The sequence below is a fragment of the Salvelinus alpinus genome, chromosome 3 (assembly GCF_045679555.1).
Source record: "Salvelinus alpinus chromosome 3, SLU_Salpinus.1, whole genome shotgun sequence".
Lineage (NCBI taxonomy): Eukaryota > Metazoa > Chordata > Actinopteri > Salmoniformes > Salmonidae > Salvelinus > Salvelinus alpinus.
Window position 1 is genome coordinate 79072492 of NC_092088.1, and position 123869 is coordinate 79196360.

The 123869-nt window shown below is 44.5% G+C and overlaps 2 protein-coding genes across 2 annotated transcripts; one reads left to right on the plus strand and one right to left on the minus strand.

Annotated features, from left to right (window-relative positions):
* Nucleotides 1-3409: 3409 nt before the first annotated feature.
* Nucleotides 3410-4955, plus strand: LOC139571407 (cytochrome c oxidase assembly factor 3 homolog, mitochondrial-like). Its single transcript, XM_071394250.1, has 2 exons — nucleotides 3410-3704; nucleotides 4244-4955. The coding sequence occupies exons 1-2, from the start codon at nucleotides 3506-3508 to the stop codon at nucleotides 4336-4338; spliced, it is 294 nt and encodes a 97-aa protein (XP_071250351.1). The 5' UTR covers nucleotides 3410-3505; the 3' UTR covers nucleotides 4339-4955.
* Nucleotides 4956-6721: 1766 nt separating this feature from the next.
* On the minus strand, nucleotides 6722-120802 carry LOC139571408 (serine/threonine-protein kinase WNK4-like). Its single transcript, XM_071394251.1, has 20 exons — nucleotides 120689-120802; nucleotides 119764-120440; nucleotides 72821-72993; nucleotides 72297-72517; nucleotides 71868-72025; nucleotides 56902-56990; nucleotides 55204-55423; nucleotides 47225-47639; nucleotides 46436-46617; nucleotides 46201-46280; nucleotides 42314-42449; nucleotides 38999-39115; nucleotides 35483-35656; nucleotides 24439-24493; nucleotides 24105-24248; nucleotides 21121-22073; nucleotides 20646-20742; nucleotides 10633-11287; nucleotides 10140-10446; nucleotides 6722-9537 (listed from the first exon to the last, which is right to left on the minus strand). The coding sequence occupies exons 2-20, from the start codon at nucleotides 120409-120411 to the stop codon at nucleotides 9535-9537; spliced, it is 4827 nt and encodes a 1608-aa protein (XP_071250352.1). The 5' UTR covers nucleotides 120412-120440; nucleotides 120689-120802; the 3' UTR covers nucleotides 6722-9534.
* Nucleotides 120803-123869: the final 3067 nt, after the last annotated feature.

The following is a 123869-nucleotide window of genomic DNA, read 5'->3' on the forward strand; positions in this document are numbered from 1 at the left end:
GACCTTCTTGATCCAAATCAATCAGGTTTCAAGACTAGTCATTCAACTGAGACTGCTCTTCTCTGTGTCACGGAGGCGCTCCGCACTGCTAAAGCTAACTCTCTCTCCTCTGCTCTCATCCTTCTAGACCTATCGGCTGCCTTTGATACTGTGAACCATCAGATCCTCCTCTCCACCCTCTCCGAGTTGGGCATCTCCGGCGCGGCCCACGCTTGGATTGCGTCCTACCTGACAGGTCGCTCCTACCAGGTGGCGTGGCGAGAATCTGTCTCCGCACCACGTGCTCTCACCACTGGTGTCCCCCAGGGCTCTGTTCTAGGCCCTCTCCTATTCTCGCTATACACCAAGTCACTTGGCTCTGTCATATCCTCACATGGTCTCTCCTATCATTGCTATGCAGACGACACACAATTAATCTTCTCCTTTCCCCCTTCTGATAACCAGGTGGCGAATCGCATCTCTGCATGTCTGGCAGACATATCAGTGTGGATGACGGATCACCACCTCAAGCTGAACCTCGGCAAGACGGAGCTGCTCTTCCTCCCGGGGAAGGACTGCCCGTTCCATGATCTCGCCATCACGGTTGACAACTCCATTGTGTCCTCCTCCCAGAGTGCTAAGAACCTTGGCGTGATCCTGGACAACACCCTGTCGTTCTCAACTAACATCAAGGCGGTGACCCGTTCCTGTAAGTTCATGCTCTACAACATTCGCAGAGTACGACCCTGCCTCACACAGGACGCGGCGCAGGTCCTAATCCAGGCACTTGTCATCTCCCGTCTGGATTACTGCAACTCGCTGTTGGCTGGGCTCCCTGCCTGTGCCATTAAACCCCTACAACTCATCCAGAACGCCGCAGCCCGTCTGGTGTTCAACCTTCCCAAGTTCTCTCACGTCACCCCGCTCCTCCGCTCTCTCCACTGGCTTCCAGTTGAAGCTCGCATCCGCTACAAGACCATGGTGCTTGCCTACGGAGCTGTGAGGGGAACGGCACCTCCGTACCTTCAGGCTCTGATCAGGCCCTACACCCAAACAAGGGCACTGCGTTCATCCACCTCTGGCCTGCTCGCCTCCCTACCTCTGAGGAAGTACAGCTCCCGCTCAGCCCAGTCAAAACTGTTCGCTGCTCTGGCACCCCAATGGTGGAACAAACTCCCCCACGACGCCAGGTCAGCGGAGTCAATCACCACCTTCCGGAAACACCTGAAACACCACCTCTTTAAGGAATACCTAGGATAGGATAAAGTAATCCTTCTAACCCCCCCCCTTAAAAGAGTTAGATGCACTATTGTAAAGTGGTTGTTCCACTGGATATCATAAGGTGAATGCACCAATTTGTAAGTCGCTCTGGATAAGAGCGTCTGCTAAATGACTTAAATGAACTGGCAACAGACAAACAGAAAACGCAGGTATAAATACACGGGATAATGAGAAAAACAGGAGATACCAGGTGGGGGGTGGTGACAAGACAGGTGAAACAGATCAGGGTGTGACACGTAGTCAACTTACACACACACTTATCCCCACCAGACATGCCACCCGGGGTCTTTTCACAGTCCCCAGGTCCAGAACAAATTCAAGGAAATGTACCTTATTATACAGAGCCATGACTGTATGGAACTCCCATCTTCTATACCCCAAGTGAACAGCAAACCTGGTTTCAAAAAACAAATAAAGCAACACCTCATGGCACAACGCCTCTCCTTACAAAAAATACTGCTGTCAGAGTGCAGTTTAACTGCAGTACAATGCTGTATAACAGCAGTATGCTGCAAATACTGCGTCCAAAATAAAACTGTTTTTTTTACTGCAGTAATTTTGCAGTGTAACCAGTGCTTAATTTGAGCCGGATCAGGCCAGAACAGGATCTGGCACCTCTCTGTTTAGGGCTGTTTTTTTCCAGAAGCTATTTGGACGGATTTGTTACCTTTGGTGACATGAAAAATTATTTTCACTTTTTTAAATGTCAAATGTTTTTACAGAAGCGATCAAAATTAATTTGAGTTGTCTCTTCATTAATTTTCACACAAAAAAACTGTGAAAAAATAGATTTTAATTCTTGGCCTAATATTCTAAGGCTTTATGTTTTGCACAACATTGTAACCTATGTTTGAGACCAATGCGTGGCCTTGGCTGTATGAGAAGCGCGCCAGTATCTCTCAAATAACTAGAATGAGATTCACTTTCTATGATCTCTCTCCCTCTGCTCTGATAGACAGAAAATAGAATACAGTTTTGAACGCACAGCAAATCTGACAGTGAAAAAACATCACGCAGACATAACAGGTCTTTCGAAATATTAAAAATACAAATCAAGGGAAACACAGGAAAGCAAATGGCTCCTGCTGAAAAGAGAAGACTCTGCTGTAGGATAAAATATTTGGTAAACTTCCAAGAGAGAGAGAGAGGCTTTTGGCAAGAGAGAATCAGCCATCACCAGCAAGTGAGCTGCGCATCATTGGGTGAGATTGTGAAACTGGAAAGCATTTTTAGGACTATATTTCCTACTCATATTGTAGCCTACAATATTGTATGTCTCCAAACACCTAGGTCTGGGCTATTGATGGATTCAAGACAAGGTCGTTTTATTGATCTCAGTTTGTCAGTGTCAAAGTAGCCTGCCATTCTGATCATCTGTGCTGTATTAAAAAATATTATCCCAAAGTCTCCAGTCATGTGAAATGACATAGAATGGTATGAAATACATTTATTTGAAAATAAAGGAGAGCCGCACACTCTAGGAGCGGAGATGCAAAAATGTAATATCCAACGTTTCGACAGCCAAGCTGTCTTCATCAGGGTATAATCACAAACACTACGGGATGACTCGTTTATATAGTGTCAAAAGACACACAGGTGTCTGTAATCATGGCCAAGAGTGGCCTAATATCATTGGTTAATTCTCAAATATTAAAATGGCATACAAAGAACAGCATACATGCCATTTTAATTACTGCGTCCAGAACTCCAGTTGACTGACTGCAGTTACTCAACTTTTACTGCTGTTTCAAAACGGCAATCTTTTTTTGTAAGGGCCCCATGTGACCTTTTGTGTGCATGTACTGTCATGTAACTGATACACACACACTACACGTTAATGTTTTTAAATGTATGTAAATTGTAAAGTATTTTGTCTGTAATGTATTTTTCGTTGTGTCGGTCCCCAGTAAGACTAGCTGTCGCCATCCATTAGCGTCAGCTAATGGGATCCTAACAAATCAAAGCCAAAGCTAACGTTAACATTTCTACATAGTTACTAGCCATACAGCTTGAACTTGTTTCTAACGTTACTTGTTCTCGATACACATAGGGAAAAAATAGATACTTTTTTAAATGACAAAATTCTAGAACCGTTTTCCATGAAAGGCAGTAGTTCATATTGCCATGAGATGCAACACACACATAGATATCGCATTCGAAACAGGAACTTTTTGCGTCGAACCCGGAAACGTCTGAGGGACCTATTATAGTGTTGCAAAAGCAGACCAGTCTGGTCGTCGGAAAAATGTCTGACCAGAAACCAACGGTGGATCCTGAAGTCCCCTTTGCCAAGAGAATAGATCCAAACAAGGAGGATCTTACCAGGGACGAGTTCTACTTTATCAGACAAGTGGAGCTCGCGCAATGGAAGAAGAAATCGCAGCAACTGAGGGGCCGTAATATTGCAACAGGACTTGGTATCGGAGCCATTGTAATGGGAATTTGTATCCTTGTCAAACAGTCACACAAGGTGAACTAGTTAGTTACGTAGGAGATAACTTGCACTATCCGGCATGATAGAACAAGCCATGGCAATGTTTTCCATAGTTTAGTCAACCGGACATTCATGTAGGACATTGAAGCTGCAAGTCATTGTAGAAATGTGATTGTAGAAATGACATGCACGTTGTAATGGTGAAGCGCAGCAATGTACTGTAGCAACCAGCGTTTGGGTGTACAGGAGACGTTGAATTATCCTTTAAAATCGAATCGCCATATTCAGCGTCTCCTGAATGCCCAGTTTCTGTTTCACTAATTGGCTAACTAGCTACCTAAATAGCTCTCTGTTTGTCAGTTTATTGTAGGCTGTTACAGTGAAAACTGGTGATGAGTGTAAAACATGTCTGCCATAAATGTATGTTGATGTTGAAAACATTCATCTTTTATGTGTATGTACAGTAACTAAGGTCGACTGTAGATCGCTTTTCAGCCAGCACATCCCTTGCCTTAATCTGCACATTTGCCTTGACTTTGCTTCTCCCAGATGCCTACACGTTTTACTCAGTGAAACAGGAGAAGATCATGGATGAGCTGGATGAGGAGGCTAAGATGAGAGGGGCAAAGACAGGTGCCAACTGACATGGCAATCAGAAAACTTAGCTCAGATGGACTGTGTGGTGTGCCACGTATCCTATCTACTGCACTGGAAGGGACTAATGTTGACGCTACACCTTATTCCACTGCTAGCCATTGTCAACTTTCAGAGGCAGCATTGGACCTTCTTTTGCCCAGGATCTGTAGGTTATGGAATTATGTTGCTGACTTAAGCGTTGTCATTGTGATTAACATGCTTGTCAATAGGAGAAAAGATCTACTGCTCCCGATTGCCCTACCAATTCAGGATACCTGGGTGGTGTTTACTAAATGGAAGAAAATTGACTACTTGTAGTTGTTGTAGACTTTTTTTTGTAAGAAACGGTCACTTTTCTGTAGTGTGCCCTACATGTACATGACCCAATTCTTCCTTTTCTCCCAATAAGTAGTCAGTCACTTGTATAGAATTATTGGTACTGCCCCATTCAGCGTCATATGTCTCCCAAAACTGTCTATAGAACTAATTCAACCTCCAATCAATAATGTCAATTCTACAGTGGCCTTGAAATGTGTGGGATTTGAATTGGAACTACTGAACTGAGACAAAGAAACACAATCAGATTTAAATATATTTATGATGATAAAGGACGGAGTTGTAAAAATGGTATTATGTAGTTTTTTTACAACACAAATTACATCTTCATGTAAGGTCAGTGCAATGTTTCCTAGGCTAAATGTCAGACATACAGTTGAAGTCAGAAGTTTACATGTACCTTAGCCAAATACATTTAAACTCAGTATTAAACAATTCCTGACATTTAATCCTAGTAAAAATGCCCTATCTTAGGTCAGTTAGGATCACCACTTTATTTTAAGAATGTGAAATGTCAGAATAATAGTAAAGATAATTATTTATATCAGCTTTTATTTCTTTCATCACATTCCCAGTGGGTCAGAAGTTTACATTTACTCAATTAGTATTTGGTAGCATTGCCTTTAAATTGTTTAACTTGGGTCAAACGTTTCGGGTAGTCTTCCACAAGTTTCCCAGAATAAGTTGGGTGAATTTTGGCCCATTCCTCCTGACAGAGCTGGTGTAACTGAGTCAGGTTTATAGGCCTCCTTGCTCGCGCACTTTCAGTTCTGCCCACAAATGTTCTATAGGCTTGAGGTCAGGGCTTTGTGATGGCCACTCCAATACCTTGACTTTGTTGTCCTTAAGCCATTTTGCCACAACTTTGGAAGTATGCTTGGGGTCATTGTCCATTTGGAAGACCCATTTGCGACCACGCTTTAACTTCCTGACTGACGTCTTGAGATGTTGCTTCAATATATCCACATAATGTTCCTCCCTCATGATGCCATCTATTTTGTGAAGTGCACCAGTCCCCCCTGCAGCAAAGCACCCCCACAACATGATGCTGCCACCCACGTGCTTCACGGTTGGGATGGTGTTCTTCGGCTTGCAAGCCTCCCCCTTTTTTCTCCAAACATAACGATGGTCATTATGGCCAAACAGTTCTATTTTTGTTTCATCAGACCAGAGGACATTTCTCCAAAAAGTACAATCTTTGTCCCCATGTGCAGTTGCAAACCGTAGTCTGGCTTTTTTATGGCAGTTTTGGAGCAGTGGCTTCTTTCTTGCTGAGCAGCCTTTCAGGTTATGTTGATATAGGACTTGTTTTACAGTGGATATAGATACTTTTGTACCTGTTTCCTCCAGCATCTTCACAAGGTCCTTTGCTGTTGTTCTGGGATTGATTTGCACTTTTTGCACCAAAGTACGTTCATCTCTAGGAGACAGAACGCGTCTCCTTCCTGAGCGGTATGACGGCTGCGTGGTCCCATGGTGTTTATACTTGCATACTATTGTTTGCACAGATGAACATGGTACCTTCAGGTGCTTGGAAATTGCTCCCAATGATGAACCAGACTTGTGGAGGGCTACAATTTTTTTTCTGGGGTCTTGGCTGATTTCTTTTGATTTTTTCATGATGTCAAGCAAAGATGCACTGAGTTTGAAGCTAGGCCTTGAAATACATCCACATGTACACCTCCAATTGACTCAAATTATGTCAATTAACCTATCAGAAGCTTCTAAAGCCATGACATAATTTTCTGGAATTTTCCAAGCTGTTTAAAGACACAGTCAACTTAGTTTATGTAAACTTCTGACCCACTGGATTTGTGATACAGTGAATTATAAGTGAAATAATCTGTTTGTAAACAATTGTTGGAAAAATTACTTGTGTTATGCACAAAGTAGATGTCCTAACCCACTTGCCAAAACTATAGTTTGTTAACAAAAAATATGTAGAGTGGTTGAAAAATTAGTTTTAATGACTCCAACCTAAGTGTATGTAAACTTCCGACTTCAACTGTACACTAATATTGCCACAATAGTACGGAAGCAGAGAGGAACGCTATCATAATTCCAACTATTTATTATGTCAAAATATGATTTACAGAGTATGCTGTAGCCACCAAACCTACAGAGTAAAAATATTAAACAAGACATTGCAAGGGGAAGGCACAGATTTGAGCATGGCAGGACAGCAGCGTTGCATATCAAAGCGATACAATCATACACATATATTAAAATATTAGCATTGTAATCACATTTTCTTTAAATATATACATTTGTGGACATCTTAGGTGAGTATTATCCTGAGTGGCGCAGCGGTCTAAGGCAGTGCATCTGGGCTAGAGGTGTCACTACAGACCCTGGTTCGATTCCAGACTGTATCACAACCGGCCGTGATTGGGAGTCCCATGGGGTGGCACACAATTGGCCCAGTGTCGTTAGGATTTGGCCGGGGTAGGTCGTCATTGTATATAAGAATTTGTTCTTAACTGACTTGCCTATTTAAATAAAATAAAAATAGAATTCAGTGTGCGTATTTAAGGCCATGGCTAAGGGCTTACAGTTCGATCCATTTGTTATGCAGTCATTCTCTCGCCTCCCTACCTGTGCATATAAATAAGCTACTTCATTTACCAAAAAGTGTGAAATTAGTGACTACTAAAGTAGAAGTTACTAAAGTGCAGAGGGTGCCTTGTTTATTACACATTGCAGAAATGTTTTATCATTGTTCAATGTTGTGTACAAAACATTAGGAACACCTTGAGGACTGAGCCCATAGTCTACTGGTTGATTGTTTGGTCCATAGGCTGTTGGTCGGCCAAGATAATTAAAAAAATGTCTGATTTGCACATGTCTCAGTGGACTAATTCACTGAGGAGGCCATGGTCAAAGGAGCGTGTGGCTAAGATGCAGAAGGCACATCTCTCATTGTTTCATAACTTCATTGTGTCAACTGTTTGCCCTTTGATTGTTAGTGTCTGTGATCAATTCCTTGTTACATACAATACCGGTAAAAAGTTTTAGAACACCTACTCATTCAAGGGTTATTCTTTTTACTATTTTCTACATTGTAGAATAATAGTGAAGACATCAAAACTATGAAATAACACATGGAATCATGTAGTAACCAACATTTTTTTAAACAAACCAAAATATATTTTATATTTGGGATTCTTCAAATAGCCACCCTTAGCCTTGATGACAACTTTGCACACTCTTAGTGTTCTCTCAACCAGCTTCATGAGGTAATCACCTGGGTAATCACCTAATCATCATGCGTTTAAATGAACAGGTGTGCCTTGTTAAAAGTTAATTTGTGGAATGTCTTTCCTTAATGCGTTTGAGCCAGTCAGTTGTGTTGTGACAAGGTAGGCGGGGTATACAGAAGATAGTCCTATTTGGTAAAATACCAATATTATGGCAAGAACAGCTCAAATAAGCAAAGAGAAATGACAGTCCATCATTACTTGAAGACATGAAGGTCAGTCAATACAGAACATTTCAAGAACTTTGAAAGTTTCCTCAAGTGCAATCGCAAAAAAACACCAAGCGCTATGATGAAAATGGCTCTCATGAGGACCGCCACAGAAAAGGAAGACCAAGAGTTACCTCTGCTGCAGAGGATAAGTTCATTAGAGTTACCAGCTTCAGAAATTGCAGCCCAAATAAATGCTTCAGAGTTCAAGTAACAGACACATCTTAACATCAACTGTTCAGAGGAGACTGTTTGAATCAGGCCTTCGTGGTCGTAACAATCATCAACCATAAGTAGTTTTTACTTTTTATCAACGTGGCTGATTTGGCAATACTTTCACTGGATTTGTTTTTTAAAAGGAGTAGCTGGTTAGTTTGTCTTGGATATTCCTCGTGTATAGAGCTGTATTGTGCCTAGCTTCCTGGAAAGACTGACACCGCAATGATCTCAGTGTTATAGTTCTACCACTAGGTTGTATTCAGCAATAGAAAACTACTGGTCTATAGTATTGTATTGATAAATGCTCACTATCATGTATATAAGATACTGCCTAACATTAGAAAACAATGTTCACATCCTTCTACATGTCGACAACAGTTGTCCTTCATAATGCTGTTGAATTAATCAGAAATATGGCTTCACTATTGCACATTGGATAACCAGCAAAGTACAACAACATATCTGGATTTCCATAGTCACTCTAGAGGGCAGTAGTGAGCTTACAATCAGCATCAACATCAACAGATTGCAAACAGACAGTCAAATGTGCAAATAAAAATGTGAATAATCTGAAACAGTCCCAATAAAAACTGTCTGCGACAGTCAGATAAGCAGTAAAATATTGATCAACTGCCCCGGACTTGATCCCAATATTGTCGAACAACCCTTACTGCTTTGTGGCTACAAGGCAGTATTATTAAAGCTGATCACTAAGGCTCTACTGTATGTACAACTATCACACATGTTCAACATAGCATAGTATGAGGAATGATGGTACACTTCCTGGGCTGGTACTGTTGTGAGCCTTTTACACTCATTTTATACTCACACTGTTCTGGTGGCATCCTACTGAACCATTGTACTGACAGGGCTTCTCTCTGGGGTGACTGACAGCAGATGACAGAGGTTCTGTTGTCCCTTCATAGCAGAGGGCTCAGTGACCTATGATGAACCCTGTGATCTCTGATGAACCTGTGACCTTTAATTAACCCTGTGACCATTAGCTCAGCAGAGGAGCTTCCTGGTTTCTGGGGGGCCTAGGTTACTCTCTCCTCCAGTGGGGGGCCAGATAAAGGGTTTAGACGTGATGTCACTTCCTTCCTCGAGCAAGATGGACATGATCACTGCACTCTTCAGATGAGGTAGTCCGGACTTATTCTACAGCAAGCATGGCTCAAGATTCTTACTGGTGAGAGAGGAGACAAGGAGATGATGATTAGATGTGTAGAGTATTCAGATATAGTGGAGAATCGTTCACCTCCTGTCTTCTAGATGAACTTAGATTTTGGACAGCAGGATGAATACAACACATACTCAATACAGTAGCCGTGTCTGAAATCTGGCTTGCCTACTACTTACTAAAACTGCATGTGTACTAATCACACACTATTTAGAATGTACTATTTAATAAAAACATATTCAGTAAGCAACAAATGTCAACATACTAGGCTCACCCATACCGAGAGTGTGTCAGCTAATGCGCAATTGCGTTGTTTCCCGCCATTTGTTCATTTTGGTACAGCTTGTCCCCTTATCTGATTATCAGCTGTTGTCAAACACACGTTGGTCTGAAAAGATGATTCTATTCCTCAGTAGCAGGCAGCGAATTTGTTGTAGATGAAATGAGCCGAAATGAGTATGACATGAGTATGACATCCTGGCATTTAAAGCATACAATTTTTTCCCCCACACACTATAAAACGTTGTATTTTCGCATTCCCAATCATTCTACTATTTAGAACGCAAGTAGAAGTATTCGGACCCTGTAAGGACAATGTGTAAACCCACCATTCTACTGACGTCAGATGCAAAAGTCACCCCTTTAGAGGGCTTCTCCAGAGAGCTGCTACTGCTGCTGCCACCCAGAGAGTTCCTCCTAATGATACCTTGGAGGGGGAGCATGTCCAGGCGCTGCAGACTGTTTCTGCGGGAGGAGGAGAGGTAACTCCTTTCCTTAGAGAGGCGGCGCTGGCGACTTGACAGCATGGCGGCAGGAGAGACAATCCCCGCAGGGGGAACCTTCCCCATCCTTTCATATAGCTCTTCAATCTCCCTCTTCTGGGTGGCCTGGAGACTCTGCACCTCTGCCAAGTGTCTGACAGGAGGGAGAGAGAGAGAATGAGAGAGAGCGGGATAAAGATAAACAGTTTAGGACTCTGAGGAGGATATGTTTAAGTGCTTTGGAATAGTTGAGAGTCAAGTTGAGTTCAAAGTAATCAAACTTCGATTAAAACCCAAAATGGGTGAATGACTGAGGAGATGCTGAAGGTGAAACACTCACTTCTCCCTCATCTCCTGCAGCTCCTCCCACATGTCCTCACTCTCTGAGTCGTCACTGCTCAGGTATGTGAAGTTACGGCTGTAGCTCAGCCACATGTGGTTTAGAGCGGAGTTGTAGGTGGGGCTCCCTGCCCCTCCCTCCCACAGGCCACGCCCCTCTGAGTCCACCGCTATAACGGACAGGCCGATGTCTGCAGACATACCCATCAGACTGAGACTGCACATTCTCTTCCTTCTCCTCCTCCTCACTGTCTGCTGCTCTTCCTTTTCCTCCTGCTCTTCCTCATCTTCTTCCTTCTCCTCCTCCTGCTCCTCATCTTCTTCCCCATCTTCTTCCTCCTCATCTTCTTCCCCCTGTTCTTCCTCCTCCTCTTCCTGCTGCTGCTCCTTGGTCCCGGCCCACTCTACCTGGACCTCCCGGGCCTCCCCCATAGTGAGGTGTCGGTGTGGGGGGGAGAGAGTGAGGGAGGTGTTCAGGCTGGTCTCTGACTCCCAATGCTCCTGCTCCTCTGTGCTGCTCTTGGAGGTGGTGGTGCTGCCCACTGACATGGGCCTGGCGGGGTTAGAGCCCTGTCCACCTGGTTCAGCAGTCACAGGGATCTCCATGCTAGGGGAGACCTGAAAACGGCCCACTGTGACAACAGCAGGTGGAGGATCTGTGGGGAGAAGGGGGTTTATGATCAATATCAATAGAGTGATAATAATTCATTTTCACAATCTTCTGTTTGTGTTTACATTCTGTTCCAGTAGTTGATATTATATTCCACTGATATTGACTCATGTACACTCAAATTGATTACAATGCTTTAGGCCGGGATTCAATCCGATTGCCCCTTTTCGGGTATGCACCGTTTAAAGGCAATGTTTCCGCATTCGTGGAGCATTCATGGTAAACGCTGCATATGTCAGCTCAATCTGAAATTTCCTTTAAATATCAAGCGTGCAGTTACAGTGGGGCAAAAAAGTATTTAGTCAGCCACCAATTGTGCAAGTTCTCCCACTTAAAAAGATGAGAGAGGCCTGTAATTTTCATCATAGGTACACTTCAACTATGACAGACAGAATTACAACAACAAAAAATCCAGAAAATCACATTGTAGGATTTTTAATGAATTTATTTGCAAATTATGGTGGAAAATAAGTATTTGGTCAATAACAAAAGTTTATCTCAATACTTTGTTATATACTCTTTGTTGGCAATGACAGAGGTCAAATGTTTTCTGTAAGTCTTCACAAGGTTTTCACACACTGTTGCTGGTATTTTGGCCCATTCCTCCATGCAGATCTCCTCTAGAGCAGTGATGTTTTGGGGCTGTTGCTGGGCAACACAGACTTTCAACTCCCTCCAAAGATTTTCTATGGGGTTGAGATCTGGAGACTGGCTAGGCCACTCCAGGACCTTGAAATGCTTCTTACGAAGCCACTCCTTCGTTGCCCGGGCGGTGTGTTTGGGATCATTGTCATGCTGAAAGACCCAGCCACGTTTCATCTTCAATGCCCTTGCTGATGGAAGGAGGTTTTCACTCATTCATTCTTTCCTTTACACGGATCAGTCGTCCTGGTCCCTTTGCAGAAAAACAGCCCCAAAGCATGATGTTTCCACCCCCATGCTTCACAGTAGGTATGGTGTTCTTTGGATGCAACTCAGCATTCTTTGTCCTCCAAACACGACGAGTTGTGTTTTTACCAAAAAGTTATATTTTGGTTTCATCTGACCATATGACATTCTCCCAATCTTCTTCTGGATCATCCAAATGCTCTCTAGCAAACTTCGTGTACTGACATGTACTGGCTTAAGCAGGGGGACACGTCTGGCACTGCAGGATTTGAGTCCCTGGCGGCGTAGTGTGTTACTGATGGTAGGCTTTGTTACTTTGGTCCCAGCTCTCTGCAGGTCATTCACTAGGTCCCCCCGTGTGGTTCTGGGATTTTTGCTCACCGTTCTTGTGATCATTTTGACCCCACGGGGTGAGATCTTGCGTGGAGCCCCAGATCGAGGGAGATTATCAGTGGTCTTGTACGTCTTCCATTTCCTAATAATTGCTCCCACAGTTGATTTCTTCAAACCAAGCTGCTTACCTATTGCAGATTCAGTCTTCCCAGCCTGGTGCAGGTCTACAATTTTGTTTCTGGTGTCCTTTGACAGCTCTTTGGTCTTGGCCATAGTGGAGTTTGGAGTGTGACTGTTTGAGGTTGTGGACAGGTGTCTTTTATACTGATCACAAGTTCAAACAGGTGCCATTAATAAAGGTAACGAGTGGAGGACAGAGGAGCCTCTTAAAGAAGAAGTTACAGGTCTGTGAGAGCCAGAAATCTTGCTTGTTTGTAGGTGACCAAATACTTATTTTCCACCATAATTTGCAAATAAATTCATAAAAAATCCTACAATCTGATTTTCTGGATTTTTTTCTTCTAATTTTGTCATAGTTGAAGTGTACCTATGATGAAAATTACAGGCCTCTCTCATCTTTTTAAGTGGGAGAACTTGCACAATTGGTGGCTGACTAAATACTTTTTTGCCCCACTGTACGTGGCTCTAGCGTTGATCAGATAGAACCCTGGCCTTAGTTTCATAACTTTCTGTCAGAAAACCAATCCAACTGCCATATCTACTGCCAACATCTGGCGATGGTGTAAGAAGTGGGAAGGAATCAGAGTTAGCTGAGGTGTGGTACTAGGTGGCACTCTACTGGCTTGGAAACAGCTTTTCTCTGCTGAATGTGGCCCTGGGACTTCTCGAACAGAGCCTATTCTGTCTGTCTGTTGAGCGGGGTGGGCCTTGTTGGGTTGGGTCGCTCGCGGACCAGAGCAGGGCGGAGGTGCGGTGTAAACACAGACAGGTGGGGAGGAAATGGGAGGAGAGGCCTGTAACGAGTCTGGAAGCCTTCTAATTGGTCAGTTCTGCAGGACAAATCTTCTAATAGGTCAATACTGGTAGGCAGGGCTATAATCACATCTACGTATTGGTCCCTTATTCAATGATCCCAAGGCACTGCTAGTGCTAATAGGTGATGTTGTCACCAAACACTGATGTGGACAGGATAAAACAGAACAGGAAACAATGGGAAGGGTAAATTGGCCCAAACACGCTTATTTTTAGATTGCAGGGCAATTCTGAGAATGATTTACTCTGGTTCCTTGAAAGTTTTCCTGGAGGTTTAATTAACGCTCTGAGAATGGAAAATATAGGTTATTTAGAGTATTTTGAAAAATAACTTCCTTCAAACTTTCACTGAATGTTTCAATAACACTTTTAATAACATTGCTAGCTTATTTTGGGTCAATGTTTTTGAACTCCAAGCACAGATAGAACACATGGAAATTCATTTCCTTAGGCATTAATCATGTGAACACATTTCTTTTTTATTGTGACACAGCATCAGTAGCTAGGTTTCCATCCAATTCGCAACAGATTTTCATGCGAATATTCTCAAATCTGCATAAATAAAATATGTGCATTTTCCCACCAGAGATGTTTTCCATCGAATTGACTGTGGATAAAAGTATGTGCATGATAATGTAGTCCACATAATACCTTTAAATTCCCATGTACCGAATAAAAATTCCAGTTAAATGGGATTCCATTGCATTTTCAACTCTACTGATTGTTTTGACACAAAAAAAATTTGCATTATATAATATTGTCACGTGCGCTCTATCCTACAGCTTGCAGATACAGTGCGGGTATAGCCTACATGAGATTATTATGGCCAAAAGAGCGATAATATTTTAATTTGTCAAACGGCAGCCAAGCATCGATCATCATGTAACCAGAATAAGACCCTGAATATTTATTGGAAAAAAGCATCAAGCTCCTCACCTTGCACTTTCACCACTTTGTGATGTCAATCACAATTTATTTCATCTGTAGCCTAATAAACATCATGGTTTTCCAAGTCCTTGTGGGAGGACCACACACACCATATCATCACGTAGTTTACTTCGATATGATGGTTAATATCTAAATATTTGCACATAAAGGCGTTTCCACAGTCAATTCGCTCATAATAGATTTTACCGACACCAAAAAATCCCACCATATAGAACAAACTAATGATCTGTCTGCATTTATAAATGGTATGACTTTACTCAAATAAAAATTGTGATGATTCAAACATATAATCTTCTGTCCTCTATCAACCAGGATTGAGCTAGCCATGCCATGTTTTTTTACGCAAACAAAGCTGTTGATTTTAGTCTATTCAAACCATTTCAAAGGAAACAAGCACTCATTAAGATCAGGTGTGGCCAATTAGTGGGCGCGGCCAAAATACCTGAACACACTTAACAAGATAGAGGATAGAGAAAGTTTTGTTGATGCTGAGAACAGAATGTATATGTTTTTAAATAACATTCTTAGAATGTTCTCTAAACCAAGGTTATTATAGTTTTGTGTTTTTATATTTGTTTTTATTTCTATTCGTTTTTCAATTTTTATTTGAAATGTAGTTTAGTTTCAGTTATTTTTCGTTTTTATTCCGTTTTAGTTTGATAGAAACATTTATATTTCATTTTTATGTTATTTAGTTTCAGTTTTAGTGTCAAGGACAAAGTAGCCTATGCCTGGGAGGCTAGCAGCCATGTATGTGCTATTTCTTCTGTTACCTAGTGACAGACTAGTGTTAGCTAGTGATAGGCTCGTGTTAGCTGGTGTTAGGCTAGCTAGTAGTCTCTGAAATCACAGACCTAAAGGATTCTCTTGGACATTTAGAAAGAAAACCTCCCTGGTCTTTGTGGTTGAAATTCACTGCTCGACTGAGGGACCTTACATATAATTGTATGTGTGGGGTAGAGATGAGGTAGTCATTCAAAAAACATGTTAAACACTATTATTGCACACAGAGTCCATGCAACTTATTATGTAACTTGCTAAGCACATTTTTACTCTTAAACTTATTTAGGCTTGCCATAACAAAGTGGTTGAATAATTATTGACTCAAGACATTTCAGTTTTCATATTTTATTAATCTGTAAAAAATTTGAAAAACATAATTCCACTTTGACATTATGGAGTATTGTGTGTAGGCCAGTGCCAAAAAAAATCTAAATTTAATCAATTTAAAATTATGACTGTAACACAATAAAATGTGGAAAAGTCTGAAGGCACTGTATGTCTGGCGGGGATGTTGACACTAGGGCAACAAACAGACAGGGCCGTGGTGTCACTGGATAAGGTAGCGACGTGCTTCCCTGTTTCCCGAAGAGATGAATAGAGATCATTAGAGATAATTTAAAATGGCTTCCACCATTTTAAAGTAGTCAACTGGGTGGGTATTCCGGAGTAATCAGCCAATGATCAGAGTATTGTCTTCTTCAAATTGGATTGCCTATAGTTAGTAAATGGCTTTGAGCTATATTACCGACATCTAGTGACCACACTAAATGAATGACACACACGATTTGGGTTAAGACTCCAGCACTGCAGGTGGCAGGTAAATCACCAATGTTAGCCTTACACTTTTTTCAAACATCAGACAGCCTCAATGGCACTGCCCATGCTGTCACAGACAAGGCACTTGTTCGGACGAGATGTGTATGCTGGAACGATAAGGAAGTTTGACTAAGTGCACTGGGCCGGGCTATGGATCGCAGTGCTAGAGGCGTCACTACAGACCCGGGTTCGATCCCGGGCTGTATCACAACCGGCTGTGATCGGGAGTCCAATAGGGGTGGCGCACAATTGGCCCAGCGTCATCCGGGTTAGGCCAGGGTAGGTCTTCATTGTAAATAAGAATTTGTTCTTAACGGACTTGTCAAGTTAAATAAAGGTTATTTAAAAAATTAAAAAAATTGTGCAGCATGATGCATCTTTTTTCCCAAAGTTTAGAAGAGAAACTAAAACTGAACATAATTTACCATGGGTTTTATTTTATTTTAGTTCGTTTTGGAGCTATTAACTAAAGTTAATAGTTTTAGTATAGTTTTAGTTTCTCAAATGTGTTTCTTAATTATTTTATTGCATTTTACTAAATAGTTTTTTTGATTAGTTATTGTTTTAGTTTCAGTTTTACTACAATAACCTCTGAACTTTACTGGAAAGTGTTTGAATGTTCTGAGAACATGCCTTTAAATAGAACCATGAGGAAGCGTTATGCTGAAGTACTGAAATTCCCACAAAAGAATGTTGTAGCCCTACATCCGGCGCCGACAGAGATGGCCGCCTCGCTTCGCGTTCCTAGGAAACTATGCAGTATTTTGTTTTTTTATGTGTTATTTCTTACATTGTTACCCCAGGAAATTTGAGGTTTTATTACATACAGTCGGGAGGAACTATTGGATATAAGAGCAACGTCAACTCACCAACATTACGACCAGGAATACGACTTTCCCGAAGCGGGTCCTCTGTTTGGCCCACCACCCAGGACAATGGATCGGATCCCGGCCGGCAACCCAAAACAACGGTGCCGCAGAAGGGGCAGACGGAGCGGTCTTCTGGTCAGGCTCCGTAGACGGGCACATCGCGCACCGCTCCCGAGCATACTACTCGCCAATGTCCAGTCTCTTGACAACAAGGTAGACGAAATCCGAGCAAGGGTTGCCTTCCAGAGAGACATCAGAGACTGTAACATTCTTTGTTTCACGGAAACATGGCTCACTCGAGACACGCTATCGGAGTCGGTACAGCCACCTGGTTTCTTCACGCATCGCGCCGACAGAAACAAGCATCTCTCTGGTAAGAAGAAGGGCGGGGGTGTATGCCTTATGATTACCGAGACGTGGTGTGATCATAGCAACATACAGGAACTCAAGTCCTTTTTTTCACCTGCCATCATCACAGTCGTGTATATTCCCCCCCAAGCAGACACATCGACGGCCCTGAACGAACTTCATTTGGCTCTATGTAAACTGGAAACCACATATCCTGAGGCTGCATTTATTGTAGCTGGAGATTTGAACAAAGCTAATCTGGAAACAAGGCTCCCTAAATTTTATCAGCATATCGATTACGCGACCCGGGCTGGAAAAACCCTGAATCATTGTTATTCTAACTTCCGCGACGCATATAAGGCCCTCCCCCGCCAAACTTTCAGAAAAGCTGACCACGACTCCATTTTGTTGCTCCCAGCCTATAGACAGAAACTAAAACAGGAAGCACCCATGCTCAGGTCTGTTCAACGCTGGTCTGACCAATCGGATTCCACACTTCAAGATTGCTTCGATCACGTGGACTGGGATATGTTCCGCATAGGCGTCGAACAACAACATTGATGAATACGCTGATTCGGTGAGCGAGTTAATTAGCAAGTGGATCGGTGATGTTGTACCCACAGCGTATATTAAAACATTCCCCAACCAGAAACCATGGATTGATTGGGAGCATTCGCGAAAAACTGAAAGTGCGAACCACTGCTTTTAATCAGGGCAAGGTGACCGGAATCATGACCGAATACAAACAGTGTAGCTATTCCCTCCGCAAGGCAATCAAACAAGCTAAGCGTCAGTATAGAGACAAAGTAGAGTCGCAATTCAACGGCTCAGACACGAGAGGTATGTGGCAGGGTCTACAGTCAATCACAGACTAAAAAAAAAAAACCAGCCCCATCACGGACCATGATGTCTTGCTCCCAGACAAACTAAACAACTTCTTTGCTCGCTTTGAGGACAATACAGTGTCACTGACATGGCCTGCTACCAAAACATGCGGGCTTTACCTTCACTGCAGCCAACGTGAGTAAAACATTTAAACGTGTTAACCCTGGCAAGGCTGCAGGCCCAGACGGCATCCCCAGCCGCGTCCTCAGAGCATGCGCAGACCAGCTGGCTGGTGTGTTTACGGACATATTCAATTAATCCTTATCCCAGTCTGCTGTTCCCACATGCTTCAAGAAGGCCACCATTGTTCCTGTTCCCAAGAAAGCTAAGGTAACTGAGCTAAATGACTACCGCCCCGTAGCACTCACTTCCGTCATCATGAAGTGCTTTGACAGACTAGTCAAGGACCATATCACAAACACCCTACCTGACACCCTAGACCCACTACAATTTGCTTACCGCCCCAATAGGTCCACAGACGACGCAATCACACTGCACACTGCCCTATCCCATCTGGACAAGAGGAATACCTATGTAAGAATGCTGTTCATCGACTACAGCTCAGCATTTAACACCATAGTACCCTTCATACCGTCATTAAGCTCGAGACCCTGGGTCTCCACCCCGCCCTGTGCAACTAGGTCCGGGACTTCCTGACGGGCCGCCCCCCAGGTGGTGAGGGTAGGTAACAACATCTCCACCCCGCTGATCCTCAACACTGGGGCCCCACAAGGGTGCGTTCTCAGCCCTCTCCTGTACTCCCTGTTCACCCATGACTGTGTGGCCATGCACGCCTCCAACTCAATCATCAAGTTTGCAGACGACACTACAGTGGTATGCTTGATTACCAACAACGACGAGACGGCCTACAGGGAGTAGGTGAGGGCACTCGGCGTGTGGTGTCAGGAAAATAACCTCACACTCAATGTCAACAAAACAAAGGAGATAATCGTGGACTTCAGGAAACAGCAGAGGGAGCACCCCCCATCCACATCAATGGGACAGTAGTGGAGAGGGTGGAAGGTTTTAAGTTCCTCGGCGTACACATCACGGAAAACTGAAATGGTCCACCCACACAGACAGCGTGGTGTAGAAGGCGCAGCAGCGCCTCTTCAACCTCAGGAGGCTGAAGAAATTCGGCTTGTCACCAAAAACACTCACAAACTTTTACAGATGCACAATCGAGAGCATCCTGTCGGGCTGTATCCCCGCCTGGTACGGCAACTGCTCCGCCCACAACCGTAAGGCTCTCCAGAGGGTAGTGAGGTCTGCACAACGCATCAACGGGGGCAAACTACCTGCCCTCCAGGACCTCTACACCACCCGATGTCACAGGAAGGCCAAAAAGATCATCAAGGACAACAACCACCCGAGCTACTGCCTGTTCACCCCGCAATCATCCAGAAGGCGAGGTCAGTACAGGTGCATCAAAGCTGGGACCGAGAGACTGAAAAACAGCTTCTATCTCAAGGCCATCAGACTGTTAAACAGCCATCACTGACTCAACTCTAGCCACTTTAATAATGGAAACATTTATGTAATAAATGTATCACTAGCCACTTTAAACAATGCCACTTTATATAATGTTAACCCTACATTACTCATCTCATATGTATATACTGTACTCTAAACCATCTACTGCATCTTGCCTATGCCGTTCGGCCATCACTCATTCATATATTTTTATGTACATATTTTTATTCATTCCTTTACACTTGTGTGTATAAGGTAGTTGTTGTGAAAATTGTTAGGTTAGATTACTTGTTAGATATTACTGCATGGTCGGAACTAGAAGCACAAGCATTTCGCTACACTCACATTAACATCTGCTAACCATGTGTATGTGACAAATAACATTTGATTTGAGTTGTTTCTTAATGTTTTCTGAACTATTTGAGAACATTCCTACATTACCAACATTTTTAATAAATGTAACCATGTTTGAACTTTTAGGAAATGTTCTGTTAAAGTAATGAAATACCAAGAAAATAATGTTTTTTTGTCAAGTTCCTTAAATGTGCTTAAAATGTTCCAAAGCCAAGCAACTATCCTGCACCATTCCCAGAAAGTTGTGGGAAGTGTGTATGCAAAATAACCATAGGACAACCATGCTCTCACCAAGCTCTAAGAAACATATGGTTCTCAGAACGTTATGTGCTAGCTGGGTAGGCCTTATTTAGACAGAATACAACATAAAACATAGAGAAACGGCCTTGTGTGTGTGTGGGTGTGGGTGTGGGTGTGTGTGTGTGTGTGTGTGTGTGTGTGTGTGTGTGTGTGTGTGTGTGTGTGTGTGTGTGTGTGTGTGTGTGTGTCTGGAATGTTTACTCTTCATTTGTTTAGTGTGCTAACAAGGTCTGCCAGCGTCCTCCCCGACCCGTCTCCTACCATCAACAGATCAACAGTAAGCTTAGGTAAGGGCCAGTACAGTACAATACAGCTAGAGTAGAGGTAGCGAGGGGAAGTCACTGTGAATTCTACCTGTGTAACTGGGAGATACTCTGGGCTTGGGAGCACTGGCATTCATCTCAGGCACCATTGGTCTGGACATCGGTGTGGTTGAGCTGAACGATGATAACTTGGGAAAAGAGGAAGGAAACATGTAATCAACATTATTAAGAAAATGATTAAGAGAAATAAACCTATCCCCCCATTACATTAGGTATTTCTCTTTATCATTTTCTTAATCAAATCAAATTTTATTTGTCACATGCGCCGAATACAACAGGTCAACCTTACAGTGAAATGCTTACTTACAAGCCCTTAACCAACAATGCAGTTTTAAGAAAAATACAAAAAATAAAATAAAAAAAGTAACAAATAACAATGTTGATTACTTTTTTCCAGTAGGCTTGCAAAATAATTTCAGCTATGTTTCAGTGACCAAAAATATTCAGCAAGAATGACATTACTTGTCACTGTCAGACAGTCATGTAAGGTGTAGTTGGTAACTTACTGTGCTCTCCGGGCTGTCTGGTGCCGAGGGGGACAGGTCAGACCCCGACGCAGAGCTGGACACATCAGACTGGTCCTGAGGAACCATGTAGGATCCCTGGGAACTATTCTGTAAATGGCTTAAGCTTTTGGAAGACACTGTTTGCAGTGACATCCCCTGTGGGTTCCTTGGAGGGGTGTTGTAGCCCATCATAGAGGGAGATATGTGGTTATGCTGCCAGCTGGGGTGTCTGTTTTGAGAGTACACAGACCCAGACCCATCCCTCTGCATCTGTGGTGGAGTGTCTGCGCCCTGGTAGACACTGTGCTGTTTTCCTTGACCAGGCATCCCACCCTGAGGGTAGGGGACCTCCACTGGAGCTGTCTGGTAGTGTGGGGAGTAGATGGATGGGTAGCCCGACTGGGGGTGGATAAGCTGGGGGTGGAAGCCTGCTATGGAGGGCATCCCTTGGTTGGCCAGGGTGTTGGCAGGGATGAAGGAGTGAGCCATGCTCATCGCCATGGAGATCACATTGGCCAGGGAGAAGAGGGGCTGTGTGTGGGAAGGCCACATGTCGGAGTGCTGGGGGTGGGCAGAGGGAGACAGAGGGTTCCCCTCCCCGCTGTACTCTGAGGGGCTCGGGGCATCAGAGTGGTGGCCCCCGGAGAAGGCTGGGGAGTAAACGGAGGGGAACATGGGGTTGCTGGCAACCCGTGTGAGGGGAGAATGGGCTGGTTTTGGGGAGCCGGGGTTCACTGGATAAGGGAAAGGGACGTGTGTGTGGCCCATGAAGGGGGGCATGTGGTAGTGCTGCTTGGGATGGGGGTGCTGCTGCTTGGGATGGGGATGGAGGTGCTCTGGGGAGAACATGGAGGCTGGGTGGTGCTGCTGGGGGTGGGGGTGCTGCTGCTGGGGCTGGGGGTGCTCTGGGGAGAACATGTAGGCTGGGTGGTGCTGCTGGCAGTGAAGAGAACCTGGAAGATAGAAACAAATCAGAACAATTTATGTTAGTTATTATCATATTCACGTAACTTTTATTTACTGAGAGGGAACTTCATGTGTGGTGACAGATTGGTAGACACAAAACAACATAACCTAACTCAGAAATACCACTTGTGTAAAAATAACGCCTTACAAAACCTCAATGTGTTCTTTACAGTGTCCTCATACAAACTCTTATGCCAACGTCTAGAGAACCCCTTAGGTTGTAAAAGAGTGGGAAACGGACTGAACGAACACAGAGACTAGTGAATTATATTATTCTTGCTCCATCTCACTCTCCTCAGATTTTGGATTGTTCCTTCTGCCCCACTGCCAAGTGACATCAGGCATTTAGAACATAAATCCCTCATGTGCGGTGCTTTCCATGGTGAATGGCAAGGTTTTGTCTTAACAAAATCACAGTTTAAGAGAGAGCTTTGATGAGATTGTCATTGCATAACAGGAGCTGATAGCCAGAGTGGTTGGGGCATGTGCAGTTATGTATGCATCCCAAATGGCACCCAAAAGTAGTGCCTTGGTCAAAAGTGGTGCATAATGTAGGGAATAGGATGCCATTTGGGACACAGTCAGGGATTTATTTTGGATTAGAAATTTAATGGAGCAAGGAAAGACTAGTTTTGACATTTTATGAAAGTCTGAAATTGAAAACATCACAGACGTCAATTCAATGTCTATTCCACACTCCTCAGGGATTAGTGCGGATGCCATTACACTACCCCATCCATTGATTTGAAATTGTATTCAGAAATGGCTCTACAGTTATGAACCAACAGGTCTCCTGTCACTGAGGTAAACCAGCCACTAACATATCAGTCACTGAGGTAAACCAGCCACTAACATGTCAGTCACTGAGGTAATCCAGCCATTAACACGCCAGTCATTTAGGTAATCCACCCACTAACACGCCAGTCACTGAGATAATCCACCCACTAACATGCCAGTCACTGAGGTAATCCACCCACTAACATGCCAGTCACTGAGGTAATCCAGCCACTAACACGCCAGTCACTGAGGTAATCCAGTCACTAACACGTCAGTCACTGAGGTAATCCAGCCACTAACACGCCAGTCACTGAGGTAATCCAGCCACCAACACGCCAGTCACTGAGGTAATCCAGTCACTAACACGCCAGTCACTGAGGTAATCCAGCCACTAACGTAAATTCAGATAGAAATATAGTTTGGGTAACACTCAGTTCCAGCAGGCATTGTGAAACCAGACTGTGCTGTGTCCAGCAGAGTACAGAGAGACAACAGGGGAAGGAGGAAGGGGGGATATACTTCAGATGGCCTCCAAGTCTTGTGGGGTGGAAGGGGACGTTGTGTGTTCTTTAATTGACTTTAAATGCTTCCATCTCCTCCAGTGGGGGGGGGGGGGGGCATTCTTGGAAAGAGGGGGAGTGGGATTGTTTGTGTGTGTGTGTTTGTATGTGTATGCGTTGTGTGTGTGTGTGTGTGTGTGTGTGTGTGTGTGTGTGTGTGTGTGTGTGTGTGTGTGTGTGTGTGTGTGTGTGTGTGTGTGTGTGTGTGTGTGTGTGTGTGTGCTAGAAAACAGAAAACAGGCTGGGAAAGCTTATGCTTCACAGTGACTGCATTCACCTCTCGAAAAGAGGCAACAAGCTTCCTTCAGATGAGGTAATTACCCAAGGCTGGCACGGCACCACTGAGGCACAAAACCAGAGCTTTGAGTTGCAGGGAAAATTAGTCGGGACCATTCAAATGTCCTGACAATACTAAGAACGGGGTCTGAGGAGGGAGGGGTTTTACGACGGTGTCGGACTCGGTTTGTGTTCCACTGCCAAGATGAGGATGCATCCCAAATGGCACGCTATTCCTTTAATAGTGCACTACTTTTGACCAGGCTTTGGTCGTGCCCTATAGGTCATAGGGTGTCATTTAGTTTGCAACAGTCCTCTCTCTGTGGTGAACAGTAAACAATGCTAAGTCTCTTCACATGGGCCTGTGGGGAGGAGGAGGAGAGGTAGGCTGTTACAGTACAGTACCTGGGGCATTGTGGAAAGACTGGGAGCGTAATAGAGGTCTCCATGCAGGTAATGTTACGTCTGCTGGGCTGAAGAAGTCTCCTCCATCAGCGGGACCCAAGGGAGAACCATGCACGCCTACACTGGGGTCAGAAATGCTGAAGTCTGGGAGAACAGACAGATACAGACATTCAGTCTCAGTCATTGAGATGGACATGCACAGTGGCAAGAAAATGCATGTCTATTTACCATACAAACCCTAGTGAACACACAGTAGGTGTAGGGAGGTTGAATATGAATAGAGACCAAGCAGCACAAGATGATACTGAGAAGAACTGAGGTTTTGTTTTCTTACCTGGTAGAGAGGAGGCAGTGTGTGTCCGCTCCACAATGTGACTGTGAAGATTAGGCTGGAAGAGAGGACACAGATATACACAGTGAGTTAGAGATTGTCTGGTAAATTTTTTTAGACTTTTTAGCCAGTAGTTCTGAAAGTAGCGCTCACATGCCAAAAGTGGTCGCTGAAAATTGCGTACTACATCACACATGAGCAGATATGTGCACCACATCATTTCTCTCTCACTCTGCTGTGTGTACATCTTGCTAGGTGTCAATCAAATAGCGAGGGGCTGAAGCTCATTGGCTAGAACTTACATTGCTAGGGGGCTGGCCCAAGTGGGGGAAAATGTAACGAAAATGGCGCAGCACAGCTTTCAAACTAATTGAGGTAAAAAAGTAATTCTGCTCATAGATTATGCATGTATGAACTACACATTGACACATCCAGCCCAAAGCGAAAGGATAAAAAAATATTTAGTAGTCGCCAAAGTTTCAGAACATTTCTTTAATAAACATAAACATAGGACATAAACCCAATGGGTTTGTTGTGAGAAGTCAGTTGCATAAAAAGCAGGGTTATTTTAAAGATGAGGCCCATTTGAATAACGACCCATTAAGACAATCATTAACAACTATGTGGTGTTCCCATTACTTCGCTTTGGTTTAAATCTTTTAACCACCATAATCTGAACTAATAACTAACTTTAAACCGTCCTAAACAGCAAACAAACTAACGGTTCCACTAAAGGTCCGTATGTAGCCAAACGTTGCTGCACTAATGGCGCAAAAGCCATGACAGGGAGACATAGTGGAGTGGTAATGCGCGTGCAAGCAGTTTCTCGCCATTTGGGTACACTGCAGCATCCACCAAGAGGCTCTTGCTGCCAAGGGAATGCCTGACAGCTTGAAAAACGTTTTGGACACAACAGTGAAAATGGTTAACTTTGTTAAAGCAAGGACCCTGAACTCTCGTGTATTTTCTGCACTATGCAATGATATGGGCAGCGACCATGTAACGCTTTTACAACATACAGAAGTGCGCTGGTTATCAAGGGGCAAAATATTGACACATTTTTTTAAATTGAGAGACGAGCTTAAAGCTTTCTTTAGTGACCATAATTTTACCTTGTCTGACCGCTTGCATGATGACGAGTTTCTCACACGACTGGCCTATCTGGGTGATGTTTTTTCTCGCCTGAATGATCTGAATCTAGTATTAAAGGGACTCTCCGCAACTATATTCAATGTGCGGGACAAAATTGAGGCTATGATTAAGAAGTTGGAGCTCTTCTCTGTCTGCATTAACAAGGACAACACACAGGTCTTTCCATCACTGTATGATTTTTTTGTGTGCAAATGAACTCAAGCTTACGTACAATGTCAAATGTGATATAGCGAAGCACCTGAGTGAGTTTGGTGCACAATTACGCAGATACTTTCCCGAAATTGATGACACAAACAACTGGACTTGTTATCCCTTTCATGCCCTGCCTCCAGTCCACTTACCAATATCTGAACAAGAGAGCCTCATCGGAATTGCAACAAGCGGTTCTGTGAAAATTTAATTTAATCAGAAGCCACTGCCAGAATTCTGTATTGGGCTGCGCTCAGAGTATCCTGTCTTGGCAAATCGCGCTGTGAAGACACTGATGCCCTTTGCAACCACATACCTACATATGTGAGAGTGGATTCTCGGCCCTCACTAGCATGAAAACTAAATACAGGCACAGACTGTGTGGAAAATTATTTAAGACAGACTCTCTCCAATACAATCCAACATTGCAGAGTTATGTGCATCCTTTCAAGCACACCCTTCTCATTAAAATAGCCTCCAACACTCTAATCAGCAAACTGGATGTAGTCTATCACAGTGCCATCTGTTTTGTCACCAAAGCCTCATATACTACCCACCACTGCGACCTGTATGCTCTCGTTGGCTGGCCCTCGCTACATAATCGGCGCCAAACCCACTGGCTCCAGGTCATCTATAAGTCTTTGCTAGGTAAAGCTCCGCCTTATCTCAGCTCACTGGTCACCATTGCAACACCCAATTGTAGCACGCGCTCGAGCAGGTATATCTCACTGGTCATCCCCAAAGCCAACACCTACTTTGGCCACCTTTCCTTCCAGTTCTCTGCTGCCAATGACTGGAACGAATTGCAAAAATCACTAAAGCTGGAGACTTATATCTCCCTCTCTAACTTTAAGCATCAGCTGTCAGAGCAGCTTACCGATCACTGTACCTGTACGCAGCCAATCTGTAAATAGCACACCTAACTACCTCATCCCCATATTGTTATTTATCTTCTTGCTCTTTTGCACCCTAGTATCTCTACTTGCACATCATCATCTGCACATCTATCACTCCAGTGTTAATGCTAAATTGTAATTATTTCGCCTCCATGGCCTATTTATTGCCTTACCTCCCTACTCTTCTACATTTGCACACACTGTACATAGATTTTTCTATTGTGTTATTGACTGTACGTTTGTTCATGTGTAACTCTGTGTTGCTGTTTTTGTCGCACTGCTTTGCTTTATCTTGGCCGGGTCGCAGTTGCAAATGAGAACTTGATCTCAACTGGCCTACCTGGTTAAACAAAGGTGAAATCATTTATTTTTATTTTTTATTAACCTGTGGTGAGTTATTCACAATTTTCGATGAACAAATAAGGTTTTATATGTAAGATGGTTAAATAAAGAATAAAATGATTGATTATTATTATATTATTATTTGTGCCCTGGTCCTATAAGAGCTATTTGTCACAGTTTTTTCAATATTTAGGACTAACTTATTCCTTGCCACCAATTCTGAAACTAACTGCAGCTCATTGTTAAGTGTTGCAGTCATTTCAGTCGCTATGGTAGCTGACGTGTATAGTGTTGAGTAATCCGTATACATAGACACACTGGCTTTACTCATAGCCAGTGGCATGTCATTAGTAAAAAATGATAGAAGTAAGGGGCCTAGAACAGTTGCCCTGGCGAATTCCTGATTCTACCTGGATTTTGTTGAAGAGGCTTCCGTTTAAGAACACCCTCTGTGTTCTGTTAGACAGGTAACTCATTATCCACAATATAGCAGGGGGTGTGAAGCCATAACACATACCTTTTTCCAGCAGCAGACTGATTGATAATGTCAAAAGCCACACTGAAGTCTAACAAAACAGCAGCCCCCACAATCTTTTTATCATCAATTTCTATCAGCCAATCATCAGTCATTTGTGTAAGTGCTGTGCTTCTTGAATGTCCTTCCCGATAAGCGTGCTGAAAGTCTGTTGTTCATTTGTTTACTGTAAAGCATTGTACATTTTTTTCAAAAAGTTTACTAAGGGTTAGTACTAGGCTGATTGGTCGGCTAGTTGAGCCAGTAAAGGGGGCTTTACTATTCTTAGGTAGCGGAATTACTTTTGCTTCCCTCCAGGCCTGAGGGCACACACTTTCTAGTGGGCTTAAATTGAAGATGTGACAATATCGTCTGCTATTATCCTCAGTAATTTTACATCCAAGTTGTCAGACCCCGGTGGCTTGTCATCGTTGGTAGACAACAATAATTTGTTCACCTCTTTCACACTCTACGGAATTCAAAATGAATGCTTGTCTTTCATAATTTGGTCAGATACACTTGAATGTGTAGTGTTAGTGGTTGTTGCTGGCATGTCATGCTAATCTTGCCAATTAAAAAAAGAATTCAAGTAGTTGGTAATATTAGTGGATTTTGTGATGAATGACCCATCTGATTCAATGAATGATGGAGCTGAGTTTGCCTTTTTGCCGAACATTTTATTTAAGGGGCTCCAAAGCTTTTTACTATCGTTCCTTATGTCCTTTATCTTTGTTTCATAGTGTAGTTTCTTCTTCTTTTTAATTCAGTTTAGGCATATGATTTCTCAAGTTGCAGTACGTTTGCCAATCGGTTGTGCAGCCAGACTTATATGCCATTCCTTTTGCCTCATCCCTCTCAAACATACATACTGTTTTTACAGTCGTTTTCTTAATGGGTGCCTGCTTATTATTAACTGGGACAAGCAATTTCATGAATGTGTCAAGTGCAGCGTCTGGTTGCTCCTCATTACACACCACGGACCATCAAATATGTTTTACATCAACAACATAGGAATCACTACAAAACGTGTATACAATATCAGGCCTAAAGCTTGGAACTTTGGTTTTCCTAGATATGGCTACTACATTGTGATCACTACATCCAATGGATTTGGATACTGCTTTAAAGCACATTTCTGCAGCATTAGTAAAGATGTGATCAATATATGTTGTTGATTTCATTCCTGTGCTGTTTGGAACTACCCGGCTGATAACCTGGACCAGGTTTGAAGATTTCTCTTGAGTGGGCAGCCTGATGAAAGCCAGTCAATAATTAAATCACCCAGAAAATATACCTCTGTTGATATCACATACATTATCAAGAATTTCACAGGTTATCCAGATACTGGCTGTTAGCACTTGGTCTATAGCTGCTTCCCACCATAATGGGCTTTAAGTGAAGCAGATGAATCTGTAGCCATATTACTTCAACAGTATTTAACATGAGATCCTCTCTAAGCTTTACAGGAATGTGGTTCTGAATATAAACGGCAACACCTCCACCGTTGGCATTTCTTTATTTTCTTTAGATGTTATAACCATGTATTGCTACCACTGTATCATGAAAGGTATTATCTAAATGAGTTTCAAAGATTGTCAGAATATGAATGCCATCTGTTACTAGCAAATTATTGATTTCATGAACCTTGTTTCTTAAGCTACATATGTTAACGTGGGCTATTTTAAAAACTTTTCTGGGATGCTTGATTGTTTTCATTGCTTTACTGGGAAGCTTAGCAGAGGTAGACATGCCATGTTATTTATGTTAGTGCAGGGTGAGCTGCACACAGTGGACTTCCTACTAGGGCACACTGACTCAGTGCTAACAGTACAACTCTGGTTCATAGGCACATGACAACTGCATAAAATAGCTGTGGGATCAGCAGAGGCATTCGGGGCAGTAAGAGGGACATAAATTAGGTTACTTACATTGTGTCTTCCAGCGCCCCTGAGATAATGTACATTTTCTGAAGCATATGACAACGCAGCAACACAATGGTAGGGATTAACACCCACAGAGTTGCAATAGTCTCGTAGCCAGTTATGGAGGGCTAAAAGTCTGCTGAACCATTCAACGCCACGATTTAGGGAGGGCAGGGGGACAGATATATTGTGGGGCATTTGTTAGGGGTCAAGTAGTGACACAAACAGTTCTTTAAAATCCATCTTCAGCTGTTCTGAGCTGCCCTTCATAATGTCATTGAATCCCACATGAACTATGATAGACTCAATTTTCTGATGCTGGTTTAAAGTGTTTGGGAGCAGCTTATTCATGTCCTGTACCCATGCTGAGACATTTCTCACCACTGAACTGCCCAATACAACAGTCGGAGAAGGGAATGGAGAAATCCACCCATTCTTACCCCTCACACAATTCGTTGAACCTTTCACCGGCCCATGAGATGCAGGATAGAGTACGCCCACTGCTCACATTGATAGGTCCAGACATCCCACTGCAAGCAGTGCCCCATCAGATCCATCGAGGGGAAAGGAGCCGAACTCGATGACGAAGCTGCTGCTGGAGTCAACATAATGGAGTCAGCACCACCGTCGCAGACACAGGCAATCCCAGTGATGAGGGCGCAGGTAAATCAGGCACCAATGCAGCGAAGCTATTCTATATGTCAATCTGCTACGAACCTCTCGCAGTTACTCCCATCCACTAAGCATTATGCCGCTGCCTTCGGTTTCCACCAATTGTGACATGGAACCAGCTCTTTTTGGAACATTCTTCTTGCTGTTCTCCGTCTACTTCACTACAGGATGGAGGAAGAGAAGCAGAAAGAGACGATTCCAGTTTGTGTTTTCCCTATAAGTTTGAGCAGAATTTATATTTGTTTGCTAAGCATAGCCAAGTCATTCCTGTAATTCTCCGCTAGCAAACAATTGCTGCATTGGAACTCCGGATTGTCAATATTGTCGTGGACAAGAGCGCAATAAACAGCTCTACAGAGCTGGAAACATTCATTAGCTACTTCAGGCGAAGCGGGTTCCGTTGCAGCCTAGCTAGCTAGCTGGCAAGTTGATTGCAGGTGTTGACATAGGTGTCTGAGTTTGTGAGCTGAGTCGGTGTCCCCCGACAGCAGCCTGCCTGTAGCTCCACCACGGTGTTAATAATTCCTCAATATGTAACGTTAGCCTTGATTTGTATCCGATTGAGCGTCCAGCTACGAATGTCATCTCTCGCCACAGACAGGTTCAGTAACACCACAGCAAAAGCAGACGGTGACGTCTGACGCCTCCCCGGGGGGACACAAATTGTCCAAATAGTCTAGAAACGTATAAGGCCATATGGGGTCTCAGTTAGATATGTGGTCGGGTCAGCAGCCTGTTTTCAATCAGGTCCTGGTCCGGAGCCAGGAAGGAGATATTTCCAGGACTGCCTGAGGTAATTATGTACCCAGGGGGTAGTATGTGTAGGAAACCGGTCCTCCCGACCCACATGAAACAACACATTGTTCTCCACTATGGACATCCTAGATCTGTTCACTGGAATGCACAGCACAGCAGACATGTTGTTCTCTGGAGATAACAACATGTCCTGGCATTACAGAGTATCCTCTCCTGGCTGCCCCTATCTACTTCTGAAATGGCTCCCTATTCCCTATATAGTGCACTACTTTAGACCAGAGCCATGAACCCAAAGGTAGTGCACTATAAAGGGAATAGGGTGTCATGTGGGATGGAGACCCGTTCTCAGTGAACCACTCTGAACCTAAATAATGGTCTAGTTATATTATTAGAGCTGGAATGTAATGTACACAGGACGGTGGAGAGGAAAGTGTCACGTTCTTGATAATGGACGGACCAAGGCGCAGCGTGTGTAGAGTTCCACATCTTTATTACGGTGAAACATCAAACAAAAACAATAAACCAACAACGAAAACATGACATCAGTGGTTCTACATGCACTCACTCAAACCAATATCCCACAAAGCAGGTGGGAGAAAGGGCTTCCTAAATATGATCCCCAATTAGAGGCAACGATTACCAGCTGCGTCTAATTGAGAACCATACAACCCAGCCACATAGAAAATCAATGACTAGAACATCCCCCTAGTCACGCTCTGACCTAAACACCATAGAGAACCGAGGGCTCTCTATGGTCAGGGCATGACAGAAAGAGGGAGGCCTGTTGGTGCTTCCACTAATGACATCATAGGATTTATATGAAGGTTCAAGAGCTTTTTAGTACCACCATGTCCTGATTACAGTGTTACTCATATTGCTTTCTCCATAACTCCTAAACCCAGGAATATTCTTAACTATTAACTAATGCGTTTGAGACAATCAGTTGTGTTGTGACAAGGTAGGGGGGTATACAGAAGATAAAAGACCAAGTCCATATTATGGCAAGAACAGCTCAAATAAGCAAAGAGAAACGACAGTCCATCATTACTTTAAGACATGAAGGTCAGCCAATCTGGAACATTTCAAGAACAATGAACGTTTCTTCAAGTGCAGTCGCAAAAAACACCAAGCGCTATGATGAAAATGGCTCTCATGAGGACCGCCACAAGAATGGAAGATCAAGAGTTACCTCGGCTGCAGAGGATAAGTTTATTCGAGTCAGCAGCCTCAGAAATTGCAGCCCAAAAAAATGCTTCACAGAGTTCAAGTAACAGACACATCTCAACATCAACTGTTCAGAGGAGACTGTTTGAATCAGGCCTTCGTGGTCGAATTGTTGCAAAGAAACCACTACTAAAGGACACCAATAATAAGAAGAGACTTGCTTGGGCCAAGAAACACGAGCAATGGACATTAGACCAGTGGAAATTTGTCCTTTGGTCTGAAGTCCAAATTGGAGATTTTTGGTTCCAACAGCTGTGACATTGTGAGATGTGGTGTGGGTGAAAGGATAATCTCCACATGTGTATTTCCCACCGTAAAGCATGGAGGAGGAGGAGGTGTTATGGTGTGGGGGTGCTTTGCTGGTGACACTGTCTGCGATTTATTTAGAATTCAAGGCACACTTAACCAGCATGGCTACCACAGCATTCTTCAGTGATACGCCATCCCATCTGGTTAATGCTTAGTGGGCTCAATTGTTTTTCAACAGGACATTGACCCAACACACCTCCAGGATGTGTAAAGGCTATTTTACCAAGAAGGAGAGTGATGGAGTGCTGCATCAGATGACCTGGCCTCCACAATCCCCCGACCTCAACCAAATTGAGATGGTTTGGGATGAGTCAGACCGCAGAGTGAAGGAAAAGCAGCCAACAAGTGCTCAGCATATGTGGGAACTCCTTCAAGACTGTTGGAAAAGCAGTCCAGGTCAAGCTGGTTGAGAGGATGCCAAGAGTGTGCAAAGATGTCATCAAGGCAAAGGGCTGCTATTTGAAGAATCTCAAATATAAAATATATTTTGATTTGTTTAACACATTGTTGTCTTTGGTTTAGGTGATTTTTGTATTTATTTAACCTTTATTTAACTAGGCAATTCAGTTAAGAACAAATTCTTATTTACAATGACGGCCTACCAAAAGGCAAAAGGTCTCATGCGGGGACAGGAGCGGGGAATATGAAATTAAAATTAAATTAAAATAAAAGGACAAAACACACACCGGCTCTGATAATCGTCGGATGTGGCGGGGCTTGAAAACTATTACAGACTACAAAGGGAAACCCAGATGCGAGCTGCCCAGTGTAACGAGCGTACCAGACAAGCTTTTATGCTCGCTTCGAGGCAAGCAACACTGAAGCATGCACGAGAGTACCAGCTGTTCTGGATGACTGTGTGATAACGCTCTCGGTAGCCGATGTGAACAAAACCTTTAAACAGGTCAACATTCACAAAGCCGCTGGGCCAGACGGACTACCAGGAGGCTGAAGAAATTCGGCTTGTCACCAAAAGCACTCACAAACTTCTACAGATGCACAATCGAGAGCATCCTGTCGGGCTGTATCACCGCCTGGTACGGCAACTGCTCCGCCCACAACCGTAAGGCTCTCCAGAGGGTAGTGAGGTCTGCAGAACGCATCACCGGGGGCAAACTACCTGCCCTCCAGGACACCTACACCACCCGATGTCACAGGAAGGCCATAAAGATCATCAAGGACAACAACCACCCAAGCCACTGCCTGTTCACCCCGCTATCATCCAGAAGGCGAGGTCAGTACAGGTGCATCAAAGCAGGGACCGAGAGACTGAAAAACAGCTTCTATCTCCAGGCCATCAGACTGTTAAACAGCCACCACTAACATTTAGCGGCCGCTGCCAACATACTGACTCAACTCCAGCCACTTTAATAATGGGAATTGATGGAAATTATGTAAAAACGTACCACTAGCCACTTTAAACAATGCCACTTAATATAATGTTTACATACCCTACATTACTCATCTCATATGTATATGTATATACTGTACTCTATATCATCTACTGCATCTTGCCATCTTTATGTAATACATGTATCACTAGCCACTTTAAACTATGCCACTTTATGTTTACATACCCTACAGTACTCATCTCATATGTATATACTGTACTCTATACCATCTACTGCATCTTGCCTATGCCGTTCTGTACCATCACTCATTCATATATCTTTATGTACATATTCTTTATCCCTTTACACTTGTGTGTATAAGGTAGTAGTTGTGGAATTGTTAGGTTAGATTACTTGTTGGTTATTACTGCATTATCGGAACTAGAAGCACAAGCATTTCGCTACACTCGCATTAACATCTGCTAACCATGTGTATGTGACAAATAAAATTTGATTTGATTTGATTTGATTTGTACTCAAAGCATGCACGGGCCAACTGTCAAGTGTCTTCACTGACATTTTCAACCTCTCCCTAACCGAGTCTGTAATACCTACATGTTTCAAGCAGACCACCATAGTCCATGGTCCCAAGGAAGCGAAGGTAACCTGCCTAAATGATTACCACCCTGTGGCACTCACATCGGTAGCCATGAAGTGCTTTGAAAGGCTGGTCATGGTTCACATCAACATCATCCTCCCGGACACTCTAGACCCACTCCAATTCGCATACCGCCCCAACAGATCCATAGATGACGCAATCTCAATCGCACTCCACACTGCCCTTTCACACCTGGACAAAAGGAACACCTATGTGAGAATGCTGTTCATTGACTACAGCTCAGCGTTCAACACCATAGTGCCCACGAAGCTCATCACTAAGCTAAGAACTCTGGGACTAAACACCTCCCTCTGCAACTGGATCCTGGACTTCCTGATGGGATGCCGCCAGGTGGTAAGAGTAGACAACGCTGATCCTTAACACTGGGGCCCCTCAGGGGTGTGTACTTAGTCCCCTCCTGTATTCCCTGTTCACCCACGACTGCATGGCCAAACACGACTCCAACACTATCATTATGTTTGCTGACGACACAACATTGGTAGGCCTGATCACCGACGACGGTGAGACGGCTTATAGGGAGAAGATCAGAGAACTGGCAGTGGTGCCAGGACAACAACCTCTCCCTCAATGTGAGTGAGCAAAACGAAGGAGCTGATCGTGGACTACAGGAAAAGGCGGGCCGAACAGGCCCCCATTAACATCGACGGGGCTGTAGTGGAGTGGGTCGAGAGTTTCAAGTTCCTTGGTGTCCACATCACCAACGAACTATCATGGTCCAAGCATACCAAGACAGTCGTGAAGAGGGAACGACAATACCTTTTCCCCCTCAGGAGACTGAAAAGATTTGGCATGGGTCCCCAATCCTCAAAAGGTTCTAGAGCTGCACCATCGAGAGCATCCTCACCAGTTGCATCACCGCCTGGTATGGCAACTGCTCGGCATCTGACCGTAAGGCGCTACAGAGGGTAGTGCGAACGGCCCAGTACATCACTGGGGCCAAGCTCCCTGCCATCCAGAACCTATACAATAGGCGTTGTCAGAGGAAAGCCCATAAAAATGTCAGAGACTCCAGTCACCCAGGTTATGGACTGTTTTCTGCTGCTACCTGAGCTGGTACTGACCTGTGACGCAGACAATGAGTTGACCCTGTTGTGGTATTGTGGGCATGGCGCTCCATGGCTGCCGCCCACGTGAACCATGTGCTCCTTCATCAGAGTCTCCGCCCTCTTGATGATGTCACCCATGCGGTGGATGAAACCCTCCTTCTCCGATGGCAGGATGAACTCATTGTGTACCTGGAAAATACACACGCCATGAATAAATCAATAACACATGTCTGCCTGTTTGCCTGCCTGCATGCCTGTCTGTGTATGTACACTACCGTTCAAAGGTTTTGGGTCACTTAGAAATGTCCTTGGTTTTGAAAGACAAGCCATTTTTTTGTCCATTAAAATAATATCAAATTGATCAGAAATACAGTGTAGACATTGTTAATGAAACTGACAATTTTTTATGGAATATTTACATCGGCGTACAGAGGACCATTAGCAGCAACCATCACTCCTGTGTTCCAATGGCACATTGTGTTAGCTAATCAAAGTTGATCATTTAAAAAAAAATAATTGATCATGAGAAAACCATTTTGCAAGTATGTTAGCACAGCTGTAGACTGTTGTCCTGATTAAAGAAGTAATAAAACTGGCCTTCTTTAGACTAGTTGAGTATCTGGAGCATCAGCATTTGTGGGTTCGATTATAGGCTCAAAATGGCCAGAAACAAATAACTTTCATCTGAAACTTGTCAGTCTATTCTTGTTCTGAGAAATTAAGGCTATTCCATGTGAGAAATTACCAAGAAACTGAAGATCTCGTACAACGCTTTGTACTACTCCCTTCACAGAACAGCGCAAACTGGCTCTAACCATAATAGAAAGCGGAGTGAGAGGCCCCTATGCACAAATGAGTAAGAGGACAAGTACATTAGAGTGTCTAGTTTGAGAAACAGACGCCTCACAAGTCCTCAACTGGCAGCTTCATTAAATAGTACCCGCAAAACACAAGTCTCAACTAGAGGTCGACCGATTATTATTTTTCAACACCGATACCGATACTGATTATTGGAGGACCAAAAAAGTAGATACCGATTAATCGGCCGATTTTTTAAATGTATTTGTAATAATGACAATTACAACAATACTGAATGAACCCTTTTTGTATTTGTATTTCATATACCTTTGACTATTGGATGTTCTTATAGGCACTTTAGTATTGCCAGTGTAACAGTATAGCTTCCATCCCTCTCCTCGCTGCTACCTGGGCTCGAACCAGGAACACATCGACAACAGCCACCCTCGAAGCAGCGTTACCCATGCAGAGCAAGGGGAACAACTACTCCAAGTCTCAGAGTGAGTGACGTTTGAAACGCTATTAGCGCGCACCCTGCTAACTAGCTAGCCATTTCACATCGGTTACACCAGCCTAATCTCGGGAGTTGATAGGCTTCAATTCATAAACAGCAGAGCTGCTGGCAAAACGCACGAAAGTGCTGTTTGAATGAATGCTTACGAGCCTGCTGGTGCCCACCATCGCTCAGTCAGACTGCTTTATCAAATCATAGACTTAATTATAACATAATAACACACAGAAATACGAGCCTTAGGTCATTAATATGGTCGAATCCGGAAACTATCATCTCGAAAACAAAACATTTATTCTTTCAGTGAAATACGGAACCGTTCCATATTTTATCTAACGGGTGGCATCCATAAGTCTAAATATTCCTGTTACATTGCACAACCTTCAATGTTATGTCATAATTACGTAAAATTCTGTCAAATTAGTTCGCAATGAGCCAGGCGGCCCAAACTGTTGCATATACCCTGCCTCTGCGTGCAATGAACGCAAGAGAAGTGACACAATTTCACCTGGTTAATATTGCCTGCTAACCTGTATTCTTTCAGCTAAATATGCAGGTTTAAAAATATATACTTCTGTGTATTGATTTTAAGAAAGGCATTGATGTTTATGGTTAGGTACATGTTGGAGCAACAACAGTCCTTTTTCGCGAATGCGCACTGCATCGATTATATGCAACGCAGGACACGCTAGATAAACTAGTAATATCATCAACCATGTGTAGTTATAAAAAATCGGCAAAATCGGAGTTCAAAATTACCGATTTCCGATTGTTATGAAAACTTGAAATCGGCCCTAATTAATCGGCCATTCCGATTAATCGGTCGACCTCTAGTCTTAACGTCAACAGAGGTGACTCCGGGATGCTGGCCTTCTAGGCAGAGTTCCTCTGTCCAAGTGTCTGTGTTATTTTACCCATATTTTCTGCCGTTTCCAGCTACAGTAGTCATTTACAACATTAACAATGTCTACACTGTATTTCTGATCAATTTGATGTTATTTTAATGGACAAAAAAATGGCTTTTCTTTCAAAAACAAGTACATTTCTAAGTGACCCCAAACTTTTGAACGGTAGTGTATGTCTGTCTGCCCTCATTGTCATAACCTCCACACACAGTACTAATTTGTTGGAGCAGTCTAGAGCAGTGGTTCCCAACCCTTTCCGTTCCGGGGACCACCAAATCACGTCAAAATCTCAAGGACCACCATTAGTTGCAGATAATTTTTTTACATAAAATATTTGGTCAATTTTAGCAGTGAATGGAACAAATAAAAGGCCTTTTATTATTATTATATTAAAACAATTTGCATTGTGAACATTTATGTAAAATTGCCAACAATAACATTAATACTCCCAACTGTTATAATTTTTTCAACAACAAAAAAATATAACTAAAAAAATGTAATTAAAATAAATAATCACAATCAAAAATTTGGCCACCTGCAGTACCCCCGTGGACCACCAGTGGTCCGAGGACCACAGATTGAAAACCACTGGTCTAGAGCAGGATTAAGGCGGTTTGCATAATTCTGTGAATTGTGGTTTGATTGGATGGTTGGGTGTGGTGAATGGGCTGGCTCTCCTGTCAGCATGTCTTAATTCAGCTCTTGTAGTGCTGGTGTACTTCACTAATAACCACAGGGGCTTTTATAAGACCTAACTAACTCTGTGCCAAGACTCGACTAAACAAAAGCGCACTGTGTTTCATTCAGAGTTGGAATAAACAGAATAATCAGTCAACACAAAGTTCTAGAATTTACCACCAACAGAAGTAGAAAATACCACTACCTCATCTTGGCTACGTGCTTTGTGTATCCCTACGCCAGAACCCCGCCAAGTTCATAATCAAACCTAAATGAGACGTGTGTAAACTAAAATGGCACGGTGTAAACTGCTTATCTACATGCCTCACATCCCCCTAACTGAGATACATCTATATGACATAGAAACACAGAGAAAAGTGTTTAAACTAGAAGTGGGACGTAGAGCCTGTGCTGCTGTGTGAGATAGGGGAAGATAGTAGAATCTGCTATTAAATTAAGCTGGTAGTGCTTCATTTCTCTGGAGATTATACTACCCTATAGTGTGTAGGTCTGTTATTTGGAGATCAGTGAAGGGCCAATGGTCGACTGAGTAGACTAGGTCTGCGTCCCAAATGGTGTACCCTATTTCCTATTTAGGGCCCTGGTTAAAAGTAGTGAACTACAGAGGTGACCACTAACCATGACAACTGCGATGTCCTCTGGGTTGTCTCCGTCCAGGTCGAACTTGAAGGTAACCATCTTATCATTGTGAGTCTGCAGCTGACACTCCACCACCCGGTCGTCTTTGTCAGAGAGCTGCACATAGAGACACCATCCATCAGGGTAACTTTGTTTATGTTCTGTAGACTAAAGAAACACTGGGGAAGCAGCAGAACGTCTGTATGTAGAATGTGTGTATGCAGGACGTGTGTATGCAGGATGTCGTCATAGTCATAGTTTTGATGTCTTAACTATTATTCTACAATGTAGAAAATAGTAAAAATAAAGAAAAACCCTTGAATGAGTCGGTGTGTCCGAAATTTTGACTGGTACTGTATACAGTGGGGAGAACAAGTATTTGATACACTGCCGATTTTGCAGGTTTTCCTACTTACAAAGCATGTAGAGGTCTGTAATTTTTATCATAGGTACACTGCAACTGTGAGAGACGGAATCTAAAACAAAAACCCAGAAAATCACATTGTATGATTTTTAAGTAATTAATTTGCATTTTATTGCATGACATAAGTATTTGATACATTTTATTTTATTTTATTTTTTATTTCACCTTTATTTAACCAGGTAGGCTAGTTGAGAACAAGTTCTAATTTGCAACTGCGACCTGGCCAAGATAAAGCATAGCAGTGTGAACAGACAACAACACAGAGTTACACATGGAGTAAACAATAAACAAGTCAATAACATGGTAGAAAAAAGAGAATCTATATACAATGTGTGCAAAAGGCATGAGGAGGTAGGCAATAAATCGAATAATTACAATTTAGCAGATTAACACTGGAGTGATAAATCATCAGATGATCATGTGCAAGTAGAGATACTGGTGTGCAAAAGAGCAGAAAAGTAAATAAATAAAAGCAGTATGGGGGGTGAGGTAGGTAAATTGGGTGGGCTATATACCGATGGACTATGTACAGCTGCAGCGATCGGTTAGCTGCTCGGATAGCAGATGTTTAAAGTTGTTGAGGGAGATAAAAGTCTCCAACTTCAGAGATTTTTGCAATTCGTTCCAGTCGCAGGGAGCAGAGAACTGGAAGGAAAGGCGTCCAAATGAGGTTTTGGCTTTAGGGATGATCAGTGAGATACACCTGCTGGAGCGCGTGCTACGGGTGGGTGTAGCCATCGTGACCAGTGAACTGAGATAAGGCGGCACTTTACCTAGCATAGCCTTGTAGATGACCTGGAGCCAGTGGGTCTGACGATGAACATGTAGCGAGGGCCAGCCGACTAGGGCATACATGTCGCAGTGGTGGGTCGTATAAGGTGCTTTAGTAACAAAACGGATGGCACTGTGATAAACTGCATCCAGTTTGCTGAGTAGAGTATTGGAAGCTATTTTGTAGATGACATCGCCGAAGTCGAGGATCGGTAGGATAGTCAGTTTTACTAGGGTAAGTTTGGCGGCGTGAGTGAAGGAGGCTTTGTTGCGAAATAGAAAGCCGACTCTAGATTTGATTTTGGATTGGAGATGTTTGATATGAGTCTGGAAGGAGAGTTTGCAGTCTAGCCAGACACCTAGGTACTTATAGATGTCCACATATTCTAGGTCGGAACCGTCCAGGGTGTTGATGCTAGTCGGGCGTGCGGGTGCAGGCAGCGAACGGTTGAAAAGCATGCATTTGGTTTTACTAGCGTTTAAGAGCAGTTGGAGGCCACGGAAGGAGTGTTGTATGGCATTGTATGGCATCAGAAAAGCAGAACTTAATATTTGGTACAGAAACCTTTGTTTGCAATTACAGAGATCATACGTTTCCTGTAGTTCTTGACCAGGTCTGCACACATTGCAGCAGGGATTTTGGCCCACTTCTCCATACAGGCCTTCTCCAGATCCTTCATGTTTCGGGGCTGTCGCTGGGCAACACGGACTTTCAGCTCCCTCCAAAGATTTTCTATTGGGTTCAGGTCTGGAGATAGGCCACTCCAGGACCTTGAGATGCTTCTTACGGAGCCACTCCTTAGTTGCCCTGGCAATGTTTTTCGGGTCGTTGTCATGCTGGAAGACCCAGCCACGACACATCTTCAATGCTCTTACTGAGGGAAGGAGGTTGTTGGCCAAGATCTCACGATACATGGCCCCATCCATCCTCCCCTCAATACGGTGCAGTCGTCCTGTCCCCTTTGCAGAAAAGCATCCCCAAAGAATGATGTTTCCACCTCCATGCTTCACGGTTGGGATGAGGTTCTTGGGGTTGTACTCATCCTTCTTCTTCCTCCAAACACGGCGAGTGGAGTTTAGACCAAAAATATCTATTTTTGACTCATCAGACCACATGACCTTCTCCCATTTCTCCTCTGGATCATCCAGATGGTCATTGGCAAACTTCAGACGGGCCTGGACATGCGCTGGCTTGAGCAGGGGGACCTTGCGTGCGCTGCAGGATTTTAATCCATGACGGCGTAGTGTGTTACTAATGGTTTTCTTTGAGACTGTGGTCCCAGCTCTCTTCAGGTCATTGACCAGGTCCTGCCATGTAGTTCTGGGCTGATCCCTCACCTTCCTCATGATCATTGATGCCCCACGAGGTGAGATCTTGCATGGAGCCCCAGACTGAGGGTGATTGACCGTCATCTTGAACTTCTTCCATTTTCTAATAATTGCGCCAACAGTTGTTGCCTTCTCACCAAGCTGCTTGCATATTGTCCTGTAGCCCATCCCAGCCTTGTGCAGGTCTACAATTTTATCTCTGATGTCCTTACACAGCTCTCTGGTCTTGGCCATTGTGGAGAGGTTGGAGTCTGTTTGATTGAGTGTGTGGACAGGTGTCTTTTATACAGGTAACGAGTTCAAACAGGTGCAGTTAATACAGGTAATGAGTGGAGAACAGGAGGGCTTCTTAAAGAAAAACTAACAGGTCTGTGAGAGCCGGAATTCTTACTGGTTGGTAGGTGATCAAATACTTATGTCATGCAATAAAATGCAAATGAATTACTTAAAAATCATACAATGTGATGTTCTGGATTTTTGTCTTAGATTCCGTCTCTCACAGTTGAAGTGTACCTATGATAAAAATTACAGACCTCTACATGCTTTGTAAGTAGGAAAACCTGCAAAATCGGCAGTGTATCAAATTCTTGTTCTCCCCACTGTATATTAAAAAAGTGCTGCTGCTAAATTAATATAGGGGAAACTGCAAAGTAGGCATCCCAAATGGTACCCCATTAGCATTATATTCCCCCACTATATAGGGAATAGGGTGCTCTTGGGACAGGCCCTAATTGTGGGCTTGACAATCAGTTGTATAGAATAGTCTTGATTGATTAATTGATTTGTTTTACCCCAGTGATGCGCAGTCTTGAACGGGCTCTCCTCCGGAACAGCTTGCCAGCCGTGCGCCTGGCAGCAGTCTTGCCACTCCTCTCTGATAGGCCCTCGTAGCCATCACTCAAACCCGAGGTCACGTCGGAGGCATAGCTGTGAAGATGATTGGCGTGTTAGTAAATTTGTCATTACCACTGTAAAACCACTGGTGCATTTTATGTTGCAGTCATTTATGAGTTAATAACCATGCAATGAGGATGAAATAGAAATAACCACACGTCACAATAGGAAACAGAGCTAGACCGTTAAACATCCCAAATATACACTCACCGGCCAATTTATTAGGTACAACCCCCGTTCACGACAATTAATGAATGAATCAATCAAATGTATTTATAAAGCCCTTTTTACATCCGCCGATGTCACAAATCACTCCTACAAACAGTGAGTCACATGACCGTGGTTTGCTATATAAAGCGGGCAGACGGGCATCGAGGCATTTAGTTATTGTTTGATTGAACGTTAGAATGGGCAAAACGAGTGACTAAAGCGACTTTGAGTTTGCAATGATTGTCAGTGCCAGGCACGTCAGAACCAGTATCTCTGAAACGGCCGCCCTCCTGGGCTTTTTACGCACTACAGTGTGTAGGGTTTACCGAGAATGGTGCTGTCACATCTACTCCCGCTCCTTCCCTCCGGCGTTCGACGTCGCCGGTATACTAACCACCAGTCCTGGGATCCATCGTTACGCACACCTGGCATCCATTATTACGCGCACCTGCAGATCATTATGATACTCACCTGGACTCCATTACCTTCCTGATTATCTCCCCTTTATCTGTCACTCCCTTGGGTTCCTTCCTCAGTCGGTATTGTTCCTGTGTTCATGCATTGTCGCCACTGTTATGTTGTCTCGTTTCATGTTTGTTGTTTTATTAAACGTTTCACCTGCACCTGCTTCTCGACTCACAGCGTCTCTGTTACAGGTGCGACAAAAAAAAACATCCAGTCAGTGGCAGTCCTGTGGGTGAAAACAGCTCATTGATGAGAGAGGTGGAAGGAGAATGGCAAGAATTGTGGAAGCAGGCGGGTCACAAACAGGCGGGTCACAAACAGACAAATAACGGCACAGTACGATAGTATCGTGCAGAATGGCATCTTGGAACGCACAACACGTTGATTCTTGTCATAGAATGGCTATTGCAGCAGACTACCAAACCGGGTTCCACTCCTATGAGCTAAAAAGGAGAAGAAGTGGTTCCAGCAGGCACGCAATCACCAACACTAGACAGTTGAGGAGTGGAAAAACATTTCTTGGAACATGACAGCGAGTTTACTTGAGTGGCCTGCGCAGTCCCCAGACCTCAACCCAATAGAGCATCTTTGGGATGAGATGGAACGGGCTGTTCACAGCATGAATGTAACGCTGTCCAATCTGCAGCAACTGCGTGATACCATCGCAGCAGTATGGACCAACATCCCTGTGGAACATTTCCGACACATTGTAGAATGCCCTGAAGAATTCAGGCTGTTCTGGAGGCAAATGGGGGCCCGTGCCAGTGCTAGATGGGTGTACCTGATAAACTGTCCGGTGAGTGTATATGCCAAATAAAGCCTAATGTGAGGATATAGTAAACGTTAGTGTGCTGTAATATGGGACACATCTCTGAAAGAAAACAATACAGTCATAAGAAAGGAACAACAAATCCATGTGTTCTCTTCAGCAGTGGAGCATTTATGTAATGAAAACGTGTTACACAGCCTGGGAGAAAATGCAGTAAAAAGCTTCACGGTTAGCTAATTGAGTCCCCTGGGTCTCTTAGAGCCGTGGTCCCTGATTTATCCCTCCAGCCATCCACTACTCCTCTGAGGCCAGCAAACATTTACAGACACACGCTCTACTGGTTAGAAGATTCCACTGTGCTTTCTAACCATTCTCTAAAATGTGAATAACTTTTGGGTAACTTTAGTTCACAGCGGATAAAACTTGAACAAGGTATTCCCTAGACAGAATGGGCACCAGATGACAACACACACGTAAAGGACCTCACGCTACTTGCTTAGCGAGTACCACTTCCTCCTGATTTGGATCACACCGAGGCTCGAACCCAGGACCTCTGCCTTGCTAGCACACGTGACCTCCTTCCGGAAGTGTCTTACCAATCGCACCACGCAAAAAGCTTGCTATTCAGCGGCGCAAGTGGGGAAATTTCAAGCTGAGGAGTAAGTTTCACACATCCCCATGTGCTACACATGCAGGACCATACACACACCCGCACACACGCACACAGACTAGCCCCACACCATTCAAGGCTCCCCTACAGAGAAGAAAGCTGTTCTCCTCACATACCGCTTCATGAAAACACAGTTACCAGAAACATCTGATACGAAAGTAAAACAGAAACATCAGAGTCCATTGTGCTTCAATAAATAGACTACAGAGAGGCTGTTGTTTCCCTCAGCTGGAGAGAGAGAGAGGCTGTTGTCTCCCTCAGCTGGAGAGAGAGAGAGGCTGTTGTTTCCCTCAGCTGGAGAGAGAGAGAGGCTGTTGTTTCCCTCAGCTGGAGAGAGAGAGAGGCTGTTGTTTCCCTCAGCTGGAGAGAGAGAGAGAGAGGCTGTTGTTTCCCTCAGCTGGAGAGAGAGAGAGGCTGTTGTTTCCCTCAGCTGGAGAGAGAGAGAGGCTGTTGTTTCCCTCAGCTGGAGAGAGAGGCTGTTATTTCCCTCAGCTGGAGAGAGAGAGAGGCTGTTGTTTCCCTCAGCTGGAGAGAGAGAGAGGCTGTTGTTTCCCTCAGCTGGAGAGAGAGAGAGGCTGTTGTTTCCCTCAGCTGGAGAGAGAGAGAGAGATGCTGTTGTTTCCCTCAGCTGGAGAGAGAGAGAGAGAGAGAGAGAGGCTGTTGTTTCCCTCAGCTGGAGAGAGAGAGAGAGAGGCTGTTGTTTCCCTCAGCTGGAGAGAGAGAGAGAGAGGCTGCTGTTTCCCTCAGCTGGAGAGAGAGGCTGTTGTTTCCCTCAGCTGGAGAGAGAGAGAGGCTGTTGTTTCCCTCAGCTGGAGAGAGGGGCTGTTTTGTCCATCAGCTGGAGAGAGAGGCTGTTGTGTCCCTCAGCTGGAGAGAGACAGGCTGTGTTTATATCAGCTGGAGAGAGAAAGAGAGAGAGGGTGTTGTGTCCCTCAGCTGGAGAGAGACAGGCTGTTGTTTCCCTCAGCTGGAGAGAGGGGCTGTTGTGTCCCTCAGCTAGAGAGAGGGGCTGTCGTTTCCCTCAGCTAGAGAGAGGGGCTGTCGTTTCCCTCAGCTAGAGAGAGGGGCTGTCGTTTCCCTCAGCTAGAGAGAGGGGCTGTCGTTTCCCTCAGCTAGAGAGAGGGGCTGTCGTTTCCCTCAGCTAGAGAGAGATGCTGTCGTTTCCCTCAGCTAGAGAGAGGGGCTGTCGTTTCCCTCAGCTAGAGAGAGGGGCTGTCGTTTCCCTCAGCTAGAGAGAGGGGCTGTCGTTTCCCTCAGCTAGAGAGAGGGGCTGTCGTTTCCCTCAGCTAGAGAGAGGGGCTGTCGTTTCCCTCAGCTAGAGAGAGGGGCTGTTAAGAACCTCAGGTCAGTCTGCTGTTTGGACACAGATGTGTACGGAGGCGTATGAAGCGTAGAGGTTAGATGGTCCAGTTGGAACTTGACAACTGGTGGTCTGTTTATCTCGGATTCCACTGCTGTTGGAAGCAGATCAGCATTGACTGACCCTATGCCTCTCAACGTGTGTGTGTGCGTGCGTACGTGCGTACGTGTACGTGCGTGCGCATTTGTGTGTGTGTGTGCGTTGGTATTTGTGTGTCTGGAGGTAATGGGAAAGGCAAGAGATGAATTTCTCTTTTTAGCAAAAATGGACAATAAAGTATCTATCCTAGGGAAGAGGCTGAGGAATGTACCTGTCCACAGGTGAGTTGAAGCCGCTGGTAGAGTGTCCTCCAGAGTGGCCATGCTCCATATTACCCAATACTGCAATACTCTACAAACAGGACAAGGGAGAGGGAACAGTCAGGAAGAGGGAACAGACACATAGTGTATTATGGTAATTCAAAAATAAAATGTTATGAATGTATAGTTCAGGTAGAGTTACTAGTCATCATCATAGCTAGCTAGCTATTGGTCCCATTCACACACCGAGGGGAAGCGGAGGGCTGGGATGGAGTGGTGCTGAGGGTGTCTGTTGAGGGCGGTAGTCCCAGTCCCAGTGTTTTGGGTCAGGGTGGGAGGGGTCAGGGTTGACCAGTTGAGGCTGACCGCTATCTCCAGGGGATCCTGGAGGCCAGAGGAGCTGAGATAGTCGTCTGTCTCGCAGTCAGCTGTTACAACAAACACATCTGACATCAGCCATGAGCATGTGACTGAGCAGGCATGAGACATCAGCCATGAGCATGTGACTGACCAGGCATGAGACATCAGCCATGAGCATGTGACTGACCAGGCATGAGACATCAGCCATGAGCATGTGACTGACCAGGCATGAGACATCAGCCATGAGCATGTGACTGACCAGGCAGGGCCGCACTCACTGACTGACTGACACAGACGCACTCACACAAAGGAGTGCATGCACGCATGCACACGCACACATGCACACGCACACGCACACACACACACACACACACACACACACACACACACACACACACACACACACACACACACACACACACACACACACACACTCAACTGGTGAGGTACACTGTAAGACCATCAGGGACTGAATAATTAAGTTATCCTCCTTTCTTTCAGAGTCTCCCACATGTACGTCTAGTCAGGGCCATTCAGCACTACAACAGTTATGAAACCAACAGTTATGAAAGCAATGAACCCTGGTCAAAAGTAGTGCACTATATAGGGACTAGGGTGCCATTCAGGACAGAGCCACAGCCTAAATTGGCTAAATGTTAAGTTAAGTGTTCTCACAGTTGGCCGAGGAGCAGCTGGTGTGGTGGACCTGGAAGTGCTGGTGCTGGTCTGCCTCTGGTTCCTCAGGTTCATGGATGAAGCTGGCGTTGATGCCCGAGTCCAGAGAGCTGTTGACGGGGGACAGGGCGGGGGTCAGCGGGTTCGGGGGGAGGCGATCCTGGCTCTGGGCCGGGGTGGGGGCGTGGACGCCTATGGGGCTCTGATGGGGCTTTGATGGAGACCTGTTGATTTTCAGGTAGGGAGGCTGCAGTGCAGGCTTGGGCTCCTCCTCAATGGCCTCCTCCTCTTCCTGCTTCTTCTTCTCTGCGAGGCGGCGCAGTTTGTCACGCTGGCGCTTGATGACGTTGACGCGGTCTCGAATGGCCTTGGCCACAAGCTTGAAGTCGGCCTCGCACACGAAGCCCAGCACTACCTGGGAGAAGGGACGTAGCAGAGTCAGGACTTAATACTGATACAAACAGGGAACACATCACGGTCCATGAACTACCACTGTCTGTGTAAATAATAATGCATAGAGGTCTGATGTACTTCCTGACCGTGCTGTTCTGTACTGTACAGATGTAGAATCTTAATTTGAGCCAGTTTGCTACAGCAGGACAAATAATCCTACAGCAACAGGAAATGTGAATGATTATGTGGATTATAATTCATTTACATTTTTGTAGTGGTTGATACATTTTTGGTAAGGGAAAATCAAGTCTGACATTTCAAAGTGGAAATTACAAACTTCAGAAAGCTTTTTAAGCCTCAAATACACTACAAGTTTGCATTATCTGCTGCACAGGAAAACTCTCTATGACAACAGTGATCAAATTAAGATAGTGCACTTGTACACCCCCCGTGGACAGGACGCTAGTCTTGTCATTTGCTGTGTAGATAATCAATATGTATTGAGCGGATGCTGTGGAGGGGAGGGGCTGATCTGAGGCCCTATGATATTTTTCAAAAATGTATGTAAAAGATACAGCTGTAAATCATAAAGTGGGCCTTTAAAGGATGGTGTTACATCAAAACCTGTCCCATTCTGAACATAGTGTTCCAGTCTCAGACTGGCCGGGAGAAAAAGGTCTGCGTCTCAAATTGCACCCTATTTCTTCTATAGCGCACTACTTTGACCATGGCCCATAGGGAAGGGCCCATAGGGCTCTGGTCAAAGGTACTGTAGGGCACTATATAGGGTGTAACTTGGGATGTACACAAAGTTGGTGGTTTACCTCCCTCCTCTCTCTAACCCTTCTCTCAACATCTCGTCAGATTACGCTGTTAGATTCCCATAACCCAGACTAAATGTCCTGGATGATAATACATGGGAACTTGATGAAAAGGCAGCAGGCAGGAGGAAGAGGTATGGAATTGTGGCTGGTAGCCAGGCCGGGTCCTTCTCATTAAAAGTGACCTCTGCTAAGAGGGCTGGAGGACACAAAGTCCTACGTCCCAAATGGCATGGTCAAAAGTAGTGCACTATAAAGGGAAAAGGGTACCATTTGGGATGACATTTGGGACTCAACCTAGGAAAGGCTGTTTCATATGACCTCCTGTTCGTGAGAGCGAGAGACATTATATTATTAAAGCCCTGACCTCTGCTTTCTTCTTTTCGCTCTCCTCTCACCTCTACCACTGATGATTAAACGCTGAGCTGTACCCTTGACACACTGTCTGCAGGCACGTCCACTTCACTTTATGGGCTTTCCACGATTGTAATCAAATCGTAAACTATGTGATCTTGGGGTATTAGATTCTATGTGTTTCCTGGTCTGTTGCAAAAGGGATATCTAAATATCCTCAGATCCTCAAAAGGTTCTACAGCTGCACCATCGAGAGCATCCTGACTGGTTGCATCACTGCCTGGTATGGCAACTGCTCGGCCTTCGACCTCAATGCACTACACTAGTGCGTACGGCCCAGTACATCACTGGGGCCAAGCTTCCTGCCATCCAGGACCTCTATATCAGGCAGTGTCAGAGGACGGTCCTAAAATTGTCAAAGCCTCCAGCCACCCTAGTCATAGTCTGTTCTCTCTGCTAACGCACGGTAAGCGGTAACGGAGCGCCAGGTCGAGGTCCAAAAGGCTTCTTAACAACTTCTACCCCCAAGCCATAAGACTCCTGAACAGCTAATCAAAGGACTACCCATACCCCTCTTTTACACTGCTGCTACTCTCTGTTTATTATCTATGCATAGTCACTTTAACTCAGTCCTTCTCAAATAGTGGGGCGCGCCCCCCTGGGGGGGCTCGTGTGACCCTGAGGAACATGCTTTTTTTTGCCGCAGGGAGTAGGTTGTTTTTGCACCGAACAAGAGCACACAGCACAGAACAGGATATATGAAGTGCAGATAACAAACCCTTAAGAGACACCATGGAAAAATATTTAACAGGGATGAAAAGAAAAGCGGAGAGAGAAGGAGATAATGAGACAAACGTAAGTCTCCCGAAAGCTAAGATGAGGAAATATGACGACGCGTACGTAGCGCTTGGCTTCACTGTGACTACGGTGACTATTACTGTGTCTAAAAATGTTGGCAGCGGACAGCATGAAGCCAAATAAATTAAGGCGTCACTTAAAGACATTACACCCCAATCACGCTGATAAGCCGCTTGAGTTTTTTCAGCGAAAACGTGCCGAATATTGCCAACAATCGTCCCGCTTTGTGAATGCTACTTCAGTAAACCAGCGAGCACTGTTAGCATCATATAAGGTGGCGTACCAAATTGCTCAGTGCAAAAAAAAACACTCCATAGCAGAGGAGCTGATACTACCTGCAGCATTAGACATGGTCTCTGTCATGCTGGATGACGCAAGAGCTGCAAAAATAAAAACTATGACTTCCTCATTTAGATTTTTTTTTAATCAGCACAAATTGTTTTATTCATTTTTGTTTTATAGATCAGTGTTTCATATATTGTGCTCCTAAGTTAATGTTGCTGATCAATTTGAATGTATTATTATTTATTGATTATATTTAATAAAATTTTTCAGTATCAAATGGTCAAAAAATGTTTACAGTTTAAATAAGGCCTGAATTTTTTTTTAAATTTCAGGCAAATTTATGCACTTTAAGTCTTTTCTGTTACAGACTAAAAAACAATGTTAATAAAGTTATTCTTTGTTGTAAGTTGATCTATATTTCTTTCTTTTTTCTTTTTTTGTTTCCTTTAATGTTAGTAAGGATACAATGTTATGCAGAGGTGTACTTATAACAATTCTATAGACAAATGATACTATTTACAGTCGCGGCGGAGAGTTGGGGGGCGCGAAATGTTTACTTCTTCCTAGGGGGGGCGTAACAGAAAATAATTGAGAAGCACTGCTTTAACTCTACCTACATGTACATATTACCTCAATTACCTCGACTAACCGGTGCTCCTGCACATTGACTCTGTACTGGTACCCCCTGTATATAGCCTCGCTACTGTTATTTTACTGCTGCTGTTTAATTATTTGTTCATTTTATTTTCTATTTTCTACTTATCTATTTTTTACTTAACACTTAATTTTATATATTTTTTAACATCTTAAAGCTTTGTTGGTTAAGGGCTTATAACTAAGCATTTCACTGTAAGCTCTACACCTGTTGTATTCGGCACATGTGACAAATACAATTTTATTTGATTAGACGGTCTGCTAAATGAGGTGAATGTAGCTTTATCATCTGAATCTACATAGAATATTCATTCTTCAACTCATCCTGTACTGATTATTACCACTGTATGGTGTAAAATATATAAACTCAGCAAAAATAGAAATGTCCCTTTTTCACGACCCTGTCTTTCAAAGATAATTCGTAAAAATCCAAACTTCCCAGATCTTCATTGTAAAGGGTTTAAACACTGTTTCCCATGCTTGTTCAATAAACCATACACAATTAATGGACATGCACCTGTGGAACGGTCGTTAAGACACTAACAGCTTACAGACGTTAGACAATTAAGGTCACAGTTATGAAAACTTAGGACACTAAAGAGGCCTTTCTACTGACTCTGAAAAACACCAAAAGAAAGATGCCCAGAGTCCCTGCTCATCTGCATGAGCGTGCCTTAGGCATGCTGCAAGGAGGCATGAGGACTGCAGATGTGGCCAGGGAAATAAATTGCAATGTCCGTATTGTGAGACGCCTAAGACAGAGCTACAGCGAGACAGAACGGACAGCTGATCATCCTCGCAGTGGCAGACCACGTGTAACAACACCTGCACAGGATCGGTACATCCGAACATCACACCTGCGGGACAGATACAGGATGGCAACAACAACTGCCTGAGTTACACCAGGAACGCACAATCCATCCATCAGTGCTCAGACTGTCCGCAATAGGCTGAGAGAGGCTGGACTGAAGGCTTGTAGGCCTGTTGTAAGGCAGGTCCTCACCAGACATCACCGGTAACAATGTCGCCTATGGGCACAAACCCACCGTTGCTGGACTAGACAGGGCTGGCAAAAAGTGCTCTTCACTGACGAGTCGTGGTTTTGTCTCACCAGGGGTGATGGCCGGATTCGCGTTTATCGTCAAAGGAATGAGCGTTACACCGAGGCCTGTACTCTGGAGCGGGATCGATTTGGAGGTGAAGGGTCCATCATGGTCTAGGGCGGTGTGTCACAGCATCATCGGACTCAGCTTGTTGTCATTACAGGCAATCTCAGCGCTGTGCATTACAGGGAAGGCATCCTCCTCCCTCATGTGGTACCCTTCCTGCAGGCTCATCCTGACATGATCCTTCAGCATGACAATGCCACCAGCCATACTGCTCATCCTGTGCGTGACTTCCTGCAAGACAGGAATGTCAGTGTTCTGCCATGGCCAGCGAAGAGCCCGGATCTCAATCCCATTGAGCACGTCAGGACCTGTTGGATCGGAGGGTGAGGGCTAGGGCCATTCCCCCCAGAAATGTCCGGGAACTTGCACGTGCCTTGGTGGAAGAGTGGGGTAACATCTCACAGCAAGAACTGACAAATCTGGTGCAGTCCATGAGGAGGAGATGCACTGCAGTACTTAATGCAGCTGGTGGCACACCAGATACTGACTGTTACTTTTGATTTTGACCCTCCCTTTGTTCAGGGACACATTATTACATTTCTGTTAGTCACATGTCTGTGGAACTTGTTCAGTTTATGTCTCAGTTGTTGAATCTTGTTATGTTCATACAAATATTTACACATGTTAAATTTGCTGAAAATAAACGCAGTTGACAGTGTAAGGAGTTTATATATCTATATACTACCGTTCAAAAGTTTGGGGTCACTTAGAAATGTCCTTGTTTTAGAGCCAGTTTGTGCTGTTCTGTGAAGGGAGTAGTACATAGCTTGTACGAGATCTTCAGTTTCTTGGCAATTTCTCGCATGGAATAGCCTTCATTTCTCAGATTAAGAATAGACTGACGAGTTTCAGAAGAAAGTGCTTTGTTTCTGGACATTTTGAGCCTATAATCGAACCCACAAATGCTGATGCTCCAGATACCCAACTAGTCTAAAGAAGGCCAGTTTTATTGCTTCTTTAATCAGGACAATAGTTTTCAGCTGTGCTAACATAATTGCAAAAGGGTTTTCTAATGATCAATTAGCCTTTTAAAATGATCAACTTGGATTAGCTAACACCACGTGCCATTGGAACACAGGAGTGATGGTTGCTGATAATGGGCCTCTGTACATCTATGTAGATATTCCATTAAAAATCTGCCGTTTCCAGCTACAATAGTCATTTACAACATTAACAATGTCTACACTGTATTTATGATAAATTTGATGTTATTTTAATGGACAAAAAATGTGCTTTTCTTTCAAAAACAAGGACATTTCTAAGTGACCCCAAACCTTTGAATGGTAGTATATATATACAGTGGGGAGAACAAGTATTTGATACACTGCCGATTTTGCAGGTTTTCCTACTTACAAAGCATGTAGAGGTCTGTAATTTTTATCATAGGTACACTTCAACTGTGAGAGACGGAATTTAAAACAAAAATCCAGAAAATCACATTGTATGATTTTTAAGTAATTAATTTGCATTTTATTGCATGACATAAGTATTTGATCACCTACCAACCAGTAAGAATTCCGGCTCTCACAGACCTGTTAGTTTTTCTTTAAGAAGCCCTCCTGTTCTCCACTCATTACCTGTATTAACTGCACCTTTTTGAACTCGTTACCTGTATAAAAGACACCTGTCCACACACTCAATCAAACAGACTCCAACCTCTCCACAATGGCCAAGACCAGAGAGCTGTGTAAGGACATCAGGGATAAAATTGTAGACCTGCACAAGGCTGGGATGGGCTACAGGACAATAGGTAAGCAGCTTGGTGAGAAGGCAACAACTGTTGGCGCAATTATTAGAAAATGGAAGAAGTTCAAGATGACGGTCAATCACCCTCGGTCTGGGGCTCCATGCAAGATCTCACCTCGTAGGGCATCAATGATCATGAGGAAGGTGAGGGATCAGCCCAGAACTACACGGCAGGACCTGGTCAATGACCTGAAGAGAGCTGGGACCACAGTCTCAAAGAAAACCATTAGTAACACACTACGCCGTCATGGATTAAAATCCTGCAGCGCACGCAAGGTCCCCCTGCTCAAGCCAGCGCATGTCCAGGCCCGTCTGAAGTTTGCCAATGACCATCTGGATGATCCAGAGGAGGAATTGGAGAAGGTCATGTGGTCTGATGAGACGAAAATAGAGCTTTTTGGTCTAAACTCCACTCGCGGTGTTTGGAGGAAGAAGAAGGATTAGTAAAACCCCAAGAACACCATCCTAACCGTGAAGCTTGGAGGTGGAAACATCATTCTTTGGGGATGTTTTTCTGCAAAGGGGACAGGACGACTGCACCGTATTGAGGGGAGGATGGATGGGGCCATGCATCGCGAGATCTTGGCCAACAACCTCCTTCCCTCAGTAAGAGCATTGAAGATAGGTCGTGGCTGGGTCTTCCAGCATGACAACGACCCGAAACACACAGCCAGGGCAACTAAGGAGTGGCTCCGTAAGAAGCATCTCAAGGTCCTGGAGTGGCCTTGCCAGTCTCCAGACCTGAACCCAATAGAAAATCTTTGGAGGGAGCTGAAAGTCCGTATTGCCCAGCGACAGCCCCGAAACCTGAAGGATCTGGAGAAGGTCTGTATGGAGGAGTGGGCCAAAATCCCTGCTGCAGTGTGTGCAAACCTGGTCAAGAACTACAGGAAACGTATGATCTCTGTAATTGCAAACAAAGGTTTCTGTACCAAATATTAAGTTCTGCTTTTCTGATGTATCAAATACTTATGTCATGCAATAAAATGCAAATTAATTACTTAAAAATCATACAATGTGATTTTCTGGATTTTTGTTTTAGATTCCGTCTCTCACAGTTGAAGTGTACCTGTGATAAAAATTACAGACCTCTACATGCTTTGTAAGTAGGAAAACCTGCAAAATCGGCAGTGTATCAAATACTTGTTCTCCCCACTGTATATATATATATACACACTTACGTATCCAGAGACACTGTATGTATAACTTATTTTGTTTGTCTCTAAAAATAAGAATGGCTGTGTTTTCACCTGGTGCAACAGTGACACTCCAACAATGTGTAAGCTGAGTCTACTACCTACCTGCATAATAGCTATAGTATTACACCTAGCTGTCTCCACTGGTCCTTAGCTTGAGAGCCACAACAGGAAACCCTTCTTATCATTAATGCTACAACTAGAGGACATGAAGATTAAAGAGGACATGATGCTAGGCAAGTGCAAAGGTCAAGACAAGTGTTATGGAAAGATACCCAGCCTCAGGGGTCTCTCTCACACAGCCTATTACAGCAACAGTTGTTACCACATGAGTAGTACCAAAGGGAGTGGATACAGTATACCAATCGAAACTTATACAAATCTCAACTTGACCATTTCATGGCTTTCTTACTGTTTTCATCTCTGCTGAGAGCTCTGCTCTGAGTACGATTTTACATACAGTATGGCAAATAAACCTGCAACTTGAAATGTGAGCTGCTCACCATCTCCTGCGCCACCACCTCTGGCACATCCTTGTAGAGTTCAAACAGGAACTCAATGGCGTTGTTGTCCTTGTACTTCCCGTGGAGTGTCTTGGTGTCGTCCATGCGGAGCCACAGCTTCAGGCCTGACTTCACCGTGTCGTCCTCCTCAGCCAACTCAACATGGACGCCGTTGTTCTCCTGGAAGAATGTGTGCTCCAGCAGGTCCTGGATGGTGTACCTGAGGTAAAGGAATCATATAGTCGGAAGTTTACATACACTTAGGTTGGAGTCATTAAAACTCGTTTTTCAACCACTCCACAAATTTCTTGTTCACAAACTATAGTTTTGGCAATTTGGTTAAGACATCTACTTTGTGCATGACACAAGTAATTTTTCAAACAATTTCCAAACACCTGAAGGTACCATGTGCATCTGTACAAACAATAGTACGCAAGTATAAACACCATGGGACCACACAGCCGTCATACCGCTCAGGAAGGAGACACGTTCTGTCTCCTAGAGATGAACGTACTTTGGTGCGAAAAGTGCAAATCAATCCCAGAACAACAGCAAAGGACCTGGTGAAGATCCTGGAGGAAACAGGTACAAAAGTATCTATATCCACAGTAAAACGAGTCATATATCGACATAACTTGAAAGGCTGCTCAGCAAGGAAGAAGCCACAGCTCCAAAACCGCCATAAAAAAAGCCAGACTATGGTTTGTAACTGCACATGGGGACAAAGATCATACTTTTTGGAGAAATGTCCTCTGGTCTGATGAAACAAAAACAGAACTGTTTGGCCATAATGACCATCGTTATGTTTGGAGGATAAAGGTAGGCTTGCAAGCCGAAGAACACCATCCCAATCGTGAAGCACGGGGTTGGCAGCATCATGTTGTAGGGGTGCTTTGCTGCAGGAGCACTTCACAAAATAAATGGCATCATGAGGAAGGGAAATGATGTGGATATATTGAAGCAACATCTCAAGACATCAGTCAGGAAGTTAAAAGCTTGGTCGCAAATGGATCTTCCAAATGGACATTGACCCCAAGCATACTTCTAAAGTTGTGGCAAAATGGCTTAAGGACAACAAAGTCAAGATATTGGAGTGGCCATCACAAAACACCTGATCTCAATCCTATAGAAAATGTGTGGGCAGAACTGAAGAAGTGTGTGCGAGCAAGGAGGCCAACAAACCTGACTCAGTAACACCAGCTCTGTCAGGATGAATGAGCCAAAATTCACCCAACTTAGAGGTGGGAAGCTTGTGGAAGGCTACCCGAAACGTTTGACCCAAGTTAAAGAATTTAAAGGCAATGCTACCAAATACTAATTGAGTGTATGTAAACTTCTGACCCACTAGAAATGTGATGAAAGAAATTAAAGCTGAAATAAATCATTCTCTCTACTACTATTCTGACATTTCAAATTCTTAAAATAAAGTGGTGATCCCAACTGACCTAAAACAGGGAATTTTTACTAGGATTAAATGTCAGGAATTGTGAAAAACTGAGTTTAAATGTATTTGGCTAAGGTGTATGTAATCTTCCAACATTAACTGTAGCTATTCAATTCAATCAACTCCTTTTAATTGGACACCTTAATTAAACGCCAAAGGATTTGATATATCATTTACTGGAATGTTCATTTCACCCTATGTGTAATATCTCATATGTTTTATGTAATATAAGAATATTATGAGAAGCCAAATACCTTTCATCTTTGTCCATCCGGATACATCCTTCGATGATCTCTTTGAGCTCTGGGACCTTGACTTTGTAGAAACTGTCTGGCTTCATCCCCTGTAAGGAGAAGTATTCTGGTTAGCATTGCTTATTTACATGCTTGGTTCAAAATGGAAGGCAATGGTAACCTAAGGGAACATAGTAGTACCACAGGGAAATGTACAAATACAAAGAAAAAAGGAATGTCCCCAACTCTGGTACCATGGCCTGACGAAGATCGGATGGAAACGTTTTCTTATTTGATGTGTCTGATTAAATCACCATGGAAACAGAAAAGACCAAAGAGACTGTCTATCTGTTCATGTTAGTGTTGCCGTTTAAAGGACAGACCAGAGAGACTGTCTATTTGTTCATGTTAGTGTTGCCGTTTAAAGGACAGACCAAAGAGACTGTCTATCTGTTCATGTTAGTGTTGCCGTTTAAAGGACAGACCAGAGAGACTGTCTATTTGTTCATGTTAGTGTTGCCGTTTAAAGGACAGACCAGAGAGACTGTCTATTTGTTCATGTTAGTGTTGCCGTTTAAAGGACAGACCAGAGAGACTGTCTATCTGTTCATGTTAGTGTTGTCGTTTAAAGGACAGACCAGAGAGACTGTCTATCTGTTCATGTTAGTGTTGCCGTTTAAAGGACAGACCAGAGAGACTGTCTATTTGTTCATGTTAGTGTTGCCGTTTAAAGGACAGACCAGAGAGACTGTCTATCTGTTCATGTTAGTGTTGCCGTTTAAAGGACAGACCAGAGAGACTGTCTATCTGTTCATGTTAGTGTTGCCGTTTAAAGGACAGACCAGAGAGACTGTCTATTTGTTCATGTTAGTGTTGCCGTTTAAAGGACAGACCAGAGAGACTGTCTATTTGTTCATGTTAGTGTTGCCGTTTAAAGGACAGACCAAAGAGACTGTCTATTTGTTCATGTTAGTGTTGCCGTTTAAAGGACAGACCAAAGAGACTGTCTATCTGTTCATGTTAGTGTTGCCGTTTAAAGGACAGACCAAAGAGACTGTCTATTTGTTCATGTTAGTGTTGCCGTTTAAAGGACAGACCAAAGAGACTGTCTATCTGTTCATGTTAGTGTTGCCGTTTAAAGGACAGACCAAAGAGACTGTCTATCTGTTCATGTTAGTGTTGTCGTTTAAAGGACAGACCAAAGAGACTGTCTATTTGTTCATGTTAGTGTTGTCGTTTAAAGGACAGACCAAAGAGACTGTCTATTTGTTCATGTTAGTGTTGTCGTTTAAAGGACAGACCAAAGAGACTGTCTATTTGTTCATGTTAGTGTTGTCGTTTAAAGGACAGCATGGCTACAGAAAGAATGCAGACCTTTCTCATCACCCACGCCGGTGAAACTCGGTGAGCAGTGCATTATGGGTTTGCAACTGTTTCAATCTCTGATAATAGAACAGAACAAATCACCACATGTTTTAAACAGCTAACGTGAACATCACAGCTGTCCTGAACTTACCCCATGTTTATTCAGACATTAAAATAAAACTGTTTGGTAAATAAAGGTTGTTTAGTTGGTTGGTTGGTTAACTGGTTTACATTGTTGTAATTGTGCAACAATGTTGACTCGTCATGTTTGGCTTCTGCGTTTAATATTTGCCAAGGGCCAGACACCGGCCTATGTTTTCCTTGATAACCTATTTATTCTGAGACAGAGAATCGAACTGTGAGACTATGGATGGCAGGAATGGAGTGTATCTAAGGGTGTGATATTCTCATTTCACACCTTGAAGTAGGAACAACATGTCAATGGGTTTTCTGTGTAAATGCATCAGCTACTGTAACACAGTTATTACATTGGAACAGCGTGACAGTGTGTTACATAACGCCAATGCTCTGAATTTCACTATAATCTGGAGATCATTGTGATTGTAAAGGACTCTTTTTCCACATCCCTTCAACTCTTCCAAATACTTGATAACAAGTAAGGAACACAAAGGACAATGCTCTTCAATTGGCCCTAACCCTATGGCTTATCTATTTAACAATGGAACAAGCAAGCAAACCAATTGAGTATTATCTTTCGATCTGACTCTGTTATAATGCACTCTATACTTGCACAGTGGACATAATATCTCTGCTTGTGAATTGAACAGTTTATTATGTTAAAACGTGACATTATATAAAAAAACGTGTTCAGACTAGCAGTGGTAATCTGCCAAGTAATTGCCCCAGACTACCCTGAGTAGGTCCTTTTAGTTGTTTATGGAACATTGACTTTATGGATGGTGAGTGGCGACCGATCAGCGACGCCTACAGTAACCTGCACTTAGAAAGAGAGAGAGAGACGACGTTTGCGCAGAAGGCAGACGTCATTTTCAAAACACATCATTCTACCATCACCTGCCCAAACCCACCCACTGTGGCGTCACCACCCTGTATGCTCAAGCCCAAAGCCCAAGAACACAGCTCTCAATGTGGAGGGTCCCTTCATTACTGACTCCCTCTCTGTTTCACGCCTGCTCCCGCTCTTCCCCCCTGGCACTCGAGGGCGCCAGGCTCCCCAGCATTGCGCACTCTTGCCATCATCATTACACACACCTGCCTTCCCCCTGTCACACGCATCAGCGATTATTGGACTCAATCACCTCTGTCATTACCTTCCCTATATCTGTCTGGTTCCCCGCTCTGTTTCCTGCTTCTGCAATGATTGTCATATGTCCTTGTTAACCCGTGTGCTGAAGCTGTTCCTGTCCTGTTACCTGTCTGTTCCTCATTAAATTTTATTTATTTTATTTTTTATTTATTTTACCGTTATTTTACCAGGTAAGTTGACTGAGAACACGTTCTCATTTGCAGCAACGACCTGGGGAATAGTTACAGGGGAGAGGAGGGGGATGAATGAGCCAATTGTAAACTGGGGATTATTATGTGACCGTGATGGTTGAGGGCCAGATTGGGAATTTAGCCAGGACACCGGGGTTAACACCCCTACTCTTACGATAAGTGCCATGGGATCTTTAATGACCTCAGAGAGTCAGGACACCCGTTTAACGTCCCATCCGAAAGACGGCACCCTACACAGAGCAGTGTCCCCAATCACTGCCCTGGGGCATTGGGATCTTTGTTTAGACCAGAGGAAAGAGTGCCTCCTACTGGCCCTCCAACACCACTTCCAGCAGCACCTGGTCTCCCATCCAGGGACTGACCAGGACCAACCCTGCTTAGCTTCAGAAGCAAGCCAGCAGTGGTATGCAGGGTGGTATGCTGCTGGCCATGCTGCTGGCCAAATGTTCAACTCCCCGTGCCTGCCTCTTATCCCCGGCGTCGGTCCTTACACTCTGAGCGGTAAACGCCTCTGTCAGGGAGAAGTTTGCAATTTCAGCGAGTTACTTACTTCGAATTAATGTTTTAAGAAACAGGATGCGGCCAAAATGGCACCCTCAGGTGATACAGTGCATTCGGAAAGTATTCAGACAACTTGACTTTTTCTACATTTTGTAACGTTACAGTCTTATTCTAAAATTGATTTTTTTTTTTTTATCCCTCATCAATCTACACACAATACCCCATACTGACAAAGCAAAAACTGGTTTTTAGAAATGTTTGCAAATGTATTAAAATGAAAACTGTTATTATATTTACATATGTTTTCAGACACTTTACTCAGCACTTTGTTGAAGCACCTTTGGCAGCGATTACAGCCTCGAGTCTTCTTGGGTATGACGATACAAGCTTGGCACACCTGCATTTGGGGAGTTTCTCTCATTCTTCTCTGCAGATCCTCTCAAGGTCTGTCAGGTTGGATGAGGAGTGTCACTGCACAGCTATTTTCAGGTCTCTCCAGAGATGTTCGATCGGGTTCAGGTCCGGGCTCTGGCTGGGCCACTCAAGGACAAGCCGCTCCTGCATTGTCTTGGCTGTGTGCTTAGGGTTGTTGTCCTGTTGGAAGGTGAACCTTCGCCCCAGTCTGAGGTCCTGAGCACGCTGGAGCAGGTTTTCATCAAGGATCTTTCTGTACTTCGCTCTGTTCATCTTTCAGGCCAAAGCATTCAGGCCAAAGCATTCGGTCTTCGTTTCATCAGACCAGAGCATCTTGTTTCTCATTGTCTGAGAGTCCAAGCGGGCTGTCATGTGCCTTTTACTGAGGAGTGGCTTTCATCTGGCCACTCTACAATAAAGGCCTGATTGGAGAGTGCTGCAGAGATGGTTGGCCTTCTGGATGGTTCTCCCATCTCCACAGAGGAACTCTGGAGCTCTGTCAGAGTGACCATCGGGTTCTTGGTCACCTCCCTGACCAAGACCCTTCTCCCCCAATTCAATGCTGCATAAATGTTTTGGTACACTTTCCCAGATCTGTACCTCAACACAATTATGTCTCGGAGCTCTACGGACAATTCCTTCGACGTCATGGCTTGGGTTTTGCTCTGACATGCACTGTCAACTGTGGGACCTTATATAGATAGGTGTGTGCCTTTCCAAATCATGTCCAATCATTTACCACAGGTGGACAATCAATTTCTAGAAACATTTCAAGGATGATCAATGGAAACAAGGTGTACCGGAGCTCAATTTTGAGTATCATAGCAAACGGTCTGATTACTTATGTAAATTATTTATTTCAAGATGGCGTAGCAGTCAGACGTCTTTGTCTTGTCCCGTGTATATATCTTTTATACCTTTTTTCTTCGCATATATTTCAAAAATATATTTTTCTTTACCTCAACTTCAACATACTCTCCAGCAATCTGCCTCACCCAATGTGGTATGGATCTGCTACTTTCTTTCTTTCTTTTAAACCGGAACCCCCAACAGAAGCTAGCCAGCTAACTAGCTATTAGCGGTCATCAGCTAACCTTCAGCCCGGACAACTCTTGCCAGTCAGCCACTCCTTGGGCTACAATACCTATTTTGCCACGGCGCGACTCAAACCAGATCAAATCGGACGTATTTTTCTCCATATCTCAGGTTTCCTACCGCAAGCTCTGAACCTTTTCTCCTGGATCATCGCAGCTAGCTAGCTGCTATCCGAGTGGCCACTCCCTGCTAACATCTCTGTCCCGAAGCAAGAACCAATTAGCCTGGAGCTAGCCTTTGCTAGATCCATCTCCCGGCTAGCCGAAGAGGTCTATCAGCCACTCCTTGGGCTACAATACCTATTTTGCCAATTTGCCTGGACCCCTTTTACTGCCGACGCGGAGCCCCGCCAATCCATCATGACTGGACTACCGACGTAATCTACCCGAGGGGGTTTTTCAACTGGCTCCTCCGTTGCAACGTCCCCTGAAAGCCCATCTGCTAGCCTGCTAGCCGCTGCCCGCTAGCTGTCTAGAGCATATCGGACTGTTAGCTGAAGAGGCCCATCGGACAAACTCTTTGGTCACTATACCTATTTTGCCAATTGGCCTGGACCCTTTTACCACACGGAGCCCTGCTGATCCATCACGACTGGACTGTCGACATAACAGCATGCGGGGGCTACAACAGACTTCTTCCATCGCGACGTCCCTCTAAGGCCCTTCTGATAGCTTGCTATCCCCGGCCCGCTAGCTGTCTGAATCACTGTGTCTCCAGCCCGCCGAGCAACTCACTGGACTCCTATGATCACTCAGCTACACATGCTTCTCCCTAATGTCAATATGCCCTGTCCATTGATGTTTTGGTTAGTGATTATTGCCTTATTTCACTGTAGAGCCTCTAGCCCTGCTCAACAAGCCTTAGCTAACCCTTTAGTTCCACCTCCCACACGTGCAGTGACCTCACCTGGTTTAAATTATGTTTCTAGAGACAATATCTCTCTCATCATCACTCAAAGCATAGGTTTACCTCCACTGTATTCACATCCTACCATACCTTTGTCTGTACTGTACATTATTCCTTGAATCTATTCTACCGTGCCAAGGAACCTGCTCCCTTTACTCTCTGTTCTGAACGTTCAAGACGACTAGTTCTTATAGCCTTTAGCCGTACCCTTATCCTACTCCTCCTCTGTTCCTCTGGTGATGTAGAGGTTAATCCAGGCCCTGCAGTGCCTAGCTCCACTCCCATTCCCCAGGCGCTCTCATTTGTTGACTTCTGTAACTGTAAAAGCCTTGGTTTCATGCATGTTAACATTAGAAGTTTGTTTTATTCACTGCTTTAGCACACTCTACCAACCCGGATGTCCTAGCCGTGTCTGATCCTGGCTAAGGAAGGCCACCAAAACCCCTGAAATTTCCATCCCTAACTATAACATTTTCCGACAAGACAGAACTGCCAAAGGGGGCGGAGTTGCAATCTACTGCAGAGATAGCCTGCAGAGTTCTGTCTTACTATCCAGGTCTGTGCCCAAACAATTTGAGCTTTCTACTTTAAAAAATCCACCTTTCCAGAAACAAGTCTCTCACCGTTGCTGCTTGCTATAGACCACCTCTGCCCCCAGCTGTGCCCTGGACACCATATGTGAATTGATTGCCCCCCATCTATCTTCAGAGCTCGTGCTGTTAGGTGACTTAAACTGGGATATGCTGAACACCATCCACCATCCTACAATCTAAGCTTGATGCCCTCAATCTCACACAAATTATCAATGAACATACCAGGTACAGCCCCAAATCCGTAAACACTGGCACCCTCATAGATATCATCCTAACCAACCTGCCACCCAAATACACCTCTGCTGTCTTCAACCAGGATCTCAGCGATCACTGCCTCATTGCCTGCATCCGTAATGGGTCTTCGGTCAAACGACCACACCTCATCACTGTCAAATGCTCCCTAAAACACTTCAGCGAGCAGGCCTTTCTAATCGACCTGGCCCGGGTATCCTGGAAGGATATTGACCTCATTTCGTCAGTCGAGGATGCCTGGATATTCTTTAAAAGTGCTTTCCTCACCATCTTAAATAAGCATGCCCCGTTCAAAAAATGTAGACCCAGGAACAGATATAGCCCTTAGTTCACTCCAGACCTGACTGCCCTTGACCAACACAAAAACATCCTGTGGCGTACTGCATTAGCATCCAATAGCCCCCACGATATGCAACTTTTCACGGAAGTTAGGAACCAATATACACAGGCAGTTAGGAAAGCAAAGGATATCTTTTTCAAACAGAAATTTGCATCTTGAAGCCTAAAACTCCAAAAAGTTCTGGGACACTGTAAAGTCCATGGAGAATAAGAGCACCTCCTCCCAGCTGTCCACTGCACTGAGGCTCAGAAACACTGTCACCACCAATAAATCCACGATAATTGAGAATTTCGATAAGCATTTTTCTACGGCTGGCCATGCTTTCCACCTGGCTACCCCTACCCCGGTCAACAGCCCCCGCAGCTACTTGCCCAAGCCTCCCCCATTTCTCCTTCGCCAAAATCCAGATAGCTGATGTTCTGAAAGAGCTGCAAAATCTGGACCCCTACAAATCAGCCAGGCTAGACAATCTGGACACTCTCTTTCTTTCTAAAATTATCCACCGAAATTATTGCAACCCCTATTACTTGCCTGTTCAACCCTTCCTTCGTACCGTCTGAGATCCCCAAAGATTGGAAAGCTGCCGCGGTCATCCCCCTCTTCAAAGGGGGAGACACTCTAGACCCAAACTGCAACAGACCTATATCTATCCTACCCTGCCTTTCTAAGGTCTTCGAAAGCCAAGTTAACAAACAGATCACCGACAATTTCGAATCCCACCGTACCTTCTCCGCTATGCAATCTGGTTTCCGAGCTGGTCATGGGTGCACCTCAGCCACGCTCAAGGTCCTAAACGATATCGTAACCGCCATCGATAAGAGACAATACTGTGCAAATGTATTAATTGACCTGGCCTGACTGGGCCGACTCTTTTCTCTGTATACATCAATGATGTCGCTCTTGCTGCTGGTGATTCTCTGATCCACCTCTATGCAGACGACACCATTCTGTATGCTTCTGGCCCCTCTTTGGACACTTTGTTAACTAAACTCCAGACGAGCTTCAATGCCATACAAATCTCCTTCCGTGGCCTCTAACTGCTCTTAAATGCAAGTAAAATTAAACGCATGCTCTTCAACCGATCGCTGCCCGCATCTGCCCGCCCGCCTAGCATCACTACTCTGGACGGTTCTGACTTAGAATATGTGGACAACTACAAATACCTAGGTGTCTCTCTAGACTGTAAACTCTCCTTCCAGACTCACATTAAGCATCTCCAATCCAAAATGAAATCTAGAATTGGCTTCCTACTTCGCAACAAAGCATCCTTCACTCATGCTGCCAAACATACCCTCGTAAAACTGACTATCGTACTGATCCTCGACTTCGGCGATGTCATTTACAAAATAGCCTCCAACACTCCACTCAGCAAATTGGATGCAGTCTATCACAGTACCATCCATTTTGTCACCAAAGCACCATATACTACCCACCACTGCAACATGTATGCTCTCGTTGGCTGGCCCTCGCTTCATATTTGTCGCCAAACCAACTGGCTCCAGGTCATCTATAAGTCTTTGCTAGGTAAAGCCCCGCCTTATCTCAGCTCACTGGTCACCATAGCAGCACCCACCCGTAGCACGTGCTCCAGCAGGTATATTTCACCCCCAAAGCCAAGTCCTCTTTGGTCGCCTTTCCTTCCAGTTCTCTGCTGCCATTGACTGGAACGAACTGCAAAAATCACTGAAGCTGGACACTCATATCTCCCTCACTAACTTTAAGCACCAGCTGTCAGAGCAGCTCACAGATCACTGCACCTGTACATAGCCCATCTGTAAATAGTTCATCCAACTACCTCATCCCCATACTGTTATTTATTTTTCTCCTTTGCACCCCAGTATCTCTACTTGCACACTCATCTTCTGCACATCTATCATTCCAGTGTTTAATTGCTATATTGTAATTATTTCGCCACTATGGCCTATTTATTGCCTTGTCTCCCTTTTCTTACCTCATTTGCACCCACTGTATATAGACTCTTTCTATTGTATTATTGCCTGTATGTTTGTTTATTCCAAGTGTAACTCTGTGTTGTTGTTTGTGTCACACTGCTTTGCTTTATCTTGGAAAAAGATAAAGGGTTCAGAATATTTTCCAAATGCACTATATGGTGCTCTTTGGGACATAGCCACGGACTTTGATCCAGCAATCAGGTGGAAATGTAATCACGGACTTGGCTTTAAACTGAACTCTTTCCCGATGACCTACATACAGTGCCTTAAGAAAGTATTGACACCCCTTGACATTTTCCACATTTGTTGTGTTACAAAGTGGGATTTAAATGGATTTAATTGTCTTTTTTTAACGATCTACACAAAATAGTCTGTAATGTCAAAGTGGAAGACAAATTCTAACATTTATTCAAAAATTATGAAAAACAAAACAATAATATATCTTGAGTCAATACATGTTAGAAACACCTTTTGCAGCGATTACAGATGTGACTCTTGTTGGGTAAGTCTCTTGTACAACATTCGCCCATTATTATTTCTTAAATTATTCAAGTTCTGTCAAGTTGGTTGTTGATCATTGCAAGAAAGACATTTTCAAGTTTTGCAATAGATTTTCAAGTAGATTTAAGTCAAAACTGTAAGTAGACCTCTCAGGGACATTTAATGTCATTTTGGTAAGCAACTCCTGTGTAGATTTGTCCTTGTGTTTTAGGTTATTGTCCTTCTGAAAGGTTCATTTGTCTCCCAGTACTTCATTCTATAGCTAGAGGACTCCTGATATCTCCAGCAGTGATAAATACAACTTTTGTCTTCTGTTGTTGTCTAATACGTCTTGCTGCTAACTGTCTTCCCAGTAGCCTACTTGGTGTGTGAACTGCTGACTGCTATTAACTTGCATTGTTGACACATCAACCAAGATTAAGGGGCAAGGCAATTTGTGACTGTTGTTGTTTTCGTAAACAGTGGCTGTATTGACGGGGGAGTGGTTTCTCCTCTCCTAGGCAATCAGCAATTAGTACCAGGAGGTGTGCTCTTCAACTTCAACAATTAGTACTTTAGTCTCCCCTGTTTTCTCAGCGGTGGCAATCGTGTTACAAAACTAAGACCGTCGCCAAAACAGAGACGGTTCTGTTGAGTTGTTCTGTCGAGCTGTTCGAGGAAGGGAAGAAAGTAAAGCTCCACATCACTCGTTCACTTGAGTATTTTACATAATTATTTTCAGATCTCAGTTTGCTCTTTTGTAGCATTGTCAACTATGTGTGTGTTTTCGATACCTGTTCGCTTCTCTCTCTGTAGGCTTTACAGACACTTGGCGGGGGGTGGGGAGCGTATACCCTGCGCGCACAACCCATGTGGAATTCCTGCTCCGTGGCAGCATTTGGAACTGCCGATCTGCATTCAAGAACGCCAAATTCATCTCTGCCCATGCTGCCCTTCAGTCCCTTGACTTTTTGGCCCTGACAGAGACATGGATCACCCCAGAGAACACTGCTGCTCTCTCCATCTGAATACGTTTTCTCATAGTCCAAGAACATTGGTCGTCGCGGTTAGGGCACAGGGCTACTCATTTCACCTAAGTGGATTTCATGCTGTCACTTGTACACTCAAGCTTAACATTGTTGTCATATATTGGTTCCACTAGGTTCCCTTAGAGTTCCTCAATGAGCTTGAACCTTGATAAGCTAATTTCCTGATAATGGCTCACTGCTATACGTACTTGACGACTTCACCCTCCCGATGCTTGCCTTCAATTAATTTATTTCCAACTCTCTCTTTCCCCTCCTTGCCTCTCTTGACCTTACCCTTTCCCAGTCCCCTCCCACTCACAAGGCAGGCATCTTTACTAGAGGCTGTTTGCCTACTAATCTCACTGCAACCCCCTCCAGGTCTCTGATCACTACTTTGTTTGCTTTTCTCTCCCTTTCCTCCAACCCTAACCACTCAGATGGGCATGCACCATCACAATCTTGTCTCTCTCTCCCACTACTCTTTCCTTTCTGCTAAATCCTTCTCCCTCCTGTCTCCTGATTCTGCCTCTTGAACACTACTCTCCTCTCTTTCCACATCCTATGACTCGCACTAACCCCTTTCTTCTCGGCCAGCTCGGCCCTCCCCTCCTGCTCCTTGGCTGAGTGACTCATTGCGAGCTTACAGAACAAGGCTGCTGGCAGCTGAGTGAAAATGGAGTAAAACTAAACTTCTGAAGGACCTATCATCTTTCCACTCCCTCCTCTCTACCTTCTCTTCCTCTGTATCTACTGCCAAAGCCACTTTCTATCACTCTACATTTCAAGCTTCTGCCTCTAACCCTAGGAAACTCTTTTCCACCTTCTCCTCCCTCCTAAATCCTCCACCCCGTCCCTCGCTCCGGAAGACTTTGTGAACCACTTTGAAAAGAAGGTTGAGGACATCCACTCCTCATTCACTCAGCCTATTGAGTCCACTGGTCCCACTCACACAGAACTACCCTATAACTTGACCACATTCTCCCCTCTCTCTCCAGATCAAATCGTGCGACTAGTGAGGTCTGGCCGCCCGACAACCTTCCTGCTTGACCCCATTCCCTCCTCCCTTCTCCAGACCATCTCTGGAGACCTTCTCCCATTCCTCACTTCCCTCATCAACACATCCCTGACCACTGGCTGCGCCCCCCCTGACTTCAAAATGACCCGAATCACTCCCCTTCTCAAGAAACCAACTCGCTACTCCTCTGACATTAAACTAAAGACCAGTATCCCCTCTTTATTTTCTTTCCAAAACACTTGAGCGTGCTGTCTCTGACAAACTCTATCACTATCTCTCGCAGAACTTTCTTATTGACCCTAAGAGGATATGTGCTGTTCATGTATTCTCACTACTGGTGTCCCCCAGGGCTCAGTTCTTGGCCCTCTCCTCTACTGTCTATACACAAAGTCACTTGGCTCCGTCATATCCTTACATGGTCTCTCCTATCATTGCTTTGCAGATGACACTCAACTACTTCCCCCCCTGACACCCAGGTGACGACATGCATCTCTGCGTCTCTGGCAGATATCTGAGCTTGGATGTCGGCCCACCAGCTCAACCTCAACAAGACGGAGCTGCTCTTCCTCCCGGGAAAGGACTACCTGCTCAAAGACATCATTATCACAGTTGACAACTCCAGTGTCCCCCTCCCAAAGCGCAAAGAACCTTTACGTGACCCCGGACAACACCCTGTCATTCTCTGCAAACATCAAAGCAGTGACTCGCTCCTGCAGGTTTATGCTCTACAACATCCGTAGAGTACGACCCTACCTCACACACGAAGCTGTGTTGGTCCTAATCCATCTTCCTTCTGGACTACTGCAACTCGCTGTTGGCTGGCCTCCCCGCTTTTGGCATCAAACCTCTAAAACTTATCCAGAATGCTGCAGCCCACCTGGTGTTCAGCCTTCCCAAGTTCTCCCATGTCACCCCGCTCCTCCGCACACAATCCACTGGCTTCCAGTCGAAGCTTGCATCCACTACAAGACCCTGGTACTTGCCTACAAAGCAGCACGAGACACTACCCCTCCCTACCTAAAGGCTATGCTCAAACCCTACACCCCAACCCGAGCCACCTCTGGTCTCTTGGCCCTCCCACCCCTAAGCGAGGGCAGCTCCCGCTCAGCACAGTCCAAGCTTTTCTCTGTCCTGGCACCCCAATGGTGGAACCAACTTCCCCCAGAAGCTAGGACAGCAGAGTCCCTGCCCATCTTCTTCTGAAAACATCTGAAACCCTACCTCTTCAGAGTATATTCAATAATCCCACAGCATGTCCCCCTCCCACCCAGAAACAAGGAGAATGAATGCCTGTGGTGAACTAATACTTCCACCCCTTTCTAGCTCTGACTTTGATGATAGCTACTTTATTGAGGAAAATTGTACTTACTGTGATATGTGGTTGTCCAACCTAGCTATCTTAAAATGAATGCACTAACTGTAGGTCGCTCTGAAAAAAGCGTCTGCTAAATGACTCAAATGTTGGAAAGAAGACTGAACCAGGTTTTTCATTGGGATTTTGCCTGTGCTTAGCTGTATTCCATTTCTTATCATAAACTCTCTAGTCCTTGCCGATGACAAGCATACCCATAATATGGTGCAGTTACCGCCATGCTTGAAAATATGAAGAGTGGTACTCAGTGATGTATTGGATTTGCCCCAAACAAAACACTTTGTATTCAGGACAAAGAGTTAATTTTTTGCAGTATAGTGCCTTAAACAGGATGCATGTTTTGGAATATTTTTATTCTGTACAGGCTTCCTTCTTTTTACTAGCCTTAATGACAGAGTTTTGTGGAGTAACTATAATGTTGTTGATCCATCCTCAGTTTTTTCAAATCACAACCTTTGAGCTCTAACTGTTTTAAAGCTTAATAAATAGCTTCACCATGCTCACATCTACCAATCAGTGCCCTTCTTTACGAGGCATTGAAAAACATCCCTGGTCTTTGTGGTTGAATCTGTGCTTGAAATTCACAACTCGATTGAGAGACCTTATAATTATCTGTATGTGTGGGGTACAGAGATGGGGTAGTCATCTCTGAAAAAATCATGTTGAACACTATTATTGAACACAGAATGCAACTTATGTGATTTGTTAAGCACATGTTTAATCCTGAACGTATTTAGGCATCCCTTAACAAAGGGGTTGAATACTTATTGACTCAAGACATTACAGCTTTTCATGTCCTATTTATTTTTAATATTTTATTATTATGTATAGATCAGTGACACAACATCTCAATTTAATCCATTTTAAATTCAGGCTGTAACAGAACAAAATGTAGAAAAAGTAAAGGGGTGTGACTGCTTTCTGAAGGCACCCTGAGCTGCATCTCTCTGGTGGAAGGGAGAGGTCTTTAAGTACTATGATATGTTTCATCTGCTATTAAATGACTGATAATATGTTGGAATCAGAGTCAATTAGAAATGTCTTCATTATGAGCTGCTCTGAAAAGGTAATCTCTCTCTCACCATGGTAACCAGCAACATGTAATCTGTCTCCCTGGTAACCAGCACCATGTCATCTGTCTCCCTGGCAACCAGCACCATGTCATCTGTCTCCCTGGCAACCAGCACCATGTCATCTGTCTCCCTGGTAACCAGCACCATGTCATCTGTCTCCCTGGTAACCAGCACCATGTCATCTGTCTCCCTGGTAACCAGCATCATGCCATCTGTCTCCCTGGTAACTAGCACCATGTCATCATGGTCTGTAGGAAATGGAATCTTCTAATAAAGCTGATGTTGAGTGTGAGCATCCAGTCAGATCTTTGGAAAGGTAGAAGCGTAGAACGAGCTCAGAATCACTGAGTTAAATATCATATATTATGAGTCAAAATTGCAGATGAGAATAGAGATGGTGGTAAGGCTACAACATGGTAATGCACACAGCTTTAAATAAATAAAACATTTAAAAGATGGTGCTTTCCTAAATTGGTGTATGAGGAGAAGTATGATGCAGCTGTGGCCTTAGGGATGTGTATCCTGGAGATGGCCACCTCAGTTCCATCTGGAGAGTGGAGTCTAACATCAAGACTTCTTCCAGGGTTAGCGCAATCCAGAATCCTTGGGACGTCCTTACATTAACGTTAACCCCAACCCTTACCTAACCCTTACCTTACCTGTTAAATATCAACTTCAATGGGGTGACATCAAAGTTGGGACATCCCAAGGAAACCCATTTAGACTTTTCCCTTCCTCCAGACATCTAGGACATTCATATAGTTATTTTCTCTCTTCCATGGTGCAAGAGGAAGAGAGTGAACAGGTGTGCACAATTACGTTATTGACTAACCCTGCATGGAGAGAGGAGAGTCCCAGTCTATGTAGGACCTTGGTCCTGTGTTGCAGGATTGTAGAGCACGGCATTTGCAACACCAGGGTTTTGAGTTTGAGTCCCCCTGGGGCCATCCATACCAAAATGTACACTCTTAGGGAAAAAAAGGATTGGTTCTACCTGGAACCAAAAAGGGTTCTCCTATGGGGACACCTGAAGAACCCTTTTGGAATCCTTTTTCGGAGAGTATATGCCAAAGTTGCCTTGGATAAAAGGGTCTGCCTAATGGCATATATATTTCCACTCACGCTGGTGACTTTGCGGTAGATCTGTGCTGCGTTCTGACACTCGGAGTAGGGGTACTCTGAGGTGGCCATCTCCAGGATACACATCCCAAAGGCATAGACATCCACAGCTTCATCATACTTCTCCTCGTACATCTCTGGAGCCATGAACTCTGGGGTACCTGGAGGAGAGGAGAGAGACAAGTCAATACCAGTCACAAGAAGACACACACACACACACACAGATGTACACACACACACACATCTTCTCTAGGAAAGAGACATTTGATTACACAGGACATGCCTCATAGGGTTGTAATCTGTGGCACAGTGATCTAATAATGATTATATAGTTAGAGCACTCAAAAGCCCTAAACTAGAAAAACCCAAAACATGAAATTAATCCATAAAAATAGATGACTGCAGCTAGTTAATAAACTCTTATACACTCACCAATGACACTTTTAGCAAAGGAGGCACTTTTGAGTGTGGCCAGGCCCAGGTCTCCTATCTTGACGGAGCCGGTGGGGCCGGTGATGAAGATGTTGTCACACTTGAGGTCCCTGTGGATAATGGGAGGGGTGCGGGTATGGAGGAAGTGGAGCCCCTTCAGGATCTGCCCACTCCAACGCTGCAGCAGCTTCAGCTTCATCTCCTTGAACCTCTTCAGGTACCTGCAGTAAACACATGTTATCAGGATGCATTACCAAAAGAGTACAGGCCAGACCAGTACATTCCAAACCAGAGAGGACTGTCAGAAGTTCAGATAGAAAACTATTTTTATCCATCCTTGTTTTCTATCAAGATTCTATAATCACGATAAAATATAGAAAATAATATAGAAAATATTGAAATGGTATGAATTTGTTAGGAGGAATTTTTAGAGGATATAAAACAAATGGGACAAAACAGGCACAACAGTCTCCTCTACTACAACGATGATTGAGGCCAGGTTGGGGCAGGAAGTGAAAACTCACGTTTTGAGGGTGCCTGAGGTCATGAGCTCGGTTACCAGCAGGATGCACTTGAGGACCTTGGAGTTGTCCTTCCAGGAGTCGTAGAAGCGAACGATGTTAGGGTGCTGCAGACCCTTCAGCATCTCCACCTCCTCACTGAACCTCTGCCGCTCTAACTTGGTCAGCTTACGCGTCTGCACGGAGCACAACATAGATATATTCTAGAATTATTACATACGACACAGTTAGACCATTCTAGAATTCCATTTCTATGGGCAGAGCATATTGCCAGGGAACACCCCCCCCACCCCTCAGGCCTGACTTTATGACTATTGTTTATTATCACACAATACAGAATGAATAAGCTTATCAAGATGTGTGAAAAATATGAAAATGTGTGTCCTACAGGGAGAGAACAGACAGAACCACTGACGGAGATATTTTACTGTACTAATTATTTTTTTTGTGTGAAAAACCACAGGTTGGTTGTCCATCTTGAGAACCACATTCCAGTGTTACATAATCATATTTTTCTTAAAACTTGAACTGTGACTTCTAGACATTTGGAGAGGAGGTTTCCGATAGCTGTGAGAAATGTAACCAAACACAGTATAATCACAGTGGGTAGGTTGGTCACAGTATAATCACAGTGGGTAGGTTGGTCACAGTATAATCACAGTGGGTAGGTGGGTCACAGTATAATCACAGTGGGTAGGTTGGTCACAGTATAATCACAGTGGGTAGGTGGGTCACAGTATAATCACAGTGGGTAGGTTGGTCACAGTATAATCACAGTGGGTAGGTTGGTCACAGTATAATCACAGTGGGTAGGTTGGTCAGAGTATAATCACAGTGGGTAGGTTGGTCACAGTATAATCACAGTGGGTAGGTTGGTCACAGTATAATCACAGTGGGTAGGTGGGTCACAGTATAATCACAGTGGGTAGGTTGGTCACAGTACAATCACAGTGGGTAGGTTGGTCACAGTATAATCACAGTGGGTAGGTTGGTCACAGTATAATCACAGTGGGTAGGTGGGTCACAGTATAATCACAGTGGGTAGGTTGGTCACAGTATAATCACAGTGGGTAGGTTGGTCACAGTATAATCACAGTGGGTAGGTTGGTCACAGTATAATCACAGTGGGTAGGTGGGTCACAGTATAATCACAGTGGGTAGGTTGGTCACAGTATAATCACAGTGGGTAGGTGGGTCACAGTATAATCACAGTGGGTAGGTTGGTCACAGTATAATCACAGTGGGTAGGTTGGTCACAGTATAATCACAGTGGGTAGGTTGGTCAGAGTATAATCACAGTGGGTAGGTTGGTCACAGTATAATCACAGTGGGTAGGTTGGTCACAGTATAATCACAGTGGGTAGGTGGGTCACAGTATAATCACAGTGGGTAGGTTGGTCACAGTACAATCACAGTGGGTAGGTTGGTCACAGTATAATCACAGTGGGTAGGTTGGTCACAGTATAATCACAGTGGGTAGGTGGGTCACAGTATAATCACAGTGGGTAGGTTGGTCACAGTATAATCACAGTGGGTAGGTTGGTCACAGTATAATCACAGTGGGTAGGTTGGTCACAGTATAATCACAGTGGGTAGGTGGGTCACAGTATAATCACAGTGGGTAGGTGGGTCACAGTAGGTGGGTGAACAAATACATTTTTGTGCAGAGGGAGGTATGAACGGCTTGATTCAGTCTCTGGTCTCTGAGTAAAGCTGCCAGGAGGCTGCAGTGGGTGCCTAGCTGGCGGAAAACTCTGGAGAGACCTCTAGGCTTCTGCAACCATGAATCCTGCATTCAGGCGGTTCTGGGAAAAACTTGGAGGGTATGTTTATGTTTACAATTACCTGACCACGATACCTTCCTGACACTCACGTTACCAGGCCCTGCACCCTATTCCCTTTATAGTGCACTAGTTTTGGAAATTCCCTGGTCAAATGTAGTGCACTAGGGAATAGGGTACCATTTGGGACTTCAAGCCCTATCAAGCATGGGAGGGCCTGTCTCAGGATCTGGACTATCTCAGAAAGCAAGGTATATGAGGGGAGCCCCAACGTCCATCAACTGCCAAACACTAATTAAATAAGAATAAAATAACTTTTGACCAAGGAGTTTGTATGTATACTGTATGTGGAGAATTAGTGTAACAGAGACAGGAGTATGATGCGACTACAGGCGATACATTCTAGGACTCGTATGTTAGGATTACAGTATTGATGGGAGACTGAGCTTCAGTGTCCTTGAAGGTAAACTCTGAGTAAACATCTAACAATCTAGAAATGATCCCTCTCTGATCTGATTGGGTGCTTCCACTGCCTCTGTTTTCATACAGATGACACCCACTGCATGGTAAAGACTGTCATTGAGTTGCAGCTGCAGAAAATCTGGGTACATGCGCATTCTTTTGTGTGTATGTGTGTTTCTGTGTTAGGACACGTGTGTTTAATCATAACCCTAGTGGAGAGCAGAGCCATGTCTCCTGTTGATTGACAACCTGACTGACAACCTGACTGACGACCTGACTGACCTGACTGACGACCTTACTGACAACCTGACTGACGACCTGACTGACGGTCTGACTGACCTGACTGACAACCTGACTGACGGTCTGACTGAAGGTCTGACAGATGGTCTGACAGATGGTCTGACTGTCTGACTGACGACCTGACTGACGGTCTGACTGACCTGACTGACGACCTGACTGACGGTCTGACTGACCTGACTGACAACCTGACTGAAGGTCTGACAGATGGTCTGACAGATGGTCTGACTGTCTGACTGACGACCTGACTGACGGTCTGACTGACCTGACTGACGACCTGACTGACGGTCTGACTGACCTGACTGACAACCTGACTGACGGTCTGACTGAAGGTCTGACAGATGGTCTGACAGATGGTCTGACTGTCTGACTGACGACCTGACTGACGGTCTGACTGACCTGACTGACGACCTGACTGACGGTCTGATTGACCTGACTGACAACCTGACTGACGGTCTGATTGACCTGACTGACGACCTGACTGACGGTCTGATTGACCTGACTGACAACCTGACTGACCTGTTTAACTTGAAGGTCCTCTACAGTACAGCTCACTGTGGTGTGTACGTGCATTTAGCCTCATGGTCAACCAGCCTGCCCTGGAAACCTTGACAGCTCCCTAAACCACTGAGTTTACGAGAGAGCTCACTCACTGTACCACATGACAAGCACAACACATTCAAATACAGAATAAAGAGATTTTGGCAACTTCAGAAGCGTTCCTGGAATAGCCAATGTCTTATTCAGGCATTCCTGAACTAAAGTCTGCAAGAGTAAGCATAACATTTTCTGCTAGCCTCCAAAGAGGCTCTGTAACGTGTGTCTGATTAGGGACTGATTATTATTATTATGTTGACTCATCCAAAACCGGTTTCCAATAAAGACCTATTGTTCAATTACTGAGCAATTTTGGATTGTTCTTTAATGAAACCTGTGCTAGAAATTAAATGAATTAATGTTATTATTATTATTACCCACATAGCATAAATATCAGGAATAATAGGGAATACCAGTATGTGAATTTAGAACAAAAGTAAAAGTGAAAACATCAATTGTGTTGACTTTATGCTATCACGTTATGCTATCACGTTATGCTATCACAGGATCAATTTGTTGTGTGACATGGACTAATTTCACAGTGATGTAATGATGCCGTTTAAGCATAAACACATGTACACAAGCTGCAGATAATTCTGTACGATGATTTGATGTGCCTTATTTGAAAATAGCACAATTTATGTTGACAACCATGTCAAATCTACTTAAACATGATGTGTCATCACATGCTTTCCAGATTACATAAATATCACTATATGGTTGAATTTAACACTGATACAACACAAGTGACAGACTTAACCTTGGTCTGAACATAAATAGAAACCAACAATAAGTGCTCAGACATGAAAGCTGCCAAAGAGTATTGTATTACATCCGCTATGACAGGCTCATTGTCCACCCTCCCTCCCAAAAGCCTGGAAGGGATGAGAGAGCCAAGCCTATGGGTTCATAGTGCCAACCTTGCAGCACACACACACTTACACACACTAACTGATTAATGGACTGCTGAATTTTATTTTATTATCTTGTTTTGTTTGCTCTTTTCCATATTATGTCTATCTCTGATAATCTACCCAGGAAAGGGCTGAAAATAGCCCATTTTAATATTCTGTATGTAGCCTTAGAAATTAGTTTCATGAAATCAATAACTTTCTAACATCAGATAACATTAATATATTAGCTATTTCTGAGACTCACTAAGATAATTAATTTGATGATACAGCAGTAGCAATACAAGGATATAACATCTATAGAAGAAATAGGAATGGTTATGGGGAGGCTATTCAGAGCCATATCCCTGTAATGCTTAAAGAAGATATAATTTTAAGTGTTATTGAGGTGTTGTGGTTGCAGGTTCACCTGGCACATCTAAAGCCTTTTCTTTTTGGATCTTGCTATAGGCCAACAAGTGCTAACAGTCAGTATCTAAAAAATATCTGTGAAATGCTTGATAGTGTATGTGATGTAAACAGAGAGGTCTACTTTCGTGGGGACCTGAATATTGACTGGTTTTCATCAAGCTGTCCGCTCAAGAGGAAGCTTCTCACTGTAACCAGTGCCTGTAATCTGGTTCAGGTTATTAATCAACCTATCAGGGTGTTTACAAACACTACAGGAACAAGATCATCCACATGTACTGATCACATTTTTACTAATTGATTGTTACATGTACGCTGGGAGTCGGGAAGCAAGTTCAGGGAGTGACTTTTAATAATAAATAACACAAGGATAAAACAAGAAACACAAGTAGCGTACAGACATGAAAAAATGGAACAGAAACAATAACGCCTAGGGAAAGAGCCAAAGGGAGTAACATATATAGGGAAGGTACTCAGGAAGGTGTCCAGGTGAGTCTGATGAGGCGCTGATGCGCGTAACGATGGTGACAGGTGTGCGTAATAATAAGCAGCCTGACAACCTCGAGCGCGGGAGGGGGAGTATATGTGACTAATACTGTAGAACTTTGTTCTAAAGCTGTATCCGCACCCATTGGATGCAGTGATCACAATATAGTGGCTATATCCAGGAAAGCTGGGCCTAAAATAGTGTATAAGGCATCATACAAAAGATTTTGCTGTGACTGTGGATGATGTAAAACATATTAGTTGGTCTGATGTAATTAATAAGGAGCATCCAGATGCTGCACTTGATGAATTTATGAAATTGATTCTTTCAATTATTGATGAACATGCACTTGTTAAGAAACTGACTGTTAGAATTGTTAAGGCTTCATTGATTGAGGAATTATCAATAATAACAAACCTCCTGGCATTAACAACTTAAATGGAAAGCTACTGAGGATGGTAGCTGACTTTATAGCCCCTCCTATCTGTCATATTTTTAATCTGAGCCGAGAGGAAAGTCTTTGTCCTCAGGCCTGGAGTGAACCCAAAGTCATTCCGCTACCAAAGAGTGGTAAAGCAGCCTTTACTGGTTCTAACAGCAGACCTATCAGCTTGCTGCCAGCTCTTAGCAAACTGTTGGAAAAAATGTGTTTGACCAAATACAATGCTATTTCTCAGTAAACAAATTGACAACAAACTTGCAGCATGCTTATAGAAAACAGCACTCAACATGTACTGCACTGACAGAAATGACTGATGATTGGTTAAAATAAATTGATAATAAGAAGATTGTGGGAGCTGTACTGTTAGATTTCAATGCAGCCTTCAATATTATTGATCATAACCTGTTGTTGAGAAAACGTATGTTTTATGGCTTTTCAACATCTGCCATATTGTGGATTCAGAGCTATCTATCTAATAGAACTCAAAGGGTTTACCTTAATGGAAGCCTCTCTAATGTCAAACATGTAGGGTGTGGTGTACCACAGGGCAGCTCTTTAGTCCCTCTAGTCTTTTCTATTTTAACCAATGACCTGCCACTGGCATTAAACAAAGCCTGTGTGTCCATGTATGCTGATGATTCAACCATATACAGTGGGGAGAACAAGTATTTGATACACTGCCGATTTTGCAGGTTTTCCTACTTACAAAGCATGTAGAGGTCTGCAATTTTTTATCATAGGTACACTTCAACTATGAGAGACGGAATCTAAAACAAAAATCCAGAAAATCACATTGTATGATTTTTAAGTAATTCATTTGCATTTTATTGCATGACATAAGTATTTGATACATCAGAAAAGCAGAACTTAATATTTGGTACAGAAACCTTTGTTTGCAATTACAGAGATCATACGTTTCCTGTAGTTCTTGACTAGGTTTGCACACACTGCAGCAGGGATTTTGGCCCACTCCTCCCTACAGATCTTCTCCAGATCCTTCAGGTTTCGGGGCTGTCGCTGGGCAATACGGACTTTCAGCTCCCTCCAAAGATTTTCTATTGGGTTCAGGTCTGGAGACTGGCTAGGCCACTCCAGGACCTTGAGATGCTTCTTACGGAGCCACTCCTTAGTTGCCATGGCTGTGTGCTTCGTGTCGTTGTCATGCTGGAAGACCCAGCCACGACCCATCTTCAATGCTCTTACTGAGGGAAGGAGGTTGTTGGCCAAGATCTCGCGATACATGGCCCCATCCATCCTCCCCTCAATACGGTGCAGTCGTCCTGTCCCCTTTGCAGAAAAGCATCCCCAAAGAATGATGTTTCCACCTCCATGCTTCACGGTTGGGATGGTGTTCTTGGGGTTGTACTCATACTTCTTCTTCCTCCAAACACGGCGAGTGGAGTTAGACCAAAAAGCTCTATTTTTGTCTCATCAGACCACATGACCTTCTCCCATTCCTCCTCTGGATCATCCAGATGGTCATTGGCAAACTTCAGACAGGCCTGGACATGCACTGGCTTAAGCAGGGGGACCTTGCGTGCGCTGCAGGATTTTAATCCATGACGGCGTAGTGTTACTAATGGTTTTCTTTGAGACTGTGGTCCCAGCTCTCTTCAGGTCATTGACCAGGTCCTGCCGTGTAGTTCTGGGCTGATCCCTCACCTTCCTCATGATCATTGATGCCCCACGAGGTGAAATCTTGCATGGAGCCCCAGACCGAGGGTGATTGACCGTCATCTTGAACTTCTTCCATTTTCTAATAATTGCGCCAACAGTTGTTTCCTTCTCACCAAGCTGCTTGCCTATTGTCCTGTAGCCCATCCCAGCCTTGTGCAGGTCTACAATTTTATCCCTGATGTCCTTACACAGCTCTCTGGTCTTGGCCATTGTGGAGAGGTTGGAATCTGTTTGATTGAGTGTGTGGACAGGTGTCTTTTATACAGGTAACGAGTTCAAACAGGTGCAGTTAATACAGGTAATGAGTGGAGAACAGGAGGGCTTCTTAAAGAAAAACTAACAGGTCTGTGAGAGCCGGAATTCTTACTGGTTGGTAGGTGATCAAATACTTATGTCATGCAATAAAATGCAAATTAATTATTTAAAAATCATACAATGTGATTTTCTGGATTTTTGTTTTAGATTCCGTCTCTCACAGTTGAAGTGTACCTATGATAAAAATTACAGACCTCTACATGCTTTGTAAGTAGGAAAACCTGCAAAATCGGCAGTGTATCAAATACTTGTTCTCCCCACTGTATGTGTCAGCAACCACAGCTAATGAAGTCACTGAAACCCTTAACATGGAGTTGCAGTTTGTTTGGAAATGGGTGGTCAGTAATAAACTGGTCCTGAACATCTCTAAAACTAAGAGCATTGTATTTGTTACAAATCATTCCCTAAGTTCTAGACCTCAGCTGAATCTGGTAATGAATGGTGTGGCTGTTGAACAAGTTGAGGAGACTAAATTAATTGGTGTTACCTTAGATTGCAAACTGTCATGGTCAAAACATATAGATTCAATGGTGGTAAAGATGGGGAGAGGTCTGTCCATAATAAAGAGATGCTCTGCTCTCACTCCAAAAAGCAAGTCCTGCAGGCTCTAGTTTTCTCTTATCTTGATTATTGTCCAATCATATGGTCAAGTGCAGCCAAGTAAGCTCAAGTTCTTTCACACCGATCTTGACAAACCATTTCTGTATGGACCTTGCTTTGTGCACGGGGGCATTGTCATGCTGAAACAGGAAAGTGCCTTCCCCAAACTGTTTCCACAAAGTTGGAAGCACAGAGTCGTCTAGAATGTCATTGTATGCTGTAGCGTTAAGATTTCCCTTCACTGGAATTATTCCTCCTCAACCAAACTTTACAGTTGGTACTATGCATTGGGGCAGGCAGCGTGTTCCTGGCATCCGTCAATCCCAGATGGTGAAGCGTGATTCATCACTCCAGAGAAAGGGTTTCACTGCTCTAGAGTCCAATGGTGGCAAGCTTTATTAAGCATGGTGATCTTAGGATTGTGTGTGGCTACTCGGCCATAGAAACCTATTTCATGAAGCTCCCGACGAACAGTTATTGTGCTGACGTTGCTTCCAGAGGCAGTTTAGAACTCGGTAGTGAGTGTTGCAACCGAGGACAGAAGATTTTAACATGCTACGCGCTTCAGTTCTTCGTGGTCCCGTTCTTGTGAGCTTGTGTGGCCTACCACTTCACAGCTGAGCCGTTGTTGCTTCTAGACTTTCAACTTTACAATAACAGCACTGGATCTGCATGGAAAGGCTGCAGGAACTATTATGACCCTGTGCCAACTCCCTCCACAGTTACATAAGCAGTGTTGATGGTTGGACCATTGGTATTAAGAACTTCCTGGTTATCAGCAGCACCCCTATATGACAACTGGGAAACGGATGGACAACAGCCAACCCGGCACTAAAGGAGGCGTACAGGTCAGGAACATAACACTGTCCTCATATAACATCCAAAATGCAAGCAGTGATGTGTGTGTGAGTGCAGTATATGGAAGACTAGGTTAGGATCGAGAGAGAGAGACAGAGAGAAAGAGATATAAAAATAGAGAGAGAGACAGAGAGAGAGAGAGGCAGAGAGAGAGAGAGAGAGAGAGAGAGAGAGAGAGAGAGAGAGTGAGAGATGGAAAAAGAGAGAGAGAGAGAGAGACAGCGAGAGAGAGAGATTATCAAAATTCCCAAACCTTCCATTACAAAGCCCTCCCCTACAGAGAAATTAACCTGGAGAAGAGTCCCCTAAGCCAGCTGGTCCTGGGGCTCTGTTCACCAACACAAACAGACCCCACAGAGCCCCAGGACAGCAACACAATTAGATCCAATCAAATGATGAGAAAACAAAAAGATAATTACTTGACACATTGGAAATAAATAATTTTTTAAAAATTAGCAAACTGGAATGCTATTTGGCCCTAAAAAGAGAGTACACAGTGGCAGAATACCTGACCACTGAGACTGACCCAAAAGTAAGAAAAGCTTTGACTATGTACAAACTCACGTAAGCATAGCCTTGCTATTGAGAGAGGCCACCGTAGGCAGACCTGGCTCTCAAGAGAAGACAGGCTATGTGCACACTGCCCACAAAATGAGGTGGAAACTGAGCTGCACTTCCTAACCTCCTGCCAGCTGTATGACCATATTAGAGACACATATTTCCCTCAGATTACATAGAATGTGAAAACAAATCCAATTTTGATAAAACTCCAATATCTATTGGGTGAAATACCACAGTGTGCCATCACAGCAGCAATATTTGTGACATGTCGCCACAAGAAAAGGTCAACCAGTGAAGAACAAACACCATTGTAAATACAACCTATATTTATTTTCCCTTTTGTACTTCAACTATTTGCACATCATTATAACACTATAAATAGACATAATATAACACCTGAAATGTCTCTATTCCTTTGGAACTTTTGTGAGTGTAATGTTTACTGTTCACTTGTGTTGTTTATTTCACTTTTGTTTATTATCTATTTCACTTGCTCTGACAATGTAAACATATGTTTCCCATGCCAATAAACCTCTTTGAATTGAATTGAGAGGGGTGGGGGAGACATCATTGCATGTGGTCTAGAATGAATGCAGTACCAGTGCTGTGGCTAACTTAAGCAGTTAAAGCGGTTATCTTGTTTCTCTCCTTCTTTATGTGTCTTTAACCCATCACTACAATATGTGTAGGTCCCATATGCTCTCCAGAGGCTCCTTCAGATAGAGATCTTTGGCACACACATACACTGAGAGACAGACAGACAGTGCAGTGTGAGGAACTGAGGTACCAGTGTATACTTTCCAAGGAAAACCTGAGCTGTTCTATGAATGTAGCGGGGGAGAGGGGAGATTCAGCCCACCCTCTCTCTCACCGGGGCTAGCAATCTGAAAACCTGGCTCCCGCTTTAGTGGCGCCTAAAGCAATTAACTACACAAGCAAAAGACTACGCTGGACACAGATTCAAGATTTCTGTCTTCATGTGCATCCCAAATGGCACCCTATTCCCTATATAGTGCACTAATTTTGACCAGTGCCCAGTGCATCCCAAATGACACCCCATTCCCTATATATAGTGTCAACGGTAGTGCACTAAATAGGGAAAAGGCTGCCATTTGGGACGCAACCTTTGCAGAAATATTTAGGCTGCCGTTGACCTGGAAGTTTGGCCTGGTTGGAGGTTTTGCTAGATAGTAGGCGTGCGTGAAAGGAAGAACTGCATGTGTGCCTGACTGACTGGCCTTGGAACTGAAATAATTGTGTCATAAAACATTGTATCATCTTTTAAAGTTATTCATTTCTCAAAACAATGTCAGCAACTCTTCCCAATCTTCATTTGTGGGGCAAGAGTTGATAAGATGTTTGTCTCATGTAACGCACGCTTCCAAAAAATATTAGGCATGATTTATTGTACAGGAGTTAGTCATGTCCATCCTGGAACAAGTCAAGATTCTCAGAGATGTGAAAATCATGTACAGGTATCAAGTGTCCAGCCTCGAACTCAGGTCCTGCATGTACCTAACTGACCAGCTCTGCCCATTCAACGACATTTACCCGTTGTTGTCTTAGCTCTTCCGATCAACACCTGTGACTGCTTTATGCCTCTCTCTAATGTTAATATGCCTCTCTCTAATGTCAATATGCCTTGTCTACTGCTGTCTCGGCTAGTCCTTATTGTTTTATTTCACTGTAGAGCCCTCAGTCCCGCTCACCTTGCATTAGATAGCTCTTTTCTCCCACCCCCCACACATGTGGAGACCTCACCTGGCTTAACGGGTCCCACCAGAGGCGAAACCTCTCTCATCGTCACTCAAGGCCAAGGTTTATCTCCACTGTACTCACATCCTACCATGCCCTTGTCTGTACATTACGCCCTGAATCTATTCTACCACGCCCAGAAATCTGCTCCTTTTATTCTCTGTTCCCAACGTACTAGACAACCAGTTCTTATAGCCTTTAGCCATACCCTTATCCTACTCTTCCTCTGTTCTTCTGGTGATGTAGAGGTTAACCCGGGCCCTGTAGATGCCAGTACCACACCTATTCCCCAGGAGCTATCATTTGTTGACTTCTGTAACCGTAAAAGCCTTGGTTTCATGCATGTTAACATCAGAAACCTCCTCACTAAGCTTGTTTTATTCACTGCTTTAGCACACTCCCCCAACCTTGATGTCCTAGCCATGTCTGAATCCTGGCTTAGGAAGGCCACCAAAAATTCTGAAATTTCCATCCCCAACTACAACATTTTCCGCCAAGATAGAACTGCCAAAAGGGGCGGGGTCGCAATCTACTGCAAAGATAGCCTGCAGAGTTCTGTCGTACTACCCAGGTCTGTGCCCAAACAGTTCAAGCTTCTACATTTAAAAATCCACCTTTCCAGAAATAAGTCTCACTGTTTCCGCTTGCTATAGACCCCCCTCAGCCCCCAGGTGTGCCCTGGACTCCATATGCGAATTGATTGCCCCCAATATATCTTCAGAGTTCGTGCTGTTAGGTGACCTAGACTGGGATATGCTTAACAACCCGGCCATCCTACAATCTAAGCTAGAAGCCCTCAATCTCAAACAAATTATCAAGGAACCTACCAGATACAACCCCAAATTCGTAAACACGTGCACCCTAATTTATTTCACCTTTATTTAACCAGGAAGGCTAGTTGAGAACAAGTTCTCATTTACAACTGCGACCAGGGCAAGATAAAGCAAAGCAGTGCGACACAAACAACAACACAAAGTTACACATGGGATAAACAAACGTACAGTCAATAACACAATAGAATTTTAAAAAAATAAGTCTGAATACAGTGTGTGCAAATGGTGTGAGGAGGTAAGGCAATAAATAGGCCATAATTACAATTTAACAAATTAACACTGGAATGATAGATGTGTAGAAATACTGGTGTGCAAAAGAGCAGAAAAGTAAATAAAAACAATATGGGGATGAGGTAGGTAGATTGGATGGGCTATTTACAGATGGGCTATGTACAGCTGCAGCGATCGGTTAGCTGCTTAGATAGCTGATGTTTAAAGTTATGAGGGAAATATAAGTCTCCAGCTTCAGAGATTTTCTATTCGTTCCAGTCATTAGCAGAAGAGAACTGGAAGGAAAGGCGGCCAAAGTGGGTGTTGGCTTTGAGATTGACCAGTGAGATATACCTGCTGGAGCGCGTGCTACGGGTGGGTGGTGTTATTGTGACAAGTCAGCTGAGATAAGGCGGAGCTTTACTTAAGCAAAAACTTATAGATGACCTAGAGCCAGTGGGTCTGGCGACGAATATGTAACGAGGGTCAGACGACTAGAGCATACAGGTCGCAGTGGTGGGTGGTATATGGTGCTTTGGTGACAAAATGGATGGCACTGTGATAGACTGCATCCAGTTTGCAGTGTAGAGTGTTGGAGGCTATTTTAATGAGAAGGGTGTGCTTGAAAGGATGCACATAACTCTGCAATGTTGGATTGTATTGGAGAGAGTCTGTCTTCGAAGTCGAGGATCGGTACGATAGTCAGTTTTACGAGGGTATGTTTGGCGGAATGAGTGAAGGAGGCTTTGTTGTGAAATAGAAAGCCGATTCTAGATTTCATTTTGGATTGGAGATGTTTAATATGAGTCTGGAAGGAGAGTTTACAGTCTAGCCAGACACCTAGGTATTTGTAGTTGTCCACATATTATAAGTCAGAACCGTCCAGAGTAGTGATGCTAGGCGGGCGGGTATGTGCGGGCAGTGAATGATTGAAGAGCATGCATTTAGTTTTACTAGCGTTTAAGAGCAGTTAGAGGCAACGGAAGGAGTGTTGTATGGTATTGAAGCTCGTCTGGAGGTTAGTTAACACATTGCCCAAAGAAGAGCCAGATGTATACAGAATGGTGTCGTCTGCGTAGAGGTGGATCAGGGAATCACCCGTAGCAAGAGCGACATCGATGATATATACAGAGAAAAGAGTCGGCCCGAGAATTGAACCCTGTGGTACCCCCATAGAGACTGCCAGAGGTCCGAACAACAGGCCCTCAAATTTGACACACTGAACTCTGTCTGAGAAGTAGTTGGTGAACCAGGTGAGGCAGTAATTTGAGAAACCAAGGCTGTTGAGTCTGCCGATAAGAATACGGTGATGGACAGAGTCGAAAGCCTTGGCCAGGTCGATGAAGACGGCTGCACAGTACAATCTTTTATCGATGGCGGTTATGATATCGTTTAGTACCTTGAGCGTGGCTGAGGTGCACCCATGACCAGCTCGGAAACCAGATTGCACAGCGGAGAAGTTACGGTGGGTTTCGAAATCTGTTTATTAACTTATTAACTTTATTAGACTTTAGAAAGGCAGGGCAGGATGGATATAGGTCTATAACACTTTGGGTCTACAGTGTCTCCCCTTTGAAGAGGGGGATGACCGCGGCAGCTTTCCAATCTTTATGGATCTCGGACGATACGAAAGAGAGGTTGAACGGACTGGTAATAGGGGTTGCAACAATGGCGGCTGATAATTTTAGAAAGAGAGTGTCCAGATTGTCTAGCCCAGCTGATATGTACGGGTCCAGGTTTTGCAGCTCTTTCAGAACATCTTCTATCTGGATTTGGGTGAAGGAGAAGCTGGGGAGGCTTGGGCAAGTAGCTGCGGGGGGTGCGGAGCTGTTGGCCGGGGTTGGGGTAGCCAGGAGGAAAGCATGGCCAGCCGTAGAGAATTGCTTATTGAAATTCTCGATTATTGTGGATTTATCGGTGGTGACAGTGTTTACTTAGCCTCAGTGCAGTGGGTAGCTGGGAGGAGGTGCTCTTGTTCTCCATGGACTTTACAGTGTCCCAAAACTTTTTGGAGTTAGAGCTACAGGATGAACATTTCTGTTTGAAAAAGCTAGCCTTTGCTTTCCTGACTGACTGTTTGTATTGTTCCTGACTTCCCTGAAAAGTTGCATATCGCGGGGACAATTCGATGCTATTGCAGTCCGCCACAGGATGTTTTTGTGCTGGTCGAGGGCAGTCAGGTCTGGAGTGAACCAAGGGTTATATCTGTTCTTAGTTCTACATTTTTTTAAAGGGGCATGCTTATTTAAGGTGAGGAAATTACTTTTAAAGAACGACCAGGCATCCTTGACTGACAGGATGAGGTCAATATCCTTCCCGGGCCCGTTTGATTAGAAAGGCCTGCTCGCAAAAGTGTTTTAGGGAGCGTTTGACAGTGATGAGGGGTGGTCATTTGACCGCGGACCCATAGCGGATGCAGGCAATGAGGCAATGATCGCTGAGATCCTGATTGAAAACAGCAGAGGCGTATTTGGAGGGCAAGTTGGTCAGGATAATATCTATGAGGGTGCCCATGTTTACGGATTTAGGGTTGTACCTGGTGGGTTCCTTGATAATTTGTGTGAGATTGAGGGCATCTATCTTAGATTGTAGAACTGCTGGGGTGTTAAGCATATCCCAGTTTAGGTCACCTAACAGAACAAACTCTGAAGATATAAGGGGGGCAATCAATTCACATATGGTGTCCAGGGAACAGCTGGGAGCTGGGGGGGGTCTGTAACAGGCGGCAACAGTGAGAGACTTATTTCTGGAGAGATTTTTTAATTAGAAGCTCGAACTGTTTGGGCATAGACCTGTAAAATATGACAGAACTTTGCAAGCTCTCTCTGCAGTAGATTGCAACTCCTCCCCGTTTGGCAGTTCTATCTTGATGGAAAATGTTGTAGTTGGGGATGGAAATCTCAGAATCTTTGGTGGCCTTCCTAAGCCAGGATTCAGACACAGCGAGGACATCAGGGTTGGCGGAGTGTGCTAAAGCAGGGAGTAAAACAGACTTAGGGAGGAGGCTTTTGATGTTAACATGCATGAAACCAAGGCTTTTTCGGTTACAGAAGTCAACAAATGAGAGTGCCTGGGAACACGCAGGGCCTGGGTTAGCCTCCACATCACCCGAGGAACAGAGGAGGAGTATGATGAGGGTACGGCTAAAGGCTATCAAAACTGGTCGTCTAGTGTGTTGGGGACAGAGAATAAAAGGAGCAGATTTCTGGTTGTGGTAGAATAGATTCAGGGCATAATGTACAGACATGGGTATGGTGGGGTGCAGGTACAGCGGAGGAAAAACCCAGGCATTTTGTGACGATAAGAGAGGTTGCATCTCTGGATGCACTAGTTATGCTGGGTGAGGTCACCACATGTGTGGGAGGTGGGACAAAGGAGGTATCTGAGGCATGTTGAGTGGGACTAGGGGCTCCGCAGTAAACTAAAACAATGATAACTATCCTAAACAACAATATACAACACATATTGACATTTGAGAGAGACATAAAGCGAGGCATAAAGCAATCACAGGTGTTGATTGGGAGAGCTAGCTAAGACAACAACGGGTAAGACAACAGCTAATCAGCTAAGACAACAACAACAGGTAAAATGGCGATGAATGGGCAGAGAGGGTCAGTTAACTACACACAGGGCCTGAGTTCGAGGCTGGGACCGACAGATAAACTAAACATATACAAAATGGAGTACCGTGATTAATGAACAGTCCAGTAGGCATAGCTATGTAGCTAAGTGATCATATGGTCCAGTGAACAGCAATAGATGAAACAGGGCAGCTGCTGGGTAGTCGTTACTACCTAGCAAGCAGGAGACACAGCGTTTAAAGTTAGCAGGCCGTGGCTAGTAGAAGCGCCTGCTCCGACGTCCGGCAAAGGCCGGTTGAGGGCACAGCGGATGGAGTTACGTCGGCAGACCAGTCGTGGTGGAACGGTGGGGCTCCTTGTTGACAAAGGGTTCAGGACAGTTGGCGAAAGAGGTATTGTAGTTGTAGTAATTTTGTTTGCTAGCCGGGAGATGCACCTGGCTCGCGGCTAACTGGTGCTAGCTTCAGAACAGAGGTGTTAGCCACTATAGCCACTCAGTAGCAGCTAGCTAGCAGCGATGATCCGATGCAAAGGTTCAGAGCTTACGGCAAGAATCCGGTGGAGCAGTGGATTCTAGCTGTGTTGGGGAAGAGTCCAGGAGGCATCAGCTGTGTAGCCGAGTGATCACTGAGGAGGCCGGGAGGTGGGCCTGGCTCATAGCTAGCTTCGGGGCTGGGCCACTCGGTGGCAGCTAGCTAGCTGTGATGATCTTTGCTTTATCTTGGCCAGGTCGCAGTTGCAAATGAGAACTTGTTCTCAACTAGCCTACCTGGTTAAATAAAAGTGAAATAAAATAAACAATAATGACCACAGCTTTGTCTCCAGCCATATCCTTCCCTGCACAGTACGCCACACAAACTTATGAAATCTGAAATGAGCCCATACTTGGCAAACACAGGAGGAAAATGTTAGCAAAACATTTTTATTTGACCATTCTTCAAAACACTGTGTATGTGTGCCACTTATTGTTAGTAACCTATTTCCACTGGCTTGAGAGACCAAATTTCATGAGGCTACTGTGTCAGAATTCAATAAACATGTTATGTGTTATGTGAGGTTTCTTACACCTCTGGAGCTACTGCAGGTAAGAAACACAGGTTTAGCTGTTTTTTCAACCCAAGTGTTTTGGTACATAAATAATAATATTCTGTGTTTAGTGTACTGGAGCAGAAAACTTAACAGGCTGTGATGTTCCTTCACGGTTACATCTTACACCAGTCGTTAAGGGCCTGAGAGGAACACAGAGTTCTTAAACTGGAATTTAAGGAGTCTCCTGCATGGTACTGGCCAGGTAACAGTGGGCCTGTCCCAAATGGTACCCTATTCCCTATACAGGGCACTACTATTGACCACAGCCCCATAGGCTCTAAAAGTACTGCACCATGTAGGGAATAGGGTGCCATTTGTGATGCAGCCTCAGTCTCCTGCATGACACTGCCCAGGTAACTGTGTTTGCCAACAACACTGAGCCATTACTTCCCTAAGTAGTGAGTCCATGTTGTTTTGTCTGGTATAATGAATCCATGCTCTGTTCATATATAATGTGAGCGAGGTACAGTGCATTTGGAAAGTGTTCAAACTACTTGACTTTTTCAACATTTTGTTACATAACAGCCTTATTCTAAAATTGATTAAATAATTGTTTTCCCTCATCAATCTACACACAATACCTCATAATAAAAAAGCAAAAATTGTTTTTTAGAATTTTTTGCAAATGTATTAAATAGGAAAAACTGAAATATCACATTTACATAAGTATTCAGACCCTTTACTCAGTACTTTTTTGAAGCACCTTTGGCAGCGATTACAGCCTTGAGTCTTCTTGGGTATACACGCTTGGCACACCAGTATTTGGGGAGTTTCTCTCATTCTTCTCTGAAGATCCTCTCAAGCTCTGTCAAGTTGGATGGGGAGCGTCAATGCACAGCTATTTCCACAAAATGTGGAAAAAACCAAGAGGTCAGAATACTTCCCGAATGCACTGTATATCCCAGTGATTACAGAGGGCTGAATAACAGACGCATGAATCCATGCTTTGTTCATATATAATGTGAGCTAGGTATACCCCAGTGATTACAGTGGGCTGAATAATAGACACATGATACAGCATAGCCCACAAATCAGGCCACTCAGTTGCTTTTCCACAAAACAGTGTGTTGTCTAATGCCCATTAGTAGTCCCCATTAGATTACCAAGAGGCAATGACATTTCTGTTATAGCAAAACATGAAAGCACACTGTGTGTACACACAGGTGCCCTACTAAGCATGAATGCAATCAGGTTTACATCAAGTAGTACCCTGTAATCAAATCAGAGGAAGCTGAAGGGGGGAGCTATAGGAGGACAGGCTCATTGTAATGGCTGGAATGGAACAGAACAAAGTCAAACATGTGGTTTCCATATGTTAGATCTGTTTGGTACTATTCCATTTATTCCACTCCAGCCATTACAATGAGCCTCCTATAGCTCCACCCACCAGCCTCCTCTGAATCAAATATTAGATCAAGCTTTTTCCTGGAATGATCTACTAGGCACTTTCTAAGAACAAGGATGTACAGTGCATTCGGAAAGTATTCGGACCCCTTGACCTTTTCAAAATGTTCTTACGTTACAGCCTACACAGAGGAGGCGCACAACTGGTACAGTTTCGTCCAGGTTAGGGGAGGGTTTATCCGGCAGTGATGTTCTTGTCCCATCGCGCTCTAGCGACTCCTGTGGCGGACCGGGCACAATGCATGCTGACATGGTCGCCTCTTTAGAATGGAATGGCTCCCAAAGTTTTTGTATTTATTTTCGGTAATACCAATTACCCCATCAAAGACATTCTTTAAAAAAGTATACTCGGTCATAAAATCAAATCAAACTTTATTTGCCACATGCACCGAATACAACAAGTGTAGACTTACCATGAAATGCTTACTTACAAGCTCTTAACCAACAGTGCAGTTCAAGAAGAAGAAAATATTTACCAAGTAGGCTAAAATAAAAAGTAATAATAAAAAGTAACACAATAAGAATAACGAGGCTATATACAGGGGGCACCGGTACAGAGTCAGTGTGCAGGGGTACAAGCTAGTTGAGGTAATCTGTACATGTAGGTGGGGGTGAAGTGGCTATGCACAGGTAACAAACAAACAGTGAGTAACAGCAGTTTACAAGAGGGGGGGCAATGTAAATTCTCCGGTGGCGATTTTTATGAATTGTTCAGCAGTCTAATGGCTTGGGGGTAGAAGCTGTTGAGGAGCCTTTGGGTCCTGGACTTGGCGCTCCGGTAACACTTGCCGCGCGGTAGCAGAGAAAACAGTCTATGACCTGGGTGACTGGAGTCTCTGACAATTTTATGGGCTTTCCTCTGACACCGCCTATTATATAGGTCTTGGATTGCAGGAAGCTTGGCCCCAGTGATGTACTGGGCCGTTCGCACTACCCTCTGTAGCGCCTTACGGTCAGATGCTGAGCACTTGCCATACCAGGCGGTGATGCAACCGGTCAGGATGCTCTCGATGGTGCAGCTGTAGAACCTTTTGAGGATCTGGGGACCCATGTCAAATCTTTTCAGTCTCCTGAGGGGGAAAAGGTTTTGTCGTGCCCTCTTCACGACTGTCTTGGTATGTTTGGAACATGATAGTTCGTTGGTGATGTGGACACCAACCCCCCCCCACCTCTTTAAGGAATACCTAGGATAGGAGAAAGTAATCCTTCTCACCCCCCCCCCCCCCCTTAAAAGATTTAGATGCACTATTGTAAAGTGGCTGTTCCACTGGATGTCATAAGGTGAATGCACCAATTTGTAAGTCGCTCTGGATAAGAGCGTCTGCTAAATGACTTAAATGTAAATTGAAACTCTCGACCCGCTCCACTACAGGCCCGTCGATGTTAATGGGGGCCTGTTCGGCCCGCCTTTTGCTGTAGTCCACGATCAGCTACTTTGTCTTGCTCACATTGAGGGATAGGCCGTCTCATCGTTGTCGGTGATCAGTCCTACCACTGTTGTGTCGTCAGCAAACTTAATGATGGTGTTGAAGTCGTGTTTGGCCACGCAGTTGTGGGTGACCAGGGAATACAGGAGGGGACTAAGTACACACCCCTGTGGGGCCCCAGTGTTAAGGATCAGCGTGGCAGTGGGGGGCATCTTCCTAAATGTGAGGGTGGTTTTAACTTTCCAGACTTGGAATTGTATCAACTCACTACCCAAGGCTTTTAACCTCGCTACCCCATACAGTTAAATGCACTAAAGACGAACAATGGGTACATACTGAAGATGCACATGCTCATCCCCAGAATCTTTTACGTGTCTATTTTCAAAGGGTAAAGATAAGAACATGAACAACTTCCTACAGTAGTTAAGAACACTATAACAATATGGTAGAAAATGCAATGTATTCCACAATAACCAATATCACTCCCTAAAAAGACAACCTTATGGAAAAATACTTGGATAGCTTTTCAGAATTCACCGATAAATTGCTCCACATGGAACACTAAAGGCATAGAAATATACTGAACAAAAATATAAACGCAACATGTAAAGTGTTGGTCTCATGTTTCATGAGCTGAAATAAAAGATTCCAAAAATGTTACATGTGCACAAAACGCTTATTTCTCTAAAATTTTGTGCACAAATTTATTTACATCCCTATTGGTGAGCATTTCTCCTTTGCCAAGATAATCCATCCACCTGACAGGTGTGGCATATCAAGAAGCTGATTAAACAGCATGATCATTACACAGGTGCACCATGTGCTGGGGACAATAAAAGGTCACTCTAAAATGTGCAGTTTTGCTACACAACACAATGCCACAGATGTCTCAAGTTTTGAGGGAGCGTGCAATTGGCATGCTGACTGCAGGAATGTCCACCAGAGCTGTTGCCAGAGAATGTAATGTTAATTTCTCTACCATAAGCCACGTCCAAGGTATTTTTTTAGAATTTGGCAGTAAGTCCAACCTGCCTAACAACCGCAGACCACGTGTAACCATGCCAGCCCAGGAACTCCACATCTGGCTTCTTCACCTGCAGGATCGTCTGAGACCAGCCACCCGGACAGCTGATGAAACTGAGGAGTATTTCTGTCTGTAATAAAGCCCTTTGTAGGGAAAAATTCCTTCTGATTGGCTGGGCCTGGCTACCCAGTGGGTAGACATGGCTTCTAAGTGGTTGGGCCTATGCCTTCCCACGTCCACCAATGGCTGCGTCCCTGCTAAGTCATGTGACATCCATAGATTAAGGGCCTAATTAATTAATGTCTTTATATGATCTGTAACTCAGTAAAATGGTTGAAATTGTGGCATGTTGCGTTCATATTTTTGTACAGTATACATTTATTTCCATGACAGAATTGAAAAGTAATATTGGACTCACCAAAGTAGATAGTTTCAAATACAAGCAACATAAAAGTTACATATCATGACATTTCTATTTGAAATCTTTTGGACATCAGAGCAACTTTGAGGGAATCTTATTTGAGTCAGAAAAGGATTGGAAATCAATTAATCCGACCATCATTAACACAATGGATAACTCAAATGATTTATTACTGAAATATTGAAATAGCATTGGTGACTGAGAAAAACTAATTGGTACAACTTAAGGCCATGTGGCAAACAATAATGCAAGCAATAAGGATGTGAGTGTGAGCATGTGGGTCTTGGCAGAGGGGATGTAGTCATTGTTTTTCTGTTTGTATTTGGTGTAAAAAAAAAAAAAGAGAGAAGGAAATGACAAACAATGAAGATTTAAAAAATTAAGTATGGGCATGATATATTTTACTTTTGTTTAGATGTCCAGTTGGCCACCCTTCCACACTCTAAAAAAGTCTGGGATGTTTGGATGACCCAGCTGCTGGCTTGCAGGCATTTGTTCACTTTAAAAAGACCACGGTTGGGTTGTTGATGCTGGGTTATTGAGATATGACCAAGTGGGTCAGATCAGAAGACTGGAGACGTGCCTTAATAGTGGCGGGGTTTCAGATAGTTGTGCTGGTGCTGATCCCAAACAGGTTATAGCCATTAGTGTGTCCAACACTCGTTACACCATTAACCCATTCATCACTGTAGTCGCAACATTGACAGAGGATTAACTGTGTGGTGGGGTGGTGGGGCACCCTTTCCGCCTCATCTGTGATTGAGGCACTGGGCTTGTTTTGGGAAGGGTGACCTAGGCCCCTCTATTATTTATTTTATTTTTATTTAACGAGGCAAGTCAGTTAAGAACAAATTATTATTTACAATGACGGCCTACCCTGGCCAAACCCCGATGACGCTGGGCCAATTGTGCGTCGCCCTATGGGACTCCCGAACACGGTCGGATGTGATACAGCCTGGATTCGAACCAGGTACTATAGTGATGCCTCTTGCACTAGAGATGCAGTGCCTTAAACCGCTGCACCAATCTAGACCTCCAAGCCCCACACTCCTCCTGAGTGACCACACATGACCACATGTTTTCCCCCAAAACAGACCATGGTACACTGTCAATACCATGCAGCTGTGGTGTGATATTGTTTTTTCCTAGAGTTTAAACCAGTTTCTCTACTGATGTGGATCTACAGCTACCATCCTACAGTGCCATTCTACAGCACCATTCTACAGCACCATACTATAGCACCATACTACCATGTTACAGCACCATGCTACCATGTCACAGCACCATTCTACAGCACCGTGCTACCATTCTACAGCACCATTCTACAGCACCATTGTACAGCACCATCCTACAGTGCCATGCTACAGCACCATTGTACAGCACCATTCTACAGCACCATACTACCATGTTACAGCACCATGCTATAGCATCATGCTACAGCACCATACTACCATGTCACAGCACCATGCTACAGCAACATGCTACCATTCTACAGCCCCATTCTGCACCACCATTCTACATCACCATTCTACCATGCTACAGCACCATGCTACCATTCTACATCACCATGCTACAGCACCATGCTACCATTCTACAGCCCCATTCTGCACCACCATTCTACAGCACCATGCTACCATGCTACAGCACCATTCTACCATTCTACAGCACCATTCTACAGCACCATGCTACCATGCTACAGCACCATGCTACCATTATACAGCACCATGCTACCATTCTACAGCACCATTCTCCAGCACCATGCTACCATTCTACAGCAACATGCTACCATTCTACAGCACCATGCTACAGCCCAGGTCTACAGCACCATTCGACCATGCTACAGCAACATGCTACAGCCACATGCTACCGTGTTACAGCACCATGTTAAAACACCATGCTACCATGCTACAGCACCATACTACCATGTTACAGCACCATCCTACAGCACCATGCTACCATTCTACAGCACCAGGCTACAGCACCATTCGACTATTCAACAGGAACATTCTACAGCATCATCCTGTAGCACCATGCTACACAACCATCCTACAGCACAATGCCACCATGCTACAGCACCATTCTACAGCATCATGCTACAGCACCATAGCACCATGCTACAGCACCATTATACAGCATCATGCTACATCACCATTCTACCGCACCATGCCACCATGGTACAGTGCCATGCTACAGCACCATTCTACAGAACCATGCTACATCACCATTCTACATGACCATTCTACATGACCAATCTACAGCACCATACTACAGCACCATGCCACCATTCTACAGCACCATTCTACAGCACCATTCGACTATTCAACAGGAACATTCTACAGCATCATCCTGTAGCACCATGCTACACAACCATCCTACAGCACAATGCCACCATGCTACAGCACCATTCTACAGCATCATGCTACAGCACCATAGCACCATGCTACAGCACCATTCTACAGCATCATGCTACATCACCATTCTACCGCACCATGCCACCATGGTACAGTGCCATTCTACAGCACCATTCTACAGAACCATGCTACATCACCATTCTACATGACCATTCTACATGACCAATCTACAGCACCATACTACAGCACCATGCCACCATTCTACAGCACCATTCTACAGCACCATTCTACAGCACAATGTAGAGTGGAGCACAATGTACAGCATCTGCAGTGCCATTCTACAGCACCATGCTACAGCACAATTCTACAGTACCATGCTACCATGGTACAGCACCATGCTACAGCAACATGCTACAGCAACATTGCAGATGGAAAGAAAACGAAAGACAGATCAAAATAATGAGCACTGTAAGTGGTGGGAGCAGGAAGAGCGGGCAGCAATCAAAAACCAGGATTATGTCTACTGTATCTCTCAGAGATTGGGTAATAGAACAAACCATCCAATCAGATTCATTTTAAACAAAGAAAGCTGATCATCCAATGAAATGTGGGTCACCAAACAATTTTTATTCACATATTTTTATAGGCTGAAAAAGTTAATGATATGGATTCTGGCCCATTGTTGAGTCCAAAAAGAATATGAGTCCCACTGAAGTATTAATACACAGAGAGTGTCTCCTGTAATGATAATGGCATGTGTCATGTGCATAAAAGTAGTAAGAACAATAGCTCAATCATTACTACTGGCAGAGGGAAATATGATTTTGGTCTGTTATGTTCCACTGAGTGTTCTATGAGCGGTCTCTCTGGTCTCCCATTGGTCAGAGCCAGGTTCTACCTCCAGGAGAGAGGCTAGGCAGCAACACGGGGTAGAACATTTAGCTAACACTCACCACAGTCATCAACACGTTCTCTCCATTCGCTCATTCTCATCAACTGAAGCGGAACAATGGCATATTATGATGACTGAGGGAAACTTTTTGTAATGATTTTAGAAAAAATATTATTTTCAATGGAATAGAAATGAATTAGGATAGGGATGTAAATGAGCTGGAGAGGAGGGGCATCGACCATAGAAATGGATCAGAATAGTGATGTAAATGCACTGAAGAGGAAGGGCATCGACCATGGAAATGGATTAGAATAGGGATGTAAATGAGCTGGAGAGGAGGGGCATCGACCATAGAAATTGATTAGAATAGGGATGTAAATGAGCTGGAGAAGCATCCACACTGGCCCACCTTCACATCACAATGATGTGTTGACATTTACACTGGTCCACTCCACATCAACATGACGTGTTGACATCTACACTGGCCCCCTCCACATCATCATGATGTGTTGGCATCTACACTGGCCCCCTCCACATCATCATGATGTGTTGGCATCTACACTGGCCCCCACCACATCATCATGATGTGTTGGCATCTACACTGGCCCACTCCACATCATCATGATGTGTTGGCATCTACACTGGCCCCCTCCACATCATCATGATGTGTTGACATCTACACTGACTCCACTCCACATCATCATGATGTGTTGGCATCTACACTGGCCCACATCCACATCATCATGATGTGTTGGCATCTACACTGGCCCCCTTCACATCATCATGATGTGTTGGCATCTACACTGGCCCACTCCACATCAACATGATGTGTTGGCATCTACACTGGCCCACTCCACATCATCATGACGTGTTGGCATCTACACTGGCCCCCTCCACATCAACATGATGTGTTGACATCTACACTGCCCCCTCCACATCAACACGATGTGTTGGCATCTACACTGATCCACTCCACATCAACATAACGTGTTGACATCTACACTGGCCCCTCCACATCAACATGACGTGTTGACATCTACACTGGCCCCTCCACATCAACATGACGTGTTGACATCTACACTGATCCACTCCACATCAACATAACGTGTTGACATCTACACTGGCCCCTCCACATCAACATGATGTGTTGGCATCTACACTGGCCCACTCCACATCAACATGATGTGTTGGCATCTACACTGATCCACTCCACATCAACATAACGTGTTGACATCTACACTGGCCCCCTCCACATCATCATGATGTGTTGGCATCTACACTGCCCCCTCCACATCATCATGACGTGTTGACATCTACACTGATCCACTCCACATCATCATGATGTGTTGGCATCTACACTGGCCCACTCCACATCATCATGATGTGTTGGCATCTACACTGGCCCACTCCACATCATCATGATGTGTTGGCATCTACACTGGCCCACTCCACATCATCATGATGATGTGTTGGCATCTACACTGCCCCCTCCACATCAACATGATGTGTTGGCATCTACACTGGCTCCCTTCAAATCATCATGACGTGTTGGCATCTACACTGCCCCCCTCCACATCAACATGACGTGTTGGCATCTACACTGGCCCCCTCCACATCAACATGGCGTGTTGGCATCTACACTGGCCCCCTCCACATCAACATAACGTGTTGGCATCTACACTGCCCCCCTCCACATCAACATGATGTGTTGGCATCTACACTGGCCCCCTCCACATCATCATGACGTGTTGGCATCTACACTGGCCCCCTCCATATCAACATGACGTATTGGCATCTACACTGGCCCCCTTCACATCATCATGATGTGTTGGCATCTACACTGGCCCCCTCCACATCATCATGATGTGTTGGCATCTACACTGGCCCCCTCCACATCATCATGATGTGTTGGCATCTACACTGCCCCCCTCCACATCAACATGATGTGTTGGCATCTACACTGGCCCACTCCACATCAACATGATGTGTTGGCATCTACACTGGCCCACTCCACATCATGACGTGTTGGCATCTACACTGGCCCCCTCCACATCATCATGACGTGTTGGCATCTACACTGGCCCCCTCCACATCAACATGATGTGTTGACATCTACACTGGCCCCCTCCACATCAACATGATGTGTTGACATCTACACTGGCCCCCTCCACATCAACATGACGTGTTGGCATCTACACTGGCCCCCTCCACATCAACATGATGTGTTGACATCTACACTGGCCCCCTCCACATCAACATGATGTGTTGACATCTACACTGGCCCCCTCCACATCAACATGACGTGTTGGCATCTACACTGGCCCCCTCCACATCAACATGATGTGTTGGCATCTACACTGCCCCCCTCCACATCATCATGACGTGTTGGCATCTACACTGGCTCCCTCCACATCAACATGACGTGTTGGCATCTACACTGCACCATTGTGGGCCCCCTCCACTTTCCTCAGTAAGTCAATAGAATATGGGGCCGGTGCAGATAAGATGGACCCAGTCATATTGTGGGCTCTGAGAGGATAGACAGTGTTGATGTTTCCAGCAGCTAAATTAATAGGAGGCTCTCCGAAACCCTGCCTCTGTTTTGACACTGAACATTAACCCCTCTGTCGGAGATAACGGATACACACACACACACACACACACACACACACACACACATTCGCAGGCTAGTCCATGGTTTACGGTAGCATGATATAAAACAATAGTAGAAATGAATGATTTGTATGTTGAACCATGATGCAACTCATCATGAAAAGTGTATAATTGTATAAATGAGGGTTTAACTACTTTAGTTTAATCTGGCACTGATAAAGTGAGCATGCACCTAAAAGCAGATCTTACATGTAAACAGCAAAGCTTCCAGATCCTACTCCCTCCAGAGCCCATTTCACTGCTCCACTACTGGTTCCAGTTGGCCACCGCAGCCTGGGTGGTGAGTGTACCCCCTCACTCTCCCTTCCCTTCTGCTTCACTGTTACAAACACACATATAGTATGCCTGACCACATAGGCTACATGAGGATAACTCTCGTATCTGATAGTAAATGCTTGATAATGTTGAAATCCACTCTATTTGTTGAATGATTGGATTAGGGGAAGAAGGGTAGAGATGAATGATTTCAACATTTATTTTTCTTCACAATTGTTTTACTTTACACACATACATAACTGTATTGTGGTGTAGAGGTCTTCAAGTATCCACCTGTACCCAAATACCCGAGAGACAATCTGGGACCCAAGCACGTCCAGAATTACAACATCCAGAATTCTAAACAATGTCACAGGTCTGGGTTGGATCTGATTGTCACAGGTCTTGGGTATGTGTAATTTGAACTGAATTGAATTGTCCGGGAGGGCCCGTACAGATCCTAACAGACTGCTGGAGTAGAGAGAGAGATGTTATAATTGATGCTGCTGCTCTTGCTTTTCATGACAGTGGAGCATGGCGTGTGTCGCTTGTTGTTGTTGGCCAATCAGAAGACATCAAAGAGGCAATAGGCTACAGTCATAGAGCCTCCATGTGGCAAAAGTTAGGATATATCTAATCAATGGAATATGAAATTAAAATGCTGAAATTAAAAGTTAAAAGGAGAAGGATAGTTTACAACGACCAGGTAGGCTGCTACTTAATATTCTGAATGGAGTTGTTGTTATTTGTAACTGTAGGATGAGAAAGCGCATGCTACACTGTAGCCTCAATTAGCCTAGCTAGCTAACATTAGCTAGCTCAACTAGCTTTTGCTGGTTTGATGCAGTCAAGACAGGCACTAAGTAATCATATTGGATGATAAATAACCTAGCTATGGCAGCGATTAGTCTAGTATAGCGCGAGTCGGCTTGGTTAGCTGCTGTCTCTCGTCTCTCCATCCGTCCTCCCTGCTCCCCTTGTCACTCCCTCACAGTATGGCCCCCCGCCTGCTAGAGCGGCAACTCTCTTTCCCTCCTGTCACACTTTATCAGCTCTGGTTCATAAAGTAGCTTAAAAAATGGCTTTTCTTCTGCTTCCCTCACTACGATCGGATCGGACCAGGTCTGGATCTGACCAAGTCTATAAGGAGGGGGCTCGTTGTCCTCGGTCCGTTCGGAACGGGTATCTATATCAAAACTATATATTTATGCATATCGGGTCCGGGTGGGAAAGCCCCAGGTCTATTTCGGAACGGGTTCTACTTTTTGGACCCGTGAAGACCTCTAGAATGGTGCCTCCAGTTCAGCACTTGTCAGTCAGATTTATACACTAGTATCACCATACTATCACCATACTATACTATACTATCACCATACTATACTATCACCATGCTATACTATCACCATTCGACACTATCATCATACAGTATTATCACCATACTAAACTATCACCATGCAATACTATCACCATATGACACCATCACCATACGATACTATCATCATACAGTACTATCACCAAGCTTTACTATCACCATGCTATACTATCACCATGCTATACTATCACCATATGACACTATCACCAAACGATACTATCATCATACAGTATTATCACCATACTAAACTATCACCATGCAATACTATCACCATATGACACCATCACCATACGATACTATCATCATACAGTACTATCACCAAGCTTTACTATCACCATGCTATACTATCACCATGCTATACTATCACCATGCTATACTATCACCATGCTATACTATCACCATATGACACTATCACCATACGATACTATCATCATACAGTATTATCACCATACTATACTATCACCATGCTATACTATCACCATACTATACTATTCTATACTATCACCATATGATACTATCATCATACAGTATTATCATCATACAGTATTATCACCATACAGTATTACCACCATACAGTATTATCACCATACATAGGTGCATTTATTTTAATACTTCACTATACCACAAAACCAGAAACATCACAGGCCTACTCATTGAAGGAATAAAGGTGCTCTGTTTCATTTACATTTTAGTCATTTAGCAGACACTCTTATCCAGAGCGACTGACAGGAGCAATTAGGGTTAAGTGCCATGCTCAAGGGCACATCGACAGACGTGTTCATCTAGCCAGCTCGGGGATTCAAACCACCAACCTAGCCCAACACTCTTAACCGCTAGGCTACCTGTTGTCCTACTTCCAGCTATTTGTTGAAATCAAAGAATTTGTAGAGTTCAGAGCCCCATCAACGACTGTACAGGGAGCAGCTGGAACCAAACACATTAAGACACTTACATTACACATAAAACAAAATATAAAACAGTACATCATATAACATTATTACACCACTAGAAAATGTATAATACCACCATACAACAATATTACACCACTACATATCTACAATACAAAATGTATAATACCACCATACAACAATATTACACCACTACATATCTACAATACAACATGTATAATACCACCATACAACAATATTACACCACTACATATCTACAATACAAAATGTATAATACTACCATACAACAATATTACACCACTACATATCTACAATACAAAATGTATAATACTACCATACAACAATATTACACCACTACATATCTACAATACAACATGTATAATACTATCATACAACAATATTACACCACTACATATCTACAATACAAAATGTATAATACCACCATACAACAATATTACACCACTACATATCTACAATACAACATGTATAATACCACCATACAACAATATTACACCACTACATATCTACAATACAACATGTATAATACCACCATACAACAATATTACACCACTACATATCTACAATACAAAATGTATAATACCACCATACAACAATATTACACCACTACATATCTACAATACAACATGTATAATACAACAATATTACACCACTACATATCTACAATACAAAATGTACAATACTACCACATAACAATATTACACCACTACATATCTACAATACTGTCACGACTTCCACCGAAGTCGGCTCCTCTCCTTGTTCGGGCGGCGTTCGGCGATCGACGTCACCGGCTTTCTAGCCATCGCCGCTCCATTTCTCATATTCCATTGGTTTTGTCTTGTTCCATTACACACCTGGTTTTCATTCCATAATTACTGCATGTATTTAGTCCTCTGTTTCCCCTCCATGTCTTTGTGTGTAATTGTTTGTTTGTGATGTGGATTATTGTCGGAAGCTTTACTTTTGCCATGTTCCGTGTTTTTGGCACGTTATTGTTTTTATGTGCTGTATTTTGTGGAACGGAATTAAAGTGTGCCGTTCACTACACTCTGCTCTCCTGCACCTGACTTCGCCTCTCGTACACACCCTTGACAGAATTACACACCAAACTATGGAGTCAGCAGGAGCAGGAACCCTGGTTAGAGGAGTCAAGGAGGGCGTCCAGGAACATTCTGCTATGTTACATCATCTTGGGACCATGATGGATCACGTTGTCCAGACTATGGACCGCTGGGAGAGACAGGAAGTCTCCCCAGTGCCTCGACCAGCGCAACTGGGGTTACCTCTACCCATCCCGTCCGAACCCAGTTCCAGTGGGATGCGTCTCTCCCTTCCCAGGGAGTATGATGGGACGGCCGCACAGTGCCAGGGATTCCTGCTACAACTCGACCTCTACCTGGCCACTGTGCACCCAGCTCCCTCGGAAAGGGAGAGAGTGTCCGCCCTCATCTCATGCCTCTCGGGGAGAGCTCTGGAGTGGGCAAACGCCGTGTGGGGAGAAGAAGACGCGGCGTTGGACCACTTCGGGGAGTTCACCCGTCACTTCCGGGCCGTCTTTGACCATCCACCCGAAGGTAGAGCGGCGGGGGAATTGCTCTTTCATTTGAGGCAGGGGACGAGGATCGCCATGGAATTCGCCCTGGAATTCCGAACCTTGGCCGCTGGAGCAGGCTGGAACGACAGGGCCCTCATCGACCACTATCGGTGCAGGACGTCCGACGTGAGCTGGCCTGCAGGGATGCCACCATCTCCTTCGACCAACTGGTGAATTTGTCCATCCGGTTGAATAACATGCTGGTCACCCGCGGACGTCCAGAGGGGGCTCTGTCGGTGCCATCTTCCAGCACCCCCGCTCCGGTGCCCATGGAGTTGGGAGGGGCTGCGCGTAGGGAGACTAGAGGAGGAGCCATCACGTGCACCATCTGTGGCAGCAGAGGGCACACTGCTGGTCGGTGCCGTGTCGGTTCCTCTGGGAGTAGAGGCAACAGGCAGAGCACTCTGGCGTCACCTCAGGTGAGTCTGCACCACACTCATCCAGAGTCCTCTGTTGACCACCTGTTTGTACCTGTTTGTTTCCCTGATTTTTACCCGCATTCCCAGCATAAGGCGCTCGTCGATTCAGGTGCAGCGGGGAATTTTATCGACAGAGCGTTAACCCTTAGTTTAGGGATCCCTATTATTCCTGTAGTTAGACCTTTCCCGGTTCACACTCTAGATAGTCGACCATTGGGGTCCGGGCTAATCAGGGAAGTCACCATCTCATTGGGCATGGTGACGCAGGGGGGTCATGAGGAGAAAATCAGTCTCTTCCTCATTGACTCTCCTGCGTTTCCCATTGTACTAGGCCTTCCGTGGTTAGCTCAGCATAACCCCACTATCTCCTGGCAACAGAGGGCTCTCACGGGGTGGTCGCGAGAGTGCTCGGGGAGGTGTGTAGGGGTTTCCGTTGGTGCTACCACGGTGGAAAGTCCAGACCAGGTTTCCACCGTGCGCATCCCCCCAGAATATGCCGATTTGGCGATAACTCTCCTGGTAGACGCTGCGCTTCCCAGGAGTCACGTGTATCCCCTGTCGCAAGCGGAGACGGTGGCTATGGAGACATATGTCTCTGAATACCTGCGTCAGGGGTACATTCGGTCATCCACTTCACCCGCCTCCTCAAGTTTCTTTTTTGTGAAGAAGAAGGATGGAGATCTATGCCCGTGCATTGATTATAGAGGTCTAAATCAAATCACAGTGAGGTACAGTTACCCGCTACCTCTTATCGCCATGGCGATTGAATCAATGCATGGGGCACGCTTCTTCACGAAACTGGATCTCAGGAGTGCGTATAACCTGGTGCGTATCCGGGAGGGGGACGAGTGGAAGACAGCGTTTAGTACCACCTCAGGCCATTATGAGTACTTAGTCATGCCGTACGGGTTGATGAATGCTCCATCAGTTTTCCAATCCTATGTATACGAGATTTTCAGGGACCTGCACGGGCAGGTTGTAGTGGTGTATATCGATGACATTCTGATATACTCCGCTACACGCGCCGAGCATGTGTCTTTGGTACGCAAGGTACTTGGACGACTGTCGGAGCATGACCTGTACGTCAAGGCCGAGAAATGCCTGTTCTTTCAGCAGGTCGTCTCCTTCCTAGGGTATCGCATTTCCACATCAGGGGTGGAGATGGAGAGTGACCGCATTGCAAACATGCGTAATTGGCCGACTCCCACCACAGTAAAGGAGGTGCAGCGATTTTTAGGGTTTGCCAATTACTACCGGAGATTTATCCGGGGTTTTGGCCAGGTGACTGCTCCCATTACCTCACTGCTGAAGGTGGGTCCCGTACGGTTGCAGTGGTCGGCTGAGGCGGACAGGGCTTTTGGGCAGCTAAGAGCTGCTTACTTCGGCTCCCGTGCTGGCCCATCCGGATCCCTCTTTGGCATTCATAGTGGAGGTCCAAGGCTGGGATAGGAGCCGTGCTCTCACAGCGCTCGGGTACGACACCAAAACTCCGCCCCTGTGCTTTCTTCTCGAAGAAGCTCAGCCCAGCGAAGTATAACTATGATGTGGGGGACCGGGAGCTATTGGCTGTGGTTAAAGCATTGAAGGCGTGGAGACATTGGCTTGAATGGGGCTAAACACCCTTTTCTCATCTGGACTGACCACCGCAACCTGGAGTACATCCGGGCAGCGAGGAGACTGAATCCTCGTCAGGCAAGGTGGGCCATGTTCTTTACCCGTTTTGTGTCTACCCTGTCTTACAGACCAGGTTTCCAGAATATGAAGGCAGACGCAGTATCCCGGCTGTATGACACAGAGGAGCGGCCCATGGATCAGACTCCCATACTCCCGACCTCTTGCCTGGTAGCGCCGGTCGTGTGGGAGTTGGACGCGGACATAGAGCAGGCGTTGCGTACAGAGCCTGCTCCCCTCCAGTGTCCTGTCAGGCATATGTACGTTCCGTCTGCTGTCCGTGACCAGTTGATCTATTGGGCCCACACATCACCCTCCTCTGGTCATCCGGGGATCGGCCGGACGGTGCGCTGTCTGACTGGGAAGTACTGGTGGCCCACCTTGGCTAAGGACGTGAGGGTTTATGTTTCCTCCTGCTCAGTGTGTGCCCAGTGTAAGGCTCCGAGACACCTGCCCAGAGGTAAGCTACATCCCTTACCCGTTCCACAACGACCTTGGTCACACCTATCTGTGGATTTTTTAACCGATCTACCTCTTTCACAGGGAAACACTACTATCTTGGTCGTTGTGGATCGTTTCTCTAAGTCCTGCCGTCTCCTCCCTCTGCCCGGCCTTCCTATGGCCCTACAGACTGCGGAAGGCATGTTTACTTACGTCTTCCGGCACTACGGGGTGCCTGAGGATATACAGTGGGGAGAACAAGTATTTGATACACTGCCGATTTTGCAGGTTTTCCTACTTACAAAGCATGTAGAGGTCTGTAATTTTTATCATAGGTACACTTCAACTGTGAGAGACGGAATCTAAAACAAAAATCCAGAAAATCACATTGTATGATTTTTAAATAATTAATTTGCATTTTATTGCATGACATAAGTATTTGATCACCTACCAACCAGTAAGAATTCCGGCTCTCACAGACCTGTTAGTTTTTCTTTAAGAAGCCCTCCTGTTCTCCACTCATTACCTGTATTAACTGCACCTGTTTGAACTCGTTACCTGTATAAAAGACACCTGTCCACACACTCAATCAAACAGATTCCAACCTCTCCACAATGGCCAAGACCAGAGAGCTGTGTAAGGACATCAGGGATAAAATTGTAGACCTGCACAAGGCTGGGATGGGCTACAGGACAATAGGCAAGCAGCTTGGTGAGAAGGAAACAACTGTTGGCGCAATTATTAGAAAATGGAAGAAGTTCAAGATGACGGTCAATCACCCTCGGTCTGGGGCTCCATGCAAGATTTCACCTCGTGGGGCATCAATGATCATGAGGAAGGTGAGGGATCAGCCCAGAACTACACGGCAGGACCTGGTAAATGACCTGAAGAGAGCTGGGACCACAGTCTCAAAGAAAACCATTAGTAACACACTACGCCGTCATGGATTAAAATCCTGCAGCGCACGCAAGGTCCCCCTGCTTAAGCCAGTGCATGTCCAGGCCTGTCTGAAGTTTGCCAATGACCATCTGGATGATCCAGAGGAGGAATGGGAGAAGGTCATGTGGTCTGATGAGACAAAAAATATAGCTTTTTGGTCTAAACTCCACTCGCCGTGTTTGGAGGAAGAAGAAGTATGAGTACAACCCCAAGAACACCATCCCAACCGTGAAGCATGGAGGTGGAAACATCATTCTTTGGGGATGCTTTTCTGCAAAGGGGACAGGACGACTGCACCGTATTGAGGGGAGGATGGATGGGGCCATGTATCGCGAGATCTTGGCCAAAAACCTCCTTCCCTCAGTAAGAGCATTGAAGATGGGTCGTGGCTGGGTCTTCCAGCATGACAACGACACGAAGCACACAGCCATGGCAACTAAGGAGTGGCTCCGTAAGAAGCATCTCAAGGTCCTGGAGTGGCCTAGCCAGTCTCCAGACCTGAACCCAATAGAAAATCTTTGGAGGGAGCTGAAACTCCGTATTGCCCAGCGACAGCCCCGAAACCTGAAGGATCTGGAGAAGATCTGTAGGGAGGAGTGGGCCAAAATCCCTGCTGCAGTGTGTGCAAACCTAGTCAAGAACTACAGGAAACGTATGATCTCTGTAATTGCAAACAAAGGTTTCTGTACCAAATATTAAGTTCTGCTTTTCTGATGTATCAAATACTTATGTCATGCAATAAAATGCAAATTAATTACTTAAAAATCATACAATGTGATTTTCTGGATTTTTGTTTTAGATTCCGTCTCTCATAGTTGAAGTGTACCTATGATAAAAATTACAGACCTCTACACGCTTTGTAAGTAGGAAAACCTGCAAAATCGGCAGTGTATCAAATACTTGTTCTCCCCACTGTAGTGTCTGATCGGGGTCCCCAGTTCACTTCGAGGGTCTGGAAGGCGTTCATGGAACGTCTGGGGGTCTCGATCAGCCTTACCTTGGGTTTTCACCCCGAGAGTAACGGGCAGGTAGAGAGAGTCAACCAGGATGTGGGCAGGTTTCTGCGGTCCTATTGCTAGGACCGGCCAGGGGAGTGGCCGGCGCTCGTGCTCTGGGCCAAGATGGCACAGAACTCGCTTCGCCACTCCACAAACCTCTCCCCCTTTCAGTGCGTATTGGGGTACCAGCCGGTTCTGGCACCATGGCATCAGGGTCAGGCCGAGGCTCCTGCGGTTGACGACTGGTTCAGGCGCGCAGACGAGACATGGGAGGCTGCCCATGTTCACTTCCAGCACGCTGCGCTTCGCCAGATGAACAGCGCGGACCGTCACCGCAGTGAGACCCGTGTCTGGCTCTCGACCCGAAACCTGCCCCTCCACCTGCCCTGCCGGAAGCTGGGTCCGCTGTTTGTGGGGCCATTCAAAGTCCTGAGGAGGGTGAACGAGGTGTGTTACAGATTACAGCTTCTCATGTGTCTCTCCTCAGGCCGGTGGTGGCTGGTCCGCTCCAGCAATCTGAGGTGCGGGAGGTCCCTCCGCCCCCTCTGGACATCGAGGGGGCCACGGCGTACTCCGTTCGTTCCATCCTGGATTCGAGGCGTCGTGCAGAGGGCTGAACAGTAGTCCAGGAGCGAGGTCCTTCTTTGTGGTACGTGACCACACGACTGAACAGTAGTCCAGGTGCGACAAAGATATTGATAAAACCAAAGCAGTACTAAAAGGCGGAGCAATTAAAGCAGCTTCCCCCTGAGGTCAGAATAATCTAATCAAAATCAAACTTTTTCACATGCAACAATGTAGACTTTCCCGTAAAATGCTTACTTACAAGCCCCTAACAAACAGTGCAGTTCAAGAGTAAAGAAAATATTTACCAAATAAACTAAAGTAAAAAATTATCAAACGTAACACAATAATGTAACAATAACGAGGCCATATACAGGGGGTACCGGTACCAGATCAGTGTGCGGGGGTACAGGTTAGAGGTCATTTGTACATGTAGGTAGGGGTGAAGTGACTATGCATAAATAACAAACAGCGAGTAGCAGCAGTGTACAAAACAAATGGAGGGGGGGGGGGGGGTCAATGTAATAGTCCGTAATAGTCCGGTAGCCATTTGATTAATTGTTCAGCAGTCTAATGGCTTGGGGGTAGAAGCTGTTAAGGAGCCTTTTGGTCCTAGACTTGGTGCTCCGGTACCACATGTCATGTGGTAGCAGAGAAAACAGTCCCTGACCTGTGTGACTGGAGCCTCAGACAGTTTTTTGGGCTTTCCTCTGACAATGCCTATTATATAGGTCCTGGATTGCAGGAAGCTTGGCCCCAGTGATGTACTGGGCCGTACACACTACCCTCTGTAGCGCCTTACGGTCAGATGCCGAGCAGTTGCCATACCAGGCGGTGAAGAGGTTTATTCTTCTAAGGTTTATCGTCACTTCCTCTTGAATTTGTAGACGTGTTGCTGTGCGTTTTGATGCTGTGCGTTTTGTTGCCAACCTTACTTTGCTAGCTGACAACTTTACGTTTTTTTTTTCTTTTTACTTTTTAATTACCGTTTATATTTTTAGTTTTTCCATCACAACTTTTTTCCCTCATTCAACTTTTTCACTCCGGACGCTTTATCTGGACATGGTTCGTCAGCACTTTCAACAGCCGAAGCTAAGTAGTAACATTAACATGATGTCTTCTAATTTCAGTCGCTGTACTCATAATATACAGGACAACGATCGCCTTACGGCGAGGATAGCTGTGCTGCAAGCCCAGCTTCAGACGCAATCATTAGGCAAGGGTAATTTCAGTGTAGGAAAGGATGAAACAGCGTCTGTGCCACCAGTAAGTACAGATAGTAGTATAAACCCCCCCGCACAGTCCCCACAGCCGGACAACTTTCTCATGGCTTCTGGAGGGAAATGCTGTAGGAATGCTCAACTGGTGTCGCTCATTCAGCCGACAGAAACTTTCAACCGGTTTTCCCCATTAAGTAGCGAGTCGGAGTCTGAGGCCGAGTCTTCTCTTGTCTCTACTCCTCCCGTTACGGGGTCTGAGACGCCGAAGGCTCCCACCATTAGCTCTGACAAATTGAAAACCCTAGTCATTGGCGACTCCATTGCCCGCAGTATTAGACTTAAAACGAATCACCCAGCGATCATACACTGTTTACCAGGGGGCAGGGCTACCGACGTTAAGGCTAATCTGAAGATGGTGGTGGCTAAAGCTAAAACTGGCGAGTGTAGAGAGTATAGAGATATTGTTATCCACGTCGGCACCAACGATGTTAGGATGAAACAGTCAGAGGTCACCAAGCACAACATAGCTTCAGCGTGTAAATCAGCTGGAAAGATGTGTCGGCATCGAGTAATTGTCTCTGTTCCCCTCCCAGTTAGGGGGAGTGACGAGCTCTACAGCAGTCTCACAACTCAATCGCTGGTTGAAAACTGTTTTCTGCCCCTCCCAAAAGATAGAATTTGTAGATAATTGGCCCTCTTTCTGAGACTCACCCACAAACAGGACCAAGCCTGACCTGCTGAGGAGTGACGGACTCCATCCTAGCTGGAGGGGTGCTCTCATCTTATCTACCAACATAGACAGGGCTCTAACTCCTCTAGCTCCACAATGAAATAGGGTGCAGGCCAGGCAGCAGGCTGTTAGCCAACCTGCCAGCTTAGTGGAGTCTGCCACTAGCATAGTCAGTGTAGTCAGCTCAGCCATCCCCATTGAGACTGTGTCTGTGCCTCGACCTAGGTTGGGCAAAACTAAACATGGCGGTGTTCGCCTTAGCAATCTCATTAGGATAAAGACCTCCTCCATTCCTGCCATTATTGAAAGAGATCGTGATGCCTCACATCTCAAAATAGGGTTACTTAATGTTAGATCCCTCACTTCAAAGGCAGTTATAGTCAATGAACTAATCACTGATCATAATCTTGATGTGATTGACCTGACTGAAACATGGCTTAAGCCTGATGAATTTACTGTGTTAAATGAGGCCTCACATCCTGGTTACACTAGTGACCATATCCCCCGTGCATCCCGCAAAGGCGGAGGTGTTGCTAACATTTACGATAGCAAATTTCAATTTACAAAAAAAAAAAAAATGACGTTTTCGTCTTTTGAGCTTCTAGTCATGAAATCTATGCAGCCTACTCAATCACTTTTTATAGCTACTGTTTACAGGCCTCCTGGGCCATATACAGCGTTCCTCTCTGAGTTCCCTGAATTCCTATCGGACCTTGTAGTCATAGCAGATAATATTCAAATTTTTGGTGATTTTAATATTCATATGGAAAAGTCCACAGACCCACTCCAAAAGGCTTTCGGAGCCATCATCGACTCAGTGGGTTTTGTCCAACATGTCTCTGGACCTACTCACTGCCACAGGCATACTCTGGACCTAGTTTTGTCCCATGGAATAAATGTTGTAGATCTTAATGTTTTTCCTCATAATCCTGGACTATCGGACCACCATTTTATTACGTTTGCAATCGCAACAAATAATCTGCTCAGACCCCAACCAAGGAGCATCAAAAGTCGTGCTATAAATTCTCAGACAACACAAAAATTCCTTGATGCCCTTCCAGACTCCTTCTGCCTACCCAAGGACGTCAGAGGACAAAAATCAGTTAACCACCTAACTGAGGAACTCAATTTAACCTTGCGTAATACCCTAGATGCAGTTGCACCCCTAAAAACGAAAAACATTTGTCATAAGAAACTAGCTCCCTGGTATACAGAAAATACCCGAGCTCTGAAGCAAGCTTCCAGAAAATTGGAACGGAAATGGCGCCACACCAAACTGGAAGTCTTCCGACTAGCTTGGAAAGACAGTACCGTGTAGTATCGAAGAGCCCTCACTGCTGCTCGATCATCCTACTTTTCCAACTTAATTGAGGAAAATAAGAACAATCCAAAATGTCTTTTTGATACTGTTGCAAAGCTAACTAAAAAGCAGCATTCCCCAAGAGAGGATGGCTTTCACTTCAGCAGTAATACATTCATGAACTTCTTTGAGGAAAAGATCATGATCATTAGAAAGCAAATTACGGACTCCTCTTTAAATCTGCGTATTCCTCCAGGGCTTAGCTGTCCTGGATCTGCACAGCTCTGCCAGGGCCTGGGATCGGGAGAGATACTTACGTGTTTTAGTACTATATCTCTTGACACAATGATGAAAATAATCATGGCCTCTAAACCTTCAAGCTGCATACTGGATCCTATTCCAACTAAACTACTGAAAGAGCTGCTTCCTGTGCTTGGCCCTTCTATGTTGAACATAATAAACGGCTCTCTATCCACCGGATGTGTACCAAACTCACTAAAAGTGGCAGTAATAAAGCCTCTCTTGAAAAAGCCAAGCCTTGACCCAGAAAATATAAAAAACTATCGGCCTATATCGAATCTTCCATTCCTCTCAAAAATTTTAGAAAAAGCTGTTGCGCAGCAACTCACTGCCTTCCTGAAGACAAACAATGTATACGAAATGCTTCAGTCTGGTTTTAGACCCCATCATAGCACTGAGACTGCACTTGTGAAGGTGGTAAATGACCTTTTAATGGCGTCAGACCGAGGCTCTGCATCTGTCCTCGTGCTACTAGACCTTAGTGCTGCGTTTGACACCATCGATCACCACATTCTTTTGGAGAGACTGGAAACCCAAATTGGTCTACACGGACAAGTTCTGGCCTGGTTTAGATCTTATCTGTCGGAAAGATATCAGTTTGTCTCTGTGAATGGTTTGTCCTCTGACAAATCAACTGTACATTTCGGTGTTCCTCAAGGTTCCGTTTTAGGACCACTATTGTTTTCACTATATATTTTACCTCTTGGGGATGTTATTCGAAAATATAATGTTAACTTTCACTGCTATGCGGATGACACACAGCTGTACATTTCAATGAAACATGGTGAAGCCCCAAAATTGCCCTCGCTAGAAGCCTGTGTTTCAGACATAAGGAAGTGGATGGCTGAAAACGTTCTACTTTTAAACTCTGACAAAACAGAGATGCTTGTTCTAGGTCCCAAGAAACAAAGAGATCTTCTGTTAAATCTGACAATTCATCTTGATGGTTGTAAAGTCGTCTCAAATAAAACTGTGAAGGACCTCGGCGTTACTCTTGACCCTGATCTCTCTTTTGACGAACATATCAAGACTGTTTCAAGGAGAGCTTTTTTCCATATACGTAACATTGCAAAAATCAGATATTTTCTGTCCAAAAATGATGCAGAAAAATTAATCCATGCATTTGTTACTTCTAGGTTAGACTACTGCAATGCTCTACTTTCCGGCTACCCGGATAAAGCACTAAATAAACTTCAGTTAGTGCTAAATACGGCTGCTAGAATCCTGACTAGAACCAAGAAATGTGATCATATTACTCCAGTGCTAGCTTCCCTACACTGGCTTCCTGTTAAGGCAAGGGCTGATTTCAAGGTTTTACTGTTAACCTATAAAGCGTTACATGGGCTTGCTCCTACCTATCTTTCCGAGTTGGTCCTGCCGTACATACCTACACGTACGCTACGGTCACAAGACGCAGGCCTCCTAATTGTCCCTAGAATTTCTAAGCAAACAGCTGGAGGCAGGGGTTTCTCCTATAGATCTCCATTTTTATGGAATGGTCTGCCTATCCATGTGAGAGACGCAGACTCGGTCTCAACCTTTAAGTCTTTACTGAAGACGTATCTCTTCAGTAGGTCATATGATTGAGTGTAGTCTGGCCCAGGAGTGTGAAGGTGAACGGAAAGGCTCTGGAGCAACGAACCGCCCTTGCTGTCTCTGCCTGGCCGGTTCCCCTCTCTCCACTGGGATTCTCTGCCTCTAACCCTATTACAGGGGCTGAGTCACTGGCTTACTGGTGCTCTTTCATGCTGTCCCTAGGAGGGGTGCGTCACTTGAGTGGGTTGAGTTACTGACGTGATCTTCCTGTCTGGGTTGGCGACCCCCTTGGTTTGTGCTGTGGTGGAGATCTTTGTGGGCTATACTCGGCCTTGTCTCAGGATTGTAAGTTGGTGGTTGAAGCACAGCGGGGGCTGTGCTTTGGCAAAGTGGGTGGGGTTATATCCTTCCTGTTTGGCCCTGTCCGGGGGTATCATCGGATGGGGCCACAGTGTCTCCTGACCCCTCCTGTCTCAGCCTCCAGTACTTATGCTGCAGTAGTTTGTGTCGAGGGGCTAGGGTCAGTTGGTTATATCTGGAGTACTTCTCCTGTCTTATCCAGTGTCCTGTGTGAAATTAAGTATGCTCTCTAATTCTCTCCTTCTCTCTTTCTTTCTCTCTCTCGGAGGACCTGAGCCCTAGGACCATACGTCAGGACTACCGGGCATGATGACTCCTTGCTGTCCCCAGTCCACCTGGCCTTGCTGCTGTTCCAGTTTCAACTGTTCTGCCTGCGGTTATGGAACCCCTACCTGTCCCAGACCTGCTGTTTTCAACTCTTAATGATCGGCTATGAAAAGCCAACTGACATTTATTCCTGATTATTATTTGACCATGCTTGTCATTTATGAACATTTTGAACATCTTGGCCATGTTCTGTTATAATCTCCACCCGGCACAGCCAGAAGAGGACTGGCCACCCCTCATAGCCTGGTTCCTCTCTAGGTTTCTTCCTAGGTCTTGGCCTTTCTAGGGAGTTTTTCCTAGCCACCGTGCTTCTACACCTGCATTGCTTGCTGTTTGGGGTTTTAGGCTGGGTTTCTGTACAGCACTTCGAGATATTAGCTGATGTACGAAGGGCTATATAAAATAAACTTGATTTGATTTGATGCAACCGGTCAGGATGCTCTCGATGGTGCAGCTGTAGAACTTTTTGAGGATCTGGGGACCCATGCCAAATCTTTTCAGTCTCCTGAGGGGGAAAAGGTTTTGTTGTGCCCTCTTCGCGACTGTCTTGGTGTGTTTGGACCATGACAGATTGTTGGTGATGTGGACACCAAGGAAATTGAAACTCTCGACCCGCTCCACTACAGCCCCTGTCCGGCCCGCCTTTTGTTGTAGTCCACGATCAGCTCCTTTGTCTTGCTCACATTGAGGGAGAGGTTGTTGTACAGGCACCACACTGCCAGGTCTCTGACGTCCTCCCTATAGGCTGTCTCATCGTTGTCAGTGATCAGGCCTACCACTGTTGTGTCATCAGCAAACTTGATGATGGTGTTGGAGTCGTGTTTGGCCACGCAGTGGTGGGTGAACAGGGAGTACTGGAGGGGACTAAGTACACACCCCTGAGTGTCCCCAGTGTTGAGGATCAGGGGCCCCAGTGTTGAAGTCTAGGATCCAGTTGCAGAGGGATGTGTTTAGTCCCAGGGTCCGTAGCTTAGTGATGAGCTTCGTTGGCACTATGGTGTTGAACGCTGAGCTGTAGCCAATGAACAGAATTCTCACATTGGTGTTCCTTTTGTCCAGGTGGGAAAGGGCAGTGTGAAGTGCGATTGAGATTGCGTCATCTGTGGATCTGTTGGGGCGGTATGCGAATTGGAGTAGGTCTAGGGTATCCGGGAGGATGCTGTTGATGTGAGCCATGACCAGCCTTTCAAAGCACTTCATGGCTACCAACGTGAGTGCTATGGGGCGGTAATCATTTAGGCGGGTTACCTTCGCTTCCTTGGGCACAGGGACCATGGTGGTCTGCTTGAAACATGTAGGTATTACAGACTCAGTCAGGGAGAGGTTGAAAATGTCAGTAAAGACACTTGCCAGTTGGTCTGTGCATGCTTTGAGTACATGTCCTGGTAATCCATCTGGCCCCGCACCTTTGTGAATGTTGACCTGTTTAAAGGTCTTGCTCACATCGGCTACCGAGAGCGTTATCACACAGTCATCCAGAACAGAATAATGTAGTGGTAACTACACCAACAACGGCCACCTTAAAGCTCATTAGAGGTGATTAGGGGCCTTAACCCAGCTAAAGCCTCCTTGTCCTATAGAGAGAGAGAGAGAGAGAGAGAGAGGAGAAACCAAACCACCATGAACAACTGAACATGGCAGCTAGCCAGAGTAAGGCAGGTAACCAACTGGCCTCTAAACCAAACTAAACTATATTCTGAGAGATGTCGGTGAAGAAAGGGGAATAAGAATCAGGTCAAATTCCCTTGTCTACATCCCAAATGCCACCTTTTTCCCTTTATAGTGGACTAAATAGGGAATAGGGTGCCATTTGGGATACACACACCTTGTCTCTCAGCTCCTTGAAGGAGATCCAACTGTGTCCTGGCTGCTGCTGTCCAGGCCTGGGCCTCTGTTGCTCAGTAGCCACCACCCTCAGTGGGAGATCTATTTTTATGGGATGTGTTTCAAACAGAAACAACACTTGGCATTTCTATACAAACAATGTTTTCAAAGATTTGATTTACCACAATACATGGGAGTGGTCCCAAGATGACGCGGCAGCCCTTCTCTATCTCTCAATGTAAAATAAAGGAACATTCATCACAACTTCTCCCTATAAGAAGTCTTCCCTGACCCACCTCCGCTCAACATACGGCACGGTAAGGGTTAGGGGAGGCGTCACACTTGGATTGGTAAAAAAAAGTTAGATAAAAAAAAGATATAGTATATTATATAATTCACGGATTATATTTTAAATGCTCATAAAAGTGTACTGTGTACCTTTTCCTGTTTCAAAAATATATTGTTCAAAACAAGCTGTTCAGTTACTTACTACTCTGCCCCTCAGTGATTCTGCCAGCAGCAGCTCCGCAGGCACATAGGCGTGCTAACATTGCTTGGATTGTTTTCAACCTAGTCTCAGAGCATTTCGTATTATACTGTATGTAAATCTAAGACACTCCATTTAGTATAATATGTTACGTTTCAAATGGTATGTATTAATCTGTGGATGTCTATCACCCATTTCGTATGATACGTTACGAATTACAATTTGTATTATAAGTTTAAATTGAAAAACGTACAATATGTTACAAATTCGCTGAATGTATGAAATGTTACGAATTCTAGCTAGTTGGCTAACGTTAGTTAGCTGGCTATCGTTTTCTAGGCTAGCGATGATGGTGAGAGGTAGGGGAAGTGTTAGCTAAAAGGATTAAGGTTAGGGTTGGGGGAAGAGTTAGCTAGAATGCTAAGTCATTGCAAAGTAGCTAAAAAGTTGAAAAGTTGCTAATTAGCTCAAATGCTGTCCGTGATGAGATTCAAACTCGCAACCTTTGAGTTGCTAGACATTCACGTTGTACACCCACCCACCTCGACCAACCAACCACCCTACTTTTGTTTTTGACTTAAGTAACCATCTGTCTTACGTAACCATACCAAACGTAACATATCATACTAATTTGAGTGTCCCAGATTTACAATTACTTTGTTATGTCTAGTCTATGAAACCAGGTTTTCCCAGCTATTTGCTATGAGGAAGAACTGCCCCAATGAAATCGCAGGATTTCATAGCATATATTATAACAGCACAAAGTAAATGGACCATCCTGGGCCACTTAAATGTGCGTTCAGTCAGAACTTCTGTATCTGCTCTAGTCTCCCTCCCAGTCTCTCGCGCCAGACGACTTACTTCTGGAAGCGAGACTAGATCTGCTCTATCAGGTGGTGCTAAAGCTAATTGTAATTAACTTGTAAATAACAGTCATGGGAGCCTGGGACCTGATAAACCGGACATCTACATCCAACAAGAGTTGAAGGAAAGAGAGATACACTAGCTAGAACCTTCTCATCGGGGATCTGGTAGGACAAAAAAGCATAACTGTGGCTGGCCAATTTTATTGCTTCCCCCCATGTTCATCAGGTTCTACTGTAGGTGATAGGGCGACATGTTGTGTGTACTAAAACAGCATGCTCCCCATGACAATTTCAAGATGATCTAAACTAATATCTGACTAATTCGGAAACATTAAGTTATTTCAGAATGAAAGTTAACTGGCTAGTGCGTCATACTTTGTGACATTGTGTTAGCTATCCCTAGTTAGATCATGTATTTTCAAAGGTAGATAACTGGTTCATTTGACCAATGAATCAACCAAATGTTTCTCAAACTTGCTAAAGCTAGCCATTGAATGAGCGTGTGGGGAGTGGTTCAGACAGACACCATAAAAGAACCCTCAATACAAATGATTCATACATAACTGTAACAGGCGTCTAAGTCGTTCTCCTCCTCGGACGAGGAGGAGCAAGGATCGGACCAAAATGCAGCGGGTGATGAATACATGATGAATTTATTAGACAAGACGAAACACGAAGTACACTTGAATAAATTACAAAATAACAAAAACGACGTAGACCGACCTGAACATGAGAACTTACATAAAACGAAGAACGCAGGAACAGACTAGACAAACGAAACAGTCCCGTGTGGTACAAACACTGACACGGAAGACAATCACCCACAAACAAACGGTGTGAACAGCCTACCTTAATATGGTTCTCAATCAGAGGAAACGTAAAACACCTGCCCCTGATTGAGAACCATATCAGGCTAATTAACAATGAACCTAAACATAGAAACACATAACATAGAATGCCCACCCAGCTCACGTCCTGACCATACTAAACAAAGACAAAATAAAGGAAATAAGGTCAGGAACGTGACAATAACAGTGAGTGAATAATCTAATAGCACAGTCAGTCAATAGGTGTCTCTTATGGGATTGAGGATTTGTAGTTGAGTGAGGGAAGAATTAAAATCATCTGCGACTTTGGCAGTTCCTAGTTTACATGTGAGCAAGGCTGAGAGAGACAGGCAGGGAGCTGGTGTTACTGATTGGTACTGAAAACACAGCTTAGAGGGGATCATGGCAGGCAGGCTGGCCGGCCAGGCAGACTGGCTCAGTTGGAGCAGCAGTCCGTTGACAGGTTGACATCCTGGCATGCAAGAGCCACAGGAGCCAGCTCAATGTCACAGAGAATATGGATTACCAACCAATGTCACAGATTGCTCTGGAACTTTCACCACAGGGAGACCCATGAGGTTGTTGAGGTTTTGTACTGAGAGTGTAGGCCTATGAATTAGGCCTATTCTAAGGTGAAGGAGAAAAGTATAGGCCTAGGACTCTGAGGTGTCTATGTCCCACCTGGTCCACTGTCACTACATAACCTACTACTGGCAGTTGGTAGTGTCATAGCAGTGTCACCAAGCATCAGGCTAATTATCCCCATGAACTACATCACATGCACAAAAATAAATAAGAATAACTTCTATGGTGCCAATAGATTTAAATTAAGGATGTCTATCATATTAGCAATTCAGCACGAGAAAAAAGGTCTGATGACATCATGATCACCATTGTTTCATGACAATAATGTAAAATGATGTCTGTCACTCACCTGCAGCTCGCACCATGCCACTTCCACAGTAGTCTCTGTGTCCAGTCCTTTATAAACGGTCTTAAACGAACCCCTCCCAATCTCAATGTTGAATTTCAGGTATCTTCCATCAGGTGAGGTGGCCACAGCTTTGGTCTCAATGTCCTCCCTCTCCTCCTGTTCCCATTTGCGTTCATACGGACTGCGTGACAACACGTCGTGTGGTTTGTTTTGAACAAGCTCATTGTCTGAGTCCGAGCTGGCATCTTGTCTGTTGGGGCTCTGGATCGAGCTCCAGTTGTTCACCAGAGGGGTGACCGGGTCCTTGACTTGGGTACAGGGGGACTTGCTGACGGTGATGCTCGCGCCCGGGATGGAGACCGGAGATGGAGACGCCAACGGAGTCTCCGTTTTGTGGTCCTCAACTCTGGCCTCCGTTAAAGTTAAAATATTCTCCGCGGACCCGGAAAGAGCATTTGAAAGCGCTCCACCATAGAGTTGTGGGTCGATGTCCATGTTAATTTTGTGAAGTCCATAAGAGTTTCTCCTGGCACCCAAGTTGTTCTTCCGTGTCATCGACGGGACCCGGCCAGATAAGCAGTCATCTTTCAGTTCGACGGAAAGGCTTGGGAAGCCGCGTCCAGCTACCTCAAACTCCGTGTGTGACATTGTAACGGTTCGTATTCTGATTTCCGAGACTTAAAAAAAGAAATAAGAAAATTAAACCCGGCCGTTACCTTAATAAAACAGCATGCTATTTTACACATATCTTTCAGCAATTGACGCTACTTTCCATTGTAGCCTAGTTATACATTTTTACACATTAGTTTAGTTGTGGAACATAGGGTAAAATGTGTGGCACGTAGCCTAGTACAAGACAATTAGGTCAATATAGACTGACAAAAACAAGTATTCTCAATTTTGCAATTGAATTGAAATAGCTTACCTGAAAAGGTGTTCAAATTCACAAAATGCGTCTCCGATAATCCGAGTCGACCGGACCGTTCATTGCTCTTGTATGTGTGAGTCGTCAACTCAGCTGTAACCTCTAGTGAAGAAATGAAAGCCTCTGTCTATATCGACCGAGACCCGCGCGCGCTCTCAACTCCGCCCCATAAACAGTCTCCTGTAGTTTACCTGGGCAATGTGACGCAGCATACAGCGCTTGATTCACAAACAAGAGCCTCTTCTCAATGCCTCTTCTGACTGACTTCATGAGGTATATGTCCATTCGTGTGTATATTCCTTATTTTCTTTGGAATCGTTGATAACATGATTTTCCTGTTCTGAGTTAGGTTATGTGGGTAAAAAGCATTTAAATTACAATACTGTTATCTCTGTCTGTGTGCATGTAAGGTGTTAAACAACAACCCCAAACACAGAGCTCCTATGAATCAGTTATGTAATTAATGAATCAGGTATGTTATTAATGAATCAGTTATGTAATTATATTACCAAATACCATAGAACCAAGTAAACATGGTGAGGGGAATCCGAGCAGCATGGGATTAACCTCATAGCCTAATGGAGGTCAGTAATGGCACAGGGGCATGTCTCCCTTTCTTGCATCCCAAATTGCTCTATATTCCATATAAAGGGCTCTCTCTAGCTGCTACTTTTACACTGAACAAAAATATAAACACAACATGCAACAATTTTTAAGATTTTACTGAGCTACAGTTCATATAAGGAAATTAGTCAATTGAAATTAATTAATTAAGCCCTAATCTATGGATTTCACAACTGGGAATACAGATATGCATCTGTTGGTCACAGTTACCTTAAAAAAAAGGTAGGGGAGTGAATCAGAAAACCAGTCAGTATCTGGTGTGACCACCAATTGCCTCATGCAGCACGACACATCTCCTTCCCATAGAGTTGATCAGGCTGTTGATTGTGGCCTGTGGAATGTTGTCCCACTGGAGACTTATATCTCCCTCACTAACTTTAAGTGTCAGCTGTCAGAGCAGCTTACCGATCGCTGCAGCTGTACACAACCCATCTGTAAATAGCCCATCCAACCAACCAAACCCATATTTGTTTTTGTTTTTCTGCTCTTTTGCACACCAGTATTTCTACTTGCATATCCTCATCTGCACATATATCACTCCAGTGTAAATTGCTGAATTTTAATTACTTCGCCACTATTGGCCTATTTATTGCCTTACCTCCTTACTTCATTTGCACACACTGTATACAGATTTTTCTATTGTGTTATTGACTGTACGATTGTTTATCCCATGTGTAACTCTGTTGTTTTTGTTGCACTGCTTTGCTTTATCTTGGCCAGGTTGCAGTTGTAAATGAGAACATGTTCTCAACTAGCCTACCTGGTTAAATAAAGGTGAAATATATATATATATTTAAAACTCCTCTTCAATGGCTGTGCGAAGTTGCTCTATATTGGCGGGGACTGGAACACGCTGTTGTACTTGTCGATCCAGAGCGTCCCAAACATGCTCAATGGGTGACATGTCTGGCAAGTATGCAGGCCATGGAAGAACTGGGACATTTTCACGTTCCAGGAATTGTGTACAGATCCTTGCGACATGGGGCCGTCCATGCATTATCATGCTGAAACATGAGGTGATGGCGTTGGATGAATGGCACAACAATGGGCCTCAGGATCTCGTCACGGTATCTCTGTGCATTCAAATTGCTATCGATAAAATGCAATTGTGTTCATTGTCCATAGCTTATGCCTGCCCATACCATAACCCCACCGCCACCATGGGGCACTCTGTTGACAACGTTGACATCAGCAAACCGCTCACTCACACACCGGTACAGTTGAAACCGGGATTCATCCCTGAAGAGCACACTTCTCCAGCGTGCCAACGGTCAGGTAAAGACCCTGGTGAGGACAACAAGCACGCAGATGAGCTTCCCTCACACAGGTTTTTACCATTTGTGCAGAAATTCTTTGGTGCGGGTGGATGGTATCAGACGATCCCGCAGGTGAAGATGCCGGATGTGGAGGTCCTGGGCTGGCAGGGTTACACTTGGTCTTCGGTTTTGAGGCCAGTTGGACGTACTGCCAAATTCTCTAAAATGGCATTGGTAGAGAAATTAATATTAAATTCTCTGGCAACAGCTCTGGTGGACATTCCAGCAGTCAGCAAGCCAATTGCACGCTCCCTCAAAACTTGAGACATCTGTGGCATTATGTTGTGGAACAAAACTTCATATTTTAGAGTTGCCTTTTATTGTACCCAGCACAAGGTCCACCTGTGTAATGATCATGCTTTTTAATCAGATTCTTGATATGCCACACCTCTCAGGTGGATGGATTATATTGGCAAAGGAGAAATGCTCACTAACAGGGATGTAAACAAATTTGTGCACAAAATCTGAGAGAGATAAGCTTTTTGTGCATATGGACAATTTCTGGGATCATTAATTTCAGCTCATGAAAACATCGGACCAACACTTTACATGTTGCGTTTATATTTTTGTTTAGTGTATTTACTGTAGCTCTGTACAGGAAACATGGATTGTCTGGATTCTTCCCATGCCCTCACAGGCTTCCACAGTCCACCACATAGGCACAGACAGGGTGTACTGGTCAAGTTCCAAGATGCGGTGTTCTGTTAATAAGGTTGTTTTGGATCAAACTGATAACTCATATGACCAATAATGTGTTCATAAAATATGCTTCAACTCTCTTCTAATAAGGAATGCTTGACTATGAGGGCACAACATGGTTCTGGCAATGAATTCTTCCCTCATGCAGTTGTCCTTCTTGGTCTCATCATAAACAGTGAAAGAAAGGCAGAGTGAGAGCCATGGGCTGTGTCCCAAACAGCAGTCCCTATAGTGCACTATGTTTGACCAGAATCCCACTATATAGAGAATACGGAGCCAATATAGACGCAGATGAAACACTGAGCCATGATGATAGTAGAGTGGGAGACAGAGCTTCTCTCCCATAGGCTGAAACAAGACACTTATCACCAAGGCCACAGTCAGCCACACCTGTCACACTACAGTGAGTTATCAGCAAACACGCACAAGAGTCAGCTCAGCTGGACCAAGGACCAAGCTTATGGAGACATTCCACATGATCAGCTGGTGATTGTAATAAGTGCATTCAGAAAGTATTCAGACCCCTTGACTTTTTCCACATT

Excerpts from the sequence above, each read along its gene's own strand:
- LOC139571407 (XM_071394250.1), top strand. The coding sequence starts at position 3,506 with ATGTCTGACCAGAAACCAACGGTGGATCCTGAAGTCCCCTTTGCCAAG. Across the intron at positions 3,705-4,243 it reads AGCCATTGTAATGGGAATTT|ATGCCTACACGTTTTACTCA; the intron begins GTATCCTTGTCA and ends TGCTTCTCCCAG.
- LOC139571408 (XM_071394251.1), bottom strand. The coding sequence starts at position 120,411 with ATGTCACACACGGAGTTTGAGGTAGCTGGACGCGGCTTCCCAAGCCTT. Across the intron at positions 39,116-42,313 it reads CAAGACTGCGCATCACTGGG|CTCTCTGACAAAGACGACCG; the intron begins GTAAAACAAATC and ends CTCTATGTGCAG. Across the intron at positions 11,288-20,645 it reads AGTATCTCCCAGTTACACAG|ATCCTCCACCTGCTGTTGTC; the intron begins GTAGAATTCACA and ends TTCTCCCCACAG.